Source organism: Triturus cristatus, chromosome 9 (genome assembly GCF_964204655.1).
Source record: "Triturus cristatus chromosome 9, aTriCri1.1, whole genome shotgun sequence".
Lineage (NCBI taxonomy): Eukaryota > Metazoa > Chordata > Amphibia > Caudata > Salamandridae > Triturus > Triturus cristatus.
In genome coordinates, this window is record NC_140592.1 from 411,145,048 (window position 1) to 411,289,226 (window position 144,179).

Sequence of the window (144,179 nt, forward strand, 5' to 3'; positions counted from 1 at the left end):
GCATTACCAGAGGTAAGTAACTCGTTCTGCTGATGGATATATCTGCCAGTGGATTCCTCACCTGAAAAAAGATTCCCACAGCAGTCCCACTCCCGGAGCTCCTATACCAAAAAGTGCTGAAGGACGGAACGAGCAAAGTGTCCGTCCCTCCTCACCTCGGTATCTAAGCAGTAATGCTTCATGAAAGTGTGGAGGGAGGCCCAAGTTGCCGCCCTACAAAATGTCCTCCACAGGAACACCTCTAGACAAGGCAGACGTAGAAGACTTAGCCCTAGTAGAATGAGCCCTTAAACCCTCTGGAGGTTCCTTACCAGCCAAAGAGTAACATATATTGATGCACAAGACAATCCATCTGGAAAGGGTGCGCTTGTGCACAGCTCTGCCTTTCCTGCAGTAAACATTGCTCACAAAGAGCCGGGGGGGGGGGGGGGGGGAGGATAGAAGGTAGGGAGGGTAATTGACTGCCCCAGATGGAAAGGAGTTACCACCTTAGGCAGAAAAGCAGCCCTGGTCCAGAGTACCATTATTTCAGCATGAATGGTCAAGAACGGGGGTTTTGAACTCTTGAAGCTCACTTACCCTCCTTGCCGAGGTGATCGCAATGAGAAAAACCGTTTTGAAAGAAAACAGTCTCAAGGGACACTTGTGTAAGGGCTCGAAGGGAGAACCCATCAAGTAAGTTAAGACAAGATTTAAGTCCCATTGAGGTACAATAAAAGGAGTAGGCGGGAACTTGTTTGTAAGGCCCTTCAGAAATCGTAAAACAATAGGTGATTTGAACAATGACAGCTGATCAGGCAAGCAAAGGAAAGCATACAAGGCCGAAAGATATCCCTTCACAGTGGCTACAGCAAAACCTTGCTGAGCAAGAGAAAGAGCAAACTGAAGAATGTCAGATAAACGTGCCCTCAAAGGGTCAATAGATTTCTCTCCGCACCAAAGAACAAATTTAGACCACCTATAGGAATAGATAGATTTGGTGGAATGACGTCTGGCAGACAAAATTACATCTACCACATCTGGTGGGAGAGAAAAAAAATTCAGGTTGCTCCGTTCAATCTCCAGGCATGAAGGTGTAAACTCTGGAGGTCGGAGTATAGAACCTGCCCCTCCGACTGCGAGAGGAGGTCTGCCCTGAGAGGGAGACGAAGCAGAGGGCACGAGGAGAAGATCTGTATACCACACCCTTCTTGGTCAATCCGGGACGATCAATATGACTTGGGCCCAGTCTTGGCGAATCTTCCTCAGAACCCAAGGGTATAGGGAGGAAACACGTAAAGGAGTTTGAGTGCCCCAACTCAACTGAAACGCGTCCCCCCAAAGCTCCCCACAACGGATACTGGAGACTGCAGGATAACGGGCAGTGAGCGTTCGTGAGTGGCAAACAGGTCCACCCGAGGAGTTCCCCATGTCCGGAAGACATGACGAAGCACCTTCGGATGAAGCCTCCACTCGTGGTCGGCAGAGAACTGCCGACTGAGACGGTCTGCCCGCACATTCAGAACTCCGGCCAGATGATTTGCCATGAGACAAATCTGATGATCCTGAACCCAGGACCAGAGACACAGAGCCTCTCTGCAGAGACAATGCGACCCCACTCCTCCCTGCTTGTTTACATACCACATCGCGGTAGTGTTGTCCGTCAGGACTTGAACCGACTGACCGTGAAGGGAAGGGAGGAAGGCCTTGACGTATCGCCCACAATTCCAGAAGGTTGATGTGAAGCAACCTTTCCTCCAGAGACCCTTGATGTGCACCCCACCCTAAAGTGGATGCATCCGTTCTCACTGTGGCCACAGATGGAGGTAGATGAAAGGGCTGTCCTTGAGACTCCCTGAGATCTCCCTTGTGCTGTTACCACTGCCTGCGGAGGCACCACTGGAGTGCCCTCATGTGCCAGCATGCATGGAAAACCAACAGAACGCAGGAGGCGAACAGACAGAGCAGACGAAGGACCTTCAGGACTGGAACGACCGCTCCATTGTAAGACAAGGAAATCATTTCCTGTATGTCAGGAATCCTTTGTGGAGGTGGGAATGCCCGACACACAGTGGTGTCCAGTACCGCCCCTATGAATAGGTTGCGCTGAGAAAGCACCAGGTGAGATTTGGGTACGTTTATCGAGAAACCCAATTTGTACAACAGCTGAGTTGTATCCTGCAGATGATGAAGCACCCTCTCTGGCGACTCTGCTTTGATCAGCCAGTCGTCCAAATAGGGGAAAACTGAAATCCCCGACCTGAGATGGGCTGCCACCCACTGCCATCACCTTGGTGAAGACTCTAGAGTAGTACGACCAAACGGAAGGACTGCAAACTGATAATGTTGCGACCCTACCGTAAACCAGAGCTACTTCCTGTGCGACTTCAGGATGGTGAAATACGCGTCCTGCAAGTCGATCGACACCATCCAGTCCTCCTGATGCAGCGCTTGAAGAACCTGTGCAAGGGTGAGCGTCTTGAACTTCTCTTGCTTCAGAAAAAGATTCAAGATCCTGAGGTCCAGGATTGGACGCAATCTGCCGTCCTTTTTTTTTCGGAATCAGGAAATACCGGGAGTAGCATCCCTGACCCCTTTCCCGCTCTGGAACCACCTCTTTCGCACCTTTTTCAGTAATGTCAGGACTTCCTCCTGCAGGAGAAGAAGGTGGTCCTCCAAGCAAGCACCTTGGCAAGGGGAGTAATCTGGAGGGAATTCCCGAAAGGGAAGGGCGTACCCATTTTCGACAAGATCTAGAACCCAAAAGGTCTGTAGTGACCGATTCCCAATCTTGTAGAAAAGGGGTAAGCCTGCCCCCCACAGGACCAGCATGATCCAGAATGGTGGATCTAGGACCGCTTTGCATTGGTGGGAGGGGAAGAGGAGGAGGAGAGATGTCAACCTCTAGCACGACCCCCGACTGCATCTGTAGCTCTTATACAGTGTTCTGCTGCTGTTGCTGCTGAGGCTGTCTGAAAGGATGATCTTCCAAATCCCCTGTACCTCCTGATCGAACCTCTAGGCTGAGTTTGCAGACCCAGAGATTTGGCCGTGGCTTTGCTCTCTAAACCTTTTGAGTGCAGCATCCGCTTTCTTACCAGAAAGACCAGAGCCATCAAAAGGCAAGTCCAGGAGCGTTGCCTGCACATCAGGGGAGAACTCGGATGACTTTTGCCACGCACTCCTCCTTGTGGCAACAGAAGAGCCCATAATCCTTGCGACAGAATCAGCAGTATCCAAGCCACTTTGGATTACTTTACGTGCACCCACCAAGGTGTCCGACAGTACCTCATTAAAGTGGTCCATCTTCCTCTGACAGTTTTGGGGCCAGTTTTGATTAATCCATCAGAGCATGGCTATATATCGTCCCAAAAGACAGGTGGCATTCGTAGATTTTAAAGCCATACTGGCAGAAGAGAAGACTTTCTTGGCTGACTGGTCTAATTTCTTTGCATCCCTGTCACTCGGGAAAAGCACCTGAAGATCTTTTGGAACAGGCAGCCTGAACGACCAGACTATCCGGAGTAGGATGGAGGACAGAAAGTCTGGGTCCACTGGAGCTTCCTTAAATCTCCTTGCAACAACCTTAGAGACCGCAGGAGCAGAGAAGGGCTTACGCCATACCTCCATTACCGGCTCAATAATGGCGTCATTAAAAGGAAGCAAAGGCTCCGATACAGAGGAGGAAAGGTGTAGAACCTCTGTAAGGATGTTTGGTTTAAACTCTGCAGTTAGCAACTGCAGATCCAGAAGCTCAGCCGCCTTTTTAATAAGAGTGGTAGGGAGCCACATCCTTTGAAGGAGCATCAGCAGGAGGAGTAATCTCCCATTCAGGTGACCAGTCCAGGCCACTAGCCTCCTTCAATTCTTCAAAGAGATCTGATTCCATCAGCTCACCTTCTTCCATCTGGTACCTCAGTTCCTCCAGTACCCTTTGAGTCTCTCTCCTGGATCTGATTCTCACAGCAGGAGTCAGGGGCATCATAACCGAATCAGACGACGCCAGAGCCGATCCAAACGAGCAGCAGGTGTCGAACGAGGCCAAGTCAGCACCGGTGAAGATGGAAGCGGCGTCAATGTCCTCGGCGTCGGTAAATGCCAACACGGCTTCGCCGGAAAAAATGGCATGAAAGGAGCCTGGAGGAACTCCCAAACTGAAAGCCAAAGGACCCATGGGACCCGAAGGGGCACCAGAGGGGTACAAGGCTCTAGAAAAGACTCCATACATCACATTCAAATAATGCGTAGGATCTGGACCTGGGCCTGGAAACGGAGGATATGGCTCAGGCTGAGGCATCACCAGACTCGGGCCGATCGGCGCTGACTGTGGAAACTGCGGAGTCGAAGACTCGTCCAGAGCTGGAAGATCTTCAATTGGAACCGGAGACTAAACCGGTGCCAAAGATTGAGCCGGGGTCAGAGAATGCACCGGTGAAGCAGCAGGCAATGTCAGGCCAACAGGAGAATCAGGAACAGAAACAGGTGAAGGAGATACAACGTCCTTACGACGTCAAGAAGATGTCGATCTCGGAGCCGCATCCCTGTCCGATCGATGTCGAGATCCATGCCTCTTCTTTTTCTTATGTTTCTTGGACTTGGAAGCATGCCCAGACGTCAACTTCGACCTTGATCTTCCCCGTCCTCTTCTTTTTCATCCTGGCGATAATTTGGCTTCCCTCTCCTTCAGAGCCTTTGTGCTCATCTTGCAACAGCAAGAACATCCTTCGACATCGTGGTCTGATGAAAGGCACCATACACAGTCCTCATGCGGATCCGTTATCGACATGTGCTTACCACACTCCCTGCAAGGCTTAAACCCGAACTTCTTTGTCAACATCTTCAGTGGAAGTCAAGAAAGAGAGATACCAGCAGAAAACAAAGTATCCAACTAAAGCTACAGAGAGAGTGTCCCAAAACCCGTTAGCGTCGATGGCGCGGAAAAAAAGGGAACCAACGTCATCACGCCGACGAGGTCTTCTTATGGAGCAGGTGACGTCAGCGAAGTCGCAAGTGGAGCAGTGTCTGTGACCTCATCAGCGTGGACTGATTCAAAAGTTTCCGAATGTTGCTGGCGCAGGGGATATTCACATGGTGAGAAATCCACTGGCAGATCTATCCATCAGAAAAAGCGTTACTGAAGGTAAGTAAGTTGTTCTTCTGATGGATACATCTGCCTGTGGATTCCTCACCCTATGAAGAGAATCCCACAGCAGTCCCACTCCCGGAGGAGGGTGCCCACCCTTTTATACCAAAAAGTCCTGCAGGACAGAGCACGCAAAATGGCCCTCCCTCCTCATCCCAGAATCCACCAATAATGCTTTGCGAAAGTATGGAGGGAGGCCCAAGTGGCAGCCTTACATATGTCCCCTACAGGAACACCTCTGGCCAAAGAAAAGTGAAAACTGAAGAACATCTGACAAGTGGGCCTTTAAAGGATCAATGGACCTCTCTCCACATCATTTGACAAATCTAGACTATCTGGAAGAGTAAATAGACTTAGTGGAGTGTCGCCTGGAAGATAAAATAACATCCACCACATCTGGCGGGAGAGAAGGAACTCAGGTTGCCCCGTTCAATCTCCAGGCATGAAGGTGCAGGCTCTGGAGGCGTAGAACCCGCCCCTGCAACTGCAAGAGGAGGTCTGCCCTGAGAGGGAGACAGAGCGGAGGGTGCGATGAGAGGTGAAGTAGATCTGGGAACCACACCATTCTTGGCAAATCTGGAGCGATCAATAAAACTTGGGCCCGGTCTTGGCGAATCTTCCTCAGAAACCGGGGAATCAAGGTTATGGGAGGAAACGCATAAAGGAGCAGTGAACTCCAATCCATCTGAAACGCATCCCCCAGCATCGGAAACTGGAAAACGGGCAGTGCGCGTTCTCGTGAGTGGCAAACCGGTCCAACTGAGGGGATCCCCACATCGAAGATGCGATGGACCACCTCCGGATAAAGCCTCTACTCGTGATCGGCCGAGTAATGCCGACCGAGACTGTTCGCACGAACATTCAGCACACCCGCTAGATGTTTGGCAAAAACACAAATCTGATGGTTCCGAGACCAGGACCAGGGTCACAGAGCCTCGACATACGATACGACCCTACACCTCCCAGTTTGTTGATGTATCATATCGCTGTAGTGTTGCCAGTCAGGACCTGTACCGACTGACCACAAAGGGAAGGAAGGAAAGCCTTTTGTGCCAAACATATCGCCTGCAATTCAAGAAGGTTGATGTGAAGCAACCTTTTCTCAGTAGACCAAAGACCTTTGATCTCCAGATCCCCTAGATGAGCACCCCACCCTAGAGTGGAGGCATCCATGATCACTGTGGCCACCGGTGGAGGAGGCTGAAAGGGCTTTCCTTGAGACAGGATGCCCTACACACTCCACCAGGTCAGCTTTGCTGCAGCGTCTCTGGAGATTTTGACTGACTGAGATCTCCATTGTGTTGAAACCACTGCCTGTGGAGGTACCACTGGAGAGCCCTTATGTGCCAGCGTGCATGACTGACCAACAGTATGCAGGAAGCGAACAGACTGAGCACGCTTCAGGACCGGAATAACCGCTCCATCGTGAAACAAAAGAATTATCTCCTGAATGCAGAGAATTCTTTGTGGAGGTGGAAAAGCTCGACACAGTAGTATCAAGTACCGCCCCTATCAACAGGATGCACGGAGAGGGCACCAGGTGAGATTTGGGCACATTTATTGAAAAGCCCAAGTTGAACCGCTGAGCTGTTACTCGCAGATGATGAAGCACCATCTCCGACAACTCTGCTTTGAGCAGCCAGTCATCCAGATAAGGAAAACTGGAATCCCCGACCTCCTGAGATGAGATGCCACCACCTTTGTGAAGACTCTAGGTGCAGTAGTAAGACCAAACGGAAGGACCGCAAACTGGTAGTGCTGCGAACCTACCGTGAAACAGAGATACTTCCTGTGAGACTTCAGGATGGGGATGCAAATCGATCGACACCATCCAGTCCTCTTGCTGCAGCGCCAGAAGAACCTGAGCAAGGGTCAGCATCTTGAATTTCTCCTGTTGTAGGTAAAAATTCAAAATCCTGGGATCAAAGATCGGACGTAACCTGCAATCCTTTGAGAATCAGGAAATACCGGGAGTAGCATACCTGACCCCTTTCCTGCTTCGGGACCACCTCTATCACACCTTTCTGCAATAAGGCAAGGGCCTCCTTCTGGAGAAGAAGCAAAATGATCTTCCGAACAGAAACCTTAGCAAAGAGGAGGAAATTCCGGAAAGGGAAGGGCGTACCCATTCTCTACAAGATTTAAAACCCAAAGGTCGGATGTGACCGATTTCCAATCCTGTAGAAAGTGGGAACGCCAACACCCCCCCCACGTTCCAGGATGGGGGGGGATCTAGGGCTGCTTTTCTGCATTACCAAGGGGGGGGGGCAGGGAAGGAGGAGAGTTGGCAGGCCGACCCACGCTGGCGACCTCCGTTTTTCCCTCTGTAGGATTTGTAAAGAGGATTTTGCTGCAGAGGCTGCCGTAAGCTACGAAAGGAAGACCTTCCAAATACACGATACTTCCTATATCCAAACCCTCTTGACTGAGTTTGCAACCCTAAGGATTTTGCTGTGGCCTTGCTATCTTTGAAGAGCAGAATCAGCCTGCTCACCAAAACGTTTAATTACCATCAAAGGGCAAATCAAGAAGGGTAGCCTGTACATCTGGGAAAAACCCAGAGATCTGAGCCAAGCCTGTCTTCTGGTAACTACAGAGGAGCTCATAACCCTGGCCACCGAATCAGCTGTGTCAAGGACAGACTGTATAACCTGACAAGCAGCAGCCTGAGCATCCATCAGAACCTCCATAGAAATTAACACACTCATCAGGCAACAGGGGTGCCAATTGTTTCGCAGAACCCATCAAGGCATGTATGTATCGCCCCAGCAAAGAGGTAGCATTGGTTGACTTTAGCTCCATGCTAGAAGAAAAGACTTTCTTAGCAGATTGTTCTAACTTCTTAGAGTGCCTGTCAGCAGGTGCTTGAGGAAAAACGCCTGTAGACTGTTTAGAACAGGAGGCCTGTACCACCAAACTTTCCGGGGACGGATGAGAAGAGAGGAAGGATCTCCTGGAGCAGACCTATATCTCATTGCCACAGATTTAGACGCAAAAGGAGCAGAGAGTGGTTTACGCCACACTTCCAGAATAGGCTCAGTTAAAGGCTCATTAAACTGCAACAATGGCTCAATTATCGAAGACGGCGAATGCAAAACCTCTGTGAGCAAATTTGGCTTGTACTCTACTGTAGACAATTGCAAGTCCAAAAGCTCAGCAGCCTTTCTAATAACTGCGCGATATGGAGCCACCTCTTGAGGTGTTGAGGCCCTTGAAGAAGAAAGCTCCCACTCTGGGGGAAGTGTCCAGGCCACTAGCCTCCTGAAGCCCCTCGAAATAGTCGACAGACTCCTCCATCTCGCCCTCTTCAACCTCTTCTCTCTGATACGGTTCTTCCGCCAACAGTTTCTGTGCCTCTCCTCGAACGTAACTTTGGTTGCGGTGTTGGCACACGCAGCACTGACAGCTCCGGAGCTGGCGTTGAAGGAGGGTCTGATGCAGGAACTGGCACCGTACGAAGCAGAGAGGAAAAGCCACCAGACTGCACCGGGGACTCCGTAAACGGGGTCGAAAACCTCAGAGCCGGAAACTGCCATGACGGTGCTGTCTGCATAAAGGGCACGAAGAGTGCCTGGGCATAATGTTGAGGCACGCCCAAATTGAAGGCAATGGGCCCTGAAGGTGCTCCGGAGGGGAAAGCTACCATGGCAAACACGTCATACATAGCATTTAAGAAATGCGTAGGATCTGACGCCCGGTGCAGGAAATTAATGATACGGAGCAGTCAGTATCCACATGAGGAGCCTCAGACATCGGAATAGTCGGATCCCCACGCAGTCTCTAGCACAGGAGAGTTCGTCCTGAACCAGTAAGTCCCTCAGACTCGGGAGAGCCCCTCGGCGTTGGAGTATCTTTGGGAGAAGGAGAATTCTCCCGAGTCACCTGAGATGGCTAAGGAGACTCAAAGTCTATGTCGACGTTGAGGCACCTCACGTTCTTTCAAGGCCTTAGGATTCATCTTGCAACAGCATGAACAGCCCTCCAAGTCGTGGGCCAATGACAAACACCACAAACAGTCCTCATGGGGGTCAGTGATGGACATATGACCCCCCCCCCCACACTCTCTACAAGGCTTGAATCCTGACTTCCTCAAAGTTACCATTGCAAAGCTACAGTTGAACCTGGAGAAATAGCAAAGTTACTCAAAACAGTATGGAGAGTCCCAGAAAACCGTTACGCGTCGACTGCGAGGAAAAAAGGGAGATGACATTATCACACCAACGAGGCTATTATGGCTCCAGTGACGTCGGGCGAAGTTGCGAGCGGAGCCGTGGCATTGTGACTACCTAATCGGCGTGAAGAGCTAGGAAAAAATTTCCGTGGAATACTGGCGCAGGGGATATTCTTAAGGCGAGGAATCCATAGGCAGATGTATCCATCAGAAAAGAATCTGAAGATGGCACCCAAAGTACATCAACGTCACAAGAGGACACCAAGTGGTCGGATGTCGACTCCCACCAGGGCCACGAAAAAATTAAAATACTACAAATCCGGACCCAACCACTATATGGCAGAATAATGCACAGCATAGTGAATCCAGAAAGATTCACGCTGCAAAAGTACCACTCTATGCCGGTCCGTGTCCAGGTTAGGGTGAAGGCTGGGGTCAACGCTGGCTGGGGGGCACAAACAGCGTCGGAGGGAGCAGAGGTGTGGTCAGTGGATTCGACGCCGGAGATGTAGTAAGGTCGACCGGCACTGATCCAGGCCTGGAACCCCCAGCAGAGTCTGCGGGGCCCGAAGGCAGGCCGGTGAAGTCAGGCTGCCCAAAGATAAAGTGGATGGCTTCATAAAAACGACTAAGTTGGGCAGGGGTAGCTGCGTATCCCAGGGAGGGAGGCTCAGTCGACCCAACAGGTCCTGCGTGCAGAGCCGGACGACTACCTTCCACAACCCACGTCATGGTGGCTGACAGACCAGGAGAACGAGACTATGCTTCTTCGCTTTCTTTTTGTTCTTTGACTTACCCATAGACCAAGACTTCAACAATGAGAGGTGGTGATGGCTCCGCAACCTCCCTCCCGAGCAGGACCTCGAATGGAACATAAAAGACTGCCAGGCCTCGAGAAGCTTTCAGGACCGCTCCCGCAAAGACTTCGGGTTCATGGCCCAGCAGTCGGAGCATGACGGGTCATGGTCGCGCTCCCAACTAACAAGTTACTTACCTTTGGTAATCTATTTGTAAGAGACATAACTTAAGTTATGGATTCCTCACCTTAGAATTACCCCCAGGCGTCAGACTGGATACAGAGATTTTTTTCCAGCAGTACCCCTGCGCGTCAGAAGGTGGTGTCTGTCGACTGCATTAGTCATTGGCGGCGTGGTCGCCGGAATGACGTCGTGGTATCTACTTAAGATGCCACCCCTGCACGCTGCAGTCAGTTCTTCACACAATATTCCACGCCAGAAGCGCAGAGCCAAGCAATACACTGACCAAACTAGGGCCCTGAAAGGGAGTCCCTTACCCTAGAAGTCAGTTCGCAGAATGGGGTGGATGGGTGGGGCGGTGAGGAATGAACTAATATATGTCTCTTACAGATATATTGTTACCGAAGTTAAGTAACTTCTTCACCTGAAAGAAACTATTCGTTCTAGACTAGATTCCTTTCCTTAGAATAGATATCCCAGCAATGCCAAACCCGCAGGCGGGTCAGCGAACTAAGTTCACACCAGAAAATCCTGGAGAACTGAACAGCCAAAGAAGCAGTCTCTTCAGACTGGACACTCCAGGCAGTAAGTGCTTAGTAAACGTGTGCAATGTAGCCCACGTAGCTGCCTGGCAGATATCATGAAGGGGGACTTCACGTTCCAAAGCAGTAGTGGCTGCCATCACATTAGTGAAATGGGTGCGCAACCCCACTGGAGGCTCCTTTTTCACTAAGTAATAGCAGATTTTGATGCAAAGAATGACCCATCGACAGATGGTTTGTTTTTGCACAGCCAGACCTTTCTTGGTGCCCACATAGCCAACAAAGAGTTAGTCATCCACCCAGAATTGCTTTGTGCGGTTCAGATCGAATGAAAGCGCATGTTTTGGATCCAGACGGTGGAGCCTCACTTCCTCTTTAGCAAGATGCAGGGGTGGGAAGAAGGTGGGCAAAGTGATGGTCTGTCCTGTGTGGAAAGAGGTAACCACTTTGGGAAGGAAAAAGGTCTAGTGCGGAGGACAACTTTGTCTGAATGAGCAGCCAGAAAGGGAGGCTTGGAAGAAAGAGCCTGAAGCTCACTCACCAGGCGCGCAGAGGTGATGCCAACCAAAAAGGCAGTTTTAAGTGTGAGAAGTCTAGGGCAGTTATGTAGTGGATCGAAAGGAGCGCACATAAGATAGGTCAGAAGCAGATTCAAGTTACACTGGGGCATTAAGATGGGGTGGGGGGGGGGGGGGGGGGGGGGGGGGGAGAGAAACAAGCGAGTAATGCCCCCAAGGAAGCGATTTACAATAGGGGACTTGAAAAGAGAAGGCTATTCAGGAAGCCGAAGAAAGGCAGAAAGATAGCCTTTGTGAGTGCCCAGAGCAGAGCCCTGCTGGGCCAAGGAAAGAAAAAAGAACCTCTGAATGGGGATCCAAGCCTTTACTGCACACCATGCCACACACTTTCCATCTACAGGTGTATACCGTTTTGTGGAGTGACGCGCATGGCTGCCAAGATAACGTTACAGACTTCGGGAGGAAGGTCAACAGCTGTCAACTGTCACCGCTCAATCTCCACGCAAGGCGGTGGAGGCTGGACAGGTTCAGGTGGAGGACCGTCCCCTGTTGCTACAGATCCTTCAGAAGAGCCTAATCGGAGGATCAATGGCCTTGTGCAAGAGCTCAGAATACCAGACTCTCCGTGCCCAATACGGAGCCACAAGAATGACTTGGGCCTGGTCACGCTTGCTCTTCAGCACTCTGGGCAGAAGTGGTATGGCCGTAAAGGCATATAGGACCGCAACTCCACTCGCGATGAAAAGCGCCGCCTAGCGAGTACCGCCATGGAAATTTCAACACGCAGAACTGCGGACCTTGAGAGTTCTCTTCGGTGGCGAATAGATCTAACCAAGATGAACCACTGCTAAAAAGAGACCATGCACCACCTCCGAGTGAAGACGCTATTCGTGATCCATCATGCACCGGCGGCTGAGTTAGTCCGCTCTGGAGTTAAGAGAACTTGCCATGTGTTCAACCAACAGGGACATGCCCTGATGTTTCAGCCATTTCCCGAGGCGAACTGCCTCCTGAAATAGGGTCCACACCACACCCCGCCCTGCCCTGCTTGTTGCAGTACCACATGGTGGTGGTGTTGCCCGTGAACACCTGCACTACTCTCCCTTTGACAGAAGGAAGGAATGGCTTCAATGCAAGACGCATCGCCAGAAGGTTGATTTGGAGCCTGGACTCCGCCAGAGGCCTCTAATCTCCGCCTTTCCCATGTGGCCACACCACCTCAGAAGTGATCCTTCGGTCACCACTGTGAACTCTGGCTGGAGAAGGGATAGGGACCTGCCGTTGACCCAATCCCAGTTTGTTAGCCACCACTGCAATTGTCGTGCAGTGCCCTCCAAGATCTACAGCAATGTCACCCCGGTAACCACGACGCCAACGAAAAACACCTGACATGCAGGGGTACTGCTGAAGAATAATTCGCCGGATCCAGTCTGAAATTACTCTACGGTGAAATTGCAACAAAAAAAAATTGGGTGGCATGGGCCAAATAGGGAAACTATTTGACCACTACCTCTAATACCTAGCAACCCTTTCCAGTGAGATAGCAGTCAGGGGTGTTATGACAATTGAAGTTTGAAACTGTACAGAACCCGAGCCAAAAACTTTTAAATGTTTTGTTGGTTTTATGTAACACATGTATTATGTTATGTGATTTGTACGTTTTTATTGATGTTACTTTTGCGATTCCTGTGTATATTGAACACTCAGGAAAGTTATTTGCAAATTAAAAAAAACATTCCAAGAAACTTTATTCAAAGAACAAATATTGAAAACAATTTAAAAATAAAATAATTCAGTTTGTATCATAGCAATTGGTTTGTGTAATCTTGTTGAGAAAGAATGATTAAATGAGGATCAGTATCTGCATTTTTATTGTTGAGTATTTAAGGCCCGGCCTTACTGCTTGAAGGCCAAACCCTTTTCTTCTAAGAAAACTGGTAGTAGACAGCATCTCTATGTTCAGTTCTGTAGCCCCCTACATAGCACCTCGTTGAATGCTATGTTGTCTAATGGTGACACTTTGGTAGGAGGAGTGGACGACAAAGTAGGGGAATAGTTTTCAAAAGAGGATGTGCCAGTCGACTATGATGGAGATCAATGTCTACGCTCCCGAAGCCTTGTGGATTGGGAGGGTCTGAACCTAGTCAGAGAACACCTGAGAGGTGTTCGGGACCAATGTCTTGAGGAGACATTGTTGCCTTCTTGAAGATCCCTGAGGAAGCCTTGTGCAAGGTGTAGGACGACGCACCTCTCCACCAGATGTTCAAGAGGGAATATATTTGAGTAGTCTGACCCTGGACTGCTCCCTTGCATGCTCCATTCTTTCACAATACTCTGCCACCTCGGGGAGAGATTAATTGGTGGCAAGTGCTGTTCTTAAGCCAGGGAACTCTGGCGTGATTGGCACAATCCTTAGGCCCGGAGAAGATGTACTCTTAGACGTCGACCATCTCGACATCAGTTTGAGACTCCACCACTTGAATTTCCCTTGGCGTCGAAGGATAGCTCGACGTCAGTATAGGTGAACGCGCCAATCTGTCTTTGTCGATGGATACATGCGAGGACAATGGCCTCGATGGCGATCGTCGCTGTGACGTCGGTGGTGACGTTGAGCCTCCATGTGTACTTGAGGCTCTAAGTGCAGTGTCCATGCTTCTTAGTTAGTGCCTCCGACGTCGGGTGTCTTCAACAGCAGTGGATGAGACCTTGACGGTAACTGCCCATGTCTGTGAGGAGATCCCTTCGACATTGAGCTTCTGTGCTCCGCCGTCGTAGGTGAACCGGACCTGGACCGTGGATGAAGGGCAGTCTACGTCTGTCAGTGAAAAGTTGACACTTGAAAACTAGACTCAGTTACTTGGCTTTGACTGGCCTGGTCCACGAAGGTTCCTTTGATGTCAACTGCGGCAAAGGTCTTCCTGATGACTTAGAAGCCGGCCGTGAGCATAAGGGTCTACAACGAACCGGATATCTTTGTGTTCACCCCTTTTTCTAAGCTCAGACCGAACTGAAGAGAAGGGCTCTTTAGAAGGCTGTTTGTCATCTTCCAGGGCACTTGTGGATCCTTTTCCTCACTCCTGCATGGCATGCAGTCTGATCTTTTCTCTGTCCCCAAGGGTCCTTCTAGAGAACTGCTGACAGTAGTAACTTCTCTGGCCTGGGAGAGGATGGTAAGCACACAATAGTGTGGGTCGGATTTAGTCATTTTCTTCCCACAAGGAGGACAAATGATGAACAGGGCTGGCATTGGACTAAAAAAAAATTCAGGAAAGTCAGAAAAAGGTAGAGTAGTACAGCTTGTACTAGGAAACGTCGAGTGAAGTTAAAAAAATCCAACTACAAATTCAATTAATGACAGTCAATAACTGACAAGCTCAGTGCTCCAGGAACCTCACGGAAGGAGCTGAAAAAAAAAATGACTGACCTGTCACCTGCGGGGCATGATGGGAGCCTGGAGGTCTTAAAGGCACGGTCCAGTTTTATTCTGTTGTGTTTCTATATGTAGCCTCTGGGCTAACTGTCTATTTCCTTGCAAATAAAGGCTATGTTCGAGCAAGTTGAGGGCGCATTTCTCTAGATAATGGAAATTCTGCATAGATATGTTTATTGTAAATGAAAAAATACAATGCAATATTGGCAATTCTTTAGCCTATTTTTGTGGTTTAGGCTGCATATGTGTAAATATATATGTTGATGTATGTTTTTTCACAGGACTAGCTAGTCCTTAGTTTTGGTTAAATATGTATGCAGATTACAAAGCACAACATATTTCTTTTTTGGGGGGGGGTGTTTAAGAAAAAAACGAGGGCAGTCTATATAAGAACATTTTCTTGCAACAGCAATTTACAACAAAAGGTTTAACTGGAAAGGGATTTATTTGCACTGCAGTTTCACCAATCCTTTGCCAGAACAGTGCTCTTTTGGGAAAGAAGACAAAATAAAAAAAATCACAGACAGCTGCTTAGTTAACATTTCAAGTTCAATGTTCACTTTCCACATACAAAAAAGTGGGTACAATTGAACTTAACACAAAAGCATGTGCAAATTTACGGAAACTGAGACACTGTATAAAAAGTTTCACGTTCCAAGATGACCCAATCACCTCAATTCCAGCAAAGAAATAGCTTTCTTGATGCAATATTAACAGCTGGCCCACAGTAGTTACATAAAATTCTAAAAATAAAAAATAGCAGAACCATAAAACATGTACTTTCCTTTTTAAACAAATAAACATTGGAACGCATTATGGAAGAATTTACACAACTGGACCTGGTGCTGCAATGCTCCAATCTTTTCAAGCACAATGTTGGAAAAAACAAAGGATAATCCATAGACGTAGCTGGATAAGTATTTGATAAATGCAAAAGTCTAGATCAGTAGCCACTTTAAATTGGTTAGTAATCCAAGTAACTTTACAGTGAAGTGTAACATAGAATGTATGCTATCCATTTATGGGGTGGTTTGGGAATGGGAGCATGCCTTATGCAGAGAAACTAATGCATTATCCTTTGACGACAATCACCCAGGACATAGAAATAACACCAGGGTCTAATTAGGGGTGGATAAATCCTGTAGTGCTCCGTTTTCCTCTCCCTTCATTCCGGATATGCCCCGTTAAAAAGGCATGTAGGAGCTGCTACCTTAATTACTCTGCAAAATGCGACATGAAAAGTTGAACATTTTAAAAAATGGAAGATGTGCCAATATCGTTTGTACAGAAGCTTGTGTTAAGCACTCAACGTAAAATGCTGCAGCAATATTTCATTCCTGGCATGAATGGAAAACACGGGTCTTAGAATCCGATGATCCTTAATTCTAGAAGTATAATGAGCGGCATCCAGATGGTCTGTGTACTTGTGCTCAGATAGAAATGTGAAATCAAAGGACAAAGCCCACCTACCAAAGGTAGAAAAACTGGGCATCTGGAGCTAGGATTTCTCCACCCCTGGTCTACATTCTACATTTTCTTTTTCAACAATGCCAAAATGACTCAGGAGGCCAAATGAAATCAAACTGAACAGACAAGAGCGCAACATCTGTCCTCTTCCACAATTTTACTGGGCGCCAGAACTTCCAGAATAATCATAGCTGCCATAATATGGGTTCCACTGGCCCTGGCCTTGGCTCTGAGGGGGGGTAGGTGGTGCTGCAGCAGCAGCCGCAGCAGTAGGCGTTGCTGAGCTTTGATTCTGATTCGGGTAGTACTGACTCCATTGCTGATTGTACAACAAGAATAGAAAGAAAAACGAATTAGACCACCAATCACATTTGCAATTCAAAGAAAAAACACAAACGGCAATATATTACATTGAAAAAGTCCGGTCTTCAAAGGTTCATTGTAGGCTGGCCTATCTAACAACCTTTAGTTATTAAACTTGTACTGGGCATTTTTCTGATGGAACCATCCCACAATCTTTTCTCCTTACTTTACTGGGAAAAAGGGTGTCTTCTTGAATTGATCACAATTAAGTATCAGCAACAGAACGTACTTTAAGTCAACTAGAGGTAGGATATAGAAAATGTTACTTATCTATAACAATCAGTTTGCAGACTGCTTAATTTTAAAAAAATTATGAAGCTGCTTTCTATGCCTGGGCCAAAACTAACAGCATGTATCCCCACCTGAAGCACAGAAACAGCCTTTGCCTCAGACTAGTTTTACCAACTAGCAAAGTGTGTTTCAGTGCATTCTGGGCACAGGGGACAGGATATTCTGGGCCAAATATTAGGTAGCCAGAAATCATATAGTTTATGAAGTGATATGTTGCAAACCCAGAAGATAAAAAATAAGTGTTTAAATATTATTATTAATTTTATAATGCGCATGGCTGCCCCAGCAACGAGGCGTCCCAGCGCAGCAGCGAGAACCCGGGAGCGAGAACCGGAGCAGACCACAGAATTTTATGTGAAATACATAGTGCTTTAAATTGAATGCGTTTGCACACTGGCAACCATTGAAGTCTCGGAAGCCCCATGGCAACCGAACAATGCTTGGGTAGAGACACCAGAACCCTAGCTGCAGCATTCTGGATCCTCTGGAGGCGGTTGATACTAGCCCTGGTTGCTCCCAAGTAAAGGCAGTTCCCATAACCCAATCTGGCAAGAACAGATGATTGGATGATGGACTGCCGCACCGATGGGGGAAAGAACCCAAGCAGTGGTCTGCGGCTCCGCAGGAGACCGAAACAGACCCCCGCAACAAACTTAGTTTATTTTTCGAAGGTTAGACCACGGTCAAACCAAAAGCCAAGGTTCTTTACAGAGTCCTTGGGGACTGGGGCAGGCTTCAGACGTTCTGGCCAAAGAAGGTCTGTCCATAACTCCCTATCCTTACCGAAAAGCAGAATTTCGGATTTCCCGGAGTTAAGCTGAAGGAAGTTTGCTGCCATCCAGTCGGAAATAGCCAATAGATCAGCCCTGAAGTTGTTTAGGTTGGCGGAACTTTTTTAGAGAAGCTGATCATTAATTGGGTATCGTCGGCGTATGAGACCAGTGAAAGCCCCCTTCTCTTGGCCAGTGCCGCCAACGGGCTGACATACAGGTTAAATACAAATGGGCTTAGTATAGAACCCTGTGGTACTCCCTGGTGCAATGCACACTTTTGTGAGGAAAAGGGGGGAGCCAGGACCTGAAAAGATCTCAGACAGAAAGGATGTAATCCAGGCCAAGGCCGAGTCCCTAACCCCAATGTCCTGCAGGCGTCTCAGAAGTATTTTGTGCGATACAGTCTCAAATCCAATAGGATCAAAGCCGCGGAGTAACCTGCATCTAGATGACATTTAATGGTTTCAGATACCACCAGGAGCGCGGATTCAGTGCTATGTCGAGGGCGAAAGCCATGTTGAGAGGGGTCAAATAAAGCATGTTGCTCGACAAAGACCTGCCAGGATAGAGTTCACGTGTGCCTCTGTCACTTAGGCCAAAAAAGGCAGTTGCGAGATGGGACGATAATTACTTGGGTCGGATGCAGCTAAGGAGGGTTTTTTCAAAAGGGGGATAACTTTGGCATGCTTCCAAGCTCGAGGGACTGATGCCGTGAGTAGTGACCGGTTGACCACTTCAAGGCATAGTTCGGGGATGGAGGGATACAAAAGACGGAAACAGGTGGGAGTCACTGGGTCCGCCGGGGGGAGCCTGACTTGATTTTGGAGCTGAGAGACGCAAACTCCAGAGCCGTGATAGGAGGAAATACCCCCAAGCTATGATCATTCAAAATCTCACCCACACAGGGGGCCAGCTCTTCAGACAGGGAAAAAGTTTGTGGGAGTCCCTGGTAGATTAGTTCCACTTTATTAATAAAATATGTAGCTAACGCACTACACTGGTTATCAGAGGTGATTGGAGAACCCTCGTTACCACCGGATTTCTTCATTGCCCAATAAGGAAAAGATAGTCTTCGTAGGGTTGGAGCTCACCATAATTTTATTGGCCACGAAGTCGGCCCGCGCTCTGTGAATCTCTTTGTGGTAAGACTTAAGGGCTGCTTGATATTCAAGTTTAGCAGTCATATCGTAGGAGCGCCTCCAAGCGCGCTCCAACTTTTTACAGATCAGGAAAATGTGCTATAGCTTCATATTTAACAAGGATTACATTCATGAAAATGAAAAAAATGTAATTAAACCCAACCGAAAAACAAGAACTTTAGCATAGCCAATGGGCCTCGCCTTTGGGACCTTATAAGTGTTTAGCCATGCAACAGTTAATGCTGTTGCACCAAGGATATTGTGCTGCATAACTAAATACATATAAGGTTCCAAAAGAAAGACCTATTGGCTATGCCAATGCTTGTTTAATACATCTGTGGGTTTCCGACAATCCTACTGTCCTTCACCCAACTCTCCGCCAAAATATAAAAACACCATTCATAGCATATTGCTTTCCACTTACATTCTGGATTAAAGACAACCCTTCCTGCATGGAATTACAAAGATGCAGTATAGGGTTAAATAAGTTAGTAATGCATTTGCTTGTTCTAGGTTGCCGTTTCTTCCACCTCCCCAGCTTATAATTACATGCACAGGCATGCACTTATCGCACTTTTACTTTTATCTGCTCATGATGAATAATATCGTCAAAAAACAATTGCAAATCTAGTAGGTCTGCATTTGCATCCAATAGGCGAGACCTATTGGCTATGCCAACGCTTGTTCTCAGTTGAGTCTCCTTAATGCAAGTAGATGAACATGCCCGCTTTCCTAGTTTACTTCATTTCGGGTAACCCAAAAGTGCTGTAAAGTAGTAGATTTCATCCTAGAATACCAACTATGCTGCTTTTCTAGTCAGCGACCCAGACCGTGTTCTAACTGCTAATATGGGTTAAAGCGATGTGTAATCAAATGTTATTGACTTAAAGTTTGGGCTTCTGCGTGCTTTCTTGGCTGGTAGTTTTTATAGTCTGCACAGTTCTTTTATAAAGTATGTTGCCCGCTCAATATGTCCCATTGTGAAATGGAAGAAAGGAGTGTATGTTAATTAATGTAAATATCTGCGTCAGTTCGCAACACTTCCTGTATTACAGTAAAAGGGGCTTGGCACTGTTTTTTGAACACGTGTATTTAGTGTTTGAAGTTTTCCTCAATAGAAATGTTTGATTATCTGCTGCCCTCCTATGGCTCAATGTGGAATTTTCTGCAGAAAAACACATTTTAATGGCTTCTGTACTCTCAGCAACTTTAAACCAGCACACGAAAAGAAAAAAAAGTGATAGCGCGAAAAGAAAGATGGTGGCTAAGCGCAGGCACGCTCGTGTGAACGCAAGCGCTAGGCCACCAAAAGCCTGTGACAGCCCTTTGAAAACCCACACACTAAATTTCTCGCAGCGCATGCGCTGACTCAGCGAGACCTAAAAACAGTAGGCTCATGGAAACAAGCATTGGCATAGCCAATAGGTCTCGCCTCTGGGACCTTTTAGTGTTTAGCCAGGCAACAGTTGCATAACTAAATACTTATAAGGTCCCAAAAGCGAGACCTATTGGCTATGCCGCGCAGCCGCAAAAGTGAAAGTAATCATGGTCAAGCGCGGCACGTGCGCCCGCGCACACGCACAGTAGCTCTGGCCTGGTAGCACTTTTTGGAGCCCTCTCAAGAAGTCTCACCAGACCAGCGCATGCACTGGGTCAGGCGAGACCTAAAAAGGTTAACAGTATTTGATTATATTTATCAAAACGGGACATTCATTCATTCAAAGTGCCGCGTTCTTGGATCACCAGGGTGGATGCAAAGAATTTGACTATATTAAACTCTCCATTATCACTACTGAATAGAGACTTCAGTGGAGTTTTTCCCCTTCTGAATAGCCCTACAGGTCATTTCTGTGGTAGCCCCAAGAGGACCTAATGGAACTCTTGAACACTTTCACCGGTGAATTCAGGGTGCCCCTACTCACCATCCCCAGGAAGACCCTGTTTTAATGAATCCGTGTCACACTATTTTATTGGGGCAAAACTGTGACAGTCTTCATGGTCTGTACCATGTCCATGGGCCTGCATTGAAAGGCTGTACATGTGGCTGAAGCATTCAGCGAACAGACTCAAGATATGTCATCTGAAGCTGGTCACTTTTTGCATTTATATTTCATGCGCACTTTACTGCACGAGCACCTTTGCACATTGCGCACAGAGCACCTTTTTCATGTTAAGTTTTTTCTCAAGTGAAATGAACTACTTTGAGACAATATAAGATTGTATGAGAACCAATGTTTGTGGTTGCGTATGTGTATTACCGCCTCAGTTGGGCAGGTGGGAAGATGGTTTGTTTACTGACTCCCTTGAATTCAGATACATTATACAAATAGATCCATGTTTTAGGGAAAACAGGTTTAGCCCATACTGCATTTTTATTTTTTGCAGATTTATATAGCGCAAACTCGACTCGAAGGTATTGGAGCGCTTTACATGAGCACCAGTTACGCTACACAAGGATACATTCATTTTTGGTAGGCACAGGGAGATTAAGTGATTTGCCCAGAATCACAGGTTGTTGAACCAATGCCGAGACTCGAACCGGACTCGCCAGTTCTAAAGCTGGCAGCTCTGGTTGTTACGCCACAACCTCGCTCCATTTGCATTGCGCATACAAGTTATTTATGGCAGCATGCCATTGCTCCAGGCCGATCTAATTATTACCAAATGTTTTGATAAAGGCAGTAGGTCTGATGTATTTGTTGTGAAAAGCATATGTTAAAGACGCTAAGTTTTTAATGGTGTATTGTTAATAGACCGCCCTAAAGCCGGACACAGGTATTTCATTACATTGACTCTCACAGGTTACCGTACTAGATAAACTCTTACGTGTTTGTTACCCTTTGTGCCAAACTCTGGGGGTAGAAAATGTTTGGTCCTTTCATGATGAGATCTATAGATTTCTACCAAATGCAACTTTGTATACATTTGTACTGTTATGGCTGGCTGCTTGAAGCTATTACAACTGTAAACAAAGTTGCATTTGGCGATTGGTTATAGTGCTACGCCAGTGATAAAGGCTATAGGCCAGACTGGTTCTTTTAGGAAAAGTTCTGTCCGAAGCCATAGACCTGAACTATTTGTTCTGGAAAGTTACGACAAAGGCCCTATGGCTGGCGTGTTAAAGCCAATAGGGTTTTTTTTGGTGGATTGAGATTGCACTCATTTTGTGCACAGTACCATTCCAAGATGACCACCCACTGCTGTTTATTTTATTTTTTAACTTTGCTTTTTTTTGTTCTTTAAAAATTATCTTGCATATGCTTGTTGACTGTGTGCTTGTTATTGTGGCCATGTGATTGGATTAATGCAAAAATAAGTCAGTGAGTGGGTTGACGGATGCACAAATGCAAGGATGAATGATAGTGCATGCATGCTAAAATACGGAGCGCCTAAAGTCCAAGTTACTGGAGAGGTATTTCGCTTATGAGCCAGGCCCATTGGCATGGCCAGTGCTTGTTTATTACATATTGAATATGCTACTTACCAGTATGCATCTGTTCTTGGCATGTAGGGCTGCTGACATTCATATCTGTGCATAGATCGCCGCCTAGTGTTGGTCCGGATGATTTCACCTTGTTGTCCTGGAAGAGTCTTCGAAGTATCACGAGATAGGTGGCTCCTCCCCTGGACTACAGTGCGCATGGGCATCCTCTCCATCCTTAGATTGTTTTTCGCCATTGTGGCAGTGATGGAGTAGATACAGTAAGTGATGACCATGCTATACAGTAATTCTGAGTGCTGCAGCCGCTACAGGCGCCGGGGAGGAGGGTGGGCGAACCGTACTGGATAATGTCCCTGACCCACCTGTCTGTGGTGATGGACTTCCAGACTGACAGGAACTGTTGGAGCCTCCGCCCAGACAGGTGTTATGTGGTCGGGGGGCAGGGAGAAGGCGTCACTGTTTGTTTTTGGGGGAGGACCTGGTATTGCCGTACCCACGTCCTCTGCCTTTGGTGCTGGATCCACGATATCCACCTCTATTGTTTTTATCAGAGGTACTTTGCGTACCCCCTTTATTGTACTGCTGCTGGGACCCCTGACCTCTAGCTGCTCCTCTATTCCCGGGGCAACGAAAGGAGCAACTCCGAAACTGCTGCGACTGCAGAGCCCCCATTGATTTTGCAGTTTGTGTCTTTTTTAATTTTTGAGGGCAGTGTCAACCTCGGGGCCAAATAAGAAGTCTGGGTTGACCGGTTGATTTAAGATATTGTTCTGAATTTCAGGTTTGAAGCCTGAGATTCTTAACCATGCGTGCCTCCGCAACATTACGCTTGTGTTGATCGCCCTTGCTGCAGTGTCGGCTGCATCCAGTGCGCATTTGATTGACGCATTTGTAAGGAGTTGTCCCTCTCTGATAAGCTCTGCTGCCTCTTTGTATTCATCTGGCAAGTGTTGTAGCAGTGATTCTAATGTGTCAGTGTGACCTATCATAACGGGCCAGGAGTGCCTGGGTGTTGGCAATGCGCCAGATGTTTGCCGCTTGCGCTGCTATCCTTTTGCCTGATGTCTCCAGCACTTTGGACTCCTTGTCGGGGGGAGGAGCATCACCCGTTGTTTGTGAATGTGCTAGTTTGCGAGCATTAGCAACAACCATGGAGTCTAATGGTAACTGACCCTTAATGTACATAGTGTCTCCGGGTGCAGGCTTGTATTTTTTTCGATTCTGGGGTTCAACACCCGTGCCCTGGTTGTTTCTTTAAAAATGTCTTTTGCAGGTTTTAGAACTCCCTTCAACATTGGCAGAGTTTTGACGGTTTTCTCAGAGGAGGCGAATGTGTCCACTAAGAAATCTTCCTCTACAGTGTCAGAATGGAATACCACTCCATGATTGGCAGCAGCCCGTTCTATGAGGGCATTAAAGGCAGCAGTGTCCTCTGTGGGAGAGGTCTTTATATTATAAATCTGCGTGTCAGGAGTATCTGGTGCGTTACCCTTGTCGGTGGGGTCATCCCATGCCTGATCTGGGTCTTGCATGTGATCATCAGGATCGATATCCACCGGGTAGGTGGTATCATCCCCTGTATAGTCCTCTCCGGCGTCTGCCTCTGAATGCGTAGGAGAAAAAGACGGTGGGTCCTGAAGGAAGGGTTGAAAGGTTTCATGAAGCACTGGTGCGGAACCTGCCGGCAGTTTTTGTTTCAAAGGAATCTTGTATGAGTCCAAACCCTTCTCTGGTGTGATTTTCCGCTTGCGGAGCATCAGCCTACCAGTGTCGGCGTCGATAAAGTGTGCCTGTGAAGGCTCGATATCGATTTGTCCAGTGGATAGTGACTGTTTGGTGGACACGTGTCCGAATTTCGAACATTTTCGGTGCCTTGGGCGGCGGCAATCCAAATGTGATGTGCGCCGGCACAGAGTGTGATTTTGCGGCCTTGTGCGTTTCGGGACCCGACGTAGGTTGGAGGGTTGCCCGGTCCCTGATGCGTTGCAACGACGCTGAGACCTGTTGCAAGGTGAACGCAGATGGCGCTTTGGAACCGATATGCACCTTGGAGGCAGGCGTCGAAGCGGTATCCGACTTATTCCCAGTCTTTGTGTCGTCGATCCGAAGGTGGGTACCGACGCTCCGAGGAGCCGATGATTTGGCAGGCGCCGCACCCTTTGATGTCGACGCAGACGGATCGACCACCTTGACCTTGGTGGGTTGGGCCGTAATCTTCGGTGCCATAGGCCGAGGCGCCTTGTGGGGACCGAGGGCCTTCTTCTTTGGCTCGGCGCCGGAACCAGTCGCGGTGAGCCCGGCACCGAAATCTCTTTTGGTGTGGTCGGTGCCGATGACCTGTGCCGGCGTCGAAGGAGTGGAGGCCTTCGAGGCCTTCGATCCGATCGCAACCTGTTTCACTTTCGGTTTCGATGTAACCGGTGCGACGGACGGTTTCGGTTTCACTGAAGGAAATCCAGTCGTCTTCGATATTAATGGCTCCTGTGAAATGTTCAAGGCCGGGCCTTGAGGCCGGGCCGAAGAACCGTGTGTCTGATCTTGGGTAAGGCCCGCAGGCGATCCCTCGACCTGAGCCTTATGACGACTTTGTCTCTCGGCCTCCGTATCGACTGGTTGGCCTAGCTCTTCGCTGGAGCCATCTTCCTCAGCCCCAAGGGCCTCATTGTAGGTTCCTACCTAGTCGGCGACGTCTTCGTCCTCGAAGATCACCTCATCATAGTCTTCCGATCGGGATTCATGTTCGGAAGCGTGGCTTGAGTCTGTCTTCTACGCTCTCGGCTTCCTCATCCTCGGTGCTGAAGATGTTGACCGGGGCAGGCGCCGATTGCTGTGCCTCCAATCTCGCTGCCCGTCGATTCCGCAGTCTTCTTCGAGCGGAACCGGGCGCAGGCCATACATTTCGACTCATCATGATCCGGTGAGAGACATTTGTTGCACACCGGATGGACATCGACGTGCGGGTATTTCGCATGGCATAAAAGACATCTCTTGAAGGAGTCCTCGATTCCATCGTCGAGCGGTGATCGATGTTCGGACCGAAGCGGATCCGAAAAGCGTGAAGGAACTAAAACACAAAATAAACTGGTCGATACCGAACGCGAACAATACCGACGAGATCTAAAGGCCTTTTGGCCTTAAACTAAAGTTTCCAAACTTGAGCTAAGATAATCACATCCGAACCCAATGGTGGAAAAAAACAATGTAAGGATGGAGAGGATGCCCATGCGCACTGTAGTCCAGGGGAGGAGCCACCTATCTCGTGATACTTCGAAGACTCTTCCAGGACAACAATGTGCAATCATCCGGACCAAACACTAGGCGGCAATCTATGCACAGATATGAATTCAGCAGCCCACATGCCTCGAACATTATTTATTTATAAAACAAAGCACTTTCTCAGACTCCCTTGTAAAAACACCCACTGGGTGTCACAAGTGCACACATCAGCTGCTCGTGAAACTGTTTTGGCTCCTCCCTCAAACCCTGGCAACCATTCACCCGTTCAGCGTTACACCCAGGTGCCCCTGAGGCCAATAAGGCGGGGCTGGCACGGTGTGGGCCGATAAGGAGCTGGGTGTGTCTGCCGGCCCGAGAGGGTGCTCTGTTTGTAGTGTAAACGGAGAGGCGCTTGAAGGAGCGGAGTGGAAATGTTTAAGCCAACTATCCGGGGATTCGAGGGAGGGGCGCGGTTAGAGCAGGGAAGGGGGGGGGGGCCGCGGTTAGAGCAAGGAGTGGGGGGGGGGGGGGGCGGTTATAGCAATGAGTGCAGGGTGGAGGAGGGGGGACAGCTGAGACGTATTTTGTACAGGCTTAAATTGATGTTGTAATCTCCATTGTATTGTATGTTGTAGCAGAATTTATACAGCGCTTCAAACCCCTGACAATGCTAAAGCGCTTTACTTAGCGCTCTTTTGGAGTTGTGCTGTTGAAAAGAGGTTATATATAGTATGATGTGTGTGCTAGGTGTTAGCTGATGGTCGCGAGGTCTGAAGACATGAAGGAAAAAATTAGAATTTGGTGATATTCGAAATAATCCAAGGGATTTGACAGTATGTCAAAAAGTCCTGCGTTATAAATGTGATTTTTTTTCTTTCTAGCATGCAGTTTAAAAATACGCACAGTTCCCACGCCTAAAAATTGCGCATTTAACGAAAAGCGATCAAACTTCAATATAGTCTGGTGTCCGCTTGTACATGTATATTATTTAGGTGCCCTGATGACTCGGTCTCGCCAGGTACACCCGCGTTGGGCTTTCCTTTAATAACCTCGTGCATTCTGGGAGTTGTAGTTTTCGTTCATTTCAACGAACCTAACCGTGCCAATACTGCTAACAAGACAAAACAGATTGAAAATGTGAGAATCTGTAAATGTAACTATCAAGCAGAGCAAGACACACTGAAAATTTAAAGGCAGTGCAAGATACTGGGCACGGGCTACATTGGGAAAGAGTCGGAAAGGTGAACGAAAGGACTGACTGAGGAGTTTAGTATAATCTGAACAGGAAAACCCAGGCATTATATACACAGGAAGGATAACACGAATATAGCAGCACTGAAGGATGGATTGCATAAGAAACTCTGAAGGCCCCAAACACATTATTTCCATATGTTAGAAACTGAGGTGAAATTAAAGCATCCAACATATGATCCTCCGCAGATAGAGACAGTAAGACAGGCAAGCTTGCAGAGGTTTCCAGACACAGGAAGAACAAGCACGGCGGAGCGTGGCGCGCACGCTGGGCGGGGGCGGGTAGCGCATTCCAGGCAGGGGAGCGGACCCTTTGAAGTAGGATGCCAAACGGATTGCATGGCGGCACGATGCACGAGATTGTGCGTGTGCTCGCCATGCAATCCGCTTTTGGGAGCCCCTTTACTAGAGTCTAGCTGAGCGATCGCTTGCGCGATAGCCAGCGAGACCTAACAAGGAGGCATGGATTTCGCCCATCTATTAATGTTTGACGATATTTACATACACTCGGATAGAGAGCCAATGGATAAGGAGTAACAATTTGATTTTTCTCATGTTTGATTTGGGTTTAGAGAAAATGGGACCATTAATAATATGGGACCATTAAACTTTTTTCCCTTAAAAGTAAGAATCTGATAATTTTGTTGAATGCCTGCCAGCCTTCCAACGGAGGGTCAGAGAAACAAGACTGCTTTAATGTTCCAAGAGCACCAAATTCTAAAACATCTTTCAGGTCACTCAAATCCAATACAGGCCTCGAAAAATGTACTTGTCCACTCGCAATTGTGAGTAAACTTATCAGGTTGAGCTATTTTGAGCAACTACTAGTCCGATCTAGTGAGTGAATTTAGGCTGAAAATCAAGCAGGTATTCGGTTTATTCAGAAAGTGAATTAGCAATAAAGATGCCAAATATATTTTTCTTATCTTAACACATCTGCTGTCTGTTCAAAGAAAGGTCAAATGTTAGTTGCCCTTTTTACTAACTGCTGCTGGAAAATTAAGTTTATTTTTCTCTCTTACTAGACTTGGAGGTGTTTGTCAATACAACATTTAAATAAATAGCCTGTTCATTAATATTACAAATAAGTCAGGGATTATGAAAGCATATTTTTTTTGTAATTCAGAAGTGAGATGCAAAGTTAAATTAGGAGCAAAACAAACCAGAAAGCTTTACTTGCGATATGCAATTGACACATTGCAGAAACTATTTCCAAACATTGTCAGTTCACTATATGTACTTGTTACTTACCTTCAGTAACAATGTATCTGGTAGAGACGATTCTAGCCGCAGATTCCTAATGAATATGCTACTTACCAGTATGCATCTGTTCTTGGCATGTAGGGCTGCTGACATTCATATCTGTGCATAGATCGCCGCCTAGTGTTGGGTCCGGATGTTTGCACGTTGTTGTCCTGGAAGAGTCTTCGAAGTATCCTTGGATAGGTGACTCCTCCCCTGGACTACAGTGCGCATGGGCATCCTCTCCATCCTCAGATTGTTTTTCGCCATTGTGGCAGTGATGGAGTAGATACAGAAAGTGATGACCATGCTTGCAATAATTCTGAGAGCTGCAGCTGCGACAGGCGCCGGGGAGGAGGGAGGGCGATATGAATGTCAGCAGCCCTACATGCCAAGAACAGATGCATACTGGTAAGTAGCATATTCAGTTCGAGGCATGTGGGCTGCTGAATTCATATCTGTGCATAGAATACATAGCAGTGCCCTCTATTGGCGGCGGCTACCCGTGCCAGCTGCAGCGGTCTGAAAAAGTGTTTTGAGAACAGCCTGTCCTACAGCTGCCTGCTGTTTTGACTGCACATCTACGCAATAGTGTTTTGAAAATGTGTGTGTAGTGGACCATGTGGCTGCTCTGCATATATCATGCAGGGGAATATTTCCTAGGAAGGCCATGGAAGCCCCCAACTTGCGTGTTGAGTGGGCTCGTGGTGGAATAGTTAATGTGCGTTTTGCCTTTTGATAACAGATTTGAATACACTTAACTATCCATCTGGCTATCCCTGCTTTGGAGATGGCGTTACCTTTGTGGTGTGGGGCAAAGGCAACGAACAGTTGTTTTGTCTTCCTGAAGGGTTTAGTCCTGTCGATGTAGTACATGAGGGCCCTCCGTACATCTAGTGTATGTAATGCCCTCTCTGCAACAGTTTGTGGGTTTTGGAAGAAAACGGGCAGTTCAATAGTCTGGTTCATGTGGAACTGCGATATTACCTTGGGCATGAATTTGGGGTTGGTACGTAGTACGACCCTGTTGGCGTGAACCTGAATAAATGGCTCTTGAACGGTTAGTGCCTGGAGTTCACTAACTCTTCTTAGGGAAGTGATCGCTACCAGGAAGGCTACTTTCCAGGTAAGGAATTGAATCTCGCATGAGTGTAGAGGTTCAAAGGGTGGACCCATCAGGCGTGTGAGGACCAAGTTGAGGTTCCACATTGGAGCCGGTGGGTGACTAGGTGGAATGACTCGTTTGAGTCCTTCCAAGAATGCTTTGATGGCAGGCACTCTGAAGAGAGAGAGGTGCTGCCTGGTTTGCAGATAGGCTGATATTGCGGTCAAATGGACACGTATAGAGGTGTACGCCAGATTGCATCGGTATAGGTGTAAGAGGTAACATATGATGTTGTGGATGGATGCGTCCAGCGGGTTAATGTCATTATTACCGCAATAAATGACGAACCGTTTCCATTTGGCTGCATAGCAAGCTCTTGTAGTGGGTCTCCTGGCCTCCTTGATGATGTCCATACAGTCAGGTGGCAGATTGAGATAGCCAAACTCTAGGACTTCAGGAGCCAGATCGCCAGGTTCAGCTGTTGCGGATCTGGGTGCTGAACCTCTCCATGGTTCTGCGTCAAATGCGCGGGTTTGATCCGCAGCCTTTGATGCGGTACCACGGAAAGTTCGAGGAAGGTGGTGTACCACGGCTGGCGTGCCCACGTGGGAGCAACTAGGACGAGTGTCAGGGAGTGTTGTCGGAGTTTGCGAGCCACCAGCGGTATCAACGGTGCTGGGGGAAAAGCGTACGCAAATCTGCCGGACCAGTTCATCCATATCGCATTGCCCTGCGACTGCGGGTGTGGGAATCTGGCGGCGAAGCTTTGGCATTTTGCGTTTTCGCTTGTCGCGAATAGGTCTATTTCTGGGTGACCCCACTGCTGGAAGTACGGTTGGAGTACCGATGGGTGTAACTCCCACTCGTGCATCTGGTGGCTGTGTCTGCTGAGCAGATCCGCCATCTGGTTGTCCTTGCCGGGGAGGTGTTCCGCCATGAGGAACATGTTCCTCTGAATGGCCCACTTCCACATGCTCTGAGCCAGATGAGACAACTGTGGAGAGTGTGTGTCCCCCTGCTTCTGTATGTAGTACATTGCGGTCATGTTGTCCGTCCGGATCAACACGACCTTGTTGCACAGATGTACTTTGAAAGCCTTCATGGCCAGGAAGATTGCCATCAGTTCCAGAAGGTTGATGTGCATCTTCTTCTGTTGTGTCGTCCATAGTCCCTGCACTGTGTAGTGGAGTACATGAGCTCCCCATCCCTGGAGAGACGCGTCCGCTGTCAGTACTATTTGTGGAACAGGCTCTTGGAACGGTCGGCCCTTGCAAAGGTTTTGTGGATTCCACCAATGCAGAGAGTTGTATGCCCGACCGCTCACCAACACTAGGTCTTTCAACTGTCCTTGAGCCTGATTCCACTGACGTGCTAGGCACTCCTGAAGTGGGCGCATATGTAATCTCGCGTGCGGGACTATGAAGATGCAGGAGGCCATCATGCCTATCAACTGCATAAACACTCGCGCTGGAAGCGAGTGGTTGGGTCTGAACTTGGAGATCAGCGCTTGTATGCCGGTGATCCTCACTAAATTCGGCTGAGCTGTGGCCGCCAGAGTGTCTATAGTCGCACCTAGGTACTGTTGTACGTGTGCGGGCTGGAGATGAGACTTTGGGTAATTTAGTGAGAATCCCAGACTGTGAAGAAGGTGAATGGTACGGGACACGTGGCTTGCACATTGCTGGGCTGATCTCGCTTGAACGAGCCAGTCGTCTAGGTAGGGGTAGACGTGTATGTGCTGTCTCCGTAAATGTGCCGCCACCGTAGCTAGGCACTTTGTGAAAACCCTGGGCGCTGTTGTCACGCCGAAGGGAAGGACTTTGAACTGATAGTGCTGCCCCTGAACAGTGAACCTGAGGTATTTTTTGTGTGAGGGGTGGATGGGTATGTGAAAATACGCATCCTTGAGGTCCAGTGATGCTAGGAAGTCTCCCTGCTGGAGAAGCGGAAGGACTTGCTGTAGAGTGAGCATGTGAAAGTGCTCCGAAAGAATGTACTGGTTCAGGGGTCTCAGGTCTAATATAGGCCTGAGCGACCCGTCCTTTTTTGGAATTAAGAAGTAGAGGGAGTAAACCCCCGTGCCCCGCTCGTGGACGGGTACGACCTCGATAGCGCCTTTTAGAAGCATACTTTCTACCTCTTGCTGTAAGAGCGTCAAGTGCTCTGAGGACATAGGACGGTTTCTTGGTGGTATTGTGGGTGGAGTGGAAGTTAACTCCAGACAGTAACCGTATTTTATAATATCTTTGACCCACCTGTCCGTGGTGATGGAGTTCCACGTGGACAGGAACCGTTGTAGCCTTCCCCCGACAGGTGTTATGTGGTCGGGAGGAAGGGAGAGGGCGTCACTGCTTGTTCTTGGGGGAGGACCTGGTGTTGCCGTAGCCACGTCCTCTGCCCTTGGTACTGGAGCCACGATAGCCACCTCGGGTGTTCTTATCGTAGGTGGTCTGCGTATTACCCTTGTTATATGTTTGTTGTGACCCCTGTCCTCTGCCTGCTCCCTTGTTTCCGGGGCGACGAAAGGAGCCGCTCCGAAAGGACTGAGTTTGTAGGGCGCCCATGGACTTTGCAGTGTCCGTGTCCTTTTTTATCCTCGAGGGTGGCGTCAACCTCAGGCCCGAACAAAAAGTCGGGGTTGACGGGCTGATTAAGTATATTGTTTTGTACCTCAGGCTTGAATCCTGAGATACGTAGCCAGGCGTGACGTCGTAGGATGACGCTAGTGTTGATGGCCCTGGCAGCCGTGTCAGCAGCGTCTAGTGCACATTTGATGGCAGCATTTGTGAGTAGCTGTCCCTCTCTGATAAGGATTTCTGCACCTTCTTTGTAGGGGTCAGGGAGGTGTTGAAGGAGTTGCTCCATTGTGTCATAGTGCGCCCTATCGTAGCGAGCGAGGGGCGCTTGAGTGTTAGCTATGCGCCATATGCTTGCAGCTTGTGCGGCAACTCGCTTGCCGGAGGTCTCCAGCACCTTGGACTCCTTGTCCGGGGGAGGAGCGTCACCCGTTGTCTGCGAGTGTGCCCTCTTGCGGGCATTCGCCACAACGATGGAGTCGAGTGGTAATTGTCCTCTGATGTAAGTAGGATCCCCAGGTGCTGATCTGTATTTCTTATCGATCCTGGGGTTTATCACTCGTGCCCTGGTGGGTTCCCTGAAAATGTCAGTGGCTGGCTTAAGGACCCCCTTCAACATTGGCAGAGTCTTTACATGTCTTTCTGAGGATGCAAAGGTGTCCATTAGAAAGTCATCTTCGATGATATCAGAGTGAAGCTGTACATCATGGTTGTTCGCCGCCCGTTCAATCAGAGCGTTGAACGCCGCAGTATCCTCTGTGGGTGACGTTTTTGCCCCATATAGTTGTGGGTCCTGTGCATCAAGAGGTGCACTGGGGTCTGCAGGGTCGCCCCAAGTTTGGTCAGGGTCCTGCTGGTCATCAGGGTCCGTGTCCACATGGTAGGGGACTTGTTCACCCATGTAGTCCTCCAATGCATCCGTGTCGGAGCGTGTGGGGGAGGCCCGGTGTGGATCCTGGTAGGGTGAATGAAAGGGTTCATACAGGAGAGGTTCTGTGTCCACAGGCAGCTTCCTCTTTAGCGGGATCCTGAAAGGTTCCAATGGCGGTTCCGAAGTTATCCTTCGGTCGTGGAGAATCATCCTGCCAGTGTCGGCGTCGATGACGCGTGACGGAGACGGCTCGACAGGCGTAACCGCAGTTTTGGTGGCCTGTGTCCTGAGTTGAAACGCCTTCGGGATTGTGGATGGAGGCAAGCCGAAGGTAATGCTGGTCGGCACCGACGAAACCGCTGGATCGATCGAACCCGACTGGTCCTGGAGGGCAGCCTTGGTTTTGCAGCCTGGCATTGCGCCAGGCCGTACTCGGGGCGCCTTAGAGGTCGTGGCCCCCGCCAGGGTCGTCGAGGCGGCTGCAGATATCTTCTGCGCCCGTGGTGCATCGAGCCGAGGTGCGGAGATCACCGTCGACGTCTTCGACACGTGAGGTTTCGGTGTCGTCGAGGGAGTGCTGCGAGGCGTAGCAGGCGGGACGGCCCTCGGTGTCGGTGGCGTCGACGCCGGTAACCGAGCAGGTTTGTCGGCGCCGATGGCCTTCTTCCGTTTGTCGACTCCCATGTCGCCCGTCTCGAGTTCGGCACCGAAGTCCCCCTTGGTGCGGTCGGTGCCGACACGGTGCGCCGGCGTCGGTGTTGAAGGCCTCGATCCGACTAGCGCCACTTTCAGTTTCGGTTTCGTAGGAACCTGAGCAGCTTTCGGTTTCGTGGAAGGGAAACCAGCTGGCTTAAGCGGTAATGGCTGCCGCTGAACGTCCGAGGCCGGGCCCGAGGGCGGGGCCGAAGGACTGCGTGATAGGTCTCGGGTAAGGCCCGAAGGCGATCCCTCGACCGGAGCCATAGTCTGTGGCACTGGTGAATTCTCGGTTTGAACAGGTAGGCCTTGTTCATCATCGGAGCTACTCTCTTCGGCCCCTAAGGCCTCCTCGTCGTCTCCTACCTCGGTGTCGTCTTCACCTCTGTGGAAGAGTGACTCGTCGGCCTCGTCCGATCCGGGTTCTTGGTCGGAAACGGGACTGGAGGGTAAGACTTCTACTTCTTCGACGTCGTCCGCGTCGTCGAAGATGTCAGCTGGGGCCGGTGCCGCGTGCTGCGCTTCGAGCCTCGCCGCTCGACGATTCCGCAGAGTCTTCTTTGAACGGAACCGGGCACAGGCCATACATGTCGACTCGTCGTGGTCCGGCGAAAGGCATTTGTTGCACACCGGATGGACGTCGATGTGTGGGTACTTCGCATTACATACCGGACACCTTTTGAATGGCGTCCTCGATTCCATCGTCGAAGTAGTTGATGGACAGGTAAATGCGAACAAAGTCGGTGCTGAAAATTAGTAAACTAACAGAGAGTATCGAAAACCGATCGATAAACAGTACCGACGCGAACTAAAGGCCTTGTGGCCTCGACAAAATTTTTTCCTAACTTGAGCTAAGATAGCACATCCGAACCCAATGGCGGAAAAAAACAATCTGAGGATGGAGAGGATGCCCATGCGCACTGTAGTCCAGGGGAGGAGTCACCTATCCAAGGATACTTCGAAGACTCTTCCAGGACAACAACGTGCAAACATCCGGACCCAACACTAGGCGGCGATCTATGCACAGATATGAATTCAGCAGCCCACATGCCTCGAACACATGGAATTATCCCCAGGCACGAGACTGGATCCGGAAACTTTGCCACAGCATCCCTGCGCGCAGTGGGCGGGGCGACATCACGTGACTGCGCCCAGGCATCATCCCCGTACGTGACATCAGCTAGGTCACAAAAGACCCGCCCCGGCACGCCCACATTAGTTATCTTAGGAGAACTTTTCCGCACCACAACGCGGAATCACCAGATAAAAAACAAAATGTGGAAGCATGGGAACAGTGTGCGAAGAGCAAAAAAAATTGGAAAAACAGTGAAAAAAACACCCCCACCAGAGTAGTGCCAACACCGCAGAACCCAAGGCCAGGGAAAGATGAAAGAAGCAGGAACCTGCACAGCAACCCTGCCAGCACAGACAACCTCCCATCCCTGTGCCCCGGAGGCAAGAGCATACGTAAAAGTCATGGCACACGTGGGGTTGGTCTTCGGTACTTGCCTCCCGGTGGGGGGGCTGTGTCTCCTGTGACTGCCTTCCTTGTTCTTGACGGATGGCTCCGTCTGGGGGCGGTTCATTCCTCCCTTGGTTCTTTGGGGATGGGGTTTCGGTGCACCGGTGCCCTGCTGCTCTGGCTACTCCAGGTTTGGGGGGGGGGGGGGGGGGGGGGGGGATTGCTTCTATCCTTGTCCTCCCTCGCCTCCCTCCCATTGCTATCCTCTGGCTTGAGGGTCCTCTGGCCATGTCCTACCCCAACCTAGAGGGCAACCACCCACAAGGACATGGGCAAGACATGGCTAGAGGACCCTCAAACCAGAGGATAGCAATGGGAGGGAGGCGAGGGAGGACAAGGATAGAAGCAATCCCCCCCCCAAACCTGGAGTAGCAAGAGCAGCAGGGCACCGGTGCACCGAAATCCCATCCCCAAAGAACCAAGGGAGGAATGAACCGCCCCCAGACGGAGCCATCCGTCAAGAACAAGGAAGGCAGTCACAGGAGACACAGCCCCCCCACCGGGAGGCAAGTACCAAAGACCAACCCAAGGGTCCTCACAGAATAGGGGAGGAAGGGCGGGCCGTGAAGGAATTGGCGGCTAGAATCGTCTCTACCAGATACATCGTTACCGAAGGTAAGTAACTCGTACATCTGATAGAGACTACTAGCCGCAGATTCCTTCACTTAGAATAGATACCCTAGCAACACCTCCCGGAAAAGAAGGTCTGCGAAAGGACCCCCACCAGCCAATGCAGAACAGAGGGCCTCACAGGGACCAGATCTGTGGACCAGGTAGAACCTTGCTCCTGCCAGGCTAAGAGAACCCCCCCACAAGCAGGAGCCAACCGACCCTAAGGGGATGTAGCAGGGAAAGAAGGCTGAGAGGCTCGTACACTCACAGCAGAGGAACCAAGGGCAAGGACTGAGAGGCCGAAGCACCCAACTCCCCTCACAAGGTAACAAAGCTTCCGCCCAATGCAAAGACAGGAAAGCGGATGAATAAGAAGCCTAGAGGACCCAAGGAAACTAGGGAAAAGGCGGCAAACCTACTCCAGATGGAAAGCACCCTGCCAGCCAGAACAGTGCCGGCAGTCAAAGCCAGAAGCAAGAAAAAAAGCCAGAGGCCCCAGGAAGGCTGAGTAGGCAACGCCTGGCAAAGGAGAACACAGGATCATCCCAGACCTCAGGACAGGAGCAGGGAGAGGAGGAGATGCCCGGGCCACCACTACAAGTGGCCACATGCACGACCTCAGGAAGCAAACGCAACCTACCTAAACGCCATGGAGAACAGGCACCCGAAGGCGACCAGAACCCTCTAGCAGAGCACAAGCCATATGACAGCTACCACTACCCCACATAGGGTACGTTGAGACCCAAGATATGGGAACCCTCTTAAGAACTTCCGCAGCAGAGGAAAAAAAATAAAAAAAGAGCCACGGTGAAAAACACCCCCGCTGAAGGCTTGACAAGCAGCCCAAGCAAAGTAGAAGGCCCAATCTCAGGGCCAAGTCTGCGCAACAACTCCTGCAGAACCATACACAATCAACACAAGGGCCGTCCAGCAGCCAACAATGCCCAAGTCCCAAAGAAGGACGCAAATGGCTGGAAAACACACTGCACAAGCAGAACAGCCGGCCTAAGAAGGCTAAGGATAAACCCAACTCAGAAGTCACTGAGGAGGGGACGGAGGAGGAGGAGGACAAGGAAGACTGAGCCCTGCCAAGAGCCTCTGGATGGCGGAGTCGGCCGGGGCATGGAACAGACTGCCATCAAATGGGAGATCAATGAGCCTCTCCCGAATATTTTCGGGGAAGACGCCGTCCCAAAGCCAAGCATGGCGACGGAGAGCGACTGAGGAAGCCATGGCCCGGCGCCTCAGACGTCCAGAGCGGAGAATAAACGTCGCAAGCTCCTGGCCATCCAAGGCATGATGCCGCAAATCCACCTGCGCAGACTTCTGGGACGCTGCAGACACCCAGAGACTCAGCCAAGTCACAAACAGGAGGAGGCCCAAGCCAGCACACACAAGGTGTTAAGAGTCCACAGGGCCACGCTGGTCGAGGCGAAAATGTTGCGTCCCTAAGTGTCCAGCCAGCGGGCCTCTCTGGACGGCGGAGCCAACAGGGGCGGCAGGGAGGGAAAAGTAGTCCATAAAATGGGGCTGGCGGCTGAGGCGTGAATGGACAGGCACGCCGGGTCACGCGGCGTCGGAAGGTGCCGAAGCAGAAGATGCGGAGGCACCGGGTCCCGAAGGCAGGACGCCTCCAAGCCCCCGTTAAGGCAGAAAGGAGCAAACCCTCAAAGGGAAGCAAGATTTCCCTCCCACCAGAGCCCTGGTGGAGGAAGACCTCCAACAGATGGTCTGCCGGAAAATGAGCCACCGGGTTACCCATGCGTAGGATGTCCACAGCCGTGGACACTGTGAGCGAAGGCCGCACGCGCATCCGTAGGGCCCCGCGGTGGAGAAAGCAGCTCCTTCGTGGGCGACGGCTGCAAACTAAGGCGGCCGTCCCAGAGGTCAATCGGGGCGGGTAAGGGCCAGACCTGGAAGTCAGGAAGAGCCGAAGAATGAGGGACCTGCCGCTCTTCTGACGAACACCTCTGCCTCAAGAAGGGCGGGGAGCCACCCTTCGACGCCGGTGAAAAGGACACCACACTGCGACCATTCTCCGGGGAGGAGGATACCAATATGCAGCCTGCCTCCGGAGGAGTGTCCGAAAGCGAATCCGCAGTAAGACCCCTGCGCGGAGCCTTAGAGTACACTGCTTGAGGCAGGACATCGGCGCCATCCGGCGTCACCGGGCAACTGGAGCCGCCCCGACTCCCGCTGAGGTAACCACCTGCGTCGGGAACGGGACGGGCCTGAAGCCCTCCGCTGCTCAGGAGGCGGCGAAGGTCGCCCGGCAACCCCTGTGATGATACAACCTCCGACTCGCCCTCCAACGAGGCAGCCGCCTGTGAGGAGGTACGAGGGGGGCCCGGAGAGGGACAAGGAGAGTCCACAGACCCCTGTGGATCTGCACGGTCCAGCTGCTGCTGTAGCGGCGTCACCTCAGCCTTAGACAGGACCACCCTGCCAAGGGTCCGAGAGGGGCTCGGGGATGCGACCCAAGCCCCGGCGACCTCCCGCGACACCACAGGGACCCCCGCAGGAGTTTGTGGCGAGGCAGAGACGCCGTGGCCTGAAGGAGGTGCCCCAGAGGAGCCGCACCCCAACAGCACCACATCCTCCAAGCCTGGGGCCGGAGCTACCGGCGGTAAGCGGATGGCCCTGCACAGGGGCGAGGGATCCGCCGACGCCCCAGGAGGGGAAGGGGGAGGAGACGCTAGCGAGGCCTGCAAAGCCGCCGCGCAAGTCTCCATCTGGACTCTCGATGTCCCAACACCGGGAAACGGTGGATAGGACGTCACGCGGGCCGCATCACTCGCGGAGAGTCCACGCCACCAGTAGGCCGGAAAACAGCCCCCGGGGATAAACTGCGACACTTACCCATCAGGGAGAGATTCTCACGTGACAATCGGAGAAAGGCGAGGACAACGACCACGGGCGAACCTGAAGCCGTCCGCCAAAGCAGACCGAGGAGAGGACGTCGACCTGGAGAGACGAGAGAAGTTTTTCGGTGCTCCCGCCGCAACTTTGGCTTCAACTTTTGGCACGCCGCACAATCTATGGTGCCGTGATCCTCCCCCAAACACCACATGCAAACGAGGTGAGGGTCCGTCGCCGACATAAGACGCCCACAAAACGTGCACGTTTTAAAGCCCGAAGGCATTCGCACACTGTTCCAACCAAAAAAAAAAAAAAAGGAAGGGGGCCCTAAACAGGCCTGCAGCAAGGAACGGATCCGCCTTGGACGCGGATAAGGAAAAAAACTGATGTGGGCGGGGCGGGTCTTATTTGACCTCGCTGACGTCACGTACACGGACGCCTGGGCGGAATCGCGTGATGTTGCCCCCGGCAGGCAGGTATGCGGTGGCAAAAAGTTACCGGATCCAGTCTCACACCTGGGGATATTTCTATGTGAAGGAATCTGCGGCTAGTAGTCTGAATACAAATGACATTGTGCTACCACTTAATGGATGTATTTATTAAAAGGTTTTTAAACATGATTTGAGAAACATTCCTGCCCCGCCCTGATGACATTGTTCTTAATGAACTAAGAGGCAAGTCAGGGGGTCATGTGTATCCAGTCTAGATTTGTAGAATATATGGAAACTAAAGTTCTTCATCCACGTGGCCACCAGTGGCTACTCTTCAGCAATCGTAGTCTCTGGCTTGAGATGGACAGCTTATTCAACTTAGTATCTGCTGTAAACAACTCTGAACAGCAACTCCCCTTTAGTGCGTCAACTCCATGAGCTACATTTCGTTGTCCTGATGTGGACATAAGTGGACTGAAAGAACAGGTTCACTTCTTTTTGGTTGAGATTTGTACTTCAGTGAAGCTCCAAGGTTGAGACCTTGAAGATCACAGAGACTGCCCTGGCACAACTCTAAACGACTGGTATGAGGATTAGGCCATTTGAGTCTCATAATCACTGCAACAGGTGCCTGGAGCCGTGGTTCATTATTGGGAGCTTCAGAAACACTAGGGTTGTGTCAACCAGTTTCCTTGGGCACCAAGTGGACATGGTTACTGGGCTCCAGCTGCATCGACTTTAGTCTTTACCAACTGGTGTCCTGGGGCAACAGTACTACTAGACCCCTAAACAGGGTAACCAAGGTCTCATCTAGCACTTGACTCAGGGTCGCAAGACTGAGTAGTACAAGGCCTGCATTAGAAATGTCCAGTCAGTACTTTTTTCTTTGTTATAAAAGTAAAGAAAAACACTTTAGCACTCACAAGAAAAACACACTACACATAACCAAGGTACACAGTAAAACCCAAAATACTACCACCCCTCTGGACCAGCGCTCTGACGCCAAACATTATGAAATGGCACCTAGAAAACGAGCACTATGAAAAGTATAACCAGTGCAATATACAGGCACTGGTGTACAGGGTTACTCCTAAAAGTCAGATCAATGAGTACCATAAACTGTATGAGTGACTTGGCTTCCGCAGCTCACACGAGGCCAAATGTTCCCAGTCCGCCCACTATAGCATCAACCAAAAGAACAGAAATGCCCACCCTTAGAAACACCACCACTCCTGTGGTGTCAGGTTAGTGGTGCCAGGTGTCTAGGCACAGCTACTGGAATATCATTAGTCCAGTAATAACTGGGCTAAGTCTAGTAGGCTAGTGGATGGTCATGGTGCCAGTAGATCGATATACCCTTGGATGACACAAATAGCTGTGGGGCCTGTATCTATCTGGTTACTGTGTAGATGTTCTAATAGCAGCGCAAGGCAGTCAGACTGTGCTGATTACTACTGGTAAAAGTGAAGACTACGCAAGTCCTGGAGTAAGGGCGCACCATTATCGCATTTAATGGCCGGAAGGAGCTTTCCCGGTTTCTCTTAATGTGCAGCAACTTATCTTAAGCAGCTGCCTGAAGTCTTCATGTGCGTCAAACAAGACCGCTCTTTGGAAGGTCCTCACAAATAGCAGGATGTGTTCTGAGATGCTGCCAAGTGCATTGCCTGGGGGGGGGGGGGGGGGGGGGGGGATTGCTTCTATCCTTGTCCTCCCTCGCCTCCCTCCCATTGCTATCCTCTGGCTTGAGGGTCCTCTGGCCATGTCCTACCCCAACCTAGAGGGCAACCACCCACAAGGACATGGGCAAGACATGGCTAGAGGACCCTCAAACCAGAGGATAGCAATGGGAGGGAGGCGAGGGAGGACAAGGATAGAAGCAATCCCCCCCCCAAACCTGGAGTAGCAAGAGCAGCAGGGCACCGGTGCACCGAAATCCCATCCCCAAAGAACCAAGGGAGGAATGAACCGCCCCCAGACGGAGCCATCCGTCAAGAACAAGGAAGGCAGTCACAGGAGACACAGCCCCCCCACCGGGAGGCAAGTACCAAAGACCAACCCAAGGGTCCTCACAGAATAGGGGAGGAAGGGCGGGCCGTGAAGGAATTGGCGGCTAGAATCGTCTCTACCAGATACATCGTTACCGAAGGTAAGTAACTCGTACATCTGATAGAGACTACTAGCCGCAGATTCCTTCACTTAGAATAGATACCCTAGCAACACCTCCCGGAAAAGAAGGTCTGCGAAAGGACCCCCACCAGCCAATGCAGAACAGAGGGCCTCACAGGGACCAGATCTGTGGACCAGGTAGAACCTTGCTCCTGCCAGGCTAAGAGAACCCCCCCACAAGCAGGAGCCAACCGACCCTAAGGGGATGTAGCAGGGAAAGAAGGCTGAGAGGCTCGTACACTCACAGCAGAGGAACCAAGGGCAAGGACTGAGAGGCCGAAGCACCCAACTCCCCTCACAAGGTAACAAAGCTTCCGCCCAATGCAAAGACAGGAAAGCGGATGAATAAGAAGCCTAGAGGACCCAAGGAAACTAGGGAAAAGGCGGCAAACCTACTCCAGATGGAAAGCACCCTGCCAGCCAGAACAGTGCCGGCAGTCAAAGCCAGAAGCAAGAAAAAAAGCCAGAGGCCCCAGGAAGGCTGAGTAGGCAACGCCTGGCAAAGGAGAACACAGGATCATCCCAGACCTCAGGACAGGAGCAGGGAGAGGAGGAGATGCCCGGGCCACCACTACAAGTGGCCACATGCACGACCTCAGGAAGCAAACGCAACCTACCTAAACGCCATGGAGAACAGGCACCCGAAGGCGACCAGAACCCTCTAGCAGAGCACAAGCCATATGACAGCTACCACTACCCCACATAGGGTACGTTGAGACCCAAGATATGGGAACCCTCTTAAGAACTTCCGCAGCAGAGGAAAAAAAATAAAAAAAGAGCCACGGTGAAAAACACCCCCGCTGAAGGCTTGACAAGCAGCCCAAGCAAAGTAGAAGGCCCAATCTCAGGGCCAAGTCTGCGCAACAACTCCTGCAGAACCATACACAATCAACACAAGGGCCGTCCAGCAGCCAACAATGCCCAAGTCCCAAAGAAGGACGCAAATGGCTGGAAAACACACTGCACAAGCAGAACAGCCGGCCTAAGAAGGCTAAGGATAAACCCAACTCAGAAGTCACTGAGGAGGGGACGGAGGAGGAGGAGGACAAGGAAGACTGAGCCCTGCCAAGAGCCTCTGGATGGCGGAGTCGGCCGGGGCATGGAACAGACTGCCATCAAATGGGAGATCAATGAGCCTCTCCCGAATATTTTCGGGGAAGACGCCGTCCCAAAGCCAAGCATGGCGACGGAGAGCGACTGAGGAAGCCATGGCCCGGCGCCTCAGACGTCCAGAGCGGAGAATAAACGTCGCAAGCTCCTGGCCATCCAAGGCATGATGCCGCAAATCCACCTGCGCAGACTTCTGGGACGCTGCAGACACCCAGAGACTCAGCCAAGTCACAAACAGGAGGAGGCCCAAGCCAGCACACACAAGGTGTTAAGAGTCCACAGGGCCACGCTGGTCGAGGCGAAAATGTTGCGTCCCTAAGTGTCCAGCCAGCGGGCCTCTCTGGACGGCGGAGCCAACAGGGGCGGCAGGGAGGGAAAAGTAGTCCATAAAATGGGGCTGGCGGCTGAGGCGTGAATGGACAGGCACGCCGGGTCACGCGGCGTCGGAAGGTGCCGAAGCAGAAGATGCGGAGGCACCGGGTCCCGAAGGCAGGACGCCTCCAAGCCCCCGTTAAGGCAGAAAGGAGCAAACCCTCAAAGGGAAGCAAGATTTCCCTCCCACCAGAGCCCTGGTGGAGGAAGACCTCCAACAGATGGTCTGCCGGAAAATGAGCCACCGGGTTACCCATGCGTAGGATGTCCACAGCCGTGGACACTGTGAGCGAAGGCCGCACGCGCATCCGTAGGGCCCCGCGGTGGAGAAAGCAGCTCCTTCGTGGGCGACGGCTGCAAACTAAGGCGGCCGTCCCAGAGGTCAATCGGGGCGGGTAAGGGCCAGACCTGGAAGTCAGGAAGAGCCGAAGAATGAGGGACCTGCCGCTCTTCTGACGAACACCTCTGCCTCAAGAAGGGCGGGGAGCCACCCTTCGACGCCGGTGAAAAGGACACCACACTGCGACCATTCTCCGGGGAGGAGGATACCAATATGCAGCCTGCCTCCGGAGGAGTGTCCGAAAGCGAATCCGCAGTAAGACCCCTGCGCGGAGCCTTAGAGTACACTGCTTGAGGCAGGACATCGGCGCCATCCGGCGTCACCGGGCAACTGGAGCCGCCCCGACTCCCGCTGAGGTAACCACCTGCGTCGGGAACGGGACGGGCCTGAAGCCCTCCGCTGCTCAGGAGGCGGCGAAGGTCGCCCGGCAACCCCTGTGATGATACAACCTCCGACTCGCCCTCCAACGAGGCAGCCGCCTGTGAGGAGGTACGAGGGGGGCCCGGAGAGGGACAAGGAGAGTCCACAGACCCCTGTGGATCTGCACGGTCCAGCTGCTGCTGTAGCGGCGTCACCTCAGCCTTAGACAGGACCACCCTGCCAAGGGTCCGAGAGGGGCTCGGGGATGCGACCCAAGCCCCGGCGACCTCCCGCGACACCACAGGGACCCCCGCAGGAGTTTGTGGCGAGGCAGAGACGCCGTGGCCTGAAGGAGGTGCCCCAGAGGAGCCGCACCCCAACAGCACCACATCCTCCAAGCCTGGGGCCGGAGCTACCGGCGGTAAGCGGATGGCCCTGCACAGGGGCGAGGGATCCGCCGACGCCCCAGGAGGGGAAGGGGGAGGAGACGCTAGCGAGGCCTGCAAAGCCGCCGCGCAAGTCTCCATCTGGACTCTCGATGTCCCAACACCGGGAAACGGTGGATAGGACGTCACGCGGGCCGCATCACTCGCGGAGAGTCCACGCCACCAGTAGGCCGGAAAACAGCCCCCGGGGATAAACTGCGACACTTACCCATCAGGGAGAGATTCTCACGTGACAATCGGAGAAAGGCGAGGACAACGACCACGGGCGAACCTGAAGCCGTCCGCCAAAGCAGACCGAGGAGAGGACGTCGACCTGGAGAGACGAGAGAAGTTTTTCGGTGCTCCCGCCGCAACTTTGGCTTCAACTTTTGGCACGCCGCACAATCTATGGTGCCGTGATCCTCCCCCAAACACCACATGCAAACGAGGTGAGGGTCCGTCGCCGACATAAGACGCCCACAAAACGTGCACGTTTTAAAGCCCGAAGGCATTCGCACACTGTTCCAACCAAAAAAAAAAAAAAAGGAAGGGGGCCCTAAACAGGCCTGCAGCAAGGAACGGATCCGCCTTGGACGCGGATAAGGAAAAAAACTGATGTGGGCGGGGCGGGTCTTATTTGACCTCGCTGACGTCACGTACACGGACGCCTGGGCGGAATCGCGTGATGTTGCCCCCGGCAGGCAGGTATGCGGTGGCAAAAAGTTACCGGATCCAGTCTCACACCTGGGGATATTTCTATGTGAAGGAATCTGCGGCTAGTAGTCTGAATACAAATGACATTGTGCTACCACTTAATGGATGTATTTATTAAAAGGTTTTTAAACATGATTTGAGAAACATTCCTGCCCCGCCCTGATGACATTGTTCTTAATGAACTAAGAGGCAAGTCAGGGGGTCATGTGTATCCAGTCTAGATTTGTAGAATATATGGAAACTAAAGTTCTTCATCCACGTGGCCACCAGTGGCTACTCTTCAGCAATCGTAGTCTCTGGCTTGAGATGGACAGCTTATTCAACTTAGTATCTGCTGTAAACAACTCTGAACAGCAACTCCCCTTTAGTGCGTCAACTCCATGAGCTACATTTCGTTGTCCTGATGTGGACATAAGTGGACTGAAAGAACAGGTTCACTTCTTTTTGGTTGAGATTTGTACTTCAGTGAAGCTCCAAGGTTGAGACCTTGAAGATCACAGAGACTGCCCTGGCACAACTCTAAACGACTGGTATGAGGATTAGGCCATTTGAGTCTCATAATCACTGCAACAGGTGCCTGGAGCCGTGGTTCATTATTGGGAGCTTCAGAAACACTAGGGTTGTGTCAACCAGTTTCCTTGGGCACCAAGTGGACATGGTTACTGGGCTCCAGCTGCATCGACTTTAGTCTTTACCAACTGGTGTCCTGGGGCAACAGTACTACTAGACCCCTAAACAGGGTAACCAAGGTCTCATCTAGCACTTGACTCAGGGTCGCAAGACTGAGTAGTACAAGGCCTGCATTAGAAATGTCCAGTCAGTACTTTTTTCTTTGTTATAAAAGTAAAGAAAAACACTTTAGCACTCACAAGAAAAACACACTACACATAACCAAGGTACACAGTAAAACCCAAAATACTACCACCCCTCTGGACCAGCGCTCTGACGCCAAACATTATGAAATGGCACCTAGAAAACGAGCACTATGAAAAGTATAACCAGTGCAATATACAGGCACTGGTGTACAGGGTTACTCCTAAAAGTCAGATCAATGAGTACCATAAACTGTATGAGTGACTTGGCTTCCGCAGCTCACACGAGGCCAAATGTTCCCAGTCCGCCCACTATAGCATCAACCAAAAGAACAGAAATGCCCACCCTTAGAAACACCACCACTCCTGTGGTGTCAGGTTAGTGGTGCCAGGTGTCTAGGCACAGCTACTGGAATATCATTAGTCCAGTAATAACTGGGCTAAGTCTAGTAGGCTAGTGGATGGTCATGGTGCCAGTAGATCGATATACCCTTGGATGACACAAATAGCTGTGGGGCCTGTATCTATCTGGTTACTGTGTAGATGTTCTAATAGCAGCGCAAGGCAGTCAGACTGTGCTGATTACTACTGGTAAAAGTGAAGACTACGCAAGTCCTGGAGTAAGGGCGCACCATTATCGCATTTAATGGCCGGAAGGAGCTTTCCCGGTTTCTCTTAATGTGCAGCAACTTATCTTAAGCAGCTGCCTGAAGTCTTCATGTGCGTCAAACAAGACCGCTCTTTGGAAGGTCCTCACAAATAGCAGGATGTGTTCTGAGATGCTGCCAAGTGCATTGCCTGGTGAGCTGAAGACCAACTCTAGAGTCAGACTGGCAAATTCATGTCCATGTGCAAATCAGACACAAATACCATTGGCCCTATTGCCAGATCTAGCAGGGAGAATGGCATTAAAAAGTATTTCACGTCTGGATCTCTGCATTAACCAATCATATGCTGGTGTATGGCCTCTCAGAAGACAAATTGATTGCTAAATAATCAGGCAGATGAGGCTAGTCTAACTCTCTACTCTGATGGACAGGCTCATAGGACAGGCTAATATCAGGATGCCTGCTACTTTGGAATCCTGGTTGTCCCTCTAATCCCAGGGGAATATTTTCTGCGTGTTCAAAGAGTGACAACTGCATGGGGAAGAGTTTGCTACCCGAAACCTCCTGCCATCCCCAGTACCAGCACGTGTCACCAGAAAGTAATATCAACTCCAGAAAAGGGAGCCCTGGCTACATGAGAATGGCTATTACACAGGGGAGGAATGGCAGTTCCAGCAGGGAAAGTTAGAGCTAAATACAGTTAACAGGTTCCTTCCTTCAACCCCCAAACGGGGGAGCTGGGATGTCAAGCAGAACAGAAACTAGCTCTGTTTAAACACACGCCCTCACCAATTTAACACATCCAAGATATGATAGAGGCCAAACAATCCAGGAAAGTGAGAGTTCAGACTTTACCAAGAGGGAGTGGACATGCAAGCCTTTCCAAGCGGTACAGGTACTAACTGTTGATAGATGAAGGCCACAATCACAGTACACTTCCCACAGCCTGGACAGAAAGGGTAGTAGCTACTCTGTAAAAGTGGTGAACTTTTCCAGTTCCTTCGCACTAGTGTCACAATCCAGGCAACTAGAGACCCTCAATGGACAGGCATGATTTTAATGTTCTCCTAGGTGAAAATCAAACACACTAGGAAACTTTCCAGGAGATCAACATAGGGCAGTGAAGCAAGCTCTCCAGAGCTACACAGAAGGCATTCCATCCCAACACTTTGCTTCACGCTCCCTTAACCCTGCTTTTGCTAGTCCCTCTCCTCCAAGAGGGACACAAACTTGCCATACTTGGGGTAGGATACAATGGCTGTACAGTAGGATGCTTGCCAGTCAATCCTAGATCATTTGCTAGAAACATTACTCTTGGGTGGTCTGGCAAAGACTCCCATCATATCAAAGGAGGGTTGACACCTAAAAGCCAGCCAGCTCTTCAAGTGTTGCACAATAAAAATGTTAATCGTTGCTTTTCTGCCATGTTTCACTAAAGCAACCTACTCATGTAAATCTCTTTACAACAAACATCAAACAGTCAAAAATGACGCCTTATTAATGCCTCACGCACAGCCACAAGTTCACTGCAGAATGACTGCAGTACATCTGTTCGGAACCAAATACAAAACTAAAACACTTTATATACACCCCTACATAAAACATTAATCATGCACTACAAACTAAGCAGCCATTTAGGAAATATGAGGTGTATCGAATATGCTACATACAAGTATGCATCTGTTCTTGGCATGTAGGGCTGCTGACATTCATATCTGTGCATAGATCACCGCCTAGTGTTGGGTCCGGATGATTGCATATTGTTGTCCTGGAAGAGTCTTCGAAGTATCACGAGATAGGTGGCTCCTCCCCTGGACTACAGTGCGCATGGGCATCCCCTCCATCCTTAGATTGTTTTTCGCCATTGTGGCATAAATGGTGTAATATAGTGAATGATGACCATGCTAACTAGTAATTACTGAATGCTACAGCTGCTACAGGCGCCGGGGAGGAGGGTGGGCGATATGAATGTCAGCAGCCCTACATGCCAAGAACAGATGCATACTGGTAAGTAGCATATTCGGTTCGAGGCATGTGGGCTGCTGAATTCATATCTGTGCATAGATTATATAGCAGTCCCTCCATTTAGCGGCGGCTGTCCGTGCCAGCTGCAGCAGTCTGAAAAAGAGTTTTGAGAACAGCCTGTCCTACAGCCGCCTGCTGTCTTGAGTGTACATCTACACAGTAGTGTTTTGTAAATTTATGTATAGTGGACCATGTGGCTGCTCTACATATCTCCTGTAAAGGAATATTCCTTAGGAAAGCCATGGAGGCCCCTAACTTTCGTGTGGAGTGGGCTCTTGGAGGAATCGTTAGTGTGCGCTTAGCTTTTTCATAGCAAATCTGTATACACTTAACGATCCACCTAGCTATTCCTGCTTTGGAAATGGGGTTGCCTTTGTGCCGTGGAGAAAAGGTTAACAAACAGTTGTTTTGTCTTCCTTAAAGTCTGTGTTCTGTCAATATAGTACATAAGAGCTCTCTTGACATCAAGTGTGTGGAGCATTCTCTCTGCTACATTCTCAGGATTAGGGTAAAACACCGGCAGTTCTATGGATTGGTTCATATGGAACTGTGATATCACCTTGGGCATGAATGTAGGGTTGGTGCGTAGTACGACCCTGTTTGCATGAACCTGTATAAATGGCTCTTGAATGGTTAGTGCCTGGAGTTCACTAACTGAGTGAAGTAATGGCTACTAGGAAGCTACTTTCCAGGTTAGAAATTGAATCTCACAGGAGTGTAGAGGTTCAAAAGGTGGTCCCATGAGTCTGGTGAGGACCACATTTAGGTTCCAGACTGGTGAAGGTGGGTGTGTAGGAGGAATCACTCGTTTGAGTCCCTCCAAGAAGGCTTTGATGGCAGGCACTCTGAACAGTGAGAGGTGCTGCCTGTTCTGAAGGTAAGCTGCCAGTGCGGTTAAATGTATACGGATGGAATTGTATGCTAGATTGCATCTGTATAAGTGTAATAGATAACAGATAATGTTCTGAGTTGATGCTTCCAGCGGATTGATGTCATTTTTACAATAAATGAAAAATCGTTTCCACTTAGCCACATAGCATGCTCTGGTCGTGGGTCTCCTTGCCTCCTTGATGATATTCATACATTCTGGAGGCAAGTTTAGGTAGCCAAATTCTAAGATCTCAGGAGCCAGATCGCCAGGTTTAGCTGTTGCGGATCTGGGTGCTGAATCTCGCCATGGCTCTGCGTTAAAAGCTTGGGTGTTAGCCGCAGTCTTTGATGCGGTACCACGGAGAGTTCTAGAAACGTGGTGTACCATGGCTGGCGTGCCCACGTTGGAGCAACCAGGTTGAGCGTCATCGAGTGTTGCCTCAGTTTGCGTGCCACTAGCGGTATCAATGGTGCCGGGGGAAAAGCGTACGCAAATCTGCCTGACCAGTTCATCCATATCGCATTGCCCTGCGACTGTGGATGTGGGAACCTGGCGGCAAAGCTTTGGCATTTTGCGTTTTCCCTTGTGGCGAATAGGTCTATCTCTGGATGACCCCACTGCTGGAAGTATGGTTGGAGTACTGATGGATGTATCTCCCATTCGTGCATCTGGTGGCTGTGTCTGCTGAGCAGATCCGCCATTTGGTTGTCCTTGCCCGGGAGGTGTTCCGCCATGAGGAAGATGTTTCTCTGAATGGCCCACTTCCACATGCTCTGAGCCAGATGAGACAACTGTGGAGAGAGTGATCCTCCCTGCTTCTGTATGTAGTACATGGCAGTCATGTTGTCCGTCCGGATCAACACGACTTTGTTGCACAAGTGTACTTTGAATGCCTTCATTGCTAGGAAGATTGCCATCAGTTACAGTAGGTTGATGCGCATCCCCCTCTGCTGTGTTGTCCATAGTCCCTGCACTGTGTAATTGAGTACATGAGCTCCCCATCCCTGGAGAGACGCGTCCGCCGTCAGTATTATTTGTGGTACAGGCTCTTGGAACGGTCGGCCCTTGGTAAGGTTTTGTGGATTCCACCAATGCAGAGAGTTGTATGCCCGACCGCTGACCAACACTAGGTCTTTCAACTGTCCTTGAGCCTGATTCCACTGACGTGCTAAGCACTCCTGAAGCGGGCGCATATGTAATCTTGCGTGCGGGACTATGAAGATGCAGGAAGCCATCATGCCTATCAACTGCATAAACACTCGTGCCGGTAGTGAGTGTTGAGGTCTGAACTTTTTTTTATTAGCAATTGCATGCTGTTGATCCTCATGGAATTTGGCTGTGCCTTGGTTGCCAGAGTGTCTATGGTCGCGCCTAGGTACTGCCGTACGTGGGCGGGTTGAAGGTGGGACTTTGGATAATTCAGTGAGAATCTCAGGCTGTGAAGAAGGTGAATGGTGTGGGATATGTGGCTGGCACACTGCTGGGCTGACTTTGCCTGGATAAGCCAGTCGTCCAGATAAGGATAGACATGTATGTGCTGTCTCCTTAAGTGTGCCGCCACTGTTGCCAGGCACTTGGTGAACACCCTTGGTGCCGTTGTTACTCCGAAAGGGAGGACTTTGAACTGGTAATGTTGATCTTGAATAGTGAACCTGAGATACTGTGTGAGATGGGTGCATGGGTATATGGAAATACGCATCTTTGAGATCTAGTGTTGCGAGAAAGTCTCCCTGACTGAGCAACGGCAGCACCTGCTGCAGGGTGAGCATGTGAAAATGCTGTGATAGAATGTAACGGTTCAGAGGTCTTAGATCCAGTATGGGTCTGAAAGATCTGTCCTTTTTGGGGATCAGAAAATACAGTGAGTACACCCCTGATCCTTGGTCTTGTACAGGCACGAGTTCTATGGCTCCTTTGTGGAGCATACTGAGCACTTCCTGGTGCAATAAGTGCAAGTGCTCTGCGGACATAGGACGGTGTCATGGTGGTATGTTTGGTGGAGTGGATGTTAGCTCCAGACAATAACCGTACTGGACAATTTCTCTCACCCACCTGTCTGTAGTGATGGATTTCCAGACCGGCAGGAACCGTTGGAGTCTCCCCCCGACAGGTGTTATGTGGTCGGGGGGCAGTGACAAGGCGTCACTGTTTGTTGGTGGCGGAGGACCTGGAGCTGTTGTTTCCTGGGCCTGCACCCTTGACGTTGTTTCCACGGTATCCACCTCTGTTATTCTTATTATATGTGGTCTGTGTGCCTTGTTTAGTGTAATGCGACTGTTGGGAGTTCTGGCCTCTAGATGGTCCTCTGTTGGTAGAGCGACGAAAGGACCCACTCCTAAACTGCTGTGATTGCAGAGCCCCCATAGACTTTGCAGTCTCTATCTTTTTTGATTTTTTCGAGGGTGGTGTCAACTTCGGGGCCAAAGAGGGAGTGAGGGGTGACAGGTTGATTGAGTATAGTTGTCTGTATCTCTTTGAATCCAGAGATTCTCAACCAAGCATGCCTTCTTAACATGACGCTGGTGTTAATAGCCCTAGCTGCAGTGTCAGCCGCGTCAAGAGCACACTTAATGGAAGCGTTGCTTATGAGCTTCCCTTCTGTAATTAGTGACTCTGCTCCTTCCTTATACTGATCTGGGAGGTGCTGTAGCAGTCTCTCAAGGGTATCATAATGCGCCCTGTCATACCTAGCCAGAAGTGCCTGAGTGTTGGCAATTCTCCATATGTTAGCTGCCTGTGCAGCAACTCTCTCCTGATGTTTCCAAGACCTTAGACTCCTTGTCAGGGGGAGGAGCGTCACCCGTTGTCTGTGAGTTGGCCCTCTTCCGAGAATTGGAAACCACCAACGAGTCCAAAGGCAGCTAGCCTCTTACGTAGGTAGGGTCCACTGGAGCTGGCCTATATTTTTTCTCAATCCTAGGGTTCAGTACTCTTGCCCTCGTGGTCTCCTTAAAAATGTCAGTAGCCTGTTTTAGGACACCCTTCAGCATGGGCAGAGTCTTAACAGATCTCTGAGGTAGAGAAGGTATCCATCAGAAAGTCCTCCTCAATAGGATCAGTGTGGAGCTGCACATCATGGTTCTCAGCTGCTCTCTCAATTAATGCATTGAAGGCAGCAGTATCCACAGTTGGAGATGTCTTCACCGCATATGCTTGTGTGTCTGGAGCAGTATGTGGGTCCCCTGTACCAGTATTGTCCACCCAAGGTTGATTTTGGTCTTCAGGGTCAGTGGTCAATGGATAAGTGCCCTCATCATCACCAGCATCCACATCAGACTGTGTGGGTGAGAATGACTGAGGCTCCTGGCTATAATATTGAATATGTTCCACAAGAAAGAGTAGTTTCTTACCTGTAACTCCAGTTCTGTAGTAGGGGTATCTGTTATAGTCCTAATCTACGAATAGTCCCGCCCATGTGCGGGGACCCCGGAGCAATCAAAATATCTCTTAAGCTGTCCTGCATTTGCAAACCTGCAAAGACACTTAAGAGACAGACAAAATAATACAGCCTAAGAACAATATGGCTGCACTGGCCAGCACTTCATCTGAAGTGAACACAAAAGCCAAAATAAAGTTTAAATGTCATTTTTATTCACATCTGACATGTTCCTTTATTGTATCACACTCCCTTCACCAAAATCCCTTTAAACAATAGAGAGGAAGGGGTGGACAGACAAGCCCTATAGGCTGTCATTATGTGTCTGCTAAAAGGATACCATGCCTTTAAGGAACTCTCCAGAGACCCCCGGTATCCCAGGATGCACAGCTAAAGCAAGTTACTTTCAGTTCTTTTTGAAGGTGTATAACAGGCCTGATACTGTCAGGTTACTCCACCGGGGAGGAGGGAGGGTCGCTTATGACTATAACAGAGATACCCCTACTACAGAACTGGAGTTACAGGTAAGAAACTACTCCTTCTGTAGTAGGGGATCTCTGTGTATAGTCATAATCTATGAATAGAATGGCAAGCCCATCCCAACCAACAAACAGCGGTGGAGTAAAAACCGAACACCAACAAATTACTGTGCAAACAAATTCCTCAGCGAAGCCTGTCCAACCTGCGCATCTGCCCTAGCATCAGAGTCCAGGCAGTAATGCTTTGTAAACGTATGAACCGACTTCCAGGTGGCAGCCTTACAAATGTCAGCAATTGGAACATTCCTAAGCAAAGCTGTAGTCGCTGCTTTGCCCCTAGTCGAATGCGCTGTAGGCTTACCCCCTTACGTCTTATTAGCCTTCTGATAACAGAGCTGAATACAGGACACAATCCATCTGGAGATGGACTGTTTCGAGGTAGCTAGACCAGTTCTTACCGAACCATAATTTACAAACAGTTGATCCGACCTGCGGATGTCTTTTGTCTTATCTAGATAAAATTTCAACACTCTACGCACATCTAGCGAATGCAGAGACCTCTCCGCCGGAGAGGAGGGATGCTGAAAAAATGTAGGCAAAGTTATCATTTGATTTACATGGAAATCAGATATCACTTTAGGCAAAAACTTAGGATGAGTACGCATTACCACTTTAGAAGCATGGAATACAGTATACGGCTCTTGACAACACAGAGCCTGAATCTCACTTACTCTCCTGGCCGATGTAATGGCCACAAGGAAGGCGGCCTTCCAGGACAAATGCTGCAGCGAAGCCTTATGAATAGGCTCAAAAGGCTCCCTCATTAATCTGGACAACACCACGTTCAATTCCCATGGTGGAGAAGGTCGTCTAACAGGGGGAAACACCTTACGCAAACCCTCCAGAAAATCTTTAATCACAGGGATTTGAAAAAATGAGGTTTGGGAAGGGCCCTTCCTATACGCAGTCAAAGCTGCGAGATGAACTTTAATAGACTGAAAATTAAGCCCAGATTGAGCTAACTGCAGCAGATAAGGCAAAATAACATCTTCTTTACAGGATGTAGGGTCAATGTCCTTTGCCGTGCACCATAAGCAGAATCTCTTCCACTTATAGGCGTAAGAAGTCCTCGTAGACTGTCTCTTCGCCTCTTTCAAGATCTCCATACAGTCCTGAGGTAGTTTCAAGTGTCCATACTGTACTAGCTCAGGAGCCATGCTGCCAAACTCAAGGACGAGAGATTGGGGTGAACCACCTGTCCTCCGAATTTCGTGAGAAGGTCCGGCCGACACGGCAGGCGCCGGTGTGGCAGAACAGACCGGTGAAGAAGGTCGGTGAACCACCATTGCCTCGGCCACTCCAGAGCAATCAGGATCATCCTGGCTCTGGATTGCGACAGCTTGATCAGCATCGCCGGAATCAGGGGAATGGGTGGAAAGGCGTAGAGAAAGCTGTTGGACCAGCTGATCCATAGGGCATTCCCCAGTGTCCCTGGTTGGTAGTACCTGGACGCGAAGTCGCGACATTAGCGAACAGATCGATATCCGGAGTGCCCCACTCTGCGAAGACGTCTCTTAGCACGTTGTCGTTTAGCACCCACTCGTGATTTTCTTGAACGAGCCTGCTGAGCGCATCGGCTTGGGCATTCTGCACTCCCGGCAGATGGGTTGCCGCGATGGTTAGGTTCCTGGCCACCAGCCAATTCCAGATAGTCTGTGCCTCCCGAGACAGCGTGCGTGAACGGGAGCCCCCCTGCTTGTTGAGGTAATACATGGTAGTAGTATTGTCCGTCTGAACTAGCAGGGAGTTAGTCTTGAAGGAGGGATGGAACGCCTTCAGGGCCAAGTGTACTGCTCTGAGTTCCAAAAAGTTGATGTGGTAAGTCATCTCCGTCTGTGACCATATCCCCTGAATCTGAAGAGGGCCCGAATGCGCTCCCCAGCCCTGGAGAGACGCATCGGTCACTATGGTCTGGACCGGAATATCCTTGTGAAAGGGAGTCCCCTTGCAAACATTCTCTGAGGAGCACCACCATTTCAGAGACTGTAGAGTGTGTTGGGACAGATGAATCGTGTCCTCCCAACGCCCCCGCCTCTGGTCCCATTGATCCTCCAGACATTCCTGCAGAGGCCTCATATGCAGACGTGCTTTGGAAGATGCAGGAAGCCATCGACCCCAGTAAAGAGGAGACCGTCCTCACTGTAGGAGAGTGGGCTGAGAGGAGGTGCAGGGCCTTCCAACGGATAGATAAGCGTCTCTCCTCCGAAGGACACACGCTTGCGTTCAAAGTATTGACTGAGGCCCCCAAGTACTGGAGACACTGCACAGGGATCGGCACGGACTTCGACATGTTGATGTGCAGTCCCAGGCGATGAAGCAAGGCAGCTGTCCTGTTGGTGCAGACTTCAGACCAAACGGGAGTACTGTATACTGGTAATGGTTGTTGCCCACCAGAAACCTCAGGAACTTGCGATGCTTTTGTGCGATCGGCACATGAAAGTAAGTGTCCTGCAGATCTATGGCGCACAGCCAGTCTCCTCGATGCAACTGAGGGTAAATCTGATGCAGGGACAACATACGGAACTTTTCTCTGCGGATCCACTTGTTTGCTTGACGCAGATCTAGAATAGGCCTGAACTCGTCCTTGTCCTTTTTTCTGACGAGAAAGAACCTTGAGTAAAGACAGTTTCCTTTTTGCCTCAAAGGAACAGTTTCTATCGCCTTCTTTAACAGAATGTCCGCCTCCCCCTGGAGCTCTCGCACCATGTAGGGAGAGCGCACTGTTGGAATCTGCGGAGGCGGGCTGGTGAAACGAAGACTGTACCCACTGCAAACAATATTCAGCACCCACTTGTCCTGAGTTATTGTTCTCCACTCTGCCAGGTAGTATTGAATACTTGCACCCCCCCCCCCCCGGAGCGGGTAACGGATGAGGGGGAAGCGACCTTTCAGGGCTTCGACCCGGCCGGGCCTTTGTTCCCCGACGAGGATTGATGCTGGCCTCTGCCCCTCTGGCGCTTTTGAAAGGACTGCCTCGGGAACTGTTGTTGTTGCTGGTGTTGGTGTTGTTGACCAGACTGACGCCCTTGGCCGCGTTGTTTAGAATAACGCCTGCCATAGGAACGGAATGACCTCTTCTGTTCCTTGGGTTTTTCCAACCCCACGGCCTTCAGGGTTTCTGCTTCGGCCTTCATGCGGGCCATTTCGTCATCCGCATGAGACCCGAACAACGTCGTGCCAGAGAAAGGCAAGTTAGCAATCTTTTGCTGCGCTTCAGGCTTTAGAGAGGTAAGCCTCAGCCAGGAATGTCTCCTCATGTGTACTCCATGACAGTACCCATGGGCCGCCAGCAACGATACATCCCCCGCTGCACTGATTATCTGGTTGGAGACCATCATGCCCTCATTCAACACCTCCTGGAAGTCCTCCCGTTTATCCCTAGGTAGGGAGGCAGCAAACTGTTGCAGGGAGTCCCAAAGCAATCGGTCATAGCGACCCAGCAGAGCGGAGGCGCTAGCAGCCTTCATAGTCGTGGCCGACGTAGAGCACATTCTCCTCCCCAAGGAGTCCCATCTTGCGACTCTCCTTATCCGGAGGAGTCGTGGAAGAGGGCGTCGTGGAGTGTTGTTTCCGAGCCGCCACCACAATGACAGAGTCCGGGGGAGGGTCCACCCTGAGGAACGCCGGGTCCGAATCAGGGGCCCTGTACTTTTTCAGCAACCGTGAGTGAGCAGACTTCACCACGGCTGGTGTCAAGAAGACCTCCATGGCTGGTTCCTCCAAACCTGGAACCAAAGGAAGGAGGGGGCGTGACAGGTGAGCCTTGTGCAATGTCTCAAATATCACAAAGGTAGTGGGAACCGGCACTGCCACTGAGATTCCCAATTTCGCCGCCCCCCTCATCAGTACATCCTGGAAAGTGGCAATATCATCCACCGGCGAGATTCTAGTAGGCGGCGTTTCCGACAATGAGGGGGAAAGCCGTCCATTGCCAGAAGAGTCCGTATACCTCGTGCCTCTGGAACGAGATCTATATCTCCGTCGGCCATGCCCTGTGGACGATCTGTGTCTGCTCCGTGACCTCCGGTGAGATCGAGAGCGTGATCTCAGTCTGCGTGGGGCCTTAGGAATCACCGGTAGCCGAGGAGACGGCGGGAGCTGAGGCACCGGCGGTGGCGGCGTAGGTCGCTTAGGAGGAGGAGGCGTAGGAGGCTTCTGAGGCAGTGGCTGAGGGAGAGGCTGTGGAGTTCCATCACTCCTTGCAGGAGAACCCGGACTAGCACTGTCCGGACTTCCGTCCACCCTTCTCTTCTTGGCGGGCCTATCCCGTGCTGAAGTAAATGAGGGGGAGCGCCCTCTTCTCCTAGATCCACGACTGGATATCGTAATCACCGAAGAGGTGTTACCCGATGTCCTCGACGTCGAACTGAGCGTCAACCTCGTACGGCTTCTCCTCGCCGTTGACCGCAAACGGCGTCCCCTCGACGTCGATATCCTTCGCCTCGACGGCGATCTATGCCTCGACGGCGATCTGTGCCTTGACGGCGATCTCCTTCGGCGTCGATGTCGTCGATCCATGAGCTAACGGCGAAGGGGACGAGCGGGTTCGCCTCGACGGCGAGCTGCGCTGTCTGTGGGGCTCGGTACGACGTTGGTGTGTCGACGTCGACTGTGGAATCCTCGACGGCGACCTAGTCCTAGGTCTCGCCGGCCCCTCTCTCGACGTCGAACACGCCGGGATCCAGAGCCCTGGATCGACGGCGAACACACCGGTGCTTTACCTCTCGCCGTCGTCGCCTTCGACGTCGAACGCGATCTACCAGCCGGTAGGTGTCATTTCTGCTCCTTTTTCTGCCCGGAGGTCCCTCCAGTGGCCGAAGCATGGGCAGAGGAAGGGGAATGAGATCCTCCATGCCCCGAAGTCCCACCTGTTCTCTGCTTCTCCTGTCCCTGAAGGCGAATCTGCTCCCTGTCTCTCAGGGTCCTCTTGGAGAAGGTCTTGCAGATGTCACATGTAGCAGGGACATGTGAAGATAAGCAGAGAATACAGACATCATGTGGGTCCGTCTTGGCCATTTTCCTCCCACACTCAGGGCATTTATCAAATAAAGCCATGCTAAGAGTGGGCCAAACTGCACCAAATTGCAGGATGCAGCAGAGAAAGGCTCTAGACGTCGAATGAACAAACTTCATCAAAAAAACCAATTTTTATCCAAAATATCCACCCAAAAGGGTAGAGCTCAAGCTCCAGGGTCCTGCTAGCAGGAGCCGGAAAAAAGAACTGAAAGTAACTTGCTTTGGCTGTGCATCCTGGGATACCGGGGGTCTCTGGAGAGTTCCTTAAAGGCACGGTATCCTTTTAGCAGACACATAATGACAGCCTATAGAGCTTGTCTGTCCACCCCTTTCTCTCTATTGTTTAAAGGGATTTTGGTGAAGGGAGTGTGATACAATAAAGGAACATGTCAGATGTGAATAAAAATGACATTTAAACTTTATTTTGGCTTTTGTGTTCACTTCAGATGAAGTGCTGGCCAGTGCAGCCATATTGTTCTTAGGCTGTATTATTTTGTCTGTCTCTTAAGTGTCTTTGCAGGTTTGCAAATGCAGGACAGCTTAAGAGATATTTTGATTGCTCTGGGGTCCCCGCACATGGGCGGGACTATTCGTAGATTATGACTATACACAGAGATCCCCTACTACAGAACTGGTGATGTGGTTCTCCTTTTCTCTAATGGAATTTTGTATGGCTCCATAGATTTCTCTGGCACTATCTTTCTTTTATGTATTGAAAGTTGACCAGTCCCTGCATAGATAAACTGCCTCGGCTCCTCATCTTCTTGAGGTACTTCAACAGCTGTTTGTCCCATTGATACCCCTTGTGGCGCTCGGTACGATACCTTTCTTCGGTTCGGGACCCTTCTTTGCGTCGAACAGCTTCGGTCGTACCGCCGGCGGTAATCCGAACTTGATGTGCGTCGACGCGGTCTGAACCGTGCTGCCCGTTTTCGGCTGCGAGGCTGTTTGTGTTGAGCAGCGAAGCCCTGTCTTGGATGCGTAATAACGACTCCGACACCGTCTTCTTTAAGAAGGGAGATGGTGGTGTCGACTCGACATGGGCCTTTGAGACCTTCTTTGTAGTGGCATGGAGTCCCGTACCAGACGTCTGTTTCGACACAAGGACTGGGAGGGGTCGGCTCTTGAGGGTCGCCCTCTTTTTCCGTATCGACGATCCTCTGCGCCGATTTTTTTCGGGTCGACCACCTTGACCTTGGTCTTAGGTGTCGTCTTTTAGGTCTTCGGCTCCGACGGCTTCGAGGCCTTGTTGCCGATTAGAGACATTTTCTCTTTCGATGCCTGTGCCTTCAGTTTCGATCTCTTGATCGAATGATGGCGCTTTCGATACCGATGGCTCTTTAGGATAGTTCGAAGCCGGGCCTTTAGGCGGGGCTGTAGAACGAGAGGAAATATCTTGGGTAAGGCCGTGTGGCGATCCCTCGACCTGAGCCTTATCGAGTGCCTCTTCGGGCCCTGTACCGACATTGGGGCCTAGCTCATCTTCCGAGCCATCTTCCTCGGCCCCAAGGGTCTCTTCGTCGTCTCCTACCTTGTCGACATCATCTTCCGCTTCATCTACGAGACGCTCGTCTTCGGCATCATAGTCGGATTCACGCTCCGAAGCCGGATCCGATATCCCCTCCTGAACTTCTAGGACCACGACCTCTTCATCTTCGGTCCCGAAGATGTTGTCCGGGTTTGGCGCCGCTTTCTGCGCCTCGAGCCGAGCTGCTCGACGAATGCGAAGAGTTTTCTTCGATCGGAACCTGGAACACGCCATACAGGTGGCTTCGTCGTGTGTTGGAGAGAGGCATTTGTTGCACACTGGGTGCACGTCGAAGCGAGCATACTTAGCGTTGCAAAGAGGGCAACGCTTAAAGGGGTTATTCGATTTCTTTGGACTATTCGATCTCGATCGGGCCTCTGGTGTCTAAGGGCAAACGGCTAACTTCGATGCTCTTCTTGAGAACTAACTCGACAAAAGTACTTGGCGCCGAACGAAAACAATACCGACGAGTTTAAAGGCCTTTTGGCCTAATAAAAGGAATATGCTACTTACCAGTATGCATCTGTTCTTGGCATGTAGAGCTGCAGAGTTGTACACTTAGCATAGATCGCCATCTGGTGTTGGGCCCGGATGTTTGCAGTTTGTTTTTGTTCTTTGGAAGTCACGAGTTCGGTGACTCCTCCTTCGGTCCGTACTGCGCATGGGCTTCGGCTCCATCCTCAGATTGTTTTTCGCCAACAGGGAATTGATGGAGCGTAGTAATAACAGTGAGAAACCCATGTGTGTTGTATCTAAATAAGATGTACTGGAACGGATACAGGTAGCCGGGGAGGCGGGTGGGCGTGTACAACTCTGCAGCTCTACATGCCAAGAACAGATGCATACTGGTAAGTAGCATATTCCGTTCGAGGCATATGAGCTGCAGATTGTACACTTAGCATAGATTATATAGCAGTACCCAACCTTAGCGGCGACCACCGGTATCCGTTGCAGTGGTTTGAAAAAGTGTCTTTAGTACAGCCTGGCCCACCCTAGCTTGCTGCTTGGAATGCACATCTACACAGTAATGTTTTGTGAAGGTGTGTGGTGTAGACCATGTGGCTGCTTTGCAGATGTCATCTAAGGGTATATTCCCTAGAAAAGCCATAGAAGCCCCTAACTTTCTTGTAGAGTGGGCTTTAGGCGGAACAGATAATGTTCTTTTTGCCTTTTGATAGCAAATTTGTATGCACTTTACAATCCACCTAGCTATCCCTGATTTAGAGATGGGGTTGCCTTTATGTGGTGGAGAGAAGGAAACGAACAGTTGTTTAGTCTTCCTGAAAGGTTGCGTTCTTTGTATGTAGTACAGCAAGGCCCTTTTAACATAGAGTGTGTGTAAGGCCCTCTCTGCAACAGATTGAGGTTGCGAGAAGAAGACCGGTAATTCCACCGATTGATTGAGATGGAAGGGGGAAATGACCTTGGGCAGAAACTTCGGATTTGTGCGAAGTATGACCTTGCTGTGATGTATTTGTAGGAAGGGTTCCTGTATAGTGAACGCTTGTATTTCACCAACCCTTCTAAGGGAAGTAATAGCTATGAGAAAAGCTGTTTTCCAGGTGAGAAACTGTAGCTCACATTTATGCATTGGTTCGAAGGGCGGACCCATTAGCCGTGTAAGAACTAAATTTAGATTCCATACAGGGGGAAGGTGGTGCCCTGGGAGGAATTACTCGTTTAAGGCCTTCCATAAAGGCTTTAATAGCGGGCACTCTGAAGAGTGATAAATGCTGTCTGTTTTGTAAATAAGCAGCGATCGCTGCTAGGTGTAGGCGTATGGATGAATATGCCAGGTTACACCTGTGAAGATGGAGCAGATAGCATATGATGTGCTGTATGGATGCATCTAAAGGGTTGATTGTATTGTTACGGCAGTAAATTACAAATCTTTTCCACTTTGCGGCATAGCATGCTCTAGTGGTAGGACGTCTGGCTTCCATGATGATGTTCATGCAATCAGGGGGAAGGTTAAGGTATCCAAATTCTAAGATTTCAGGAGCCAGATCGCCAGGTTGAGCTGAGCTGGGTCCGGGTGCCTGATTTCTCCATGGTTCTGGGTTAGGAGGCATGGGGATAGGTGCAGTTTTTGATGTGGTACCACTGATAGTTGTAGTAGTGTGGTGTACCACGGCTGCCTGGCCCACGTTGGAGCTACTAGAATGAGTGTGAGGGAGTGTTGTTGTAGCTTCCTTACCACTAATGGAATTAGTGGGAGAGGTGGAAAGGCGTATGCAAATCTGCCTGACCAGTTCATCCATATCGCATTGCCCTTGGACAATGGGTGTGGGTATCTGGCGGCGAAGCTTGGGCATTTTTTGTTTTCGTGGGTGGCGAAGAGGTCTATCTGAGGATGCCCCCACTGTTGGAAGAATGGGTGAAGAACTTGTGGATGCAGTTCCCATTCGTGTAGTTGTTGCGTTTGTCTGCTGAGCAGATCTGCCATGGTGTTTTGTACGCCTGGAACGTGCTGTGCCAGGAGAAAGATGTTTTGGGGAATTGCCCATCTCCATATGCTCTGGGCTAAGCGGGAGAGCTGGGGAGAGTGTGCCCCCCCCTGTTTTTGGATATAATACATTGCAGTCATGTCTGTGCGAATGAGGACTGCTTTGCCCGAAATCTGTTTTTGGAAAGATTTTAGGGCTAGAAAGATCGCCAAGAGCTCTAGATGGTTGATGTGGAGCGATTTTTGCTGTGGCGTCCATAGACCTTGCATTGTGAGGTGTAGGAGGTGCGCTCCCCAGCCAGAGAGCGATGCGTCCGCTGTTAGAATCACCTGAGGAACCGGGTCCAGGAACGGCCGCCCTTTGGAAAGGTTTGTGGTGTTCCACCACTGCAGAGAGTGATGTGTGCGGCCGTCCACCAACACCAGATCCGTCAGCTGACCCTGGGCCTGGTTCCACTGTTGTGCTAGGCACTCTTGAAGTGGACGCATGTGGAGTCTTGCATGGGGCACTATGAAAATGCAAGACGCCATCATTCCTATGAGCTTCATAAACACTCTTGCTGGAAGAGAGTGTTGAGGAAGGAATGTTTTGCGTAAGGCTTGAATGCTTGTGATTCTGGCTGAGTTTGGATAGGCAATACCCTTGGAGGTGTCCATAGTGGCCCCCGAGATATTGCTTTGTGTGAGATGGTATGAGGTGGGACTTTTGGTAGTTCACCGTGAAGCCTAGCTGGTGGAGCAGTTGGATGGTGCCGTTTGTATGTTGTACACATTGGTGGTAGGACACGGCTTTTATCAGCCAGTCGTAAGACGTGAATATGTTGACGTCTGAGGTGTGCTGCTACTACCGCTAGGCATTTGGTAAACACCCGTGGTGACCCCGAAGGGGAGAACCGTGAATTGGTAATGCTGCCCGTCCACCACAAACCTGAGGTATTTCCTGTGAGAGGGGTGTATTGGAATGTGAAAGTATGCGTCTTTCAGATCCAAGGTAGTGAGAAAGTCTCCCTGACAGAGGAGCGGGAGGACTTGTTGTAGTGTGACCATGTGGAAATGGTCTGAATATATGTAGGCATTTAGAGGCCGGAGGTCCAGAATGGGCCTGAGGGTCCCGTCTTTCTTTGGTATTAAGAAATATAGGGAGTAGACCCCTAGATTTTGCTCATTGACGGGGACCTGCTCTATAGCGTGTTTTTGGAGGAGGGAGAGTACCTCCTGTTTGAGCAGTGTGGAATGTTCTTGAGACATTGGACGGTGCCTTGGTGGGATATTGGGTGGGGTGGATGTTAGCTCGAGACAGTACCCTGACCGAATGATTTGGGTCACTCATTGGTCCGATGTTATGGACTCCCATACGTGGATAAAGTTTTGTAGTCTGCCCCCGACCGGAGTGAGATGGTCTGGGGGGAGCGGAGGGAAGTCATTGTGCGGGCGGGGTGGCAGAACGGGTGGTGTTAGTTTTGCCCCTACCCTTATTGTTGTTGCCTCTGTAACCACCCCTTTGGTTGCCCTTAGAAAAGGTATTTTGAGGAGGGGACTTGTAGGAGGTAGAGGCGCTATCGGTGGAGAAGCCTCTGCCTGTGCCACGAAAGGAGGAGCGTCGAAAGGAACGTTTGGAGGCCTGTGTTTGGAGTGCCCCCATAGACTTTGCTGTGTCTGTGTCCTTTTTCATCTTTTCCAACGCTTCGTCTACCTTTGGTCAAAAGGGTGATTGAGTATGGACGCCTGGACTTCAGGCTTGAACCCTGAGATCCTGAACCAGGCATGGTGACGAAGCAGGACACTGGTATTTATGGCTCTAGAAGCAGTGTCGGCTGCATCGAGGGCACACTTAATGGAGGTGTTTGTAATTAGTTTACCCTCCTGTATTAGTTCATGAGCCCTGCGCTTGTGTTTTTCGGGAAGGTGTTGCATAAGAGCCTCAAGTTCGTCGTAGTGTGCTCTGTCATAGCGCGCAAGTAGCGCTTGTGTGTTTGCAATGCGCCACATGTTTGCAGCTTGAGAGGCGGTGCGTTTGCCAGACGCGTCTAGAAGTTTCGATTCCTTGTCTGGCGGTGGGGCTTCTCCTGAGGACTGGGAGTTAAGCCGCTTTCTAGCTGTAGAGACAACTAGGGAATCTAAGGGAGCAGGGCCCTTAATGTATGCAGGGTCTGTGGGTGCCGCCTTGTACTTTTTCTCTATTCTAGGGTTCAGTACCCTGGCCCTGACTGGGTCTGCGGCATGCTTGGTGACACCCTTAAGCATGGGCAAAATAGATGTGGATTTGTCCTGTATGTCAAATGTGTCCAGTAGGAAGTCGTCTTCCACTGGTTCGCTGTGCATGTCCACCCCATGGTAGTGTGCTGCTCTCTGCACTAAATGATGAAACCCTAAGGAGTGCTCTGGAGGAGACGGCCTGGATGGGTATAGGTCGTCCTGAGGCATATCAGGTATATCAGGGTTGTGGTAGTCTTCCCATGGGTCTGGGGTCCCCGATGGAGTGGGGTCCATTGGGGCGTCCACCGGGTCATAGTCCGGGTCCCCGTCGTCCGGATCTGGGGTCGGAGAGTAATGAGGTAAAGGTGGCGGAGACCGGGGAGGGGGTGGAGGAGGTAGTGGGGAGGGCACTCTGAGGGGAGAAGTAGCAGAGTCCTTCCGTTTGGGTGGTGGAGGAGGAGCCGGAGTATCAAAGCGTCTTTTCTTGATAAAGTCAATAGCCCAGTCTTTGTATCTTTAGACAGAGTCTTTTGTAAAGGGTATGGTGTAAACAGAGCCAGTGGCGCCGAATCGTCCGTTGGCACCGATGATTTCGGAACCGAGGGCTTTGATGGTTTCTGTGCGCCATGCTTTTTTGGGGCCTCCGGTTTTTTCGGCGCCGCGGGAGTTTTCGGCGCCGGAGCGTCGGTGCCGACGGATTTGTGTTTGGTCGGCACCGAGAGTCCAGGCTTCGGCACCGGTGGCTTCGGAGTCGAGCTGGGTATTACTTTCTTCGGTGCCGGATGCTGTTTTTCGGCACCGGGCGTCGGCTGGCTCGATCCCGAGCTGCCGTGAGACTTTGGAGGCTTCGACACCGGGCCCGACGGTGGGGTGATAGAAGCTCTGTGCTTGGTTTTAGCCAGGCCAGCAGGCGAGGGTGTAACCTGAGTCTCTTTGGTTTTGTGCGCGGGGGTGGGAGGGGGTACAGTACTCACGACCCGCTGCGCCGGTGTGATGTCCTCCACGTCGGAGTCGTCGGCCTCGGAAGCGCTGACGACGTCTTCCTCCTGCTCGGTGTGTAGTTGCCCTGAAGCTTCGGCGCCGTCTCTGAAGATGTCCGGTGGAGCTGCGGACGATGAGTGCGCCATGGTGCGTCGAGCTCTTCGATCCCGGATGGTCTTCTTTGATCGAAAAGACTTGCATGCGGGGCAGTCTCTGGCCTCGTGTTCTGGAGAGAGGCAAAGGTTACACACCTGATGGAGGTCGGTGTGGGGAAATTTAGACCCACATTTGGGCACTTTCCATCGGCCGGGACCGGAGTCGAGGAGGGCCCGAAGGCTGGTGCCGATGTAAGGGATGGAGAAAAGTGCCGCTTCGAGAGATGAAGATGATGATGAAGAAACTCGAAGAAAACGAGGATTTTCCGTCGAGGCTGGAACCGTAGAAGTTCGACGCCGGAGCACGAAGTATCACATCCGAGCCCGATGGCGGAAAAAAAACAATCTGAGGATGGAGCCGAAGCCCATGCGCAGTACGGACCGAAGGAGGAGTCACCGAACTCGTGACTTCCAAAGACTGTCCAAAGAACAAAAACAAACTGCAAACATCCGGGCCCAACACCAGATGGCGATCTATGCTAAGTGTACAATCTGCAACTCATATGCCTCGAACATAAAGTTTTTCCTAAATACTCAAAGAGTTAAGATTAGGACATCCGAACCCAATGGCGGAAAAAAAACAATCTAAGGATGGAGTGTGAGAAAGTGCCATCTTTCTTGCATGGTATGCCCCCACTTTTTGCTAAATTGCTGAATGTACTTCGATTGAGTGTACCCTGGGTTCCTGCCAATCAGGTGCCCAGGGCCTATGTTCCTTCCTTAAACCACACAAACTCCAAATTGGCAAACCCTAGCCACATGTCAGCCCCTAGTAAATGGTGCCCTAGGTACCCAGGGCCTTGTGGCCAGGGAAGGCCTCTAAGGGCTGCAGCACTCATTGTGCCACCCTCAGAGGCCCTGTACCCTTACACACACACACTGCCCTTGCAGGCTGAGTGTCTGGGTGCAGGACAAAACAAAGAGTCGACATGGCACACATCACTGTGTACCATGCCCATCACCTACACTGCCAAGGCATATGTCAGCCACCCCTCTAGCTGGGTGCATTACGCCTATGGTGTGGGCACAGGAGCAGGAGCCCTGTGCCCCTACAGTACCCGGGTCCATTCCTGGGCACTGTAAGTGCAGTGCTGTCATTTAAGAATACATGGTGCTGAGAGCTTGTCAAACACGAGCTCCACAGCACCATATTGGCAACACTGAAGCCTGGGAAGTTTGGTATCAAACTTCTCAGCACATTGAACCCACACTGATGCCAGTGTAGGATTTAATGTACTAAGCACCCCAGAGGGCATCTAAGAAGATGCCCCCTTACAGCTAACTTACAATCCACGTCTGCTCTGAGGCTGCCCAGGCTGCCACACAGCAGACACGTTGCTGGACCCCTGGGTGGGAGAGCCCCTGCAACAATGCACATCCTGGGTGAGGTGAGAAATCTCCTCCCCCAGGATGAGCAAAGGGAAGCTTCAAAGGCATGCCGCCATTTGGAGTTTCCCCAGGCCACTGCAACCCCCCACTCTGGCGGGAAGCTTGGCCGGAAACCCCATACAAGGACAGGGGATGTGCCAGCCTGCCCACCCCACAGGTGGGGGAGGCGAGGTGAAGCACATCTCCAGGCTCTCGCCATCTTGAAGATGGGAGGCCCTACCCTATCAGGATTAGGCTACTGCCCCCCTCCCACAGGAGAGAGGCAGGATAGGGGGTGTACCCACCCCAGGACAAGGACCCATTGGTCCCTGGCCTTCACCTACCTGTAACTCCCCTAAATCTAGTATTTAGGGGCACCCTGAACCTTCCTTCCTTAGATTCCAGATAGAAAACGACAAGAAGAGCAAGAAGAACAAAGACCTGCCCTGCAGCTGCTAAAAAGAGAAGACACCAACTGCTTTGGCCCCAGCCCTACCGGCCTGTCGACTCTCGAACCTGCACCAGCGCGGCATCCCTCGCGGCCAGCAACCTCACCAACCCCGGAGGACCTGGCTACCTTTTAGCTCTAAGCCCCTGGGACTCCCACGAGTAGAGGCTCTACTCAAGAAACCTATTTGCTATCCCTGGCACCAGCCCGGGACCGCGGACCCAACACACTCTGCACTAGCCAAGCCTGGCCAGTGCCGGAGTGGACAAAGACCCAGAGGACGACCCCACGGCGACTGTGACCCAGAGTCCGGCACCCAAGGACCCCCCTCGACATCCCGGAAGAAGCCTGCAGCCTCAGAACCAAGTGCCACCCCAGCCTCGATCAACCAGAGGGTAAGATTCCCGACGTCAAAAGGCACCCCTGCACCCGGCGCCCTGCGACCCCCTGTGCCCAATCCCGGGGTACCCACCTAACCTACAACTACCCAACTTACCTCTCGAAGTGGTGGTGGCACCTGAAACATCCTCGTCCCCGAGCCTGCAGCCTCTTTCCAAACCGGAACATTCCCATTGATTTCCTTTGAGCGCCCTAAGGCTCAAAAGCACCCTGCACCCAGCCGCCCGAGTGGCCCTGGCAGTGCCCTCTCTACACTAACCTACTTCCCCACTTGCCCTGAGTAAGTGACCAGGAGCCCAGCTCCCACAGCCACGTGGCTTGCCAGACAGCAGCCACCAACCAAGGCCCCCCTATCCCTCATAGGATAACATTGGGCCCAACTCTCTCTGCACCCGGCCGTCCTGAAACCGCTGAGGGTGAACCAACTGTACCTACCTGACACTGGGGGACCCCTGAGTCCATGCCCGGAATTTCACCACTACCAGTCGAGTACTTACCCTTAAACCGCTAACTTCATTTTCCTCATAGGGTAACATTGACTAGCTTTTTCTTCAAAAATCTTCTAAGTGTGAACTTTTCAAAACTGCAAAAATTCACCAAAAATCAGCCAAGTGACAAAAACGAATTTACTCACCTGCTCCTAGGTGAGCTCCCAGTGCTGGATCTTGGTGCCCAGCCCTGACTCTAAAAAGTGTTCACAACTATACTTACCTCTAACTCATTTTTCTCCCATAGGAAACCATTGTCTGCTTTTCTGTGAAATTTCTTCTAAGTGTCTACTTTTGCAAATTTGAAGTATTCTTTTTAAATCGTACCATTTCTGCAAACGAAATTACTTACCTGCTTTTGATAAGGACCCCAGTCCTGGGTCTAGACACCCAGTCCTGGATTACTAAAGTAACGATAAAGTACTCTACCTGCAATTTGAATTTCTTGCCATAGAGATCCATTGAATGTTTTCTGTGAAATATTTTCTAAGTGCTAACTTGTGAAATAGCTAAATATTATTTAAAAATCATTACAGTTAAGTCGACTTTCATCACTTGATTCTGAATACTGACCCCAGGCTGGTTCTAGGAGCCAGACCTGGAATTCCAAAAGTAATCTGAAAAGTAATTTATTACAAATAACCTGAATTTACCATTGAGCTCAATGCATTGTTATGTTTAGGAAATAGGATTGTTTATTGCAACCAACTGTGACTGTTTACACAAATTTATTGCTTAAAACAAAAGTATTTATATTCAACCTCTCATTCTGAGAAAGTATATTTTTACCCCCTTTGTGGTTCTAAAAATAAAACAAGCATATATTTTATATATACAAATCATTGGCCTAGAGTTCAGTTATTGAGTGTGTGAAACCATTTGCTGACTGAGTGTGTACAATAAATGCTTTACACTGTCCTCTGGTACTGCCTTACTGCTCGACCAAGCTACCACTTTTGAGAGTAAGGTCATACCTAACTTTGACCTCTATCAGCCTCTGGGGGACTGTGGACTCTGTACACCCTGTACCTATTAGGGAACAGTATATACAGAGCCACTTTCTCACATGGAGGGGATGCCCATGCGCACTGTAGTCCAGGGGAGGAGCCACCCATCTCGTGATACTTCGAAGACTCTTCCAGGACAACAATATGCAATCATCCGGACCCAACACTAGGCGGCGATCTATGCACAGATATGAATTCAGCAGCACACATGCCTCGAACACAGAATATTCATTAAAAACCTATTAGCATAGCAATTACAACAGACTCGGCACAAGCTCCAGTTTAAAAACAAAACTTTAGAGTCTATATTATTTCAACTACCTGTTGATACTGCTGGTTATAGCCTGCTGGGCTGTAGCTCTGTGCTGCTGCAGTAGCAGAGGCTGGTGGAGGAACTCCGGCAGGTGCTTGAGGTGGCGCACTCGCAGAAATTGGAGGAGGAGGACCGGCAGGGGGTGGCTGGGAGTAACCTTGACTATAACCACCAGCTCCTCCACTGTAGCTACTGCTTCCACTCTGACTGTATCCTGACTGGTTATAGCCTTGACTGTAACTTGGCTGCAGAAAAAAATATACAGAAAGAATAAACATTATAAAAAAAACACATTCATTCTTGCACCTCAGCACCAACCAAAATTACAAAAGTGATACTTTCAAATAAAAGTTTGCCTTAAAAAACTACTGAACTTAGCTAACCTTTTATGGGTGTATGCTCTGAATCTAGACAGTGAGCAACTCTGAAATGTATTCTCCAGAATTAGGCTTCCACTATGCTCTCTGGTGGAGCGTATGTCTAGAAGGAACTCATTTAGGTAACCATTAACTAACTTTCTGTAAGGAGTAGTGCAGTTTTAGCCAGTCCTCAAGAAATCTAGACTCCCCCTGGCCTTGATGCAGCAAAGGGTAATACCGGCTAAACAGAAAGCACTGCATTTAGACAAGACCAGGCAGCACGTCATTTGGAAAAGACCTTATTTTAAAGGTGGTTGTTGGTCACATTTAGATACAATTTCAGGTATCTCACTGTGTAAAGACTGTCACATACAAAAAAGATGACCAGCGCTAACTGTTGGTGCAAACGAAAAAAATATTGTCTTTACCAGTATAAAACTAGAATTAATTCTTAATATGCAATTGTAATATTGCTCACGGAAGGAGAACGGCATGGTAACAAATAGAGATACTTGCCTCTAGTTTAAGGACGGTTGACATTTTAGTTTGTGTTCACGACTTTACTATAAAAGAGCAGATTCTGCATAAGGACACAGGTCTACAACCTTTGCAATCCTAGGCAACCCAATACAGCCATTCCAAGACCACTCTCCCATAGCATTAGAGAAGACTGCCGTTTAACGGTATAAATACACTCCATACTCCTGGGGGCACCCCTTTCACATCATCTTCCGATGAGAATGGAAACTTCAGCAAATTCGAACCCCTTGCAGAAGCATGCAAGCTACTACAGATAGAGGGTAACGAGGTGTCCAGACTGTGGACTGATTGCTAAGGAGCACGGAGAAACAGGCCATCTCTGTGGCGGCAAAATTTGTCCCGTTCTGGAATTTCCAGACCTGACTGCTACAATGGCTCTGGAGAGAAGGTATCTGAAGAACTGGTGACTCAGGTGATCGCTTAAAACTGCCAGGGCCTTTCAAATTGCCTTTTAAAACTGGGAGGGGGTCTGCCAGGGAGGTGGAAGGGCTAGCTCTGGAGGTGCGCCACCTATGGCCTTCATTCACATTGTTTACGCTGGATAGGCACTGGCGCTGCTCAGTGTCCTCTGCATTTCAGGAACATTTTTTTGTTTCGTTTTAGGGGTGCGCACATACACAACATTCACAATACAAATTGTCTCTACATCAAATGGAGGTGGTTTTCCAGATGCAGACCTCGGGCGGAGTGGGTTGAGGGCCCAGGAATCGGCGACTTATTTACCAACTCCATGCCTCATAATACATTGAGAGTGGTCACCCTTAACATGAAGGCCTCAATAACTTAGTTAGGAGGCGGGCTATCCTCTACTATCTGGAACAGACACACAGATATATGCCTTTTCCAGGAAACACCTGGCGGCGGGCGATTGGCACAGGCTTAATACCAGGGTCCTCCCTCACCAATAACTTCCGTTCATTGCACACAAGAGCTGGGGCGCAATACTGGTCTGAAGATCTTTTCAGGGGAGGCTGGGCACCAAACTAGTAGAAATAAGGGACTGCTTGCTTGTCCACTGGGTACAGCTGGGCCTCCACAAATTGGTTTCATAAACGCACCTAATGAAGGACAGGAACGGTTCTTGGAGGGCGGCAGCCAAAACCACAACAGCATAGGATAAGATTGTTCCTTGGTGGGGGTGATCTTAATCTGGTTTTTCACAATGATCTAGACCGCTCGATCTGCATGGAGAGAAGGGCGGGAGAAGTGTCAAAAGGCTGCACCCTTTGGATACGGGAGATGGGTTTGAGGAATATGTGGCGAGAGCATCGTCCACAAACTAGGGACTATTCTTTTTATTACCACACGCATGTCTTGGGCTCCAGGGACCTTTTGCCGGCGGTGGCTATAGAATGAAGATTGCTTTACTTGGCTGTATCCTTAGATCTTACACTATCAAAGCCCAAAAAGTCGCCCCCCGGCCCATGGCGCCTCAGGGAAACCCTACTGCAGAGACCAGCTGTAGTCCGGCAGAAACAGAAGGCAATCACGGATCTTTGTGCCAACAATCCAGACGTCACTATACAACTGGTGCAAAACTCTTTGAAAGCGGTTATCAGAGGTGAATTTATCACTGTACAGGGTCCCATAGAATTGTGTCAATTGGAAGCTGCCACAAAACAATTAGCTGGGCAAGATCGATAGAGCGGAGTATTCCTCACTTCGCCTAAAACATGCTTTTTATTTGGGAGGGAATACACATGGGAGGTTGCTAGCTAATAGACTCCCAGAGGCTGATATTGTGCTCGGAGTTTCAGTCCTTATTGAATGAGGGTGCGGTTGTTGAAGGAGATGGTCCTATTCCTTCTAGATTTAGGGACTTCTACAAAGATCTTTATTCGGCACAGGTTTTCCCTGCAGACAACCCCACCCTCTACCTCCAACGATCCAACACAGCCCACCTGACTGAAGAATAGGTGCCCGGACTTAATTGCCCAATCCGAATAGTCCAAGTTCTCACGCCCATCTCGAGGAAGAAAACCTTTAAAATCCATGGGTCCAGATGGATGTCTTTTTTTTTTTTACCACAAAACCTGTGTCACATTGGCCCCTGTCCACACAGGGGCCTACCACGATCCAACCCTCGTTGATGAAAGCATCGATTGTAGTAAATACTAAGGCAGGAAAAAAGGTCACAGTGTGGATCCTATCACTGCTAAATGTCGATGCTAAGCTATATATTGGAATTCTAGTAGACCGCCTTACACCTCCGATGCCTGGACTGGTGGCTCCAGACCAGGTGGGTTTTATCCCTCAGAGGCAATGTGCTGATAACACAAAGAGCATCCTTCACATCATAGACCAAGTCAACCGCTGCAAAAGATCATGCTGCTCTATATTAACGTCGAGAAGGCGTTCAGTCACGTGCTCTGGCCATATTCGGATAGAGTGAGTCTGTCAGAGTAAATAGAATGAGCTCCATTTTATTTCCCATACGCCAGGGGTGCCCACCGTTGCCCCTGTTATTTGCCCTCTATATGGAGCCATTTGTCCAAAGGGTGAAAGTTCACCCTAATATCACTGGTGTGCGCTTCGGCCAGAGGTGGGCAGGTTGACAGGTCATCAACTTATATGCTGATGATGTTGTTGTGGCTTTGGACAACCATGGGGTTGCCCTTCGGTTCCTCATGAAGGACCTTGGGGAGTTTGGCGAGGCTTCAGGCGTTCGCATGAACTTGAACCATATTAAATCACAAGCCCTTAACCTTGCAGTCCTGCCAGAAACCTTCGCTCAGGGATACCCCCTTCGGTGAACGGCTGGGGCAATCCCTTATCAGGGGATTCAGTTGGCAAGGACGTTAGAGGGCCCAAAAAATCTCAACTATCAGCTCCTTGCTCAGCGAGTAACAGCTGAATTGACCTGCTGGAAAATGTATCCTCTGTCCCAGATAGGCCGCGTGGTGGACCTTAAGATGACTATTCTCCCATGGACTCTTTTCTTATTCCAAGTTTTCCCTCTCCAACCCCCCCCCCCTTTCACAGGGGGTCTTGCCCAACGGATTGGGCCGGACGCTCTTGTATGAAGCAACTGTGTAGCTGGCGTCCTCCAATGGAAGGGGGATTGGGTGTCCAGAGTCTACTCCATTACGATAATGTTACGCAGCTCTGTTACTTGTTTGATTGGGCTATAGCGGAGTCAGAGAAGCATTGGTTACTTATTGATCGGGCCGTCACGGGAACTCTGCCATGGCAGATCCCATTCTTGCCCCAGGCTCAACACCCATCAAGCTTATACATATTCCTGATAGCCAGATCGGTTTTGAAGGTGTGGGAGTCAGGCGGTACATAGGGGTCTTCCTTCATTCCCTTCCCCACTAACCCTAGTTGTCGGAAACAGACTTTATTCGGGGACTTGACAGGGCCATGGTCAGGCTTGGCAGGGGGCTAGCTGCCGCTCTATCAGACATTTTTTTGACAAGGACGGACCCCCTAACCTTTGACTACAAGAGGATTATAAACTCCAAGAGATCTAGAGGCTCCATTATCTATAAATCAGGCACTGGCTCATGCAACCCTCAGTATAGGAAGTAGCAGAGAGGCACTTGACTAAATATGAAAAATGACTTCTCACCAGGCATCTCAATTTTGGGAGGTAATTCTGACTGATGTGGACACATCTACACACAAACTTGTTTTCTGGCCTACACTAATCTGGGGCTTCCAAATCCACTCAAAACCCACAGAGGCCAGCACATCGGCCTCTCCCTCGGGGCAGCACATCAGGAAACTTTGGCACATTGGATGGAGAAGATTGCAGGCTCTTTGGAATCGCTCCATCGCATCTGGCATGTCCCATGAAAGGTAAAACTGGCACGGACCATGCATGGGGACTCTTATCAAGATTTGGCAACCATTCATAGCACTGCTCTCTCAACAATTCATAGAATTGACTTGTCCCCATTATCTGAGACAGCACCCCACGAGAGAATCTACTCATGTACTGCTGCCTTTTCTTTGCTTGCTTCCCTACTGTTGATTGAGAAGTGAGCACAACCGGGGGAGGGGTGGATGGTGAGCACAATCGGGGGATGGGTGGATGTTGGTGTTAATCAGTTGCATCTCTTAACATGACAATATCGTGAGCACAATAATGCTCTCATTTGCAGGCTAATGTATGCTTGGGTTTTGCAACAATAAAAATCAAGCTTGAACCTAAAATACACGACTTTAGGATGAATGCTGTACAAAACCTTCTCCTGGGCTTGATTTAATACACTATGTTGCTCATGTATAATAGTTATGGGCACTCATTATGTGGCCTGGGTTCCTGACTTACCTCTATAATTTACTATTGGTATTGTTGCTGGGTGGTGGGGAGCAACAATGAATGCTTCTAAATTAATGTCTGAAAAATATCACTTTTAAATGAACACTTTTCAATGCACTTATATCTGATGTACTAAGGTGAAAAAGTCCTGCATGTTAATTAAATGCATTTTTTGAGTTTTGTAGAAACTGTCATTTTTACACTTTTGCTGGTTTTGGCTGCTTTTAAAACAGAAGATGTTCCTTAAGTTAAGCAGTAAAGGACTCCCTACCTACTTCATTGCTTGAACACCAATATTCAAATAAATACTTGCCTGTTTATTGACATTTTTTATTGTTCGTGCTGAATCTAGTTCACAGCATCCCAGTTGACAATGGGGCCACATGTGAAGGTCAAGAGGGTTGCGTGCGGCCCCCAGGCAATACTTGAAAGTATCAATGGTCTAAGTATTTCAACTCAAACACAAAGAGGTGGCGAACTGAGCAAAAAGAACGATGATGGATGCAACCCAGATCTATGAATGGGAGGAGAGTGTTTGAAAAGTTTCAGCACTCTGTCCATCATTTCCTTGGGTTTGCTTTGTTCACCCAAATTTGGTAGGGTATGCCCAGCCGTGGGTCCCTTGCTCAGTTTGCCACTGGATTCAAGCATGGATGATGAGGTGTTACTCAGAAACCTGTCCCAGGATGCTTCTTTCGGGTCCAAGGAAGACATGGCTTGGCAGTTACGGGCTGGACTGTTTCCATGAGGCACAGGGTTAAGACTGATTTGCGTATAGCTGTGTCTGAACTGGGGTGGCGAAGTGAGCTAATGAACGATGACGTGGGGGGTGTTTGAAAAGTTTCAGCACTCCGTCCATCATCTCGTATTTGCTAAATATTTCAACAGCATAAGATCCTGTGTATGAAAATCAATGACATTTTATACTCGGAAGTGTTCTGCTGGAAAATGTTTACTAGCCTAGCATGTTAACATTCACTGGTATTTATCAGTATGATTTACACTTCTAAATAAAAACAAAAAAGCTACAAAAAGCATATTACTTACTTGTCCTTGGTTGTAGCTGGACGCAGCACCAGGAGTGGAAGTATTTGATGTGCTACTACTTTTGTATCCACTCTGACCACGAACTGGACTGTAACTCTGTGAAGGTTGTCCACGCACAGGACTGTAGCTCTGTTGAGGCTGGCTATTTCGGTCATAACTGCCTCCACGGCTGCCAGAGTCATATCCCCCGTCCCGGTTGCCAGTCTCAAACCCGCCTCCTCGGCTGCCAGAGTCATAGCCGCCACCCCGGCTGCCAGAGTCATAGCCGCCACCCCGGCTGCCAGAGTCATAGCCGCCACCCCGGCTGCCAGAGTCATAGCCGCCACCCCGGCTGCCAGAGTCATAGCCGCCACCCCGGCTGCCAGAGTCATAGCCACTACTTCGGCCAGAGTCATAGCCACCACCTCGGCCAACAGAGTCAAATCCTCTATTGCCAGATTCATAACCACTACCTCTTGTGCTAGAACTGAAGCCGCCATCCCGGCCGCCAGAGTCATAGCCACCGTCCCGGCCGCCAGCGTCATAGCCGCCACCACCCCGGCTGCCAGCGTCATAGCCGCCAGCACCCCGGCTGCCAGCGTCATAGCCGCCAGCACCCCGGCTGCCAGCGTCATAGCCGCCAGCACCCCGGCTGCCAGCGTCATAGCCGCCAGCACCCCGGCTGCCAGCGTCATAGCCGCCAGCACCCCGGCTGCCAGCGTCATAGCCGCCAGCACCCCGGCTGCCAGCGTCATAGCCGCCAGCACCCCGGCTGCCAGCGTCATAGCCGCCACCACCCCGGCTGCCAGAGTCATAGCCGCCACCACCCCGGCTGCCAGAGTCATAGCCGCCACCACCCCGGCTGCCAGAGTCATAGCCGCCACCACCACGGCTGCCAGAGTCATAGCCGCCACCACCACGGCTGCCAGAGTCATAGCCGCCACCACCACGGCTGCCAGAGTCATAGCCGCCACCACCACGGCTGCCAGAGTCGTAGCCGCCACCCCGTCCGCCAGAGTCGTAGCCGCCACTCCGGCTCCCAGAGTCGTAGCCGCCACCCCGGCTCCCAGAATCGTAACCGCCTGCTCGGCCTCCAGAATCAAAGCCACCTCCCCGGCCAGCAGAACTGAAACCGCCACCCCGGCCACCAGAGTCAAAGCCACCCCGGGCACCAGAATCAAAGCCACCACGGCCGCCAGAATCAAAGCCACCACGGCCGCCAGAATCAAAGCCACCACGGCCGCCAGAATCAAAGCCACCACGGCCGCCAGAATCAAAGCCACCATGGCCGCCAGCGTCATCCCGACTGTCATTTCCCCATCGGCTCGGTTGGGTATTGTAGTTGCCTGGCCCTCCACCACGACTGAAGCCTAAAAGAAAAGGGGGGAAACAAAAAAAAAAAACTTATTAACTCACATGCCAGAGAGAAACATATGTTTAAGCAAGCAACAGCAAACTCACTCAGAAAATTAAGAGCAATTGTTAAGAAGCAGACATACTACATTAAGCAAACTTGAAATAATCAAACAGCACTGTTCACGAATTATCCTGGCAAAATGCCTAACATTTTGCTGATTCTAGAGCTGGGCTACAAAACAGAACATGCTTCAACTGAGACACTGGCAACGAACAAACGTTTGATCACTGAAATTTTTGTACTCTGTTAGACATGTCTGCTTCTGAGAGTCCCCTCACACCATGATTTATTTTTTTCCCCCCGTGCCTCCTAAAATTTGTCGCTTTTTATTTGTCTACCAGGACCTTTTTGTGTGTTGTCCCATGGGGTTAGATGCTCCTTGACGCTCAGTTGCTCACCAAGTTCCTGGCACCTATGTACAAGGCGCCTGACGGAACCGGTGGCATTACACACTGAGGTTGTCAACCCTAAAATGGTGGACACCATTGTCCCCTATGAGAGTGACTCCCATTGGAGTCCTTCTGACCTATGACCCTTTGGAGGTTTTGGCGCACTTTGTGTAACCTGCAAACCTGACAGGAATCCCCTCAGAAGTTACAAGTACACAAAATGGCTGCCTTAGGAAGCCTAGTATGGTGGCTCCTAATGACCAAAAAGACACCTTGGAAGGGCCATGTCATTGACACAGCCAGGGAAGGTTCTAGAACTTTCTGGCTCGTGCTGGCACCCCAGGGCACTGGCTATAAAAAGGCCCAGTCCCTGGCGGCCATGATGAGAAAAAGTGGAGAAGAGAAGAAACATAGAAGAGGACTTGACACCAGATTGACACCTGCCCTGTTCCCCCCCCCCGAGGCAGCTGATAGCGCAGGCAGAAGTACAGCCGAGGTTGTTGGCGTGGACCCTGACTGGCGTTCCAGTCAGAAGCGCGAGCAGTGACCTCTCGCCTTCAGCGCCTGGCCAGCGAGTGCCCAATTGCCCCTCAGAGACTTTGGCCATAGTTAGAGCCTCCCCGCCTCCCCCAGTGGTGAGATCGCTACTGCGACCCTTGACAGGGCCCCTTCAACTTAAGTGCCTCCTGGCGGGCGTTCGGACGTCTCCGAACCCACCGCCGAAGCGCTGATCGTGGACAGAAGGTGAGGTGCTGCGCTGGGGCGGGGAAAGGCTGGCCTTCATTTGGGCGAGAGTACCGTCTCTGCCCTGCCCGAGTGACTTGGGGACTGTTGTTGTGGGCGGGAGCCCCCCCGTGAGTGAGATCGGAGGGAGGATCGCGGAGCCCCTGGAACCCCCCTTCGCCCTTGGGAGAAGGGCCATACTGACTGGAGCGCTTACCGGCGCAGCTAAAGTGAGGTGGGACCGTCTCTTCCCCTGAAGTTTCCGCATTGTTCCGGGACTGAGGTACGGCTCCAATTTTGAACTGTGCGCGCAGGTAGTTTGACCCCTCCGGCAGCCCGTTCAACGGTCTGAGGACTCGTGAACTGAAGCCGCCTTCGGAGACCCCGCCTGCGTTGACAGAAGCGCACAGACTCCTCCGGCCGCAGTAGTATTAAACCGGCTGGCCGCGGAGTGTAATTGCCGTAGTCATTGTATGTCTTTATCTTCCAGATACACGCGCAATATGCTTAAGTGCAACTAAAGGATTATCACGAGTATCTTGTGCCCAGAGAGCCCGAACCCGTGAACACTTCAAAAACTGTAAGAGCGTGCATTCCGCATTAAATGGCAATCTAAATGTGTTTACCCTGAAAGTGATTAATTGGTGGCAGAGATACCAGTATGACCCTGAGATATTTATGTGAAACGATCGGTATCTAACTTGCTATGCAACTGTGATGTTTTGCTGATATTTATTCCAGTCATTGCTGATATTTATTCCAAATGTATTGAATCCTGATATTTATCCAGTATATTTATTTATTAGAGTCCAACCATTTATTCCTACGCAACCAGTACACAGCTAATCAAACCCATGTAAGAAAGGTGAATGTGATTAACTAATTGAACTTCTTCCAACCCAGAGAACTTTTACATAAACTAAACGTATTTTTCTATAACAGTGGTGTGGTGTCCTTTTTATGTGGTGTGCAGGGAGTTATTATTTGGTCATAGCCGGCTTAACACAACAGCCTTCTACCGCCTTGTCACTCGAGCCAAGCTACCCCCCTTTGTGCTGGGCTTGCCCATCGCCGGTCCAACACTTTCTCTTTGCACTAGAATCACTCCAGTTCAATCTAAGAACACATTATTCTAACGGGCTATTAATCCAACCCAAAACTATTTCAAATTACTTTTCTCAACTGAAGATACAACCCATTTGCTAACAATTAAGTCAGGCAAACCCATCTCATTCTTGCAAAACTCCTCCTTAATCATGAGCAATGAGTCATTTAATGAGGATGTTTTAGCTCAAACTGCATACGGTTACCCAAAAGTTGGATGCAGACGTTTAATAGATTGCAGCTGCACTCACCAATAGTCTGCACCACTATGCCACATGTAGCTTCTTCCAAATCCAAGGTGTCAAGCGGTGTGTGCTTTTTGTAACCTCTCTGGTTGACTTTATGGGGATTTGCAGCATCGTAGGGTTTTCTCATTTCACAAGTGGTGCTTTATCCATGTACCATAGTAAGTGTCATCATCCCAGGAATGACATGGTTGGCGCTCTAGCTACAGTGTGTAGCTGGACTAAACTATTTGCTATTGTGCTATTTCTAACAGCAGTTCAAGCACCCTCCAAAAAACAATGGTGAAGGCATTGGTAGCAGCTTTACAAGCTTGTATAGCATTCCCCCCCCAAAGGCCATTTGTTCTATCATGAAGGCCTCCAGAGGTAGTGCGCATTTCATATGGGGTGTGGATTAGTTGGAGAAAACTGCAGACTTCTGGAATATAGCTTACTCCTACAGTCACCAACATCATGGGTCCATCACAAATGGTCTGAATGAATGGGGGTGGGTCAGCATTACCATATAGCATTAAATTGTTTAACAGCAGCTGTATGCCCAAGACTTTAAAACCATTATATGGATATTACTACAGAGGTTCTACGATGGATAACAAGTATGTTTATGTTTGAGAAATGTAGATGGTTACATACTAGTACTTGGTTACTTCCATGTATTTGTAATTCTTAAACCCCATGGTCAATGACAATTCATTAAGTCTAGAGGAGAGCGTTCTTGTTCTGAAGGTGGTTATGATACCAATCCACCAAAGCCACACTGCTATTTCCTCAAAGGACTGCTCGCTGCCTCTCAGCCCAATATTGGAAGAATACATCGGTTAACACTTGCTGCAAACATTATTGTTGTAGTAGAATAGAAGGTCTTGCAAGTCTTATGTGTAGTTGTAAACAGACATTTATGAAAGATTTTTAGTTGAGGAACTGATTTGCATAAATGAAATCAATTAATGTAGAATATGGAAAATGAGAACATAATAAAAAATTTACTTTAACCATAGTGGTTATATAAGTACCTGGGCATAAGTATATTCTATTCGCTGGTTGACTTGAAGGAAGGCAATCTGGGTAGAGCGTTGCGCACGTTGGCGTACACTGCAATTGCCTGTGATGCCCTGGGTCTCGATCTGAAATGGTCATGCTTCCGCGCTTATTGTATTTTTTGTCAAACTTACGGTTCTCTTGCTTAGCAGCTGGTTTCGATACCTTGCTGCGAGACTTGGTGTGGGGCAAAAGGCGCCCCAGGGTGTCTCAACGTTGCAACGCCCAGTGTCTGGACTGGGAGTACCGAACTTTGAGTTTTATATGTTAGCTGGTCAGGTGTAGTGGCTGGCACAATGGATAGAGGATGTAAACGAAGACGGAACGTTCTTATTGCACCCGGATTCCCACCCCAGACTAATAGTGGGGAAATCACTGATACCAACGACACCCACTCCGTACCGCTCCTTGCTTCAGCGCACTGCCTTTCAAGCATGGAAGTGGACGGCGACTTGCTAAGTACACTATGTTGCCCCTCGGGGGTTTTCCACATGGTGATCCAGTTTGTCTTCACAAATGAGCAATTGGCCCACTGAACAGAACCTGGGATAGATAATGTGGGGGATTGCTTTCTGGATAAATCCCAGCTCCCATTTGACGGGCTTATGGAAGACTGTGGTCTACCCCCAGGCGTTACAAGGCCCTGGCTCGTACATTTGCTCAGCTGTGTAGTATAGGGAGAAATGAACCAGAGACTCACCCAGTATTACACGCCTTTTTCACGCTCGGGACATCTAGTAAAATGGCTCTATGTGGCCCTGCAGACTGCGTCGGTACGTCCCTCAGACAGTCTAAGAACAAAATGGGATTGGATCGGAGGCAGAGTCCTTACAGATGCAGTGTGGCGGAGTGTTTTGCACTACCCCAAGAAGAATTCCCGCAATACACGCCTCAAATACATACAGTTAGATTACACGCATACGGCTTACATGACACCCTGGGTCTGTGGCTGTCCTCGGTGCCTACACCCAGATACGGATATCGGCCTTATGACGTAGGACAGTCCGGGCCTGCAGCTTTTTTGGGGCTGTGCTCGGTAAGCTCGCTGCGGTGTTGGGCAGAGTACTGCCCTCCACAGTGCAGACGTGCCTCTTGGGTCTCTTCCCCAGGCTGCCAGAATGCTTTTGGGAATAGGCTAGTGGATCTCACGCTGGGTCTGGCAAAACATTGCAATGGAATGGAAATCCCAGAGGGAACCTGCATTAGAGACCTGGAACCGGGACGTCATTATGTGGGCTGGAGCAGAAAGTAGAGCACTCAGCTGGGAGTAATCTAAGAGGAGGAGAAAGAACCCAATAGCTGGCCAACGGAGGAAGGTGATGGCGACTTGGGAGAACCCTGAGGGGCCAGCGACTACTGGGACTGGGTCTGATTCTAGTCCGGGGCCCCGCTCTGACAGGACTTAAATAGCAATGTCCACAGAGCCCTTGGAGCCGGTCCGAATAATATCCAATACGGTATGAGGGTTTGTGCCTGAGCATTCACGGTCCTAGTGGGACGGCTCTGATAGCTGTTGGAGGCCCCTCCCCCCAATGCTTCTAGCCCTCTCCTGGGAAAACTTCACGCCCGTTAGGTTTGCTACGATATGCCTCACCCCTCTGCATATGGCCCCTTTGCTTCTTTAGGTTGGGATGGTTGCTTTCAGTTTTGTTTTCTTTTTTTACAACGTTTTGTAAATAACTGAAGTAGCATTTTGACAATTAAGAATGTTATACCTGCACCTCGACCCGTTGGTGTAAACTCTTGTAGGTCAACTATTGGGAACAAATGCTGGTGAAACATGTACTATGGACAGTACCTGTAGGTGGCAGTTACATGTCAGATAATGGTTGGACAGTAACCTTCTGTGCCCAATGACTGCAATGTACGCTGGATTTATTCACTGGTTTTGCTTAGACACTAAAGGATGTATCCTAGCGAATGTTCCTCATTGCTTTGATTTTCATCCTCTTCACGACAGGCATATCCAGATGCTTTTGCAACCAGTAAGTGACTGCCCAAGTGCGCCACTGCCCCACCGTCACCTTGCAATCTTGCGTACAGATGTTTCTTATGCTCTCCTTTGACCAGCCAACCCCAACAGTGCAACACTCCAGTCCCAGCCCAACAAGTTTGTGCATTTGGGGCACCTCTTAGCAGAATTTAAGCAATGGGAAAAGGGGACGGTGACAAGTTGTCAGCATTGAAGACTGTCTTTATTTGAAACCTTTTTACCTATTCAAGCAATGAATACAAAGGGAACGAATGCAAACAAACCAAATGTGTACAACTCAGCGCATCCTAATCAACCACGCTCTCTATGCTCCCTCTCCAGTATTGGTGGGCGTACCTCAAGGTTCTACTCTTTTTAGCCTTTATATGGAGCCCCTTACTAAAATCCTCAAACACGCGCTCATCTCCTACCACATGTATGCTGACGACAAATCTACATGACAATCACCTTGCTGGAAAACTTCAATACACTCAACACCTTGAGAAAAACGCTACATTAGCTGACTCACAACCATCTCAAACTGAATGCCTAAAAAACTGAATTGGTAAAACGTATCAGTGCCATCACCAGAGGAGCTAACCATCAGTTGTATATTCTTTCCTCCCCATGGCAGACCTCAGGACAGCAGTTCAAGCTATTGTTATCAAATTAGATTACGGTAGCAACAGCTTGGTAGGACTCCCCAAAACTTCTTGCACTACTGAAGCTACATTTAATGCAGCAGCTAGGCTCCTCACTGGATCAAAAAAAGTGACCATATCGATCTTGACCTGCATTCACTGATATGGCTAACCTAGGAGGCCAGGACCCATCTCAAAATTGCACGTATGATTCACAAAGAGCTGCACCACAATACCCCCCCCACCAGACCCAGAAATTAAACCTATCGGGAGGAAACAGACCTTCCTGAAGCACATACTCCCTTCAACATAAGCCACACAAAAAAGTCAGGAAAGACTAAAACCAATCCTGCTCTCAAATTGCAATTCCCTTGATCCTGCTATCAAATTGCAATTCCCTTTCATACTTGTCACTCTTCATAAGCGACTCCCTGCTTTTTTGGTAGTCACTTCTTGTTAAACGTCACCCTTTCGCCGTGATCAGCGATTTCTCTCTCCTGCGTCTTTACTTTCTGGAAGATGACAAAACGTCGGGGTATGTTGGACGAAGTGTTCTTATTCGCTCTCCGTACCAATTATGCATGCTTGTGTACAAAACCTGTAAAGCGCTCCGTCAACCGGAGGGGTCTGGTTTGCACTATATAAAACACTAACTAAGTAAGTGTACTCTGGTGCACTTTCCATAGTTCGAACTTTTCAAAATATATTGCTCATTTAAGTTGCATGTTATTTTATATGTAGCTACTTGGTCAAACTTGCAGTTTTATTATGCACACCTTTTGACCAACTGATATTCTGAACTCACTTATTTAAAAGTGGTTCCAATCGCGACAAGGAAGAAAATGAAATTTTGGTCAAATAAAATAATTGCCCTAAAATCGCGGTACCTGGATTTAGCAATATTTTCTGGTTTCCTGTTGTACAAATCAACCACTAAATGGGTATCTATTGGTCTTTCATTATGTGGAGGCTTTGTTTTAAACCCCTTTGTGCAGTTTTCATATAGTGCAAACTCTATTCGAAGTAATTTAGCAGATTTATGAGCACCAATTACATTACACATAGGGAACCCGGTTTTATGGTATTTATATTTGTCATTTACGTCTGTATTTATCCATATTTTTTTTTATACTAATTTTACCTTTATTTATCCATATTTATTTTAGGTTTTGGGAAAAAAGGAAGCTGAAATGTGTATATTTCTGCACTTAACCAGTTAGTGGGCATTCATGCCTGAACGCCTGACTGGTTTCAATGATATATACACACTCAGATGGTAAAATATGCACTTGTAAGAAAATATGTACATTTTAGTATCAAGGTTTTGCAAATCTACTGCCGTTTAAGGATCTTCACTAAAATATCTATTTTTTATCCCCTTGCTTGTCAATCGGCACAGCTATTGGCCTGGCAGTCATGATTGACAGCATTAAGAATCACTCAAAAACAGCCCAGGTTTCCATTTTTTGCCACATTTAAAATAATGACAAGAAAATAAATGGTTTAATGTCTGTATTTATCTGTAAAAATCAGTAAAAACGGAAAACAGGGAGCCTTAATTACACACAGCCACATTCTTTTTTTATAGGCACATGTGAGATTAAGTGATTAGCCCAGAAACACAGGATATTCAAACCTGGTTCCCCAGTTCCTAATTCGCCAGCTTCGGCTGTAACACACCATCCAGCGTAGAGGGAGGGTTGTTTTCTGAAAAGCCAGCCAAGCACTCTATTTTGTCCATTTATCACAAATATTGCGCTGAAAATTGCACCAAAATACACCAAATTTAAACACTTTCACTGGGGTGGCGGGTGGTGAACAGATGCAAAAATTTTAAAAACACCTTTGGTGCGCTACAATGCACTGGTTTCACGCCCCACCACTTTTAAATTCCACCAGCTGCCACTGAAACCTAGTTAGGTCTCGCGCTTGCCCAGACCTTTTGATTTCACTAAAACTATATGTAGGATATGCCTACTTAAAAATGCTTTTGTCAGGCATCCTCATCCAATGGTCTGTTGCGGTCTTGCACGTTGTTCTGCCCACTGCAGGATACAGTATGTGGCAATGGGTCCATACACTACAGCCATTGGCTAACTTCATATGAAGTGAAGCCAGGCTGCTCTATCGCAAGGAGCACATCTGTACACAGATGTTCCCTTCAGCACTAGGGACCACTATGGCAATATATGGTTTCTAAACTCAAAAAATATTTTTGGTTTCAGCCAGTCTTTTTTACATTGGCAAGTGCACACTGGCTCCCAACAAAACATTTTTCCTAACCATCACAAAACAAGCTTTGACAAAGCCAAAAAGGCTGCTAACCAACACAAGACTCACTAGATTTCTTAATGCCCGTTTTATCGTTTGCTTCAACATCTATTGTACACTAATGTTTTCAACTGCTCCCTGTCCTCATGGGGTACCAAACACACTAGAACCTACAACTGAAGGTCCAGAACATGGCTGATGTTTTGCCTTCTTGGATGTTTAAGGAGCTTTGACACAACTTGGCTCATAGGAGCAAGTGAACACTCAATCCAACCCTCTCATCTGCTCTTTCCTAATTGAAAGGACTGACACGAGGAAAGAGTTGCCTTTCACAGAAAGCCCAGACACAGAATCGATTTTTTTGTTTCAGGCAAAAAAATAGGGGCTGGGTAGGCCCCTCATGCCCTTGACTTGCAACTCTCATTCCTAAAGCACCAACAGCATTCCTGCTAACTTGAGACCTAGAGCCTTGGTTCTTAACATGTGGTACATGGACTCATGGCGATTCACAAAGCCTACCCAGGGGGTCCGCAACTGCTTAGAAAATCAAATAGTAAAGGAAGCAAAATGTAAAACTGAATATCTCAAAACATTCTTCAATTCTATAAATGTGAAGCAATTTGAAATTAGAGGCCAACAAAGTAAGTCTGTATCCTCTGACAGATTTTGGGAGCCGTGCAAGTACATCAAACATAATATAGCATTGAGTGGCATTAACTGAATTTATTAAAGCTACAACATTATGATTAAAACTTTAAATTTGATGAATGCTGGATTCTGTTATTGTGTGTGTATTGTTTTGAAGTTCAAATCACTGAAATGCTTAGGCTGGGTTCCCTGGCGTGCAGTAATGAAATGACTCAGCGGGGTCATCAGATTCCAATATTTATTCAATATGGGTCCACGGATTTCAATAATTATTCAGTGGGATCTAATGTATCCACTAATCTAGAGCATCCCTACCACCAGATCAAGATCAGAGTTCTTTGGGTGCATTTTTAAAATATTGACCGGCAGAGTGGAGGAAAATTAAAATGTCTTCACTCTTGACCTGCTGAATAAGGAGTAGTTTATTTTCTGTAACTCCAGTTCTGTAGTAGGGGTATCTGTTAGTCATAATCTAGTGAATAGTCCCGCCCATGTGCGGGGACCCCGGAGCAATAAAAATAATCTCTTAAATTGTCAAGCCATGCAGACCTGCATCTACACTTAAGAGAGAATTTCAAAGACAGATAATGCAGCCTATATCCACAGGCTACACTGTCCAGTACTTCAACATGAAATTCCACCAACATCCACAAACAGCACTGCCTGCCCAGCTTTTTCCACAGAGAAAAACCTGCCACTACCAGCAAAAGCCTCTGGAATGATAGGGAGGGAGGAATGGACAGACAAGCCCCATAGGCTGCCATTATGTGGCTCAGAACAGGATACTGTGCCTTTAAGAGAACTTTCCAGAACTTTTCCAGTATCCCAGAATGCACAGCAGGTCCCTTTTACTTTCAGTTCTTTTTGAAAGCGTAGCACGCCAGACCTGTAGCATTCCTTACATTAACATTTATCTCTCCACCGGGGAGGAGGGCGGGCGCTTAGGACTATAACAGATACCCCTACTACAGAACTGGAGTTACAGAAAAGAAACTACTCCTTCTGTAGTAGGGGATCTCTGTGTATAGTCCTAATCTAGTGAATAGAATGGCAAGCCCATCCCCACACAAACGGCGGTGGAGAAGACTACAAAATAATACCACTACTGTGCGAACAAATTTCGCAGCGAAGCCTGCCCAACTTGAGCATCTGCCCTGGCATCCGTGTCCAGACAGTAATGCTCAGCAAAGGTATGGACCGACTTCCAAGTGGCCACCATGCAGATTTCTGCAATCGTAACATTACGCAACAAAGCAGTCGTGGCAGCCTTGCCCCTGGTGGAATGAGCCTTAGGTTTACCCCCTAAGGTCTTATTAGCCTTTTGGTAACATGATTGTATACAGGACACAATCCACCGAGAGATGGAGTGTTTGGAGGTAGCAAGACCGGTCCGGATTGATCCATAATTGATAAACAATTGGTCTGACCTACGAATATCTTTGGTCTTATCAAGATAAAACTTCAACACCCTCTAACGTCCAGGGAATGTAGAGACCTTTCCGCTGGAGAAGAGGGATTCTGAAAAAACGTAGGTAAAGTTATGGTCTGGTTGACATGAAAATCAGATATAACCTTAGGAAGAAATTTAGGGTGAGTATGCATAACAACCTTAGCAGCATGAAATACCGTATAAGGTGCTTGGCAACACAACGCCTGAAGTTCTCACCCTGCGGGCCGATGTAATGGCCACTAGGAACGCCGCCTTCCACGACAGGTGCTGCAACGAACGCCTTGTGAATAGGTTCAAAAGGCTCCCTCATCAATTTGGACAGCACCACATTCAATTCCCAGGAAGGCGCGGGAAGTCTGACAGGAGGGAACACTTTCTTCAAGCCTTCCAAAAAATCCTTGATCACAGGGATCTGAAAAAAGGAAGTCTGTGAAGGGCATTTCCTGTAAGCAGTCAGAGCAGCGAGATGAAACTTAATGGAAATTAAGGCCAGACTGCGCCAAATGCAAAAGGTACGCAAGGATGACATCTTCCTTACATGTCGTCGGGTCAAAGTTCTTGGACTTGCACCAGATGCAGAATCTCTTCCACTTGTAAGCATAGGACGTCCTAGTGGAAGGTCGCTTAGCCTCCTTCAGTAGATCCATACAATCTGCTGGTAGATTCAAATGGCCATATTGCACTCTCTCAGGAGCCATGCCGCCAAACTCAAAGACGAGAGGTTGGGATGCACCACCCGCCCCCGAACCTCGTGAGAAGGTCCGGCCTGCACGGCAGCCGTATGTGAGGAAGGAGAGACCGGTGAAGCAGGTCCGTGAACCACCACTGTCTGGGCCATTCCGGGGCAATCAGGATCATCCGCACCCCGGACTGGCACAGCTTGATGAGCACTGCCGGAATCAGGGGAATGGGTGGAAAAGCGTACAGAAAGCTGTTCGACCAGTCGTTCCATAGTGCATTCACCCAGCGTCCCCCGCTGGTAGTACCTGGATGCGAAGTTTCGGCATTTGCTGTTTTCGGCGGTGGCGAACAGATCTACGTCTGGAGTCCCCCACCTTGCGAAGACGTCCCCTAGTACTTCGTCGTTTATGACCCATTCGTGGTTTTCCTGAATCAGTCTGCTCAGTGCGTCCGCCTGAACATTCTGCACACCTGGCAGATGCGTGTCCGTGATAGTCAGTCCTCGGACCAGAAGCCAGTGCCAGATAGACTGCGCCTCCTGCGACAGAGTGCGCGATCTCGACCCCCCCCTGCTTGTTGAGGTAATACATCGTGGTTGTATTGTCCGTCTGTACCAGCAGCGAGTTGGTCTGGAAGGACGGATGGAAGGCCTTCAATGCCAAGTAAACGGCTCTTGAGTTCCAAGAAATTGATGTGGTACGTCGACTCCAACGGGGACCACTTTCCTTGTATCTGTAAGTCTCCGGATGCGTCTCTCCAAGGCTGGGGAGCGCATTCCGTCACAATCCTCTGCGTGGGAATGTCCTTGTGGAAGGGAACCCCCTTGAGGAGATTTTCCGCCGAACACCACCACTTCAGCGACTGAAGAGCATGCAGAGACAGCCGTATCTCATCGTCCCAAGAACCTGTCCTCGGATCCCACTGATCCTCCAAGCACTCCTGCAGTGGTCTCATGTGCAGCCGTGCGTGAGGAAGATACAGGAGGCCATCGATCCCAGCAGCGAAGACACCTTCCTCACTGTCGTCGATGGAGCGGTCATAAGGGCCTGAGCCTTCCGAAGGAGTGATAACCGTCTCTCCTCCGAAGGAGACACGCTTGCTGACAGCGTATTGATGGAGGCCTCCCAAGTACTGTATGCACTGGACCGGAGTCGGGACAGACTTGGACATATTGACGTGCAACCCCAGCTTGTTCAAGAGAATGCACGTCTTCCGGAAGTGCGCTTGTGCTTCCGAGAAGGAGGCGGCCTTGATCAGCCAATCGTCCAGGTACGGGTAGACAAACACCATGTTCCTCCGCAGGTGCGCGGCTACCACCGCCATACACTTCGAGAAGGTCCTGGGCGCAGACTTCAGCCCGAATGGCAGTACTGTGTATTGATAATGATTGGCACCGACTTGGAACCGCAGGACCTTCCTGTGCTTCCGTGCAATGGGCACATAGAAGTACGCATCCTGTAGGTCTATGGCACAGAGCCAGTCTCCCCGTTGCAGCCGAGGGTAAATCTGATGCAACGATAGCATGCGGAATTTCTCTCTGCGAATCAATTTGTTTGCTTGCCGCAAATCCAGAATGGGCCTGAACTCGATCTTGTCCTTCTTGCGAACCAGGAAGAATCTCTTCCCCTTTGAGACAGAGGTACGTCTTCCACTGCCTTCTTCCTCAACAGGATGTCTGCCTCCGCCTGGAGCTCTCGCAGTTGATACTGTGAGCTTACCGGCGGAATCTCTGGAGGCGGGCTGATGAACCGAAGACTGTATCCATTGCAAGCAATATTCAGCACCCACTTGTCTGGAGTAATTTTTCTCCACTCTGCCAGAAAAGATTGAACGCCCTGGGGAGACTGAGCAGACTGCAGCCATCCCCCTCGACGCCATAGTCAACGTCGAATGGGGGCGTTTGCTGGGCTTCCTACCCCTGGGGAGCCCCCCAGGGGCCTCAGCATGGGCAGAATCAGCCCCTCCTGACCCACCTTGTGCCCTCAGCCTTCTGTCCTCCAGGCCAAGGAGCCTGATCTTCATTCTTTCCTTCAGGGTCCTGGCTGAGAAGGATCTGCAAATGTCACACTCCTCTGGGACATGGGACTGGGGAAGGCAGACGATGCACACCCTGTGTGGGTCCGACTTGGCCTTCTTCCTCTCGCACTCTGGGCACCTGTCAAACCAGCCAGGGATGTTGACCACACAGAGCACTCACAAGAAGGAAGGCAACAAGGTACTAAATCTATCAATTGAAAAGTGAACAAATCCAAATAAACCCTTGAAAAGGGAGAGCTCAATGCTCCAGGGTCCTGCTAGCAGGAGCCGGAAAAAAAGAGCTGAAAGTAAAAAGGGACCTGCTGTGCATTCTGGGATACTGGGAAAGTTCTGGAAAGTTCTCTTAAAGGCACAGTATCCTGTTCTGAGCCACATAATGGCAGCCTATGGGGCTTGTCTGTCCATTCCTCCCTCTCTATCATTCCAGAGGCTTTTGCTGGTAGTGGCAGGTTTTTCTCTGTGGAAAAAGCTGGGCAGGCAGTGCTGTTTGTGGATGTTGGTGGAATTTTCTAGTTGAAGTACTGGACAGTGTAGCCTGTGGATATAGGCTGCATTATCTGTCTTTGAAATTCTCTCTTAAGTGTAGATGCAGGTCTGCATGGCTTGACAACTTAAGAGATTATTTGTATTGCTCCGGGGTCCCCGCACATGGGCGGGACTATTCACTAGATTAGGACTACACACAGAGATCCCCTACTACAGAACTGCACTATTCACGCTCCATGGAAACTTGCCAAATCAGACATTTTTTAAAACTAGATACCCAAGGGAGTCTAGGACGTTGAGACAAACCACAATGCTGTCTCACCCACAATGTCCTGAAAACCAAAGATTCTAGCAAAAATCATGCTCTCAGATTTCTGTGAGAAAGTTCTGGAATCGACAGGATTTCCCAAAATTGTGACTGCCCAAAGCTCCTAGACTTCTGTCAATAAAAAGAATAGCCCACTTCGGGGGCTGGGCCTAGTGCCCATGACATCAGGTCAAACTAAGGTCCATGCAAGAGTCTGCAAATCAGACCACTTGGATGCACCAGAGAATATAGTTTACATAAATGGTTTGTTTTGGTAGGCTTCCCTAGGTGGGGGTAAGGCTGGAGCTCAATTCTCAGAGCCCATAATCTTTTGAAGCCAAGCTAGAAAAGCCTAGAATCAAACAGGCACCTCAAAAATCACAGTAGTGGCGTTTGATGCTGGATGTGGCAGAACAGGAATTATATTTCTGGCCATACAATAGATGGACCGCATCTATAAAGTAAAAGAGGAGTAGGCCATATTCATCTGCTTCTAAAGCTCAAAAAAGCGTGGGCAAAAAATGGTGACCATTTAGTTTCCCAAGGTTCCCGTATGTGACTCTTAAATTGATGAGCCAGTAATGTAATATGGACATGAGCCTCTGCACACTGCCTGTGTCAGAAGAAGCCAGAAATGAACAGTGCATTACATGAAATCAAAACGTTTAAAGACAGACGTACTAACAGATGCAAAACTAGATTCAGACCAAAGCAAGTCTCTCTATTTTGTGTGCTCCTGTTAACTGCAAGTTGCTATATCGTAGATCACATGAACCCCCCCTCCTCCCAAAAATAAATATACCCTGCATGTTACTATTTAACATTAGATATACGCTTTTACCTCCTCGAAAGCCAGCGCCTCTTCCGCCTTCACCACCACTGCCTGCTTCACCACCACCTCTTCCACCACCACGACCTGGTAGGCCACCACGGTTTCCTTCTTGGGCACCACGATTAAATCCACCACCACCACCTCGACCACGGAAGCCTCCGCCACCACCACGATTACCAAACCGCTTCTCAGGATTTGGTCCAGCCCTCTTTCCTTCTTCATTGTACTGCTTCACAAGGATTTCTGCTTCCTCTTTCTGAAGCTCAATGTAGATCACATCGCTCAGGAACTCACCAGCCACTGGCAAAGTATAGTTGGCTGCATGGAATCAAAAGATGGTTTAGTAAAAAGGATACCACCCAAGTGCAATCAGCATTTAAGAGCAACAAAAGGTAAACATCAGAAACAGTCCTTGTAGAAGCTTGAAAAATCAGCAAACCAGACTTCAATGACTCAGCAGACACAATGTACACATATAAAGACTATTATAGAAACCGATGAGCTAGAATTATAGAAGCATTGCCTGTGATGCAAACCTCTGGGAAATACTTCGAACACCACATAAAAAGCCTCCCAAAGCAGTAGTGTTGTAATTATCACATTGATATACCTGGAAGCAAGCGCCAACTTACGGCTCTATGAACAATGCCCAAAATCATCATCCCCAATAGATAACTAGACAAACATAAATGCCAGAAAAACCTGATTGCCATCATTTAATAGACAATCTACAGGTACACTGCTGCCTTTACATGAGGTTATTCATAAAACCATGCTTAAATGCATGGAGAACCAAACCCTGGAATTTGTTTGGCCTCCTGACAGGGTAAACGCTAACAAGCATGCACCTTTTCAAACTGACAACTGTCATTAAAAATTACACAAGAAAAAAGAGACTGCCGTGACACAGTCCATGCCACAGACATGAGCATTTTATGGACAATATGCCCTACCCGACTGGATAAGTAAACGCACTTTCCACATTACAAATAATGCCTGGTCTGCATTTATGCACCAGAGAGCTAGTCTTCATTCTAACGCTACAGGAGTGATATGCAACTTTTTCCATTCAAAATCCTTAACTCCACAAGTCTCCATTCGTTGACTCAGCCATGTTTGCCTGGTTCACTAAAAGTGGAATTAGATGACCATTTTTGTTTGTCAGAAAAGAAATAGTCTCATGCTATCAGATGATTAACTTCAAAAATACCTCTTCTTGTTCACACAAACACTTTCATGCCATGTAGCCAAACAATTTGCCACATACATACCTCACAAGAGTGGATACATTTCCATCTATAAAGATTGACTGTTTACCCTTCATTTCTAGTACTGCATGATCAGGAACATCCTTCCCCTCCTCGTCAGTACGTTTTATTATTCTATCTTGTAAATCTTCATCCGTGGGACAGATCACTACACCTTTACGTTGAAAACCTTCAAAAGGCCGCATCTTGCGCTTTTGGGCATTTGGATAAACATTAGTCTAAGAATACAGAAGCAAAAAAATATGATAATCAAAACTTTTGGAAAAAGAACACAGGAGAGTAAATTATGGAGGCCAAAATGGAAGCAAAATTAGTTTTCCAATAGCATGCATCAGCCACTAGAGTGGCCTCTATACACTTATGTACTGAAGAAGTATATATGATTTACCTTCTTTTGAGATATACGTAATATAATGCTGCATGGCTTGTGGAGTCTCAAGGACGAGACCACTTAAGTCTTACACGCTAGAGCAGGGAGGAGCCAGTCCAACCGAGCATGTTGGAGGCTGACATTATCAGAATATAGTTCTTAGTACTTAAAAGGTTGCATGAGAGATTAAAAGCTAGCATGTTCCGCTAGTACTGTAAAGAAGCGACTGGCAAAGATCTGTTTCTTTTAAATGTTTTTCGACGAGTCTTATTTGCTGTCCTGCTAAACCAGTGGCCAACTCGGGATCACTGTTCCAGGAACCAGTAAATGGTTTAAGTTGTCCACATTGTATTGCCACAGACAATCAAACAGCTCCTACTATAGAGTCCCAATGGGTATCTTTTTAATTAGGGCACAGTTTCTTGAAACCTACCAATCATACTAGGAACTGTTCAGCTTTAGTTTCAATTGGTGTCTTTGGAACAAGTACTATTAAAAAATGGTTTACATTTTTTCAGAATTAGTGTGACCAAGCAAACCTAAAATGCATGCCAAAGGGGTTTATATAGAATGGGATGGCTGGTATGGTGCAAATCAGCATTGTCTATGCTAAAGGCAATGGAGCAACATCAGCACTTCAACACTGATGCTGTGCAATTGCCTTGGTTGATGAGCTGGGGGAGTGGGGTGTCTCACTTCTTCAGGGCTGGCATACTGTAAAGCACTCCATAAGCAGATCTTCAGCTAGTCCAACTCCTACAGCTAAATCGGGACTGCTGACTCTTATTAAACAAATAAAGTTCCCAAAACACCACATTTGGTCAACCAACCGAAATACAATAATGCATGTCTGAAAGATCCCAAGAAAAGGCATCCAGCTCAGAGAAATAACAGGGATAGGTCGAACCTATAACTTGTGTAATATCAAAGGGGCTACACAGGATGTATGCATCATTAGGAAAATTCAGTGCAGTTACTTTAGACATGGCAATAGGTATGACAAATTAGTTGCAGCCCTGCTAAAGACAGCCTCAGTTACCTGCTAAAAATAACACGGTATACAATACTTCATAGGCTAGGTTTTTTTTGTGTTGAAATTTGTTATTGAATTTTAAACTACAGAAAATGTATTGACCACATTCTAAATATAGGAAACGTTTTCCAGGCAAAAAATACAAATGACATTTTGTATAAGAGCAATGTTCAGGCAATAATTGCCTCCATGAAGTGCCACGATAAACGTTTTTAGATACCTGGTCTAAAATGTAATTGCGTTTCTTCCGCGATGCAATCTGAAAGTGTTTGTTCAAACAGCCAGTTGCCTGCTGTATTAGAACATCCCAACGGCCAGCATAGTTCCGTTGTCGCCTGAGGCCCATCACCTAAAATTTTAACAATGCAAAATGCATTAAGACCAACCAAACTAAATAATGAACACATTTAAATGTACATGATAAATATGAAAGCTACAATTTATAACTAATAGTTCACCAGGATCAAATTTTGAGCATCTTTTATATTTAAATGCTAACCACAGAATTACCAGTACATAATACTTGCCCACTGGAAGGAAAATAATTATAAAAAAATAAAAGATACATACCTGTAACTACACATCCTTGGTATTATCAGAAAAAAACATGTGTAATTGCAAGGAAATCTATCCGAGGTGAAGGTCCTCTGAAATGCACTACAACTAGAGGCCAACATAGTTCAGGTTTCTACTGCAGGTTGTGCATGACCAGGATTCTCAAGTATCTCCATTCCAAGACTGCACCACATGCTGATCTACTGAACAGATAAAGGATGCTTGTTTTCGCCCAAAGGATGTCTAGTTAGAGGATACCCACTCCTGAGGGATGATACTCAATTTACAGCCCTTGCACCATAAAAGCAGTAACACAAATTGTGGTAGCTCCATTACACAAAGTAAAGTTTGATGCAGATTGCATTCATAAATTAGGACAGACTAATATTAAAAAGCCTCAAGAAGCTATCCCAATTTTCATCATAAAAGTCGCACACTAAGATGTTAAACCCCGATGGACACAAAATTCAGGCTACTTTTTCAATTTAAATAAATTAAAACATAACGTTTGTGATTTTATATTTTCCATAATGATTGGTGGAGTTATTACCCTGAACGGATGCTCTGGTAAGATCTGGCAGCCATTGTCGCTAGTAAGGGTACAGGTACTGGCCCCTTTGACTAGTTGTGTTCATCTTGATCATCTTTGCTAACTGAACAAAAGTGACATACAATCACATGTGTCCAGAAGACAGACTTTGAGCTAAACCTGTGGTACATTACCATTCGCCCTGAAAAATGGGGGAGAGCCTATAAAGCAGTCTCGTCTTGATTTTTTTTGTGGTAGCATTTGCATGCAGGAATGATCAGATGTATCACAAGACCCATGCAAATGATCACAAATAAAAGTCTGGCCAAGACCTGAAGTGGAAATTCATTAAATGGAAGCCAAGTATTCAAGGACATTCCAGGGTGCAGACATTGTGGTAATTGATTTGCTGGTTGGTTTAATGAAATCGCTTTAAGGTGCCCTCCTTTTATTTCAGTACTACACCATTTAAGAAGTGACACAGCGGCATCGTTTTGGGTTCAATGGTACTATGTGAAAGTAAAGGCTTGGTACACTTATCCTTTGCTGTATACAGACAACTTCCATTGTTAAACAAAAGACCCATACGCTTCCAATGAAACCAGAGACAACCGAAACGTCAAAGGTTAACACTGCCAATACAGCTCAATGGTAAATAAAAGCTAATGGTCAAGAGCAAAACGAGTTTTAAAGAAGTTGGTCATTCTAACTTGGAACTCAGAAAACACTGGGTTCTTCTGGTTTCAATGCATGTTACCAATACTGATAATCAGAGTATCACAATTAGTGGGGACACTAGTGCAATTAGGGTCATTCTAGACTTGAAGTCCCACAAATCTTGAGTCTTAAAATCAATGGTCTTGGTGGAAAAGCAGCTATTTTTGCTACAAGCAGCAATTCCTTGGGGAAATCCAACCAGCAATTGAAGACTAGCCGGACATTATAATTTTTGACCCATTCGTAATCATCTTGAGCAACCAAGCCAACAGTTTAGTCCCAATCTAACCCAAGAAACTGAAAAAGAGGGAAGTTAGATTATAAAATGCATAGTCCTACCGAAGAACCATCTCAGTGTTAAAAATACTGGTGGAACTGAGAGCCACAAATGTATAGTGGCCCTTTAACTGCACCTCAATAAGAGTTCTAACATTATCCTATTTAATACTGATCGTGAATAATTTAAGACCAGAACAATTTACAATCACAAGTATAGGAAGGGGATTCTGCAAATAAGAAAAACCGCAGAACCTTAACTTTGGCGGTCACTCACCCATCCAAAGACATTATCCCAAGCTAAAACTATTTTCCGGATTATACTTCTATGGATTTCGTTCTTAAGTATCAGAAATCTCACTACTTGATTGAATTCACATTTAGCTTCAAGTCCAGCCTGGGTCAATGCACCAAAACACAAATAATTTTGATCAGTTAAGTTACCTTCATCTTGTCCATTATGGTGTTTGTTCCCAGTATGTTGTATTTTTTTTCAGGATGGGCAGCAGCATGTTTCATTGCCCATGTTGTTTTGCCTGCCCCGGGCAAGCCCACCATCATGAGAATCTTAAAAATAAAAACGTCTAATTAGATTCAATGCTTACATGATGAAAAAGGACACCACATGAAACTGCCAAATATACATCACTTCTGCACAGCCAAGGGCACATACATCGGGGAAAAAACTCAAGTGCAATTGAACAAAAAAAAGGGAAACCATCAGGACAGAGAAAGCCATTATTATACACAACACGTAAGTAAGACAGCCATGCAGAGTGGAGTGTCTGCATTTGTTTTTCATACATCATGCAATTTACAACTTCAACACTGTGGACACATACTAGAGCAGGATTGTGGCAAATCGCAACTCTTTAAGAGGAGTTTAATATTTTTGGACACATGCAACTAGGTCTTTGAACACATTTTTGTTGTGGAATGCCTACGGGGTCTGTTAAAGCATTTTCCTGTGCAGTGGTTTCTATCGTTCGTGTGATGCAAGCCTACAAAGTGTGTCTGGATAAGTACCTAAATTAAAAAAAAAACTGCAAACAAGCTTTGACAGTCTGCATAAAGAAACATTCCAAGTCAAAAGCTCAGAAAGGTGCAGTGACGAGTTCACATTCAGCTGACTAAGCAGTGGATTACTAGCATGAATTCTGCACACACCATCTTGACAGGCTGAATAATGTATAATATTATAACTACTGTGAACTCAGGTACAGATTGGACTGAACATGTATGCTCTACAGATATACAGGCTAGGTTAACATGAACAGAGGCCGTACCTCAACAGGTACCGGTGACAAGGTCTGAGGATATTATTTAGGGCTAAAGCAATACACCAATAAATGTTTAAAGAAAAAGAGGGCTTGGTGGGATGTCTAGGTTAAATTTACCGTGTTATACACAATATAGGCAACTGTTAAGCTTACATTTGCAAAATTGTATTTTTAATTGTCTTTCTACTAAGGGATTTCTTTCAGTAGATTTGCAAATACAAAATAAGGGGACATGTAATAACAGGGTTGAATTCAGAAAGGTGAAAGCAGTGATAAATAATGGAGGGTGAGTATACATACACTTCTGCAACAGGGACTTCATTGTTATTTAATAGTTGAGGTCACACAAATTACAACAGGTACTAAAAATTTATGAGGAGAAAAACAAAACTAACAGCAGTAGAAATCTCTATGAAACACTTACCTCACATTCAGATTTAGTTTTTGGGCCAATACTACCACGAACTCTATCATAGAGAGGAACGTGTTGTAGAAAGGTGTAACCTGGCAGAATTGGGAAGAAGGGCTCATCTTTCTGTCCAAAGTTGAATTCAACTGAGCAGTTCTTTACAAGAACATGTGGAAAGAGTGCTTTGCCAGACAACGTCTCCTTCTTGATTTTGTAGGCAGGTCCCAGAGATTTACCATTTTTTGTGAACAACATTTCCACACCATTCTTGGACTCACAGTCCTAATTATATAAAAAGAAATAAAAAAAGACAGATGATAACACTATCTTCAGGCACCAATTCAATGAACAACTAAATGTACAAAATTCACAGGCAGATATACTCCCACACATTTGCCTGACCCTGCCATAAGTAGTCAGAGTGGCACCAAGCCCATCGGGTGTGGAGGAGGATGGGGAACCTTTGGGGGCATAGGAACCTGTCACAGAGCTGGTTTCTCTAGACATCTCCGATGTCAGGCCATATCTCTGGGTAGGGTTGCCCCTGGGACGTTTTTCCCCATTGGTTAGAGTTACCCCCTCCAACAAACTAGTGCTAACCATAAAAGTGGCATTCCTTGCTACCTTGCTCAGAACATTGTCGGACTTGGTAAAAAAATTCAACAGGACTGCACCTTCTGAGTCAAAGGACTTAACTCAAAAGGACTGAGTCTGCGGTTTTACTCATGGCGAGAACCTCCAAGGCAGAGCCTGCTCCCACTTGAACCCATGACATAAAGAGTGGACTACACAGGCTAGTTGAATAGCCTCCTGTTAAACTCCAAGAACACAAAAGGTGCAAGAAGCCTGCAACAGGCAATAACTTCCAGTTGCCACGATCAGCTATTTGACTATTTGCTCAGTAAGATTTATCCTATTACATTTGACTCAACTTCTTTGGTACTGATAAATGGCTAAAACGTGATTCTTTGAGTTAAGCCCGATTGCTCTGTACAACAGCAACCCAAGATTGAGCTACGGTTTAAATGAAAGTAAATTATCTAACTGGGAGGATACAGAATAATGACGACGTTACTTGGCGAGTTCTCAACAACCCAACTAATAATCTTCTTTCTCAAAAGTCATATCTGAAAGAGACTAGGAATGAGCATAAATTCGGTTCCATAGCATCTCTCATTGGCAGTTCACGATTTATCTTCTATGCCATTAAACCGACCAAAACATCTCTTGCAGACTATATATCAAATATTAACATGGCAATTATACATACTCCTCATGCAAGTCCTGCCCTCTTTAATGGCACTACACCAGTTGAACAGGAGTTGGCTCGTAGATTTCCTGAGGGCGATTTACAGGGCTACAAGTACAAGAGATGCCACGCTAACGAGTCGTGAGACCACTGAAACTGATGATCAAATAGCCTTCTACAGCAGAACTTCTTCAAACTGGGGTGCGCAACTCCTGCGGTCTGGTAAGTGTCAGGGAGGGGGGCGCTAAACAGGGTTGCGCTTCAGGTCATTAGTTACTGAGGCATTTGCTTATTCTGCTATACAATGGAGGCATGGGGGAGAGTATTGGTGCGGAGAACACCTCCTGTAAAGAGGGGGGGGGGGGACGGACACCACATACTTACAAGATAACATCCAATGACATCGTGCTCTGCAAAGGGATCCCCATAGTTCTCAAACTTGCAGTTTTGAGACTTTTTTCCAGTACCACCATATCCATATGAAAATGGCTCTTCGCCTGAGTAAATGAAAAGCAGGATTGTATAATTTCATACTAACATGTAAGCTGCATTTTTTTTTAAAATTGACAAATATGCATATATGCAGGCAAAACAAAATTAGATTGACAAATAAGGACAGCAGAAAATTATTTTTTGGGAAAAAAGATTAACTCATTGCTACCAGTGTAAAAATAAAGGGGTGTAGTCCACTCATCTAGATCCCCTACAACAAGCACTGGCAAAGCCAACAAGTGTTGCCCTTACCTGAAAGACCCTACTCGTGTGAGTACGTGTGGTATTCTGTATATGAAAGCGGTCGAATGAAAAATGGGTGAATGATTGTATGCATTCGTCCATGAACTTAGCAAATTCCCACATTATTGCATATAGGAAACAAATGTGTATAACAACTAGCACTCACCAATAATGACGGTGTATTTTTAAAAACGTGCAAGAAATATGGCAGACACAAATTAAGCTCACAACAAAACCGGGCCAGCCCTGTGATCAACGCCGCTGTGTATGACTGAAGGGAGCCGGAGGCTGTGTGCAGGGCAGAATAGGTGATTGAAGATGAATGTGGCACATCATAATATATATACTTTTTAAGCTATGCCGTGGTTCAGAGAAATCAAAACTGAAAGACTTCCAATTCACCAGTTATGGCATACAACACAAAATGCATATCATAACTCAAGTCCTTCCATGGTCTGTACAACACTGGCTTAAGGACGCTAACTAATCTCCCGTCTCAATTATTTTGTCATCTCTAAACTTTAGCGCGTTTGGACAAAGATTACTCCTCGTTAGTTTCAGATTAACACCCTAACGCAGCAACGACTAGCTTGAAAGTGACCAGGCTATCTGTACAGGGCTTTCAAATGCACTACAGAGTTGCTGCCTTTTTAGTAACTTTTGATCCATTGGAGCTAGGAACAATGCTAAAATTTGAAGATTATGCAGCATAGGAATGTGGTAAATCACATAATTCCTGCTTTAAATTGCAAGGAAGGGCAAATAGTGTAAAATGTTGGGGGAAAAAGTGAAAACTTATACAATCAACTCTTTCCTGCTTTGGTATGACACAGGTCTACAAGCTCAGAACCCAAATTGGACTCCAAATCGTCTCAATGAAAGGACTAACACCCAAGAGAAAAACTGGCAAACCACCAATCTGATTCTCACATCGGGTTCTCATTCAAATTCCCACATGTTTATCAATATTTATGCTCACCAAGCTGAGTACTGCAGGAATCCAAGGACCAGCCGATACGTACAACATGGGGATCAGGTTCACTAGCAGGGAGATGTTTCACTGCAATTTCTTCAAGTATCTGTTTTGGGGAAAAGAAAAAAAAAAATGTATAGGATTCAACTTACCAAGTCAAAACAGCCTAACAAAAATAACTTTCATAAATGCCTCAAGGCTACAACATATTCAGAGCCACTGGAAATATGCGGTAGGGGGGGGGCACCAAATTATGTAGCACGGTTGAATACATTATGAGGAAAGAAAATACCAAATTGGGCTGCATAACGCAGCACATCGTGACATTTTTATACATGGCAATACTGTCTGGGCAAAACTTTACCTCAGTTTCAGTTTAACAACTAAATATAGTAATAAATAAAAGGTGATCAGTTAACCTTTTCGAAGGAACACGTTGGCGCATTTTGAGTAACTTCACCCGTTTGAACTATTTTTATTTAACATCTGCATATTATGCATCGGATGTTGGATTATGTGACAATTCGATAACCAAGCGAAAAAGGCTGCAGCCACAGAAACGCACAATTGCAGTGGCCCTGAACATATTTTACATTGTGGTGGCTGCAACCATGTAATGTATATGAAAGAATAGAAGCACATGTTGGCCATTTTCCTTGGCATCAGGGAACATTCAGTGGTTACTGATCCGACGTGTGCGGGTCTTCCCGGGGCACAATACTGATGGACCCAAACAGAGTTGCTCGTTACAACCAGGCACTATATATCTGCAACACTAGCTTAATGGCCAATGTTACCGTATTAAGCTTAGGAAGGGTCAGCACTGAATTATTATTTTTTTTATTGTTCAGGCCTAGTTCTTAGCACAAGGTAAACTCTTGCAATGGTGACTGGGCGACACTGGAATAAAATGAAGATCACGTTAATAGTCCATGGTAAAAATAAACTACCTTTAAAAAAAAAGTAAAACTCTTGATGCTCAAGGTAAGTGTATTTTTCACTGCTGTCCAGGAAACTGGATTCTAGATACCACTTAGCGGCCATACTTGCCTTTATGATTTTCAAGGGCACCGGTAGAAACAGTAGACCTGGGCCAGCTAAAGGCCCTCATTTCTATTATGTATGTCAGAATCTATATGTCAACGGTAAGGCCAAAGGTAAGGGGACATCTGCAACCCTGGAGATTCTACTCTACAAACAACTGAACAGAAGCTAAATCAAGACAGCAATTTTCATACTTTAGCAACTACACAGGAAAGGGAAACTGATTATTCCATTTGAGCAGGAGACAAAACAAAGCAGGAATGGCAAGCTTATCCCCCTTGCCTGCACCAGCAGAACATGCCTGTGGGTAAAGGGAGAGGAGACAAATCTGATACAAAGTCACCCCAAATTGCAACGTTCCCTCTTTTTTGCAGTTAACACAAGCAACCACACAGAATGCCAAGAAAAGTAAAATAAAAAATGCACTGCCACACAATGAAGGTGTCTGGCGTCTGCAATGGGGATAGGCCAGAAGAGATCCTACCTATACTGGTACAGTTGAGAAAGTTGGTGCTTCTGGTTCATACATCCACTGCTACCACACTCAGTTACCAAATAGAACGGGGTGAGTTGGTGGTAGCCAACTTTACTGAGGAAGGGAATAAATAACGGGTGCTCTAATCACATTAAATAGCACTTATAGTGTACAGAAAAGCACAAGCATTGAGTCCTGCCAGCAGAGTTGCACGGTGCAAAATTTTTCCAAGAGAGCGCAGAGGACCTGAGCTTAAACTCTTACCAGCTGTCACAAAATGATGTCAAAGTACATATGCCCGTCAGAAAAGTAGAAAGGTTATGCTAACCTTCATTTCAAAACAGACTCGTCCTTTGTTGGCTCCATAGGTTGCTCTTCCTCCGGACCACAGGTAAGCAAATCCTTCCATGGTCAAAGGATACCCAGTGCAACGATCGCCTTCTATTTTAAAATGGAGATCGCAATTGTCTGAAGAAAAAAAAAAAAGTTAACAAAAATGCAATATAGGCAACTGTCAGTTTTTCACCTGAACGCAACTGAGAATCGTGTACGGAACAAAGATAAAATACAAATTACGGAGGGAGTAAGGGGGGGGGGGGGGGGGCGGCAACACCTAAAATTGCCATGTTAAGCAAGACCTGTCTGATCTGTGCAAGTCAGCGTCCACTCTGCAGCATTACAAAGGGGCGAAACCCCTGCTAGATGCCAACAAAGGATAATTACATTAAGGTACAGAACTAGCTTTGTAACGCCAGCCAGTACTCTTTATTTTCGCAGGCAGAGCAACTACTTATGATCAGTACCTTTAAGTTTATATTGTAGAAAAAAAAATGAAATGACGTCAGATTGTAATAAAGCATTCTAATGAACAAGCCGCATTGAATATCTAAAGTGCAAGTTTATTTTAGTTATCTAAATGAATGTGAAAAAGCAGACAAATTAATTTTTCCTGACCATAAAGTGTGATGAGAGAACTATGAAATAGAAGTATAACAAAACGCTTCCCTCACAAGCCACACTATACAGCAACCATGCATTATAGTTCTGAGTCAAAATAGACCATTTTATTGACTAGTGTTAAGTGTCAATAATTGAATGCATCTTTAGAAGGATTTGGTAAGTGAATGTGGTGCAAGGTTTGTGTGAAATGCTTGAAAACTTACATGTATCTAGGACCACAAGGGTATCGTCAAAACTGTCGTCTTCATCATCACCTGGAGGTTGATCTCTACCTCTGAAAAAAAGAAAAAAAAATCTACTTACCCAAAAGTTGATCAAAGAACATGTATGCACACTCTTCTCAAACAAGGGTTTATCATAGGTTTACCTCTGTTCTTAACTTTAAACACAACTTAACGATTATAGCTAGAACCGAGTTAATGATCACAAAAGAATACACCATCAGAACAGTCTAACCCTAGGATCATTGGTGCTCTAATGTCAATACTTCACCCCCTTAATACTGCAGGGAGAGGATACGGGTCAGCTGTTAAGATTTCAAGGACAGATCTACAAGAGATGTGTGAAAGTGGAGGAAGGTAGAGGACCAACAGCATTCAGAGGAAAGCAAAAGCTACCCAACTAAGGCCCAATAAGATGCAACGCCCAAGACCTGCAACAGTTAGGGCAAGGGTTCCCCCAGTCATTTAAGGTGGAAAAGTCCCCTGGAGCAAGTCATTAGAGGAAGGCCAGCCTAAAACAACCTGGGAAGAGTGGGTATTCATCCTAGACTAGGGGAGTAGAATTTGAGAGGCGGTCAAAGGAAGAAGGATTAAAAGATAAAAGAAACAATGTAAGGAGTGTCAAAGGGAGTCGTTTATGGGTATATCTTGAACCACTGGGAAGACTGGCAGATAAGACTTCAGAACCAAATCGAGGGGGAAAAGTTTAAGAAGGTACTCTTCTATTCTGAATACATAAAGCAGATCTTGGTGAGGGCTGAGGAAGAGCTATGGAATGAAGGCATAAGTTTGATACATGTGGATGAGCTGGGGCGGATGTGGGGAGAGAGAACATAGTGTCCTGACAAACCACACCAGTCTAAGCACAACTCAAATGAACATTTACCAACTTATAGGAAGATGGCCTATGAAGGACTTCAAGCGAGCAGAACCCACTGTTTTGAGTGTCTATCTGATCCGGTATTAATACTGGAGGAAAGCATCTTGAAATATAGGGGACTATAGGAAGCTCTAAACCCAAATCGGTATTGAAGAAATGTTGGGGAAGATTGAGATAATATGCTCATAGGAGAAGTGGGTGAACGAAGCAGCCGATCAGTTGGATAGATTTCTAATGCTCGCTACGTTCGCTTGGCAGTCTGCTCCCAGACAGGGCTCCTTACAACTGTATCGGCTGAAATAGCCAATAAAGCAATGGCACTGAAGGTTAAAAGTCGATGGATACTGGCATGCCAAATTGAGATCTATAGTGGCTCCCAGGGAAAAAGATAGACCTAGTGCCAATCTGTACAGAACATTCAGATCAGTTGATAATAATCTGGGGATTTCAACCATAAGCTAGACCCTACCTCTAATGACCAGATGTATCAAGACCTGATATCTGTTAACAAGGTACCCCAAGGAATCTTTTCTATATCCAGTGCACGAAGTCACTGGTCTATATATGGCTGTTTGTGTAACTGGCCAGGTGCCCAATCGACTATGCCTTATCAATGCCTAGCACTTTTGCTCAGTGGAAGGATTTGAAGTTTTGCATACTGAGCGGTAGTGATCACTGGCCCTTACAGATATTTAGGGTAGGACAGCGTGAGCAGAGATTATGTGTCTCCTCTGCAAGCGGAGTACCCTAGACTCATAAAACAGATAGAGGAAAGTCTAAAAGTACTTGATGATAGATTATTTGATGCTAGAGATACCAGAGGAGCTGGGTAATCTGAAATGGTATAACCAGGTAGGAGAGCAGGTCGTTAATTGCTGGAGGGTAAAACTTAGCCTAAGAGCCCGGAAAAAGGAACATGGAGCATGCAACTCATCACTGTTTTAGTCTATGGGCAAGGAAGTCAATAGAATTAAGAGGTTGGTTATTGTGCTGCTTTGTTGACTTCTGCACCGCCTTTGATCTAGTGGACCAAAAGTTAATGTGGGAAATGCTAAGGAAGCTCGGCATTTTGTTTCTCGTTTCAAGAGGATTTACTTAACACATTAAATGAACGTTGAATCATTGAAAATCACTGCATGGTCCTCGATATGGGGTTTTAAACATATGGTCTGCTCTCAATGCAACATTTCGCCTCCAATTCGAGTATGGGGTGGAAGTACTAACATTAAGGGGCAAACTGGATTGGAATCCTGAAGAGTGTAAATGCGGGAAAGGACTCCATGCATGGTTCAAGTAGGGAGGGTAGAGTGCCTGCTCATGGTGTGGAACTATTTTGGGTAGTAGCCACTCTAAAGGTTTGGCACGGATTAACAAGGGAAGACATACGCAAAATATTGCAACTCTGTAAAGCAGAGATAGAGAATAATGAATTGAAATGGGCTATTCAACTAAGATATAGCTGAAAGGATCTCTGTACCAGGCTGACAAAGCCAGACGATTGGAAACAAGGACCGCAATTCACTAAACAGGAGCTATGCTTTCTTGAAGCAAACTAAACAAGAGATGAGGGTGAGCGGTATTTGAGGAGAAAATCCTCCATTCTATTTCTGTTACATAGCTGAAGCAATTATGATAGTTTTCCATATATCGGTGCCCTACTTAATGCTACGCTCAAGGACAGTCTTAAAATTTAGGGTTGGGATAAACCCACGTTCTGCAGATAGGAATACAAAAGTAGTGATGAGCAGGGTATGTGGACCTAAGGCACAAAGACAATGTAACGTGCATACATTTTATTGGACTGATTATGGTTTCGCAATGCAGGGGATTTTTTTTAAAGGTTTTTTAGGGAACATGTAAGGGAGTTGGTGGGTTTTTATGAGATTCCCAACCATGATTAATTTCACTTACGTTTCTGTATTTAAGTATTTATTGGGTGTCTTTTTTAACACGTTTATTGTATGTATTGTTTTAGAATGTTTTTGTGGTAATGTTTATAGACTACAGCCTAAATGTGCAAATCTATTCCCATTCAGACTTATGCTGGAGCCCTGGAAGTAGAACATGTACGTCTCAGATAAGATACAGTGGGCTGCTGTAAATTAAAACAGAAGTAGAAATAGCCAGGGAAAAGTAGTGGACTTCAAAATCTTCAAATTTGGAAGGGAATAAAAGTCAATTGGGCAGCTGGGTCCCAGAAATGATTCCTATGAAATCCTTTGACATTAAATCATGTGAATGAAACTCACCTAAATCAAAAAGGATGTAACATAACAATGGCAAACATTAAAGAAACATGTAAAAAAATAAAAAAATGGATATACCTACCTTTTTGCAGGTCTCTGTTCAGGGAATCCTGGCCCCCTCTCATCAAAACCTCTTTTGCGACCAGGAGTAGGTTGTTCTTGCTTAATTTCTGTTTTGACTGCCAAACAAAAAAAAGCTTCAGCTCATCAAATCGCTAGGCAATATTAAGATTGGCCACTGCAAAGCTCCTCCACATGAACTAAAGTGTTTAACTGTTAAGGGGGGAGGGTTTAATATGGGCAGAGGGATATCATTAGGTGATTTTAAACTTCCAGAACTAGCCATGTTTTGGCTTAGTATCCATGCGGATGTGATTCCATTTTAACCACACTGAATACAAGTAGTAAGTGAAGAAACACACCCACAATAACGCCATTTTACAGTTACTATCCATTGTCTGTAACAGCTATAGTCTTAGTGTCACACACAAATAGCAGGATAGAAGGAACCAACTGATGAAAAATGTCTTCAAACAGCCACTTCCCTAAGAGTGTATCCAGAGTACACCAACATAGTCTCTAACCAAACAAAGTTGCAGTCCATTTCCAAGCAGTTTCCATGTAAAATGCCAGGAAACCTCAAACCCTGATTTAATAGAGAACCAACCACTCGAAAGATTTAGTCTAGATTTCAAGGAATAAATAAAGGAATGCTGGAATCGGATCCAGCAATAGCATTCTTGTGGATACTTAAATGAGTTGCTTTCATTGCCCACGAAATCTTGCCTAAAAGCATAACCTACAGTAGCTGGATAACAACTTGTGAAAAGTTGAGGCTTTCAAGGGATGATAATTTGATTTGTGTTTAAGGCTAGCAAGCTAAATTCTACAAAGATATTGATAGTCAAAGATTGTTTTCTTCCATCATGGCTTAGTTCTTACCTGGGTGAACAGGCTGATTTTGCAGCAATGGTCTTCTGTCAAAAGCAAATTCATTTTCCTGCTTTATGGATGTTTGACGGAAAGAGGGGTATCCACCACCACGAGGATCACCTCTATCTGGAGCGCAATGATCGTCAAGATCAACTAGAAATAATGAGTAATTACAATTAAAGTTTGATAAAGAGGTAGAAAATAATGCTGCTTGTTTAACAAACCCCCCAAAAATGCTTTAGCACAAAGCCAACAGACTACCCCAAACAGGTGATACTCAACGGATTCAAAGACGTTTTTGCCAGGAAAACACAGTCACTTGCAACAGGATAGTGCCTTGTAAATAAGTCGTGTGCAATTTGCAGAAATACAATAATAGAGACCAAGGCAAACCTGTGTGCGACCTATAGTAGGTTTGTGCTGAGGAAAGAGGTACACAAAGTATGGGAATTAAAGAGAGCACACTGGTATATAAATAAATAAAAAAGAAGGAGCGGAAACAATCAGCAGTTGTAAGTTAAGGTTAGCTTCTAGGGAAACAGAACTTGGTGTGTAATTCAAGGATGTAAGATTGTGGAGAGAAACATGATTTGCATTTGAAGATGTCAGGGGTCCCTTAGGAAATACAAGGTAGACTATTAGTAAGGGACTGCTGATTAGACTTTATAAAGCCCTCTCTTTGGAAGATAGTAGGGAAATAGATGCAACAGTGGATTCTGTTGTGCAAGGTGAATGGGGCTCTTTTGATGAGGCCCAGCATTGTGCGTCACTTGGATCACACTTTCAGTGTGGCTTATGACAGCCAACGGGCAGACCGCTCACACCTGTGCCTTCTTTTGATGGGTGCTTCCTCCCAGAAAAATACATTGTTCGGAGAAGCATCCCCCAAAAGGCTATGTCTAGGAGTCCAGCAAGTAGCTGGTAAGCTACCCAGTATCTCTCCAACTACCAGTGAATAGCTCTCCTGTGTGCAGGCCAGGATACGACTATCAAAGCTTTTACTTGGTTGAATTATTGCATGTATTCAAGACAATGAATTTCACAAATCTAAGCTGATGTCTGTAGAAAAATAGTTTAATTGTTTTTAATGTGCTTAAAGCCATTATGAGTTGGGTAGATTTATAACTCATATTTATACCTTGGTGCTAGGTGGATTGCAGCTAGGATTTGTATGTAATATTTCAGTTTAAATTCTCCAAGCCCTTTTACATTATTGCTGGAAACCCTGTCTAATGCACCAAAACGATCACTTCTGAATGGGATGTTCACTCTTACATCACTAATTTTAGTAGTATGATTTTCATTTAACATAAGCACCTCTTGCTACAGAAAAGGTTGGAGACCCTTGGTCTAGAGATCAGCTTAGAAATGAATGCACTCTTCAAGGAAAGTTGTGCTTAAGACAGCATTAAAATAACCACAAACGCCTTTTACAGGCGTGTTCCATTTTTGCATGATTAATGTGGAAGCAGACAGCCCAGAATAATTCCTAAGTTTTAGATTTGGAGAGGGGTGAGGTGAGGAACAGCTCCATTTATGGAGCACTCTACAAAACTCCGAAACGGTTCACTTCAGAAGTCGTCTTCTGGCAGTTTTTAAGCATAATATTTAGCATTCTAGCAGTTTTTAAGCCTAGTGCCATCCAGGCCAAGATAGAAAGAGTTAGTCTTTTTACATTTGTACAGCAAAGTCTTCCAGTGTTAGATTAGCTAGTGTTGTCTATGCAAGCGGAAAAAAGAGAAAAGCAAACTTAACTGGAAAATAACACACGGCTCACTTTTTTAGTACGCCATGGATGGCACTAGGCTAAATAACAGCTTGAAAAACACATATTTGATGTAAGCAGTTGTAAGCAGTTTAGGAGTGTTGGAGAAATTGTAGTGTGCGCCACATAGAAGAGCTGCCATCCAGCTAAATCTTAGCAACTACCCAGGGTCTATAAGTGCTAAATAAATGCAATCACAATACAATGGAATTGCTGAATTTTGCAACCGACTAGTAAACTGAGTTGTGGTGTGCATCAGGGAAGACACGGGTTACCGGTTTAAGGCGGATAATACATAAAGGTGTTGCTACTACCACCATCAGACAGACCCCTAACAGCCACAAAGCCCAAACACAAGTTGATCACTGAAAATATATACACAACTACAAATGTTCAAGGGATCCTCATTTAACTGCTAGGCCGTAGCAGTTGTGGAGCACTTCACTGTTTTTGCTTTATTACAAGTAGGAAAGTAAGGTGGATCTGGGTATTTGGGATAATACCATTGAGATGATCAGTCACACGATAAAAAGCGAAGCCAGTTCTAGAATGGCACTAAACAAATGTGTAACGGATCGACCACAATAAGATCAGAATTAGCAGATAACCATTTATCAGGAGTTTGATTCTGGCGGCGATCGAGTGTTGTTGCTACCTATACAAAATGTCATGAGTACCCCCCGAACCGCTACAACCCACCTCATCTACAGAATAATAAAACATCACCATATGGTCAAATAAACTTCAATCACACCTAACTTAATATTTGGTCTGCTGTGTCCAGTCTCTGTCTGGCGGAAATGACCACCATTCATTGATGCTCAACATTACAGTAGGGAACCTTGATGAACACTGTCGTCTAACTACGAGTGGAACCAAAAGACCATCCGCTAAAAATCCAGGCATTACTTTTTGATTAAACAACCTTCTGCCTCAAGCACGTCGTCTATTTGACCCTTGCTGAAGAAAACCCACTCATTCATTCATAAAACTAATCAAACACCACCCTAGCGGATCAAAACCACACAAAATAGACATTTTTATCAACAGAAATCGTCCAAATTAAAATATTTGAAACCCCCCAGCAGTGTGCATTTTCAAGTTTGGAACATAACGGTTAGTCTTTTCTGGCATTTTTCTGCTATGATCTCCCAAGCTGCGAGAAATCTCTTAAGAATGGTCCAACCCCACCTCAACCCTTCCCCAGGGATTCCACCCTATCGCTCCCGATCCCCACAATAAAAGGATTTTTCACTCACAGCGGCTGCGCGACTCTCGGAAGCCTCGGCCCTGTTCCATGGCGGGCCCGTAGGCGCCGAGCGACCACTTGCGTTGCTCCTGGCTAGTCCTCCGGTTCTATATGCAACCTTTAGCCCAGCTCCGCCTTAAATCCCACGAGTGTAGGCCGCGCCGAAGTGGCAACGTCCGCAGCTTCCTCAGTATGTGGGTAGACCTCGTGCCGCCCTCCTCCTCTCTCCCTGTGGACCTCAAACGGCAAATTAAAATGGGATTAAAATCTAAAAAGAAAAAAAATATACAAAAAAGTACATCGAGGCGGGAATGCAGCGGAGCGTATGACGGCAGAAGCCCTTATGTTCCAGCTCTGAAGGAACAACAAGATCTTACAAGGAGAGAATGCATGAGAACACACGACAGGCCAAGATAAGGCCTAAAAGGTCCTCTGCCGTGCGCGCGCGCTCTGCGGCTGCACAACACACCTCCCGATTTGAAAAAAGTCGCTCCACGAACCCTTCACAGAAGCACAAAATGGCCGCCCTGCTAGGTCTTTCCTGCGCTAAACACGCCCATCTGGTACACTGGCGCTGCTGATTGGTGCAGAAGTGGAGTTGGTGGGCTAGGATTGGATGAAAGAACACAGGTTCCGGTTAAGGGTACGAGATCGGCCTTCCTGTGTGTGTTTTTTTTGTGCCAAGATGGTGGCTGTCGTTTGACAACGTTAAGCCTTAACAACAGAAAGAGAAAAGCAGAACGTGATCCTCTGGTATCCTCCCAAGCGACGCCATCATGGTCGCCATATTAGATCGAAAATTTACTACGCAAGCCAGAGTGCTCTATGCAGCCCTAAGAAAATTAATAGTGAAAATTATTTGCGGCCATTATTTTTAAGTTAAAAACAGCTTTATTAAAATTTGGGACCATTTTTTTAACAATAGCTTTTGGCAGATATTCCGATTCTGTTGGTTCTTATTTGGTTCCTAAACTATCAATTCTCGTTTTTAGTCATCAGAATATTTTGACCTGTATCTGTAGGACTTGAAAACGTCCCTTTACCAATACAATTCGGGTGAGCTTGTATTGACGACGGAATTTTGAAAACAGAGACAAAGGACGTTCTCCAAACGAACTTGGTGTGAGGGCCATCTTTGGACGGGACCTCTTGAGCGGGAGTGTTATTGGTTCCTATGATGGCCTATAATCAGGTTGGACTTGAGTAAAATCATTTATTTCTCCACCAACCGGCAAGCACTGGAAACGTCCCTTACACATCAACAGCTCCCTTCCCAGTGCACAGCTTAAACCGTCACAAAGGAAGCCTTACGTATAAAATCCCACCCAGGTCACATAAATGAAAGTCTATATTTTAGGACCAGAGACTCCGATTATGCTTCTCTTTCTTTACTTCTTCAAAAACAGCAGCCAATCAAAAGCTTCAAACACTACATTTCCCATGACTCCATTACAGTCACCTGATCAACCATATAGACCATACATGCCAACATTTTAGGACAGGGACGTGGGAGATCTAAAATAAAAAAATAGGGAAAATGAAAATTCTTCATTGACTTTATTGTAGAAAATGCAATTTCAGGTGGGAGACAGCTAAAATAAAGCAATTTTTGGCTTGAAAAATCGGTAGTCTCCTGCTTCAATCCGGTCTATTGGCATGTATGATAGACCGAGCCCTATATAACTCTCATGCATCATCCAAGCTTCCTCTTTCTTTGCTGCTTCGCATCCAGTTAATTGTGTTCCTCATAGTTTCCCTGTGGACGTTATTTGCAGTAGTGCTATTACTTTATTCTTGGTTGCTCATAATAGGCTTGCCCGTTGCGGCGTTATTGCACCTTTTGTGAGCCTTTCACTCATGCTTAGACTGCCACGTGTTGGGTTCTATTTATGTGCGTTTATCCCCTCAATGGTCCCAGGCTACACTGGGGGTGTTATTCCTCCCAGCAGGGCATTTTTGATTTGATGGTTCGGTTAGATTTGAAAGCATCTCTCCTCTCGGTTCCAATTTTCCCGCCACACAGACGTTTTCTTCAGTTTCTTTGGCAGGATCATTGTTATGAGTGCAAAGTCGTGAATTATCCCTGCAATCTGATATCCATGTGTTATTTTTCTGCAGATTTTATACCTTGCCTCGCAAGAAATTTATTGTCCCAATTCTTAAAGGGTTTCAATTAAATAGATGCCGCCCAGCGTTTTTAGAATTGCAAAGAATGGACACTGTATTTATTGTTGCCTCGCTGGCAGAATTTTTTAAAAATGTTTTTAAACTACGTAAATCAATGGACTGTTAACTGATTGAATTGTCCATATGGAAATCATCTGCACTTCTCCCCTGTAACAATAACTATATATTGTTTTATTTTAAATTGTATTTGTATTTTTGTTGCTTTTATGGTTATTCCTTTTTAACCGAATAAAGTATTTTGACTTTGAGTGCAAAGTCCTTCCTTCTGGCCTATCTTCTACTCCTTGGTGCTTTACCAAGCCCCCAAGGCAGCAGTGGAATCCCTGAGTGCTCGTGGAGTGTGTCTGATCATCAACTTACCTGACATTATTCTCATGGCCCAATGCCTGCAGTTGACTTACACACTTAGAATGGACGGTTCTTCTTCTCCAAGACCTCCTTCATAGTGAATGCTCAGAAATCAGCTCTGACTCCTTTCCAGCGCATAGAATTTCTGGGCTTTTAGGTGGATGCTCGCCTTTGGTAGTTAATTTGGTGAGCCTTAAAGGCTTGCTGCCATTTGATATGCAAGCCAGGGCCTCTCCAGCTAGTGGAGATGCCCGCCTTCCTGACCAACATCACTTTTGGTGGCAAGGTCAACAGCAAAATTAGTAGTCAGGAGAGGTGTGTCCCCTCTCTGCCAGGACCACCCCTAAGGTACCCTGGGCCAAAGTGACTACCTCCTTAGAAAATCCTCTATTTTGAAATGAAGGATTTCAGCCAATCAGGTTAGGTCATGCCCCATCCCCTAAGGGGAGGGACATACAAAGGGTGTAGTTACCCTAAGATGCAAGTAGCCCATTGCCTACCATCTGCCAGTACCTGTAACACCCCTAAATTCAGTGTTTAGGGGCACCCCACAACCTTGAGCCTCAGATTCCTGCGACCTTAGAAGAAAAGGACAAAAGAAGATGCAGTGTAGCTGAGCCGGGAAGATGACTCCTGAATTGACACCAGCACTACTGGCCTGTCTACTGCTACAAGACCCTGCGAAGAAGGCAACACCTGTCCTGTGGCCAGCGACTTACAAAAGCCCCAGGAAGACTGCCACTCTTCAACAAAGACCAGATCTCCAGAGGACAGCAGCCTTGTCCAGAAAACTCAAACTTCAAGGACTCCGGATCAAGGCGGATCCGCAACTCCTGCCCACTCTGCACACGACACCCACTGGCCTGAGTCAGAGAGGCTCACCTGTCAAGTGACGTCTACCCAGCGATCCAGACCCAGACTCCATCGGTGGCTGACCTCTCCTGGACCCTACGAAGTCGCCTGCAGCCTCAACACAAAGGGTCACCCTGACCACGACCGGCTCCGGTAAAGAAAATCCAGCACCCATGCATCCTCTGTCCAACTTTGGGGAGCCCAGCCAATGGTGCCCAGGCCTTGCCTTGCATCCCAGTTTACTTGCCCAGCGAATGGTCACCTTCATCCAGCTCCTGGCCTGCAGTCTCTTTGTGCGACCGTGAACCTCCATTAGCTTGCACTGGTTGCCAGTGTTGATTTGCACCCTGCACCCGTCTGCCCCTGGGCTGCTGGTGGTGTAGCTTTGGTTCTGCCTTGTGGCCCTCCTGTGCTTGCCTTAACATCTGGGGCCTGCGCCCTGAAACCAAGGGTACCTACCTACAACCAGCACCTTTTGTGGGTGTCCCCAGTCTTCATTGACTAACATTGGGCCCAGTAACCTCTGCACCCGGCCGCCCCAGTGCTGCTGGTGGTGTAGTACCTACCTTAAACTGAACCTTGCCCAGTGTTGGTCTAAACCACGAAGACTAAAAGAGTAATTTGTGTACATACCTGTTAAGGCATGTACCTGTTTTCCTTCCATAGGATTGCATTGTATTCCTCCTATTGCATTTGACTGTCTATCTTTAACAACTGTTAGCTTTCAACTGTTTTTGATTGACATCCTAAAAGTTTTTCTAATCTCCTCTAAAGTAATGCTATTGCTTTCTGCAACACAATACATACTGTGTTGGAAAAGTATTACTAGTCTTAGAAACTGTTCCTTACCTGCAACTGAGTTCTTCTTGGTTCTAAAAATAAAATAACAAAGAAATAACTTTTTATACAAAACCATTGATCTTTGATTCAGTCTTTGAGTGTGTGTAATCATTTCTTGCATGAGTGTGTACAGCAAATGCTTAACACAGTCCTCTGATAAGCCTAACTGCTCGACCATTCTACCACAAATAGAGCTTTTAGTATTATCGACTTAAGCCTCTGTAAGCCGCTGGGAATCCACTGGACTCTGTTCACACTATACCTTACTTTGTTATAGTATATACAGAGTTAGCTTACTACAGTGATAAATCAGTGGGTGAACACCCCATAGTCTGTAAATTGTTCGGAGGCATCCATATGGTCATGCTCACTGTTCCTAAATATACTGTTTTTGATCCTGTGGTTTTTGGAGTCTTGGCCGGCCAACCAATATCTTTCTAGAAAGCTATTGTCAGCCAAGTTGGTTTTGCTCCTATGTCTCATCTCTTGTAAGTGGGTGTCTGATGTCCGTGCTTTGGATTTCACAGGGACGATTTTTTCTCATGAGGGGGGTACTTTCTCGATTTCCTGTCACACCAAATGCAGTACCTCTTTATTTCCTATCCCGCTTTTCTGGATGATCCTAAACTTTGCGTTGTGCAGTGTTTAAAGGCTTATGAGGAGAGTACTGCTGAATTTCTTACTGATATGAGGGGACAACTGTTGAATGCTTTACAGAAGTCTTTACGCCCAGTCACCTTGGCTACTCTTGCACGATGGGTGTTATGGCTTACGAGTGAGGCTGGTATTGATACCTCTGTGTTTGGCGCTCACTCGGCTCGAGGAGCGATGGCTTCCAAGTTATTTGCTTTGGGTTCTAGTTTGACTGAAATTCTTAAAGCGGCTGATTGGTCGGCAGAATCCCTGTTTAAGTCATTTTACTGTAAACCAATTTTTTATGTTGCTTCTGTGGTGGTGGCACAGCTTTAAACAAGCTTATTCAGAGCCTCTGGTTCTGACATAGAATTCAACATTTTCCAACATTCGTGACAAGAATTTTCAATTCTATTAAGGACACAGAGGCGAGGATTATCCCACCCATTGCATTGTATTTATCTGTATAAGATTGATTGCATATTACCTTTTTGTGCTGAATGCTTTATGGATTTCCATTGTTTTCCCTCGCTGATGACACTGTACTGGATATGATATGTCTTTGGTGAGGCAAGTATTTACAGCTTCCTATTTTATTTCCTTCCTAGGAACTTGAGACAACTGAATCTTGAGTCTACAGTGTTGCCTGCCGAAGCTGGGCAAATTCCTTGGTTGTTCTGGAGTTCATATCCAGAGGAGGATCTCCTGAGTTTTCAACAGAAGATCGTTGGACCGAGTTCCGATTCAGGCTCCTGTTGGGGTGGATGGTGCTGTTTAATGTTGGGTGATGTCCTGTCAATGCAGGGTCTCGAACTTTAGTTGTGTTCTCACTTTGCAGGGCGTTGGACTGTGTATCTGCTCCTTGGTCTGGAGCAAAGAAAGAGGATGCTGGGATGATGCATGAGGGTTATATTGGGCTGGGTATCTATGGTTGGTCAGGTGAGTGTTATGGAGTCATGGGAAATGTATTTTTCTAAAAACTTTTATTTTGATTGACTGCTGTTTTTGAAGGAGTAAAATAAGAGAAGCATAATACTTGCCTTGGTGTCCTTAATAGAATTTAAAATTCTTGTCACAAATGTTGGAAAATGTTGAATTATGGTTCTCTTTCTGTTACTGTAATTTTCAGCACATAACCTTATAACTGTAGAACAATCATAATCAATCATCTTTCTTTGCTGCTTCGCAGCCAGATAAGTGCTTTCATGATTTATTTGCATAATTGCCATTGGCTTGATACTGATGTTTATTTGTATATTGCAAACACAAAGAGATGATGAATGGAGTGCTGAACATTTTCAGACATTTCCCCCCCAGTCACAGATCTGGGTTAAATCCATCATCGTTCTTTAGCTCTCTTCACCACCCAAGTTCAGACCCAGCCAAATGCAAATCAGTCTTGACCCTATTTCTCATGGGAGCAACCCAGCCCGAACTGCCAAGCCAGGTCTTCCCTGGACCGGAAACATGCATTCTGGGACGGTTTCGGGGTAACACCCCTCATCAGCCAGGCTAGCTTAAATCCAGTGGCAAAGTGAGCAAGGGACCCACGTCTGGGCATACCCTGCCAACTTGGTGTGAACAAAGCAAACACAAAGAGATGATGGATGGAGCGCCAAAACATTTCAGACACTCACCCCCAGTCCGAGATCTGGGTTGAATCCATCATCGTTCTTTAGCTCACATCGCCACCCCAGTTCAGACCCAGCCAAATGCAAATCAGTCTTAACCCTATTCCTCATGGGAACAGTCCAGCCCGAACTGCCAAGCCAGGTCTTCCCTCGAATGGAAACAAGCATCCTGGGACCAGTGTTGGGGTAAAACCCCTCATCAGCTAGGCTGGCTTGACTCCAGTGGCAAAGTGAGCAAGGGACCCACACCTGGCATACCCTGCCAACTTAGGGCGAACAAAGCAAACACAAAGAGATGATGGACAGAGCGCTGAAACTTTTCAGACACTCACCTCCATTCACAGATCTGGGTTGAATCCATCATCGCAGCTGCCCAGGGCCTTGCACTCAGCCCCGGAGCATGGGGCACCCGTACCAGTTTAACGCACCACCAGCACTCGTGTACACAGGCTGATTCAATTGAATGAAGCGCGTCTCTTTGCAACTGGGCCCATGAGAGGGAGGGAATGGGGCCCTCCCTCGGCCTCTTAGGGATGGTGCCCGAGTTGCAAGGAGACACATTTTGCAGGTTTGTCCTGCAATTAGGCTCCCTGCCCGGCTGCCCATTCAGAGATACTGCGGGACGCCCATTGCCTGCACTTTAGCACCCCACAGGTTTAACTCTCAGCCCCCAAGCAAGTTTGACACCTTCAGCCCAAAGGCAGCTGTAAAAGAGGTTCTTGTAGGTGGCTGAGAGGAGGAGCTGCGGCCCAGGAAGAGTCTCCACAAAGAAGCTTCCTGAACCCAGAAGGTGTCACTTATGTAAATTAGAGGGGCCTCGCACATTCTCGTTCGGCCCAGTGCCCCAAAAATCCTAGAACCGCCCCTGGGCAGGGTTTGCCCAGACGTGTGCCCCTTGCTCACTTTGCCACTGGACTCAAGATAACTTGGGTGCTTGGCAGTTTCGGGCTGGACTGTTCCCGTTAGGCACAGGATCTAGATTGATGTGCATATAGCTAGCTCTGAACTGGGGTGGCAAAGTGAGCTAAAGAACAATGATGAATTCAACCCAGATCTCTGACTGGGAGTGAGTGTCTGAAAAGTTTCAGCGCTCGGTCTATCATCTCTGTGTGTTTGGTTTATTTGTATATTGCCTTTTAATCTAAGCCATGCGAGGAGTGTACTGCACGTCTACGGTGCTTCGCTGTGTTTTTTATTATACTTGTTTCTACTTCTCAGCAGCCGCTGACGGGTGAGCGAGTTGTGACTTGTAAGCGTGCCATGTCCTTAAGCTGTGTACGGGTCCAGGGAGTACTTCTCTCACCCGTCAGGGCAATTTGTTACCCCAACCTAATTATTGTGGAGAGGGAGAAAGGGAGCGAGGGCGTTCGACTGTCTGGCGCGCTGTCCTCTTTTCATTATCACAACTTGAACATGAGTGATACATGTACTTTTCACTGCCTCGGCCCATCATGCCCAAACAGCTCCCATGTATGCCGTCAGGTTGATTTATGCCACAGGGTTGGAAAATAGCAATAGGCACTGTAACAGTACAGAGCAGGTCCTCCCTCCATGTTTTAACTGTTTTATAGCCACAACATGCAGTGTTTCCTTGACCTGCAGTTGGGATGATCTGTTTTACTCCCCCTGAGTAGCTCCTGACTGGAGGCTTCTCCATCTCCTCATCCTGTCTTGGGATCTTTTCGCCTCCTGAGGCTGTTATAACTCAGTTTGGCAGAATTCAAGTTTGGCAGAATATTATGATGAGCAAGAATATTATTATGATGACCAGAGGGGTCTATGAAGCAAGACCTAATGGACACGCTTGACGCGAGGGGTTGCAACATTATGTAAACAAAGCCCTACTGAATGCCATTAGACCTCTAAAGCGTCACCTTAATGGGTACTCCGAGCAGCAAGGCTGGCTACAAACCCCATGTTTTCTTATTGGAACTAGCCAGTCTGCAGCCAAGCTTGGCGCAAAAGCCCCTAAAGGCCCCAAGCGACAGAGTTTGAGAAGTTAATGGCATGTAACCATTTGACACAACCGTAGACTTAGCAGAGCACCTTTTTCCCTCCTGAGTCACTATGAACCCTTTATATACATTGTAATAGAGTTTGAGAAGTTGTAGACTTGCTCGTACGAGAGCACGACTATGCTCTCTCTCGACTTCCGCCCCCCAAAATGATGACTCTGATTCCTCTTCATCCCAGAGCTCTGAGAAAGGCAGCTAACCGAGCTATAGTAAACGAAAACGTAAGTCCCACCATTCTGCTGGAATAAGCAACTCAAGGTACTAACCTTTGAGCATAATGGTATTGTACATTCCAAATCTAACGTATGGCTCCTGCCCCAGGGAGCGGCAGATTATGTTTATTCACACATACAACAGGGGTTCCACAAGGATGTCAGAGCTTGGATGTGTTCCGAATGCCCCAGCTCTGATCTTCCTGGTAAGGTCACAGACACCCCTGAGTTGATCCGAATCTATTTACTTACCTTAAGAAGTTCTCTAAAGACCCTAAGAAGGGTATTGGATGGGCCTGGCGGGGCTGCCAGGATAAATTGCTGGTTGTAATGGGCCCTTTAACTAAGATCCTTGAGATGGCTTATCACGCTAAAGAGTCGGCTACCTCCGTTGACCCAGACGTCCCGGTCGTTTGGGCTCAGAGAGCAATATGCCAGCTCAGAAATGCTAACTGTGCCATTTCAGTGAAAGGTGCCGATCCTTTCTCCTCAAACTGGACCCTCAACTTATGGAACTGCCATCATCTGAATCAGGTCCCATAGCGTAGGGTTTAATGTTTGGGAACCCATTTCTAAAAGAGTTGTCTAAATTTGTAGCTATGTATAGTAATCTAGATAATTCTCAGGGGTCCATCAAGCAAATCTTCCACCCAATTTTTGGCAGGGCTGGACGCTTCGTAGGGGTGATCGTTCGGCAGTGGGTACCACCGAGGCCCGCAAAGAGAATCATACCAGCAGGGTAGAGGAGGCTATCCAGATTTCTCCTACAATGACACGTTCTATCCCACACAGTCCAGAGCCAACAGGAACCATTAAATGAGACGAAGATACAGAGGGTCCCTAACCTCCCTCTCGAAGGTTAATTCCTTTTTCAGAAGTGATACAGGTGGCCAGGACCAGGTTATTCTTACACAACAGGCAGAAGTTAAAGCAGGATCGTTGGATTCTCTAAGACGAACTGGGATTCAAACTGGAATTTTACAGTTTCCCAGTTCAGATTTCTCCCTCTCACATGTTGTATTTTTACCCAGCGGGAGCAGGTTTTCATCTCCTCAGAGGTGTGCGCTCTGTTTGCCATTGGTGCAATAGAAGAGCCTTGCCCGCACCCGGACGGTTTCTCAGATGCATTTTCCTGGTAGAATAGAAGGGAGGGAGGTCCCAGCTAGTGCTGAATTTGAAGGACTTCAATGGTTGGATCATTTACCACCATTTAAAAATGGAAGGCATTAATCTATTAAGGAATATCCCTCAGAAAGGTGATTGGATGATCAGTTTGGACTAAAAAGAGGCTTACCTAACTATCCCCATTTTTATCCCTCATCACCGTTTACTCCAGTTTTTGGGGCTATGAGTTTGTTACAAGTAGGAAATCCTCCCCTTTGGCCACTCCTCCGCCCCTTGGTGCTTCACAAAGCTCACGAGGCCAGAATCTTTGAGAGCTCAAGGGGTTCGCCTGATCATCTATCTAGATGACATCATCATCATGGCTCACTGTCTTTGGTTGGCTTTGACCCATTTGGAGTGGACGATGTCCCTCCTTCAGGATCTGGGGTTCCTAATCAACAGTCAGAAGTCTGTCCTAGTTCCTTCACAGAAGTTTCAATTTCTGTTTTTTCAGGTGGCTTCCATTCCTTCTCTTCTAGTCCTTCCTCCTCAAAAAGTCTGAAATATTAAGAAGGAGCCAAGATGACTGCTGCACAAGCAGTGGGTATCCTTGAGTTTGATATCACGCTTAGTCGGCCTGTTGGCCTCATCCATACAGGCCATTTTCCCAATACCTCTGCATTATCGGGCCCTTCAAAAACTGAAGATCATGCATCTCCAGAAAGGCCTCAGTTGCTCAGAACAAATACCTCTGCAGAAGAGTAAAATATCTTGGTGGTTAAATCACATGGAGGCCTGGAATTGGTGGGTGATTTTTGGATCAGTCCCTGAGATAGTAATCGAGTTCAATGGCAGCAGGTGGGGTTGGAGAGCCCGTTGTGGCCTGATTTCTATGGGGGTCGTTGGTCCAAAGCAGAACTGAGCCTCCACATCAATTCCTTGGAGCTCCTTACAGGATCTTTGCGATCCGGAGCCTCTCTCCGGAGAGGTCCAATTGTTATATTCTTCTCTGCATGGACAACATTTCAGCGGTTTGTTACGTGAACAAGCTGGGAAGGACAAAATTCCGTCTCCTTGTAGAGATAGCCAAGGATTTTTGGCACTCTTGTCTCCAGCACAGGATTTCTGTGGTTGTGAAGTACCTCCCGGCCAGAACAACATGATTGCCGACTGGCAGTCTCAACATCTGCGGGACTTCAGTGATTGGAGACTTGATCCCAAAGTCCTTGTTGCTCACCACTGGCGTTGGGGCCCTTGATGGGTGGATCCTTTGCATCTTGTCTCAACCGGCTGATCCCATCCTTTTGCAGTTGGTGGCTGGATCCGCAAGCCGAAGCTACTAATGCTTTCCTTCAGGTTTGTATTCCCTTTCTGGGGTACACCTTCCCACCATTTTGATGATTCCACGAATATTGGCACAATTTCGGCACCACAGGGTGGAGCTGATCTTAGTGACTCCTCTCTGGAGGGCACAAGTGTGGTTTCCAGTGCTACTGGAGATGGCCTATGCTTATCCGGTTCTGATTCCCTTCCGTTGGAACCTCCTTCTGGAACCGGGGAGCCTTTCACATCCTCTAATACTATTGGAACAACTCTCGCTAGTGACTGGGAGGGTTTTGGGGGAAAGGTGGAGCTTCCCTGGAATTTTGCAGGAAGCTATTGATTTAATCAGTCAGGCATGTTCATCCAGCAGTAACAATAGATATGCGTAAGCCTGGTGGCGCTGGTGTGGCTGGTGCCGTGAGCAGGTTGCAGATACCGTTGGAGCTGATTGTCGTTTGGAAATACATTTTTTATCCTCCCTAACCTCCTCTGAGATGGCATGCAGGTCGGTGAATAATTTTCGGTCTGCCATTTCAGCTGGTCACTTACCTGTTGATGGTAGGCCTTTTGGCGAACATCCCATAGTTTGTAAGCTATTGGAGGGTATTTGAAAGGATAGACTCCCTCAATCTAAGTACTCAGTTTTATGGGATGTTGTGAGAAAGTGGCTCTGTATATACTGTTCCCAAATAGGTACAGGGTGTACAGAGTCCACAGTCCCCAGAGGTTTGGTAGAGGCTAAAGTTAGATATAACCTTACTCTCTAAAGTGGTAGCTTGGTCGAGCAGTAAGGCAGTATCATAGGACAGTGTAAAGCATTTGTTGTACACACTCAGTCAGCAAATGGTCTCACACACTCAATAGCTGAACTCTAGGCCAATGATTTATATATAAAAAATATATGCTTGTTTTATTTTAGAACCAACAATTGGAATTAAAATATACTTTCTCAGAATGAGATGCTTTATATAAATACTTTTGCAATATGCAATTGACTTTTGTAAACAGTTACAAGTGGTTGCAATAGGCAACACTATTTTAAACACAATAATGCATTGAGTTCAATGGAAGTTTCAAGTTATTTGCCACAGATTACTTTTAGAATTACTTTTGGAATTCCAGGACTGGATCCTAGAGTCAGTCCTGGGTCAATACTTAGAATCAAGTGATAAAAGTTGACTTAATTACTGTGATGATTTTTAGACAATATTTTGCTATTTTAAATATTTCATAGAAAGCAGTCAATGATTCCCTATGGAAGAAAATTCAAGTTGCAGGTATAGTATGTTCTCGTTACATTTGTAATCCAGTACTGGGTACCTAGACTCAGTACTGCGACTTTTATCCAAAACAGGTAAGCAATTACGTTTTCAGAAGTTATACGATTTTTAAAGAATATTTAAAGTTTGCAGAAATTGACACACAAGAAATTTCACAGAAAAACAGTCAATGATTTCCTGTGGGAGAAAATTGGGTTACTGGTAAGTACAGTTGTAAGTATTTTTTTAAAGTCAGTGCTGGGCACCAAGATCCAGCACTGGGAGCTCACCTAAGAGCAGGTGAGTATTTTCGTTTTCGTTATTCGGCTGATTTTTGGTGAATATTTTAAGATTTGAAAAGTCCACACTTAGAAGAAATTTCAGGAAAAAGCCAGTCAATGTTGCCCTATGAAGAAAATTGAGTTATTGGTTTAAAGGTAAGTACTCGACTGGCAGAGTTGAGGTTCTGGGCATAGACTCAGGGGTCCCCCAGGGTCAGGTAGGTACAGTTAGTTCACCCCCAGCGGCACTAGGGCGGCCGGGTGCAGAGAGAGTTAGACCCAATGTTATCCTAAGGTTGGTGGCTGCTGACTAGCAGGCCACGCGGCTGTGGGAGCTGGGCTCCTGGTCACTTACTCAGGGCAAGTGGGGAAGTAGATAGGTGAAGAGGTTGCACTGCCAGGGCCACTCGGGCGGCTGGGTGCAGGGTGCTTTTGAGCCTTCGGGCGCTCAATTGATTTCAATGGGAAATCTCCGGTTTAGAAAAAGACTGCAAGCTCGGGGACGAGGATTCTTCAGGTGTCACCACTACTTCGAGAGGTAAGTTGGGTAGTTGGAGGATAGGTGGGTACCCCGGGATTGGGCACAGGGGGCCGCGGGGCGCCGGGTGCAGGGGGGCCTTTTGGTGTCGGGAAATCTTACCCTCTTTTGATCGTGGTTTCAGGGGGCACCTTGTTCTGAGGCTGCAGGCTTCTTCAGGAGTGTGGAGGGAGGTCCTTGGGTGCCGGACTCGGGGTCATAGTCGCCGTGGGGTCGTCCTTGTGGTCTTTGTTCACTCCGGCACAGGCCAGGCTTGGCTGGTGCAGAGTGTGCTGGGTTCGCGGTTGCGGGCTGCTGCCAGGGATTAGAAGTAGATTTTGAGTAGAGCCTCTACTCATGGGAGTCCCAGGGGCTTAGAGTCAAAAGGTAGCCAGGTCCTCCAGGGTTTGTGAGGTTGCTGGCCACAACAGATGCCGGGTTCGAGCAGGAGCAGGTTCGAGGGTCGATTGGCAGGTAGAGCTGGGGCCAAAGCAGTTTGTATCTTCCTCTTCTTAGCAGCTGCAGGACAGGTCTTCTTTCTTCTAGCTTTTCTTCGGATTTTGCAATCTGGAATCTGGGGAAGGAAGGTTCAGGGTGCCCCTAAATTCTAGATTTAGGGTCGTTACAGGTAGGTGAAGGGCAGGGACCAATGGGTCTCTGTCCTGGGGTGGGTACACCCCCTATCCTGCCTCTCTCCTGTGGGAGGGGGGCAACTGCCTAGTCCTGATTGGGTAGGGCGTCCCATCTTCAAGATGGCGAGAGCCCGGGGATCTGCTTCACCTCGCCTCCCCCACCTGAGGGGTGGGGTTGGCAGGCTGGCACATCCCCTGTCCTTATTTGGGGTTTCCGGCCAAGCTTCCCGCCAGAGTGGGGTGTTGCAGTGGCCTGGGGAAGCTCACAGAGGCGGCATGCCTTTGAAGCTTCCCCCTGCCCATCCTGGGGGAGGAGATTTAGCACCTCATCCAGGATGTGCATTGTTGCAGGCCCAGGAGAGCAGGGGCTCCCCTACCCAGGGGTCCAGCAACATGTCTGCTGTGTGGCAGCCTAGGCAGCCACAGAACAGACGTGGATTGTGGGTTAGGTTTCAGGGGGCCTCTCTAAGATGCCCTCTGTGGTGCTTGGTACATTAAATCCCACACTGGCATCAGTGTGGATTTAATGTGCTGAGCAGTTTGATACCAAACTTCTCAGGCTTCAGTGCTGCCATTATGGTGCTGGGGAGTTTGTGTTTGACAAGCTCCCAGCACCATGTACTCTTAAATGGCAGCACTGCACTTACAGGGCTCAGGAATGGACCTGGGTACTGTAGGGGCACAGGGCTCCTGCCGCTGTGCCCACACCACTGGCATAAGGCACCCAGCTAGAGGGGTGGCTGATGTATGCCAGGGCAGTGTAGTTTGTGGGCATGGCACACAGGGATGAGTGCCATGTCGACTCTCTGTTTTGTCTTGTACCTAGACACTCAGCCTGCCAGGGCAGTGTGTGGGTGTTAGGGTACAGGGCCTCTAAGGGTGGCACAATGGGTGCTGCAGCCCTTAGAGGTCTTCCCTGGTCACAAGGCCCTGGGTACCTAGGGTACCATTTACCAGGGGCTGATATGTGGCCAGGGTTTGCCAATTTGGTTTTGAGGTTTTTGTTTAGGGAAGGAACATAGGCCCTGTGCACCTGATTGGCAGGAGTCCAGGGCACCTTCAATCAAAGTACATTCAGCATCTCAGCAAAAAGTGGGGGCATACCATGCAAGAAAGATGGCACTTTCTCACACAACCCCCCCCCCCCCCCAAACGAAAGGTGATGAGAATAACCTTGCCCTATGGAGTTATCATTGTCTAAGTGGAAGAACCTGGAAAGTCCATCTGCATTGGCATGGGCAGTCCCTGGTCTGTGTTCCACTTCAAAGTCCATTCCCTGTAGGGAGATGGACCACCTTAGTTGTTTTGGATTTTCCCCTTTCATTTGCGTTAGCCATCTGAGAGGTCTGTGGTCAGTTTGAACCAGGAAGTGAGTACCAAACAAGTATGGCCTCAACTTCTTCAGGGACCAAACCACAGCAAAGGCCTCTCTCTCAATGGCACTCTAACGCTGCTCTCTGGGGAGTAGCCTCCTGCTTATAAAAGCAACAGGTTGGTCTTGGCCGTCATCATTGGTCTGGGATAGGACCGCTCCTATCCCTAGCTCAGAGGCATTAGTCTGCACTATGAACTGCTTGGCATAATCTGGAGCTTTTAGAATTGGTGCTGAGCACATTGCTTCTTTTAGTGCGTCAAAAGCCTTTTGGCAACTAACTGTCCAGTTAACCTTCTTGGGCATCTTCTTGGAGGTGAGTTCTGTGAGGGGTGTCACAATGGACCCATATCCCTTCACAAACCTCCTGTAGTACCCAGTCAAGCCAAGGAATGCCCTGACTTGGGTCTGGGTTGTTGGAGCTATCCAGTCCATGAAGGCGCTGGATCTTGGGTTGTAAGGGTTGTACTTGGCCTCCACCTACAAGGTGGCCCAAGTACACCACAGTGCCCTGCCCTATCTGGCATTTGGATGCCTTGATAGTGAGACCTGCATTTTGCAGAGCCTCTAAAACCTTCCCAAGGTGGATCAGTGATCCTGCCAGGTGGAGCTAAAGACAGCAATATCATCACGATAAGCTGCACTAAAGGATTCCAGCCCAGCCAGGACATGTTTCACCAACCTCTGGAAAGTGGCAGGGGCATTCTTTAACCCAAAGGTCATTACAGTAAACTGATAATGCCCATCAGGGGTGGAGAATTCTGTCTTTTCTTTTGCTCCTGGGGCCATGCCAATCTGCCAGTACCCTGCAGTTAAGTCAAAGGTACTGAGGAATTGGGCAGCCCCTAATTTATCTATCAGTTCATCTGCTCTTGGAATAGGGTGAGCATCTGTCTTGGTGACAGAGTTGAGCCCTCTATAGTCCACACAGAACCTCATCTCTCTCTTTTCACCTTGTTGATGAGGTTTGGGGACCAGAACCACTGGGCTACCCCAGGGGCTCTGAGAGGGTTCAATGACCCCTAACTCCAGCATCTTGCTGACCTCAGCTTTGATGCTTTCTTTAACTCGGTCTGACTGTCGATAGATTTTGTTCTTGACAGGTGCACTGTCACCAGTGTCCACATCTTGGGTACACCAGTTTGTCAGACCACAGGTCAGGGAAAAGAGGCTAGCATACTGTTGTAAGACTTGCTTGCAGTCAGTCTGCTGTTGGGCAGAGAGAGTGTCTGAGAAGATCACACCATCTACTGACCCATCTTGTGGGCTGTAGGAGAGGAGGTCAGGGAGAGGTTCACTCTTTGCTTCCTGTTCCTCATCAGTCACCATCAGCATGGTGATGTCAGCCCTGTCATTGTAGAGCTTGAGGCGGTTCACATGGATTACCCTTTTGGGTGTCCTGCTAGTACCAGGTCAACTAAATAGGTGACCTCACTCTTTCTTTCTAGGATAGGGTAAGGACCACTCCATTTATCCCAGAGAGCCATTGGTGCCACTGGCTCCAAAACCCACACCTGTTGCCCAGGATGAAATTCAACCAGTGCAGCTTTTTGGTCATACCAGTGCTTCTGGAGCTCCTGGCTGGCCTCACGGTTCTTGGATGCTTTTTCCATGTACTCAGCCATTCTGGACCTTAGGCCAAGCACATAGTCCACTATGTCTTGTTTGGGCTCTTGGAGAGGCCTCTCCCAGCCCTCTTTTACAAAACAAAGGGGTCCCCTTACAGGATGACCAAACAGAAGTTCAAAGGGTGAGAAACCTACTCCCTTCTGTGGTACTTCCCTGTAAGCGAAAAGCAGGCATGATAACAGGACATCCCATCTCCTTTTGAGTTTTTCCGGGAGACCCATGATCATACCTTTCAATGTCTTGTTGAATCTCTCAACAAGGCCATTGGTTTGTGGGTGGTAGGGTATAGTAAACTTGTACTGCACTCCACACTCCTTCCACATGTGTGTTAGGTAAGCAGACATGAAGTTGGAACCTCTGTCTGAAACCACCTCCTTAGGAAACCCTACCCTGGTGAAAACACCCAGGAGGGCCTTGGCTACTACAGGAGCTGTAGTAGTCCTAAGTGGAATTGCTTCAGGGTACCTAGTAGCATGATCCACTACTACTAGAATACATTTGTTCCCTGAGGCTGTGGGAGGTTCAAGTGGACCCACAATGTCCACTCCTACCCTTTCAAAGGGGACCCCCACCACTGGTAGTGGGATGAGGGGGGCCTTTGGGTGGCCACCTGTCTTGCCACTGGCTTGACAGGTGACACAGGAGCTGACAAACTCCTTCACCTTTTGGTGCATCTGGGGCCAGTAAAAGTGACTCACTAGCCTTTCCCAAGTTTTGGATTGCCCCAGATGTCCAGCTAGGGGGATGTCATGGGCCAAAGTTAGGAGGAACTCCCTGTACTTCTGTGGCACTACTACCCTCCTGGTGGTTCCAGGAGTGGGGTTTCTTGCCTCAGCATACAGTAATCCCTCTTCCCAATAAGCCCTGTGGGTACCACTGACATCTCCCTGTGCTTCTGAAACAGCTTGCTGCCTCAGGCTTTCAAGAGTGGGACAGTCTCGTTGACCCTGGCACAGCTCTCCCCTAGAGGGTCCCCCTGGGCCCAAGAGTTCAACCAGGGTAAGGGTCAAGCTCCATGGACTCAGTTCCCTCAGGGGTATCCAAATCCTCTCCCTGTGGAGAGGGGTCCTGAATGTTTTGCTGTACAGAAGCTGGTTCCCCAGTCATCTTACCTTTTCTCTTGGTTGGTTGGGCCATTATTTCAGGCTCCAGACCTACGTTTTCACCCTTCCTCTTGCTCTGTGCTCTGGTTTGCACACACACCAATTCAGGGATGCCCGGCATGGCTGCATGGGCCTTTAGCTCGTTTCCAGATCATTTCCAAGCTGACATGCAGCTGGAAACTTTGGAGAGACCACTACCTGTTTCAGGCCAGTAACCCCCCAGCCTAATGTCACCATGGCCATGGGATGACTAGTGGTGACACTGTCAGCGTTGGTGACTGGGTAAGACTTCCCAATCAAATATTGCTCAGGGGAAACCAGTGTGTCTTTCACCATAGTGACACTGGCACCTGTATCCCTCAGAGCTTCTACCCTAGGTCCATTCACCCAGGGGTACTGTAAGTATTTCTTTAAGTTGGGGGGCCACACAGCTACAGTGGCAAACTCCACTTCTCCCAAGCAGACTAGACTTGCTTCAGTGTGTTCCCAGATTTGCTCAGGGTACACCTCCCATTTGTATACTTGCTGCCCCAGGAGTAGCTGTACTGGGTGCCTTAGGGGCTTTGTTGTGGGGGCAAGATTTATCTACAGTTAGTTGTCCTGACCTCTTACAGTTATTACACCAGGCCTTTAAGGGATCAAAGTTCTTCCCCCTATAGGGTTGAGGCACATAGGGAGTAGTTTGGGTCCCACTCACCTGAACAGGTTTTTGGGGCCCTTTGGAAGACTCAGACTTTTTATCTTGGGGATTCTCACCACCTTTCCCCTGGGGAGGTTTTGTGACCACTTTCTTTTGGTCACCCCCAGTGGTTGTCCTTGTCACCCTAGCCTTGACCCATTGGTCTGCCTTCTTTCCCAATTCTTGGGGAGAAATTAGATCTAGGTCTACCAAATGGTGATGCAACTTTTCATTTGTGCAGTTACTTAATATATGGTTCCCCCAGTGATCTCTCTGGTACCAGAGTCACCTGTGTGATTTCTAGGTCCCCAGATGCTAATTCTTGGATTGAAGGGTATAGGTGCCCCCTCCTCCCTAGGGGATAGTATGGGGAGGTTATTATCCACCTCCCTTCTTCCCCTTCCTCATCTGACTGGCCATCACCATGTTCAGATGGGTGGTCCTTAGCATACTCAGCCAAGAGCTCCTGGAGCCCTAGTTTGGTTGGATGCAGGCCGATTGGTAAATTTTTAAGTTTGCATAGGGACCTCAATTCCTTGAAAGACAAGTGTAAGTAAGGTGTGAGGTTGAACTCCTCCACCAGGTCCATGTTATTATTTTCACTAATAGCTGGGTTTGTTTGAGTCATTCTAACCTGACAGTTCTAATCCTCTACTCTGACTATAGTGACTTTTATTTTTCTAAAATTCTAATGGGACTTAAGCAAGGCCCTAGCAAGACTTTTAGTAATTTTGGAAAAGACCAATCAGAATTCTAAAGGCAATTTTAAGAGTTCTATCGTGTGATCAAATGGTAACCAAGTAGTCCAACAAATGCAAGTTTGTATCCCACTGCTGATCCACCAATGTGAGAAAGTGGCTCTGTATATACTGTTCCCAAATAGGTACAGGGTGTACAGAGTCCACAGTCCCCAGAGGTTTGGCAGAGGCTAAAGTTAGATATAACCTTGCTCTCTAAAGTGTTAGCTTGGTCGAGCAGTAAGGCAGTATCAGAGGACAGTGTAAAGCATTTGTTGTACACACTCAGTCAGCAAATGGTCTCACACACTCAATAACTGAACTCTAGGCCAATGGTTTATATATAAAAAATAAATGCTTGTTTTATTTTAGAACCAACAATTGGAATTAAAATATACTTTCTCAGAATGAGATGCTTTATATAAATACTTTTGCAATATGCAATTGACTTTTGTAAACAGTTACAAGTGGTTGCAATAGGCAACACTATTTTAAACACAATAATGCATTGAGTTCAATGGAAGTTTCAAGTTATTTGCCACAGATTACTTTTAGAATTCTTTTGGAATTCCAGGACAGGATCCTAGATCCAGTCCTGGGTCAGTACTTAGAATCAAGTGATAAAAGTCGACTTAATTACTGTGATGATTTTTAGACAATATTGTGCTATTTTAAAAGTTGACAGAAAATATTTCATAGAAAACAGTCAATGATTCCCTATGGAAGAAAATTCAAGTTGCAGGTATAGTATGTTCTCGTTACTTTTGTAATCCAGTACTGTGTACCTAGACTCAGTACTGGGACCTTTATCCAAAACAGGTAAGCAATTACGTTTTCAGAAGTTATACGATTTTTAAAGAATATTTAAAGTTTGCATAAATTGACACTTAGAAGAAATTTAACAAAAAAACAGTCAATGATTTCCTATGGGAGAAAATTGAGTTACTGGTAAGTACAGTTGTAAGTATTTTTCAGAGTCAGTGCTGGGCACCAAGATCCAGCACTGGGAGGTCACCTAGGAGCAGGTGAGTTACTCGGCTTATTTTTGGTGAATATTTTAAGATTTGAAAAGTCCACACTTAGAAGAAATTTCAGGAAAAAGCCAGTCAATGTTACCCTATGAAGAAAATTGAGTTATTGGTTTAAAGGTAAGTACTCGACTGGCAGAGTTGAGGTTCTGGGCATAGACTCAGGGGTCCCCCAGGGTCAGGTAGGTACAGTTGGTTCACCCCCAGCGGCACTAGGGCGTCCGGGTGCAGAGAGAGTTAGGCCCAATGTTATCCTATGAGGGATAGGGGGGCCTTGGTTGGTGGCTGCTGACCAGCAGGCCACGCGGCTGTGGGAGCTGGGCTCCTGGTCACTTACTCAGGGCAAGTGGGGAAGTAGATAGGTGTAGAGGTTGCACTGCCAGGGCCACTCGGGCGGCTGGGTGCAGGGTGCTTTTGAGCCTTCGGGCGCTCAATTGATTTCAATGGGAAATCTCCGGTTTAGAAAAAGACTGCAAGCTCGGGGACGAGGATTCTTCAGGTGTCACCACCACTTCGAGAGGTAAGTTGGGTAGTTGGAGAATAGGTGGGTACCCCGGGATTGGGCACAGGGGGCCGCGGGGCGCCGGGTGCAGTGGTGCCTTTTGGTGTCGGGAAATCTTACCCTCTGTTGATCGTGGTTGGGGGGGCACCTTGTTCTGAGGCTGCAGGCTTCTTCAGGAGTGTCGAGGGAGGTCCTTGGGTGCCGGACTCGGGGTCACAGTCGCCGTGGGGCCGTCCTCGTGGTCTTTGTTCACTCCGGCACAGGCCAGGCTTGGCTGGTGCAGAGTGTGCTGGGTTCGAGGTTCCGGGCTGCTGCCAGGGATTAGATTTTGAGTAGAGCCTCTACTCATGGGAGTCCCAGGGGCTTAGAGTCAAAAGTTAGCCCGGTCCTCCGGGGTTTGTGAGGTTGCTGGACACAAGAGATGCCGGGTTGGAGCAGGAGCAGGTTCGAGGGTCGACAAGCCGGTAGGGCTGGGGCCAAAGCAGTTTGTGTCTTCCTCTTCTTAGCAGCTGCAGGGCAGCTCTTCTTTCTTCTAGCTCTTCTTCGGATTTTGGAATCTGGATTCTGGGGAAGGAAGGTTCAGGGTGCCCCTAAATACTAGATTTAGGGGCATTACTGGTAGGTGAAGGGCAGGGACCAATGGGTCCCTGTCCTGGGGTGGGTACACCCCCTATCCTGCCTCTCTCCCGTGGGAGGGGGGCAGTAGCCTAGTCCTAATTTGGTAGGGCTTCCCATCTTCAAGATGGCGAGAGCTCGGGGATGTGCTTCACCTCGTCTCCCCCACCTGAGGGGTGGGGTTGGCAGGCTGGCACATCCCCTGTCCTTATTTGGGGTTTCCGGCCAAGCTTCCCGCCAGAGTGGGGGGTTGCAGTGGCCTGGGGAAGCTCACAGAGGCGGCATGCCTTTGAAGCCTCCTCCTGCCCATCCTGGGGGAGGAGATTTAGCACCTCGCCCAGGATGTGCATTGTTGCAGGCCCAGGAGAGCAGGGGCTCTCCTACCCAGGGGTCCAGCAACATGTCTGCTGTGTGGCAGCCTAGGCAGCCTCAGAACAGACGTGGATTGTGGGTTAGGTTTCAGGGGGCCTCTCTAAGATGCCCTCTGTGGTGCTTGGTACATTAAATCCCACACTGGCATCAGTGTGGATTTAATGTGCTGAGCAGTTTGATACCAAACTTTTCAGGCTTCAGTGCTGCCATTATGGTCCTGGGGAGATCGTGTTTGACAAGCTCCCAGCACCATGTACTCTTAAATGGCAGCACTGCACTTACAGGGCCCAGGAATGGACCTGGGTACTGTAGGGGCACAGGGCTCCTGCCTCTGTGTCCACACCACTGGCATAGGGCACCCAGCTAGAGGGGTGGCTGATGTATGCCAGGGCAGTGTAATTTGTGGGCATGGCACACAGGGATGTGTGCCATGTCGACTCTCTGTTTTGTCTTGCACCCAGACACTCAGCCTGCCAGGGCAGTCTGTGGGTGTTAGGGTACAGGGCATATAAGGGTGGCACAACAAGTGCTGCAGCCCCTAGAGGCCTTCCCTGGTCACAAGGCCCTGGGTACCTAGGGTACCATTTACCAGGGGCTGACATGTGGCCAGGGTTTCCCAATTTGGTTTTGAGGTTTTTGTTTAGGGAAGGAACATAGGCCCTGGGCACCTGATTGGCAGGAGTCCAGGGCACACTCAGTCAAAGTACATTCAATAATTTGGCAAAAAGTGGAGGCATACCATGCAAGAAAGATGGCACTTTCTCACAGATGTCCATTAAGTCCTTCGAATTTTGGAGTCCTGGCCGGAGAATAAATATCTCTCCGAAAAAGCTGTCAGCTAAACTGACCATGCTTTTGTGCTTGATTTCATGTAAGTCTCTGTCTTCTGTAAGAGCTTCAGATCTGGTGGGGAGAGTCTTCTCTCCTGAAGGTGTTACTTTTCCTGTTACAGGACGGACCAAATGTAATTACAGGTCAGTATCTTACCCAGTTTTCCAGATAATTCTAACCTTTGCGTTGTTCAACGTTTGAAGGCGTATGAGGTGAGTACTGCTGAATTCCATATAGATATGAGAGGACAATTGCTGATTGCTTAACAAAAACCTTTTTGTCCAGTGGCATCTACCCCTCTGGCCAAATGGATGAGGTAGCTCTTGAATGAAGCCGGTATTGACATAGCCTTATCTGGCACCTACCCCGCTTGAGGGGCTATGGCTTAAAAATCATTTGCTTTGGGTTCTAGTTTGAATGATAGTCTAAATGCAACAGATTGGTCATCGGAATCTACCTTTAAATCTTTTTATTATATGCCTATTGTTGATGTTGCTTCTGCGGTGGTGTCTCAGCTTTAAACGAGCATAATCAGAGCCTCCAGTCCTGACATAGAATTAAAAAAATGCTAGCATTTGCGATGATTTTTTAAAACTCTATTAAGGACACAGAGGTGAAGATAATCCCACCTGTACATTGCATTATATTTGTACATACTTATGTATTTTGCCTGATTTTATGTTGATATATATTGCCTTTTGCCCTCCCACGTAATATTGTTGAGTTGTTATTCATTTTTCTTTGAGGAACAGATTTTGTGGCTTGCTACTTTAGACCGGATGTTGGGGATGTTCCTCAGTGTTTTCTCGAGTTCATCATGGGTGGAGGTCTTCTGCTATTGCAGTCTGAGGACTTCAGCCTCTTGTTCCAGGTTCTGGACTTGGTACTCCCATTGGAGCTGATTCTGACTTTTGTCTATTGGTTACGGATCTTGTAGTCGCATGGTCTCTGACTGGTAATTACTGCATTAGAATGCTGCAAAGAATGAGGAATGATTATGATCATTTCTAAAGTTATATATGTCTGGGTCTCTATGGTTGGTCAAGTTTCATATAGGGCATCATGGGAAATGTAGTGTATTTGAATGTTTTACTTTTATTGGCTGCTGAAAATTAGAGTAAAAGAAAGAGAAGCATAATCCTCACCTCCATGTCCTTAAAATAATTGAAAATTCTTGTTGCGAATGCTAGACAATACTTTTTTCCACCTGGATGACATGGCAAACATTTGCAAAGGGAACAGCCCATACCACATCTCTCCCTTTAAACAAAAATAAGAAACAAAGAAAGGAAAATAACAAAGCCATAACCAGCAAAACATTTAGATCAAGGAAGCTCAATGCATTAACTAATATTGTAAAAAGTTTTGCAAAATACAATGGTTGATGAGATATGAGATATCACACAATTATTCTGTAGGAGAGTAGGATCTGCACTTATGTAGCCCCCACTTTGTTCTGCTGTTTACACTGGTTTCTGGCTATAGTCTGGCTGGGTCCCTGCTAATCAGGGCCCCTGCCTCTCTGTTCTCTCTAAACAACTTGGAGTGCATATTAGATGCACTAGGGATTGGATACCTTGGTACCTTATGAGCCCCTAGTATATGGTACCTTAGGTACCAAGGGCATAGGTACTTCACAGGCCTACCAGGGGCTGAAGCATGTATTATGCCACCCCTGGGAAGCAGACTAAATCTGACACCACAGGCCTGCTAAGGCAGACCCTATCAATTCTGAGGGCAGGGTGCTTGGTTTCCATGTGAGGGGGTGCCTCTGCCTGAGCAGGGCCCCTCTGCAGCTGGCAGAGTCTATTCTCTGTGGCTGTTTGTGGATGCGGTTAAACCATATACTCTTAAGTGCATTATAACCTAGCGGTAAATGCTAACTTTGGGATGGCTGCATCAAAACATGTCGTGTTTGGTGTCAAATGCTTTTGAATCATACCCCCACACCAGTAACTTGTGTGGGAGTATGATCCCACCCTTCTAGAGGGGTAGACATGTACCTACTGTGGAAACACTGTAGATTCCTGAAAGAGCCCTGGCATCACAAAATGGATGCCACCAGCACAGACACTGGGCTGCCCTCCTGCTGCTGACCGAAACTCGCAGTGGAGGATGCCCAACAATAGGCATCCTGTCACAGGGAGGTGTAACCACCTTCCAGACAGGGTTTAGTGTATTGGGGCTGTGTGGGTGCACTCCTAGACTGCTTTGAAGTCCTGCACTGTGGGAGCAGTAGGCTCCTCTGTACATATGCCAGCTCAAACCGGTTCAGGGGCTACCAGCCCCTGCTCTGGCACGAAACTGGAAAAAGGGAAGTGGGTGTAACCACCCACTCCCCTGACCCTCCCATAGGAGTGGTCATAGAGCTAGTCCCTCCCTTTCCTTTAGTATAAGATAGGGAAACCTTGCCATTGCAAACTAGATATCCCTGGACGATGCTGTACAAGAAGAATCCTGGACCTTCGACGTTCCACTACCTTTGGAAGACTGAAGAATCTTCCTTGGAGTCAAGGAGTGACACCCCTGCTTGGCAGGCACCAAAACTTTGCATCAACGGTCGCAAACTTTCCCGCTCCTGCCGGAGTCCGAAGTCCCTGCAGCCCCGGAAGGGGATTTCCTGACTTCTCGATGGCCTAACTGAGGCGAGTGAACCCCACGAGTGATGAGGAACAGCAATACCTGGGTACCGTGCACTATTGTCGAGTGCAACCCCTTCACGACGCTCTACGAACTTGTGCATTGGACCACATGTGGTCCAAGCCTCCAGCAGGATTTCCACCAAAAATCAGAGGCCTACCTCGTCCCGAGTGACCGTGGGCTCCTGTGAAGTGAATCCTCCCAAGGCGTCTTCACGATCCCTTGCCAGTTGGCTTGTGGGTCCCCTGAAGACGTTTTCATTGAACCAAAGGGCTCCCCTGGTCGCTCCAGGCCTGCCCTGACTTACCCTTGCTGGGTGAGTCCCTCAGACTTTGTTGGTCTGCACCGCTGACTTTCTTCACATTCCACAAGACTTGCTATTGCCAAGGCTTGTTGGCTCCAATCCAGTTGCTGACACCTCAGTAAGCTGCAGACTTCGTGGGACACTCCGAATCCAGCTCCTGGTCAGTGTCGTTGCCTCCTGCACCTCGTGGCTGAGGAGTCAAGACACCCATCATCACCTGAAAACACCCGACTTCTGTGGGCATCCAGCTTCCTGGCCCCGGGTCACTGGCAAGTGACTTTGAACACTGTCTCCACTGCTTTCAGGTCTTCTTTCTTCAGAATCCAGCCTTGGATTCCACCGGACACTTCTCCTGCCTTCACAAGCAGCAAGTCTTCTTTGGCTCCCATTGAAAACGTCGCCGCATCCCAACACCAAAAGACACCTATGCACCCGGCTTCCCTGGGTGAGGTAACTCGAGCACTCCAGTGCTCCTGTGTGTGTTGGCCCTCGAACTACTTACCCTGTAAGTGACTTGCTTGTAGACTCTCCCGAAGTACCCTAAAACTTTAAAATACCAACCGCGACTTGCTCCATTGAAGTCTATTGGGATCCGCGGCTGTGTTCTCACACTGCATGCGTCTCCCGTGGGTCCTTTACTTACCTGCCTTGGGTGGATTAGTGAGGCCCCAGCTCTTCTGAAGACCTTAGGCCTTCTCCCTTCTCAAGTCGTTCTTCTTAAACCTCTTTTTTAGTATATGGTCTGGTACGCCCCTAGGGCCCCAGCCATATAAGTGCTTAATTTGTTGTGAAACATTGATTTGTGCATATGTTCCTGAACTTCTAATCTCATAAAGATATTAGTAGAGTGTGTCTAGAAATAAATACATATATATTTTATATATATACCTGTGTGGTGTCCTTTCATTTGGTAATTCAAGAGATTATAAGGTAAAACAAGCTGCTTTACATTCCTCTGAGACTTAGCCTGAAGGCTGCTCTCCACAGCTTCCACTAGGATAGCTTTCTTTAAAAGGTTGACTTAAACCTATCTACCATAAGAGTCGAATTGGACTGGTGCAAGGTGGCCACTTTAACTAGTGACCAGCATATGCCAGGCCAACTTCTCACATTGGTGGGCAGCGTGTGGGATTACAGCTTGCCATTGTTTTACCAGAAAATCTCTATTTGAATTACTAACTGAAAACCACTTAAGGTACTCAAGGTACATATAAAGTCAAGCTTAGTATCAACAAGTTCTACTGAACTTAGAGCTGTGTGTGGAGGGATAGCACACCTTTGCTACAGCTCAAGATAGGATCAGTAGGCCACAAACTAGTGTAGGTAGTACAACACTGCACAACACTAGAATGTCCTTAAGGGTTGGAGCCAGTGGGCCCACCCAGCCTCAGTATAAGGACATTACTTTCTTTGACTTGAAAGCCATGTGTGCTGCAAGGCACCTGAGGATAAGACAGAGTCCCTCCACACTACACCTGATAGATCTGCTGACAGCAGATGATCTTAAGTTAGCTCTAGGAGCTAAGGGGTCTGAATCAGGGAGTGGGTCAGCTATAGTCTCTGGGTCAGATGATAAAAATCAAGATGACCTGGACTCTGTGGTTGAAGGGCCAGATCCACAGGGATCTGAAATGGACAGAGGAATTCTCCCTAAGAGAACTGACAGAGTGGAGGAGAGGCCTAGGTCCCTTTCTAGGGAACCTGACCACTCATATCACTCTGGCAGAGAATCTGTCCACCAGAGGAACTTATATCTTCCTAGAAGAGAAACCTCCTCTGAAAGAATGTACAAACTGCTACAGTATGAGGAAGCAAGAGTTGCCCTCAAGGCCAAGCAGTTGGCATTAGATAGAGAAGCCTTTGAGCACCAGAGAGCTCCTAGAAAAGAGGGGTTGGAAGCCCCTGGTGGCAGCAACAGTGTCCCTAGAGTCAGAGATTACATTCCAGACCATAGGAACCTGTCCAAGGTTGTTCCTCCCTACCAGAGTGGGGATGATATCCACAAATGAACAACTGCTATGGAGAGGCCCTGTAGAGTACAACAGGTCCCCCAGAAACAGTGGGCAGCAATCTTGTGGCTCTCCTTTTCTGATAAAGGTAGAGACAAGCTCCTCACTGTTAGAGAAGAGGATGCTGATGATTCTGAAGTCCTGAAGAGTCCATTAATAGATGGGTTTGGCTTAACTACTGAACAGTACAGGTTGAAGTTCAGAGACACCCAGAAAGCACAGACTCAGGACTGGACTGACTTTGTTGATTGTGCAACCAAGGCTCTGGAGGGTTGGCTGGTTGGTAGTAGAGTTACTGATTTTAAGGGATTGTATAATCTTATGATGAGAGAACAGATCCTTAATAATTGCCAAAAACAGTTGTTGCATCAATACTTGGTGGACCTGATCTGACCTCTCCCCAAGAATTGGGAAAGAAGGCAGACAAATGGGTCAGAACCAGGGTGAGGCAGAAAACCCAGAACCAAGGGGTTGACACTAAGAAGCAGGATCCTAAAGGCTCTGAGAAAGGTGGGGATAAGTCAAAAGACCAGAAGTCTTCACAAGGGCCCCAAAAATCTGCATCTGGTGGGAATTCACAGTCCAACAAGGGAAAAGGACAAAAGAAGCCCTGGTGCAAATTCTGTTAACAGAAAGGGCACTGGACTTCTGACTGTAACAAGCCCAAAGACCAAACCACCACCACTCCTGCCCCTAAGGCAACTGTTCCCCCTAGTACAGCTACTGGTGGAGGTGGTAATCAGAATAAGGGTGTAGTAGGGTTGACCCTAGGTTCTGAAGTGGACTCTGGCCTAGTCAGAGTACCCACTCAGGCATTGCTGATTTGTGATGGAGACATTGATATGTCCTTCCTAGTGGGCCCCAGTAATGTGGGCAAATACAAACAACAGCCTGTAATAAATGGCAAACAAGCTTTGGCATTCTGGGACACAGGTGCTAGTGTCACCATGGTGGCAGAGGATCTTGTGGACCCTGGGCAGATCATCCTGGGTGAAATGTACCAGGTTACCAATGCAAGCAATGTCAGGACCAACCATAGTCTGGCAGTTGTGAATTTCTCCTGGGGAGGGGTAACTGGCCTTAAGAAGGTTGTAGTCAGTGCAGACCTCCCTGTCGAATGTCTATTGGGCAATGATCTAGAGACTTCAGCCTGGTCTGAAGTAGAGTTATGGACTCATGCTGAGATGTTGGGCATACCTGCAGAGGTATTTGCTGTGACCAGGTCACAGGCCAAAATGCATAAAGCTGAACCAGCTCTGGATCCTGAAACTATGGACCAGATGCTACCCAAGAGGAGGAGCAGTAGGGTTAAGGCAGTGCCTTCCCCTCTATCTCAGATCACAGATTCACCTCCTGAGGGAAGAGAAGCAGATCCTGAAGAAGGAACTGCCCCAGAGGGACTTGAGCCTGATCAGGTTGAGTTCTTGGGGGCAGGGGGACCTTCTAGGGAAGATCTGAGCAAGGAGCAACTGTGCTGCCCCTCTCTTGAACCCCTCAGACAGCAGGCTGCTGCTGAGGCTGCTGGGAGTGCTAGTGGGTCCCATAAAGTTTATTGGGATGAGGGACTCCTATATTCTGAGGCTAGAGATCCTACCCCTGGAGCCACCAGGAGGTTGGTAATACCTCAGAAGTTTAGGGGGTTCCTCTTGACCCTAGCACATGACATCCCTTTAGCAGGACACTTGGGCCAAAACAAGACCTGGGATAGGCTTGTTCCACATTTTCATTGGCCACATATGTCAGAGGACACCAAGGAGTTTTGTCGCTCCTGTGTCACTTGCCAAGCCAGTGGCAAGTCAGGTGGCACAACAAAGGCCCCCCTGATACCACTACCTGTGGCGGGGGTACCCATTGAAAGGGTAGGGATTGACATTGTTGGTCCCTTTGACCCTCCAACAGCATCTGGGCACAGGTTTATCCTGGTGGTAGTGGATCATGCCACCAGGTACCCAGAAGCAATTCCCATGAGGACCACCACAGCCCCTGTGGTGGCAAGAGCCCTCATTGGAGTTTTCTCCAGAGTGGGTTTCCCTAAGGAGGTTATATCTGACAGAGGTACCAACTTCATGTCAGGGTATCTAAAAGCAATGTGGAAGGAGTGTGGTGTAAATTACAAATTCACTACTCCCTATCACCCACAATGCAATGGGTTAGTTGAACCCTTCAACAAAACCCTAAAGGGAATGATTAAAGGCCTCCCAGAAAAGTTTAGGCGAAAATGGGACCTTTTACTTCCCTGCCTTCTGTTTGCATACAGGGAGGTTCCACAGAAGGGGTTAGGCTACAGCCCTTTTGATCTTCTGTTTGGGCATCCTGTAAGAGGTCCATTATGTTTGGTGAAGGAGGGCTGGTAGTTACCTCTCAAACATCCCAAACAGGATGTGATGGACTATGTACTTGGTCTCCGCTCCAGGATGGCTGAATACATGAAGAAGGCACTAAAAACCTGGAGGCCAGCCAAGAACTACACAACACTTGGCATGACCAAAAGGCTGAGCTGACTGTCTACCAGCCAGGACAGAAAGTGTGGATGTTGGAGGCTGTGGCCCCAGCAGCTCTCCAAGACAAGTGGAGTGGCCCCCATACAATTGTTGAGCAAAAGGGAGAAGTCACCTACTTGGTGAATCTTGGAACTCCCAGGAGCCCCCTTAGGATGCTCAATGTCAACAGATTGAAACCATATGTTGACAGGGCTGACATGGGCTTGCTCATGGCAACTGATGAGGAACAGGAGGAGGAGCGCGACCCTCTCCCTGACCTGCTCTCACAGAACCCTGATGATGGGTCAGTAGATGGTGTTGCTTTGGCAAGCAGCCTCACTGACCATCAGCAAACTAAATGCAGACAGGTTCTGCAACAGTTTAGACATATGTTTAGCCTGACCCCTAGTCAGACTTCCTGGTGCACCCATGAGGTGGACACTGGAGACAGTCTGCCTGTCAAGAGTAAAATCTACAGGCAACCTGACCATGTCAGGGACTGTATCAAGACTGAAGTCCAGAAAATGTTGGAACTAGGTGTAATTGAGCCTTCAGCTAGCCCATGGGCTAGTCCAGTAGTCCTTGTGCCCAAACCTCATACCCAGGGTGGTAAGAAAGAAATTAGGTTTTGTGTAGACTACAGAGGCCTCAATGCAGTCACCAGGACTGATGCCTATCCATTTCCCAGGGCAGATGAACTGATTGATACTTTGGCCTTAGCCAAGTATCTGAGTACATTTGACCTAACAGCTGGCGACTGGCAGATCAGGTTAGCTGAGGATGCCAAGGCCAAAACTGCATTCTCAACCCCTGGTGGGCACTACCACATTGTGGTGATGCCCTTTGGTTTGAAAAATGCACCTGCCACTTTTCAGAGGTTGGTGAACAAAGTTCTGACAGGTATGGAAACGTATTGCTCAGCTTATCTAGATGATATTGCTGTCTTTAGTTCCACCTGGCAGGATCACCTGGTCCACCTCAGAAATGTTTTGGAGGCCCTGCAAAAAGCAGGCCTCACTATTAAGGCCACTAAGTGCCAGATAGGGCAGAGTCAGGTTGTGTACCAGGGCCACCTTGTAGGTGGAGGCCAGGTTCGACCTTTACAGAGCAAAATCCAAACCATCATGGAATGGGTTGCTCCAGCCACCCAGACACAGGTGAGAGCCTTTTTGGGCCTGACTGGGTACTATAGGAGGTTTGTTAAGGGATATGGATCTATAGTGACCCCCTTAAATGATCTTACCTCAAAGAAAATGCCAAAAAAGGTTCAGTGAACAGCTAGCTGTCAAAAGGCATTTGAGGACCTAAAGCAGACCATGTGCACTGCCCCCATCTTACAGAGTCCAGACTACACCAAAAAGTTCATTGTCCAAACAGATGCTTCTGAGCTGGGTGTGGGAGCTGTACTGTCTCAACTGAATGATGAAGGTCAAGACCAGCCAGTAGCTTTTATTAGCAGAAGGCTGACCCCTAGAGAGAAACGTTGGCCAGCTATAGAGAGGGAGGCCTTTGCCTTGGTGTGGGCCCTGAAGAAGCTGAGGCCCTACTTGTTTGGCACTCACTTCATAGTTCAGACGAACCACAAGCCCCTCCTATGGCTTAAACAGATGAAAGGTGAAAACCCAAAACTTTTAAGGTGGTCCATTTCCCTACAGGGGATGGACTACACAGTGGAACATAGACCTGGGACCCAACATGCCAATGCAGATGGACTCTCAATGTATTTCCACTTAGAACACGAAGACTCAACTGGTCAAGGTTAGTTTAGTGTCACTGCGTTTGGGGGGGGTGTGTAGGATCTGCACTTATGTAGCCCCCACTTTTTTTCTGATGTTTACACTGGTTTCTGGCTATAGTCTGGCTGGGTCCCTGCTAATCAGGGCCCCAGCCTCTCTGTTCTCTCTAAACAACTTGGAGTGCATATTAGATGCACTAGGGATTGGATACTGTGGTACCTTATGAGCTTCTAGTATATGGTACCTTAGGTACCAAGGGCATAGGTACTTCACAGGCCCACCAGGGGCTGAAGCATGTATTATGCCACCCCTGGGAAGCAAACTAAATCTGACACCACAGGCCTGCTACTGCAGCCTGGGTGAGGTAGTGTTAGCACTCCTCACTGAGGTATAGGTTCCCTATATCTCACCTTACACACACATATAAACCTATCAATCACCCCTAAGGCATACTCTATCAATCCTGAGGGCAGGGTGCTTTGTTTCCATGTGAGGGGGTGCCTCTGCCTGAGCAGGGCCCCTCTGCAGCTGGCAGATTCTATTCTCTGTGGCTGTTTGTGGATGCGGTTAAACCATATACTTTTAAGTGCATTATAACCTAGCGGTAAATGCTGACTTTGGGATGGCTGCATCAAAACATGTCGTGTTTGGTGTCAAACGCTTTTGAATCATACCCCCACACCAGTAACTGGCGTGGGAGTATGATCCCACCCTTCTAGAGGGGTAGACATGTACCTACTGTGGAAACACGGTAGATTCCTGAAAGAGCCCTGGCATCACAAAATGGATGCCACCAGCACAGACACTGGGATGCCCTCCTGCTGCTGACCGAAACTCGCAGTGGAGGAGGCCCAACAATAGGCATCCTGTCACAGGGAGGTGTAACCACCTTCCAGATAGAATGTAGTGTATTGGGGCTGGGTGGGTGCACTCTTAGAGTGCTTTGAATTCCTGAACTGGGGGAGCAGTAGGCTCCTCTGTACATATGCCATCTCAAACCGGTTCAAGGGCTACCAGCCTCTGCTCTGGCGTGAAACTGGACAAAGGGAAGTGGGTGTAACCACCCACTCCCCTGACCCTCCCATAGGAGTGGTCATAGAGCTAGTCCCTTCTTTTCCTTTCGTATAAGATAGGGAAACCTTGCCATAGCAAACTAGATATCCCTGGATGACGCTCTACAAGAAGAATCCTGGATCTTCGACGTTCCACTTCCTTTGGAAGACTGAAGAATCTCCCTTGGAGTCAAGGAGTGACTCCCCTGCTTGGCAGGCACCAAAACTTTGCATCAACGGTCGCAAACTTTCCCGCTCCTGCCGGAGTCCGAAGTCCCTGCAGCCCCGGAAGTGGATTTCCTGACTTCTCGATGGCCATTGTGAGTCCCCAGCAAAACTGAGGCGAGTGGACCCCACGAGTGACGAGGAACAGCAATACCCAGGTACCGTGCACTATTGTCAAGTGCAACCCCGTCACGACATTCTACGAACTTGTGCATTGGACCACATATGGTCCAAGGCTCCAGCAGGATTTCCACTGAAAATCAGAGGCCTACCTCGTCCCAAGTGACTGTGGGCTCCTGTGAAGGGAATCCTCCCGAGGCGTCTTCGCGATCCCTTGCCGGTTGGCTTGTGGGTCCACTGAAGACTTTTTCATCAAACCAAAGGGCTCCCCTGGTTGCTCCAGGCCTGCCCTGACTTACCCTTGCTGGGTGAGTCCCTCAGACCTTGCTGGTCTGCACTGCTGACTTTCATCACATTCCACGAGACTTGCTGTTGCCAAGGCTTGTTGGCTCCAGTCTGTGGCCGACACCTCAGTAAGCTGCAGACTTTGTGGGGCACTCTGAATCCAGCTCCTGGTTGTCGTTGACGCCTCCTGGACATCGTGGCTGAAGAGTCAAGACACCTGTGATCACCTGAAAACACCAGACTTCTGTGGGCATCCAGCTTCCTGGCCCCGGGTCACTGGCAAGTGACTTTGAACACTGTCTCCACTGCTTCCAGGTCTTCTTTCTTCAGAATCCAGCCTTGGATTC

At 48.0% G+C, this 144,179-nt stretch overlaps 1 protein-coding gene across 2 annotated transcripts; it reads right to left on the reverse strand.

The window, feature by feature from the left end:
- Nucleotides 1–15,186: 15,186 nt before the first annotated feature.
- HNRNPUL1 (heterogeneous nuclear ribonucleoprotein U like 1) lies at nt 15,187–110,874 on the reverse strand. 2 transcript variants are annotated; one of them, XM_085625283.1, is made up of 16 exons: nt 110,749–110,874; nt 110,290–110,516; nt 107,275–107,418; nt 106,415–106,511; nt 103,189–103,259; nt 102,354–102,493; nt 100,513–100,612; nt 99,183–99,295; nt 97,565–97,831; nt 96,305–96,427; nt 94,004–94,132; nt 92,430–92,598; nt 91,122–91,430; nt 74,893–76,241; nt 68,688–68,924; nt 15,187–16,546 (listed from the first exon to the last, which is right to left on the reverse strand). In XM_085625283.1, the coding sequence occupies exons 2-16, from the start codon at nt 110,327–110,329 to the stop codon at nt 16,385–16,387; spliced, it is 3,450 nt and encodes a 1,149-aa protein (XP_085481409.1). In that variant the 5' UTR covers nt 110,330–110,516; nt 110,749–110,874; the 3' UTR covers nt 15,187–16,384. The 2 variants fall into 2 exon arrangements, with proteins under 2 accessions (XP_085481409.1, XP_085481408.1); XM_085625282.1 differs by having other exon boundaries at nt 15,187–16,555.
- Nucleotides 110,875–144,179: the final 33,305 nt, after the last annotated feature.

Bases quoted from the DNA above. Each gene is read 5' to 3' on its own strand.
- HNRNPUL1 (XM_085625282.1), bottom strand. From the start codon at position 110,329: ATGGAACAGGGCCGAGGCTTCCGAGAGTCGCGCAGCCGCT. The intron at 100,613-102,353 runs GTTAGCATAACC...TCCCCAAAACAG, and splicing joins GAGTCTGTTTTGAAATGAAG to ATACTTGAAGAAATTGCAGT. The intron at 94,133-96,304 runs GTAACTTAACTG...TTAAAATTTTAG, and splicing joins CCATAATGGACAAGATGAAG to GTGATGGGCCTCAGGCGACA.